The 144,179-nt window shown below is 48.0% G+C and overlaps 1 protein-coding gene across 1 annotated transcript; it reads right to left on the reverse strand.

Annotated features, from left to right (window-relative positions):
- Positions 1-47,554: 47,554 nt before the first annotated feature.
- Positions 47,555-109,216, reverse strand: LOC141253128 (uncharacterized). The gene is made up of 4 exons (XM_073670882.1): positions 108,924-109,216; positions 69,159-69,281; positions 68,990-69,036; positions 47,555-47,816 (listed from the first exon to the last, which is right to left on the reverse strand). Exons 1-4 carry the CDS (start codon positions 109,153-109,155, stop codon positions 47,598-47,600), a joined length of 621 nt encoding a protein of 206 aa, XP_073526983.1. The 5' UTR covers positions 109,156-109,216; the 3' UTR covers positions 47,555-47,597.
- Positions 109,217-144,179: the final 34,963 nt, after the last annotated feature.

The following is a 144,179-nucleotide window of genomic DNA, read 5'->3' on the forward strand; positions in this document are numbered from 1 at the left end:
TCTAGAAGTGTCACAAACCAGTAATGATTATCACTCAAAATTTTGAGAACACAAGGGTCACGGGAAAGGTATCATAACAAACTCAGCCATGCGTGCCAGACTGCTAACCGGCAAGATTTCCGTGTCCTCACCAAGAGGACGACTGACCATGCTCTCCTCCTCCTCCCTGTCCTCAGGCCATCCACGCTGAACAGACGGTATGACAGCTGTGCACGTAGTACCGTCTATAGCGCATGAAACTAGCTCCTCCTCCTCCTCCTCTCCCTCATTGTCACCCAATCCACGTTGGGATGAGATGAGGCTTGGCTGTGTGTAATCACCCTGTATAGTTCCTTGCTCCATCTCATCGTGCTCTGCCTGCAATGCATCCTCTTTGATTGTGAGCAGAGAGCATTTCAGAAGACAGAGTAGCGGGATGGTGACGCTAATTATGGCGGCATCGCCGCTCACCATCTTGGTGGAGTCCTCAAAGTTTTGGAGGATGGTACATATGTCTGACATTTCCACTCCTGAGGTCTTATGTGTGGAGTCTGAACTGAATACCAACGGCCTTGTTGATGCTGGTACTCAACAACTGCCCTCTTCTGCTCACAAATCCTTCCCAACATCTGTAATGTAGAGTTCCAACGCGTGGGGACATCACACACCAGTCGGTGAGCCGTAAGCTGTAAACGCTGCTGAAACACGGCAAGGGCGGCGGAAGCTGAAGGTGACTTTCTAAAGTGGGCACACAGGCGGCTTACTTTGACAAGCAGATCCAGCAGCTCCGGGTAGGTTTTGAGAAACCGCAGTACCACGAGGCTAAGCACATGGGCCTGGCTGTAGGTTCAGTGGTGTCAGCCACAGATCTGCCTGCTCTTTCAGAGCTGTCCACAACTCTTCAGCCTTGTGTGGGTTGTCACCTAAGCATATTAGCTTCAGCACAGCCTGTTGCTGCTTGACCGAGGCAGTGCTGCAGTGCTTCAAGCTTGCGACTGATGTGGTCATTTCGGAGATGGAGGCTGAAGAGGAGGAAGAGGAAGTGCAGGAGCTGTAGAATATGCGGGCAACCCTGATTAACCCAGGGCCCGCAGTCTTAGGCATTGGGAGGACGTTTTCCGTCCCATGGTCCGACTGGGTCCCGGCTTCCACTATGTTAACCCAGTGTGCCCTCAGCAAGATGTACCGTTCCTGCCCACAAGCACTTGACCACGTGTCCATGGTTAGGTGGACTTTCCCAGTAACTGTGCTGTTGAGGGCACGGTTATTGTTGTGGGACACGTGCTCGTGTAATGTGGGGACAGCACACCGGGAGAAATAGTGGCTGCTGGGGACCGAGTACCGAGTGACGGCCGCCGCCAACAGGTTGCAGAAAGCTCCCGTCTCTACGAGCCTAAAAGGCAACATTTCAAGCACAAGCAGTCGCGAAATGTGTGAATTTAGTAGTGAGGCCTGTGGGGCATTGGCTGCATATTTGCGCTTGCATTCCAAAGACTGGGATAGGGACAACTGAACGCTGCGCTGGGACAAGGATGTGGACATGCTTGCTGATGGTGATAGTTGAGAGTATGCAATGATAGGTGCAGGGCAGGAGGCGTCTTTGCATGCGCCATGGACAGAGGATTGGCAACAGCGGAAGAAGCAGTGGTGCCACCCACAGACACAGTTCCTGGACCCTGGGCTTTGGCCCACTTAATCGGGTGCTTTGCTGCCATGTGTCTGATCATGTTGGTGGTGGTCAGGCTGGTAGTTTTGCCACCCCTGCTGATGCTGGCCTGGCAGGTGGTCCAAATGGCCTTTTTGGGGTTATCGGCAGAGTCTTTCAAAAACAACCAGACTCGGGAAGACCTCACAATTGTACTGGCAACTTCCGTCAAGTTGATGTTGCAGGTAACGGTTGCCTGCCTTCTGTCTGCGGCCACCACATTGCTTCTTCTTGCCTGTTGTGGTGCTCTGCCTCCCTCCCCCTGTGTGCTGCTGTCCTCGCTTTGTATGTCCCCCTGTCAGGTTTGGTCAGTTATTATATCATCCACCACCCCATCTTCCACTTCCGCACCCTGGTCCTCCTCCTGACTTTCTGGAAATTGTGTCTCATCATCGTCCACCTCTTGTGACAAATTCCCACCGTCGCCTTCATGTGACCGTGGCTGCTCAAATATTTGGGCATCGCTACATGCGATCTCCTCTTGCCCCGCTTCAAGTTGACCGGGTAAGAGGCCCGAATCTATAAATGGAAAAGTGAACAGCTCTTCGGAGTGTCCAAGTGTGGGATCAGTTGTCTCCAGGCACTCGGCATGGTGGGAGGAAGGAGGATCAGGGTGAAGAATATGCGGTCCAGACTCACGGCTACTGAGACTTGACCGTGTGGAAGACAGGGTGGTGGTGGCTAAGTGACTGGAGCATTATCTGCTATCCAACCAATAACCTTTTGACACTGCTCTGGGTTCAATAGTGGTGTGCCGCGGTCCCCTATTAATTGGGACAGGAAGGTTGAGCGAGGAGATGTGGGTGTTTGTTGTAGCACAATTTCAGCTTGCCCTCGGCCTCTGCATGCACCATCACCATCACGTCCAGTTCCTTGCCACGCGCCTTGCCCACTTTAAATGGAGGATAATATTTTCCACGTTCAGTACAAATGGCTGAATTTGAACCGCAGTGATATGTGATACGTGTGACGGAAAACCACAGTTTTAAATAGCTGGCCTGTAGGTAACTATTTTTAACAGCGCCGACCTCATGTCAATAAGTTTGCTGACACACTGCAACAAAATTTCAATTCAGGCCAGAAATGGCAATATTTTCAGCACAATTATATGTGATCCGTGTGACGGACCACAGTTTTAAATAGCTGGATTTTTAGCGCTGTAATATGGAAAGGACCTGGCTGTATTCTGCACTGCCAACAAGCAAATGGCGCAGAAAAACGGTGTTCTCTGGATTGCTTTTTAAGCAAATAATCAGGATTAAGATAAAAAAAAATTATTCCTGGCCCCTGAGACCTGGGGCTATGTCTAGAAATATCTGTAAAAGCAGCAGAAGACAGAACTGGAACTCTTTTTTATTATAAAAGTACAAAACATAAATACAAAACATTATACAGGAAAAACTAAAACCCCAGCAAAACATAGCCCAAAAAACCCCCAGGAAGTCCAAAGTTTTCAGAGTCCAGCAAGTTGATACACAACAAAGAAATGTCCTCGCTTTCCAGAAGACCCCCCAGCAAGGGAAGACCTTAACGTACTCTTTTTAAATACCTTACCAGAAAATCCCCAACATCCACCCACATTCCCACCCATACATTCACACCTAACCCTCTAACAAAGGAAAACTAAAAACTGGCTCATCGCCCAAAATAAAGAGATAGGCCACCTGGCCAAAACGTAACATTATACCCACACGAAAAAAAAATGTATATATTTTTTTCCTTTTCTCTAAACTACGCCCACAACCAACACCCAAGGTCCCACGAAAGTTTGTGGCCTTACCAAATCAAGGTCCCACGAAAGTTTGTGGCCTTACCAAATCAAGGTCCCACTAAAGTTTGTGGCCTATCACTCACACAAAAGGTCTTTTTTTGCCTTTTTTTCCGGCATCCCGTATGATGTCCATTCCTCCAAAACCCCTCCCCACCCAATCTAAACTAAACTCCCCCTACACGCATCACAATACACATATACATACATACAATAAACAATATGCACAACATAATAATACAATAAAACGATATGCACAACATGACAATATAACCTGATAACATAACAACTTACCATAAAGAACCAACCATAAACCAAAATCAGACCCAAGTTCAGTGCTTGCAAGCCCTATATTCAGGTTTCCAATACCACAAAACAAAAAACTACAAGTGAGGGTAGCAGCCCACCACCAGGAAACTGGAGACTACAGAGGCTCTCACCCTAAGACATCACCCTGTCCCTCTCTAATAAAGAAAAAGAAAAAACTGTCCCTACCGCCCTACCAATCTTTCCCTACCTGTCCCCACCTTCCCTCACTGGCCCTCACTACCAACCTAATACTAACTACCTATCCCTAAAGACTGTTCGTATCTGTCCCTCCCTGACCCTACACAACTACCTGACCCTACAAATAAATATAAAAAAGACTAAACTCACCCTATCACAAGCACACAGAACCTAACTCTCCCTAGGGCACATTAAATGAGAACCCCCTCCATAGAAGGGAAGCCCTCCATGCACCCAGCCTCTCATATTCCAGCGAGCGCACTTTTGCCAGGTCACCCAGGATGTTCCTAATCACCTCTTCCAGGGGAAGGGCTATCTGTTGGGTGGACACTAAACACCGTGCGTTCCACGTGTAGAACCTAGTCACTAAACTAACTAAGAAAACAGTGCCCCGATCTCGGCCACCAAGGGACCTGAAGGCCCCATAGGCCCACTCTTCATAGGAAAGGCCTGCCAGCCCGGGCCAGCCAATGGAAGCACCCACCCTGCTGTAGACCTCTGGATTAAAGGGACACCGAAGCAGGAAGTGCTCCATGCTTTCAAGCATGCCGCCACACTCCTCATGGGGACAATCCCGGTCATCAGAGTTCCTGTACTTCAGGTTGTCCCTCACATACAGTCTCCCATGGAAGCAGTGCCAAGCCAAGTCCCAAAACTTCAAGGGGATAAGCTTAGAGTTTAATAACCCGAGCTCCACCTCCAGATCCCGGCTTGGGCAATCCTTGAGCGCCAGGGGCTTCTGAAAGTGGGTCAACAGGATCCTATTGTCAAGTAACCTCCTCGACATGGTCCTGATCTCCCACACTCCCAGACCCCACCGGCGGATCACCTTCAGAACCGGGGTAGCATAAGCCGGAAGATGCCCATGAGGCGTTCGAAGGTCCTTCACCTGCCCTCCTGTCTCCCATTCCTGGAAGAAAGGCCAAAACCACCACCTACAGGAGAATACCCACGGAGGAGCCCTCTCTAACCAGAGGTTGGCGATGTTTACTTTAAGAAAGGTGTATACTAAAAACACCACCGGGTTGACCATACCCAACCCTCCTAGTCTCCTTGTGCGGTACGTGACCTCCCTCTTGATTAGGTTCAGCCTATTCCCCCACAATAGTTGGAAGAACAGGCTGTAGACCCGTGTCCAAAGAGGTTCTGGCAAGATGCAGACGCAGCCCAGGTATATTAATAAGGGGAGCAAATACCCTTTGGCCAGGCTAACCCTTTCCCTCAGGGTCAAGGACTAACCCTTCCACTGATCCATCTTCTGGGCGGCGATCTTAAGTCTGCCCTCCCAGTTTTTCTGGGGATAGTCCCCTGGGCCGAAACTGATGCCTAATATTTTTGCTGTGGCCTGAGGCCCTGGAAGGGTGTCCGGGAGATCAAAACTTGGATCTCCTCCTCCCAGCCAGAGACTTTCACACTTTTCCCGGTTGATCATGGACCCGGATGCCACCGAGTAGCGCTCAACCTCAGACATGACCCAATCTGCCTCCCATCTCGAGGATACAAAAAGGGAAACGATGTCGGCGTACTCCACTACCCTTAAGGTGGCCTCTGGCTCCACCCGGTCCATCCCTACTCCGACCAACGGTCCGCGCTCCACCCTCCTTAGAAGGGGGTCGATCGCGAACATGTATAACAGTGGGCTCAGAGGACAGCCCTGGCGGACACCAGACTTCACCTCAAAAGGGTGTCCAACCCAACAGTTCACAAGCTGAAAAGTCTGCCCCATTGTATAAAACCCTCAACCAATCAACAAACCTTCCGGGCAGACCGTACCTCAGAAGGACGGACCAGAGGTACTCATGGTTAACCCGGTCAAAGGTCTTCACCTGGACTAAGGACAGCAAATACCCCTTCGAGTGCCCTGCCCTGCTCTGCTCCACTGCCTCTTGGACACCGAGCACAGCACTAAATGTACTGCGGCCTGGAACAGAGCAGTGCTGGGCCCCCGAGAGGAGCCGGGGAGCAAATTTCACCAACTGAATAAAAAGCACCTTTGCCAGAAACTTTCGGTTCGTATTGAGAAGCGCTATGGGACGCCAATTCTCAATACGGGACGAGTCTTTACCCTTTGACAGGATAATCAGGGCCGACTTCCTCATTGAACTGGGCAGAATGTCCGAGGAGAGACACCCATTAAACACCTCAGTCAAGAGGGGGACCAAGGAGTTCCTAAAAGTCTTGTAAAACTCGGATGTTAAACCATCCGGACCAGGCAACTTTTTGGGCTGGAGCCCATCAATCGCCAGTCTCACTTCCTCTTCCCTGATTGCTTCTGCCAAAGCATGAAGAGAGGGATCATTCCCTGGCTCATGGATGGTTTCAGCCAGGAAAGCCGACATCTCATCCCGATCAGGTTCCCTCCTCCCCAAGAGGTGCGAGTAGAAGGATCTGACCATCTCCAGGATCCCTGATTTGGATCTGTTCAGGGTCCCTGTACTGTCTATCAGTCCTGTCACCACCTTAAAACTCACTGACATCCTGCAGTTCCTGTAAGGGTCGGGCGAGCGGTACCTCCCGAAATCCCTCTCAAAAACCAAGGATGTGTGTCTATCATACTGGCACCCCTTGAGCAAGGTTTTAACCCTGTTGATTTCCTCACAGTCCCCTCCAGTCGAGACGAGCCGCTCGAGTTTCCTCCCCAGATCCCGATACAGGCAGTATCTGTTCAGGCCCCTGAGACTCGAGAGCTGACGGAAGAACCTTGCAACCCTTCTTTTGAAGATCTCCCACCACTCAGACTTATTGCTACAGAGACCCAAGAGAGGTACCTGGCTCTGAAGAAATTCCTCAAAGGATTGTCTTACATCCGCTTCTTCCAACAGGGACGAATTCAGCTTCCATAGGCCTCTTCTCATCCTGGGAGTCTCTGTAACATTCAAGGAAAAGAAAATGAAACAGTGGTCGGAGAACTCCACCTCAACAGCGGACACTGCAGAAGAGACGGCTTCCTCCTTTAAAAAAAAAACTATCTATCCTGTAGCAGGGGGCAGAGACGCCGTCCCCCTTACCGCCGCGGTCCTGCTCCGGCGTCTTCTGGCCTCCCTGCTGCTGCTGCTGGTGCACGCAGCTTCCCTGGCTCTGTGCTTAGGGCGCAAGGGCGCGCTCTCTCCCTCTTAAAGGGGCCATGCAATTCATCCTAAAAAGTCCCCGACCAATGGCCGGAGGACTTTCCCTATAAAAGGCACCTCCTCCAATATGGAGGTGCCCATGCAAGGTTGTTGCTTTGTGTTACTTACTTTGCTTCAGCCCTCAGGTCCTCTGCAAGTCAGTCCTGTCCGCCAGCCTGTTCTACAGTCCAGTCCGCCAGTCTGACTACTATCCAGCCCAACAGTCTGTCTTCAGTCCAGTCCGCCAGTCTGTCTATGGGCTCTGCCCACTCGCTTACCTGGAAGCACCTGCCTGTTACCTGCCAAGCCCACCAGCCTGCTCTACCTGGAAGCACCTGCCTGTTACCTGCCGTGCCCACCAGCCTGCTTACCTGGTAGCACCTGCCTGTTACCTGCCGTGCCCGCCTGCCTGTTTACCTGGAAGCACCTGCCAGCTACCTCTTGTGCCCGCCTGCCTGCTTACCTGGAAGCGCCTGCCAGCTACCTGTTGTGCCCGCCAGCTTGCCTACCCAGAACACTCACCTGACTATCTGCCTAATCAGCCTGCTTGTCTACCCGGACCACCCGTCAGCCTGCCTGCCGAAGCTCATCCTCGGTACCGGTCAGTCCCTGCCTTCTGACCCATGGGAGTCACCTGCTCTCACACAAGGTCAGTCCCAGAGTGGCACCTGGTCCCTCTGCTCGGTTCCTCCCTGGTTCACGGAGTTGACTGAGCCGCCGTGCGACCTTGGTCGGGCCGAGTAGATACTTAGTCACGCCCCTCTGGCCCCTCCTTGCACCGCAGCACAGAGGTTCCACCACCCGGATCCGTAACATATCCTAGACCTACTGCTACCACTATGAAAGGTGAAGCCCCAGTGACCTGGGGTGTGCCGGAGGTGGACATCTATCAGGCAAGCTTCGCTTGCTATGCTATTAAGAGTATTACTATCATAAGCCAGCCGGTCTCCGAGGCCTCCCCTATGACGGGATCTAGTTATAGTATTAAAATCCCCACCGAAGACCACCTGCCGGCTTGTAAAAAGATAGGGCTTGACCTTCAGGAAGAGACATTTACGGTCCCACTTGGACTGCGAGTCATAGATATTAATGAGCCGGAGCTCTTGTCCCCTCATTAAGACGTCAAGAACCAGGCACCTCCCCATTTCTACCTCGATCACCTGTCTGCATTCCACCGAAGCGGCCTTAAAAAGGACCGCTACCCCGCTATACGACTCAGCCGCAAGAGACCAGTATGAGGGCCCACACCTCCACTCCCTCTTTGCTTTGTAAATGGCCCCCAAGTCTGTTAGTCTGGTCTCCTGCAAAAATAAAATGTCAGCCTCAACTCAGCTGAAAAAATCAAAGGCCGTAAATCTGGCCGCATCTGACTTTATGCTGGCGACATTAATCAACGCCTTTTGGGGTAGGTTCCGCCATCATGGGTGATTGAGTTAGACGGCCTTCTTTTTTAGCGTACCCCTCGATTTACTCTCACCTTCTGAGGAGGAGCCGGACCCACCCCTCATCTTTAGCGATACCCAGGTGTTCATGCCCATACCTCCATCACCGGACACCTCCTTCCCAGTACAAGATTCCTCACCTCTGGATCCCGGGGTAGTCTCCCCCACAGGGGAATGCGAGTCCCCCGGAGGACCGACCCCGCCGCTCCCTGAAGGCACCCCAGATGTTACCTCTGGCGCCTCACCCCCGACCTCTGACACAGCAGAGTCATCGAGGGCTTGGAACCGGTTGGAGAGGGGGATCAGAGGGGAGCCGGTGAGCCCTTCCATCGGCACCTTAGTGGCCGGGGAGGGGCTTTAGATTTTTTTGCCCTTTTCCTATTCCTCTTCCGATTTTTACTGGTACTTTTGTAACCCGTTTTTTTAAGGCTACTCCACCACCTCCTCATCCAGACTTTCATACTGGGAGGAGTTATTGGAAGCAGCCGCCTCCTCCCTCTCCATCCTCCTGATCTCCTCGCTCACCGCCTTCTCCCCCAGGGTCTCAGAGGCTCCGGCTGCCGGGGATCACCGCACCTGTGGCAGACCTTCGGGTGCCCCTGGTAGAAGATCAGGATCCTGTCCCTCCCCAGAAATGCTGAGGAGGGGATGTGGGTGACAGTACCACCTGAAACCTTCAACTTCATCATGAAGGTTCAGCCCCCTGACCAAATGCCGAACTCATCCCTGTTCATTTTTGGGACCTCCGTGACTTCCCCATAGTGGGAAAGCCACATCATGATATCAATTCCAGAGAGCGACTCGTTATTTGTCAGAACGGTCAACCTCTTTACGCCATTTTGGCGAGACACCGCCTTCACGGCTACGTATAGCCAGCCGGGTTCCCACTTCACCAGTTCAAAATTCGACTAGAAGAGCTCTAAGCGCTCCGGCCGAACAAAACTGATGTCAAAGATGGAGGTACCAAAAGGATGGATCAGGGCAAAGATGTCAGTCGCCCTGAAGTCCATCTTCAGGAGGAGCTCCACGACTCTTGCTCTTGGGGGGCACGCTTCACTGCCCCTCCACCGAAGACAGACCACATTCCTCCTGGCCACCCCCTGCCCGGCTGTCGGGAGGGACCATACTGTTTCACCCTTCCTTTTATCTTGGAAGGCAGCTTGGCCGTGTCTGTCCAGCCAAAAGGCCAGGTCCACCTCTCTTCCCTCTAGCATGATCATCTGTGGCGCCCCTGAGGGTTCGGTCGCCACAAGGGGGGATACTGCAGCCTGTCAGCAGGTGTAGTGACTCCTCACCCAGGTAAGGAAGGTGCACTGGTCAGCACCCTGAATCTACATTCAACACTACACACTCCTGACCTTTGGGAGGCAAGTATGTACCATAGTGCTGCATCAGCAGGATCACAAGTGGGGGAACCAAAAGTTAGGGGAACCATGTAGTGGGTGAAGGGTAGAACACAGTTTTAGTTTACACACATAATTTGATATATAATAGCCAGCCATCTTGAGCACAAGGTTCTTGATTCCGTTCTTTGATTGTGGTCTTTACAGCTGGCAGCGGCTTTGTGTAGGAGCCTGCAGCATGTTGTAGATGCACGGTCCTCGTGCTCTGACCTTGACACGAGGAGCGGGAAGGAGTTAACAGTGTCTCTACCCGGGTCAAGTTCCCTTGCTTAAGAAGGTCGGGAGCTATAGTGACAGCTCCACAAGCAAAAGGATCCCAGGGAGCACGGACGGAGCGGCGTACGCCACCTGTACTCTCCATTCTGGCCCTGCCAGAGGGACTCCTGTTGCAAGAGGGGTACCGGCCCCCGACATCTGACTTTTACACTTCACGTCTCTGTCAGAGAAGCCCGGTAGGCTACAGTGGATCCCGTCGGGTGACGAGCGGAACGGAATTGCCGCCTTACCCTATATCTGTGCATAGTCCAGAGGGAGACCCAGCCTTTGCATGTACACGGAACAGGAGAGGTCAAGAGGGACAGTTTAGGAACACTCAGAGGGTCCTGATCGAAGTGCCTGAATATCCTGGGTGCGCTGAGCCCTTGTCTCTGGTGACCGCAGTAATCCGTGAGGAGCAGGGAGAAGCCTTGCCGCTGCTTACCAAACCGTGAGTAAAGACGTGGAAGACTATCCCTATGGCCTCCGGACTCTTATTATTGCACCGCACAGCACCAGAACTTCCTCACTACTACTCCCTCCATCCGCACCTCTGCCCTGAGGCCCAGCTCCGCCTGTGGGGAGTTATACCATCGCCTGCTGCCACAACATCCAGCCTCAGAGGACTGCTAGCAGCGCTGGTGGCGCATCACCAGACACCACAGGTGGCGTAGTCGATAGTAACCACTCAACCCTGATAGCCCATTACTTTTAATGTGATGGCCCTGGGCACGGAACGGGTCCAGGCCACGACTGCCTCCCCAACATCTGACCCGGCTCTGAGTACCCCATTTCCCAGGGAGGGCTGTGAGCGTCACACATCCGTTCTGCCTTCTTCCGTTCTGCCTTCTTGAGGGCCTCCAGGAAACGGCGTCGCAAGTCACCATCCCTGAGGTCCAGAGGCAAGGAAACACCCCGAGAAGACCCCGAGGCCCCGGCTACTACCCCCGAAAAACTTTGGGGACTCGCGACTGGGGGGGCAGATGGACCAGCCCCCTCCCCATGCTCCCTGCCGCAGACACACCACCATTCGCATCCTCAACTACAGACACATCCATACCCACACCATCCCCATTCATGTCAACAGTCACCCCACTCGCCCCGCTCCCACTCCTATGCGCACTGGGGTCAATGTTTTTTTGTTTCTGGGTACACTTTTTATGTTCAGTTTTACTTCCACCATCTACATTACCTTTGTTGCTGACACTGCCACCTGCTGGTGGCGTCTTCCTTGCCGGGGGGTTCTGCGAGCTGAGCGCTGCTGGCCCTTTAAGGACCACGCTGCAGGGTTTAAGCAGCACAGCCCCTGTATTCACATCACACATGGAGTTTCCTGCCTTACTGGCAGGAAGGGAGCGAGGAGTAGCTCCGCCCCCAACACCAACCAGCCCTGCTGCAGCAATACCTTTGGATGCCCGCACTACCGGAGCCCCTGCCCCAGGTAAGCCCCCAGACACAGGGGACCCCGACAGGCAGGCACACCCATCAGCCGCAGCTGCGGCCCACGCACTTACACTGACAGCAGCTGCGGTCTCCACTGTGTCCTGAGCAGCCGCTGGTGCTAAGCCCCTCCCCGAGTGGAGCCACGCCCACATGGACGGGTCCCGCCCAGGAAGCCACGCCCCCTGCACCGTCAGCACAGTATGGCCCTCTGAGGCCACTCCCACATGGGCTGAGGTTGCCAGGGAGGCCACGCCCCCTGAAACCGGCCGCGCCGGGACCCCCAAAGCCGACCCGGAGCCGGGTCTACTTTCAGGGGCCCCCGGTCCATCGGCACCAGCTCCCAGGGGCACAGCACCCCCTAACGTCACACCCTTGGCCACAAAGAGTCTGGCCACAGCAACTCCGGTGGCCAGCCCTAGGCTTTGCCACTCCCCCTCGGCATCCACCAGCGGCGGAGCCCCCGGCGCCAGCCCATTACTGGGTCCCTGCGCAGGGGGCCCCAACTTCGCCGCGGACCCCACCAGGGGAGCAGGCCCCACCATTTTCTTTTTATGAGCCGGCTCTGCCGGAGCCGCAGGCCCCACCCCCTTGACCTTACCAGGTGCCTGGGTCCCCAAAAGTGATCCAGTCTTACTGAATCCGTAAATGGGGGACCCAGACACCCCAGCACACACCGCCGGAGATGTGTCCCCGGCTGTCAGTGCACCGCCAGCAGCGCAGGAGGCAGCGGCAGATATGCTCGCCACCCCCTGCACGCCAGCAGGCACACCAGGTGCCAGGCCAGCCCCCTCTCTCACAGTGAACCCAGCCTGAGCACCACCACAGTTCTCGCCTGCTGCCAGGCCGCCCTCTGCGCCATGCTCCATATCAGACACATCCGACACACTGCCTCCATTACCACAAACAGAGGCGGCGCTCTGCGTGCCATGGCCTGTAGTCTCCCCACTCCCTTGCTGTGGACCCACAACAGAGCCCGATCCGGGGTGGGTAGCGGGTGCCGCACAACGGGGCCGGGGGGCCCCAGAGAGGGGGACAAACACAAATTTATGCATTACTGATGGCTTTCTCTTTGCCTGCCTTTTTCCTCTTCGCCCCCCTCCCGGTTGCCTCATCCTCGCAGATCTCATCCCTGAACGCTAGCTGGTTAAAACGTGCCGGGGACTCGATCTGCCGGATCTGCTGCATGACGAGGCAGCCCCTCTCACTGCTACTGCTACCACCTTCCTCATCCTCCCCCTCACGCCCGCTACCCTCTGAAGGGCCGGAATCATACGGGAGAGCCATCTGCTCAGGGGCTATCCCGCTGTGCGATGCCTGGAGATCACTTACCAGGCCAGCAGGCGGTGGATAGGGCGCGATCTCCTCCTCGCATTCCTCTTCTTCATCATCCTCCTCCGCCACCTGGCCAGAGCTCCGTGACCCCTCCAGAGCTCCACCGGCCATGGCTCTGAACTGGTCATCGTTCTCTAACTTCTCCCAGAAGGGCCCGCTGCCGGCCAAGATGTCACATCGCCGGCTCTCCACTTCCTGTATTGCCCGCTTGACCTTCCTTGATAGCTCAGCCTTCTTACTGCTAGAAGCCCTATCGGACCTCTCTTGAGCTACCCTCAACTCCCCCCAGAGGGATCTTAGCTTCCTTGAGGCGTCCTCATACTCGCAGAGGTGCACATGGATGCGGGAGCCATAGCTGACGGTTGACTCCTTCATCAGCTTGGTGCCCCAATCAAGGGGCACCGCTAAAGCACCCCTGCTCATACTCGACCTACCTTGGGGATCCTTCGGGTCTTCATGCTGGACCCCTTGCCTGAACCTTGGCCTGATCTTGTTGACCTAGCCGGGTTGGTAATCCTCCCTCCCCCCGCCGGTTTGTACCGGGGAGCGGGAGCCGGGGGCCCAGCCCCAGAGGCCAGTCCTACCACGAGCCTTCTTCTCTGGGAAGGGAGCAGACAAAAGTCCCAGATGAAAAATTACCTCCCTTCCCAGGAGCTCTCTCCCCACAGCACACGGCAGGCTCCGCCTCTTCCACTTCCTGGGTGGCGCTGCAGAGGACAGAACTGAAATGGACCCTCTTGCTATGTGCACTGCAGTCTGCTATATACCCTGCCTGCCTATATACACTGCCTGTTTGGCACCCCTGCGGGTCCAGTTGCCACAGAGTTACTGCATCTCAGCCAGAGGTGTGGTACCCCACTCTCAGGTAAGGAGGGAGCACTACCCGGGACCCAAACACTCACATCCAACACTACACCACTTCATAAGGGAAGGTCCAGATAGCTCCTAAGGGAGAGCACAGGCCTCATCCCTGTAAGGAAGGTGGAACTAAGTAGAGGAGGTGGGTGGACGAAGTAGTTTAGGGGAGCACTGAAAGAAGAGTATAAAAGAAGGGTAGAAACCTCTAGAAGGGTCCATTTTCCTGGTTCCAGTCCTTGGAGCAGGAGTTCAGTTGGTTGTTCAGAGGACCGTGAGGAGTAAGGTCCTGAAGGCGAAGGGGCTCAGTAAAAGGGGCCCAGGAGGAGAGTGAGGCAAGAGGACCAGAGCAGTGATTGGGGCTCTAGAGATAGAAGGGATCCTAGGGGCACGGCGAGTGCAGGATGCCACCTGTGCGCCAGAGTTCACGCTGATCGTGGAGGGATCAGGCTGCAGTAGGGGACTGGCCCCAGATTATTGGAGGACTGCAAGACTCAGCTAGCAAACCGGAGGTTGCAGTATCTTCAAGTGCCGTAACCAACAACCACACACATTCGCTGAAAAGGTGTCCATATAGGACAAAAAGGGAACAGACCGGACGTAGCCCAACAAGGCCCAGGGCCACTGGCTTGTATATCAGACCTGGCGCCGCCGTCACAGTCACTCCGGAATCAGACAGTGTAGGGAGAGGTGCTACTGAGCTAGGGAGAGATTTGCTTCTTTATAGTTAGTGTAGTTATACCAGACTATATTAGAGACACATATCCATCTCAACAAACAGTCCTTCTGAGGACTAATCCATCTGCAGAGATATCAGGCAGACTGTGTATATAGGCAGGCAAGTGACGCGCCCCCTGGTGCTGTGGGGTACTCGGTAGCCGGGCCGGTCTGTTTCGGGGTACTGTCGGTGGCAGTGACCCGGTCCGTGGCCCCGGGGGAGTCACAAATAAAGAAAAAGTGAAGTCAATTGAGGAATAAAGAAAAGGGGATAATGTTCGTGACGCCACCCGTGGTATAGGAGGCCGCCGCTGCTATTCAGATCCACTGGGGCTGATGGTGACGCAGCAGAGATGGTTCAGCTCTCCACGGGCAGAGCTAAGCTCCAGGGCAGTTTATAGTGATTGATGAGGTAGATGTTGTTGGCGTAGTGCAAGGCAGGTGACGCAGTAATTAAGTGAAGGACACAGCGGGGTGCAGTCTTCAAGTATTTACTCACAGTTATCAAGATGTTCCAGGTTACAACTACCAGATTATAACCGCCCACGTCGTCCTGTGTCCTCCGGGGAAGTGATCCAGACAACTCTCAGATAACTTAGGTGCACTTGAACGGAACCCCTTTCTGTGTACCTTCCCAGATCGTCTCCCTGCGCTGGCTCTCTATCTCTCCTGCCCTGCGCCTCACACACAGTGTCCAGACCTGATGACGCTGTGCGGCCAGCCAATCACTGTAATGCCCACAACCAACATGGCTGTGGCATTACAGTGAGTGGCAGACAATCCCTGCATGTTCATTGGCTCTGTAAAGAGCGCCAAACATGCAGGGAGGAGACCTGAGTTCCCGCCGAGCAACCCGGCAAATACTCGCCGAGCACCGAGCATCTCGAGCAGTGAGATGCTCGGGCGATTCCCCAGCAGTAGCGAGCAAGCTCGCTCATAACTACCTACCAGTGCTGTGGGACAATCTGATGACACATGGTTACTCAGCATCTCACAGAGGTCCACCTCACCATCTTTACAAATCCAATCAGCCAGAATTTTCCCTTCTTGATAGGTATACAATGAAGTCTCCTTCTCAAGGACAATCTCACCATTTTAACTCCATACTGCTCTTCAAAAACTTTCTGTTTGCAATCCTAACCCCAGGTCACAATCTCATTGATCTACACCCTCCTGATACCTGATATTAGGACTTACACTGATGAGCAGTAGGGTAACAATGTTCTGACCTTCTGACTTTCAGGCTTCATATTTCACCACTACTGCTTGGAACGTGAGACAGCCATAATTCTATAGCCCTTCATCTTGGTTATCTCATACATAAATTTGACTTGCGACTAGTGATGAGCGAGCATACTCGCAAGTACTCGGTACTCGCCCGAGCATCTCAGTAGTCTAAATGCTCAGAGCTCGCTGAGTACTTGTGAGATGCTCGGGCGGATACTCGGGTCCCCTCCTTGAATGTTTGGTGCTCTTTAGAGCGCCAATGAACATGCAGGGATTGCCTGCGACTCACTGTAATGCCACAGCCATGTTGGTTGTGGCATTACAGTGATTGGCTGGCCGCACAGCGTCATCAGGTCTATATCAGACATGGCGCCGCCGTCACAGTCACTCCGGAATCAGACAGTGTAGGGAGAGTTGCTGCTGAGCTAGGGAGAGATTTGCTTGTTTCTAGTTAGTGTAGGTGTACCAAACTATATTAGAGACACATATCCATCTCAACAAACAGTCCTTCTGAGGAGTAATCCATCTGCAGAGATATCAGGTAGGCAGTGTATATAGGCAGGCAGGGTATATAGCAGCAGCAGGGGCCAGGAATAATTTTTTTGGGATCGTAATCCTCATTATTTGCTTAAAATGCAATCCAGAGAACACCGTTTTTCTGCGCCATTTGCTTGTTGGCTCTGCAGAATACAGCCAGGTCCTTTCCATATTACAGCGCTAAAAATCCAGCTATTTAAAACTGTGGTTTGTCCGTCACACGGATCACATATAATTGCGCTGAAAATACTGCAATTTTTGGCCTCCATTCAAATTTTTTTTTTAGTGTGTCAGCAAAGTTTTTGACACCGGTTTGCTGTTCAAAATAGTTACCTACAGGCCAGGTATTTAATACTGTGTTTTCTCCATCACACGGATTACATATAACTTCGCTTCAAATTCAGCCATTTGTAGTGAGCATGGAAGATATTGTCCTCCATTTAAAATGGGCAAGGCGTGTGGCAAGGGACGGGGAACTGGACGTGATGGTGCATACAGAGGCCGAGGCCGTGGGCAAGCTGAAATTGTGCCACAACAAACACCCACATCTTCTCGCTCGACCTTCCTGTCCCAATTAATAGGGGACCACAGAACACCACTATTGAACCCAGAGCAGTGTCAAAAGGTTATTGGTGGGATAGCAGATAATGCTTCCAGTCACTTAGCCACCACCACCACCCTGTCTTCCACACAGTCAAGTCTGAGTAGCCGTGAGTCTGGGCTGCATATTCCTCACCCTGAACCTCCTTCCTCCCACCATGCCGAGTGCCCAGAGACAACTGATCCCATACTTTTGGAGTGGCAAAACTAGCAGCCTGACCACCACCAGCATGATCAGGCACATGGCAGCAAAGCACCCGACTTTGTGGGCCGAACCCCAGGGTCCAGGAACAGTGTCTACGGGTGGCACCATTGCTTCTTCCGCTGTTGTGCATGCAAGCCAATCCCCTGTCCATGGTGCATGCGAAGATGCCTCCTGCCCTTCACCTGTCATTGCACACTCTCAAGTAGCAGCATCAGGAAGCACGTCCATGTCTTTGTCCCAGCACAGCGTTCAGTTGTCCATACCCCAGTCCTTGGAACGCAAGCGCAAATTTCTCCCGGTGTGCAGTCCCCGCATTACACAAGCACGCGTCCCAAAACATTAGCCGAGCCCTCAACAACGCAGTTACCGTGAAAGTCCACCTAACCACAGACATGTGGATTTGTGCTTGTGGGCAGGGATGGAACATCTCGCTGACAGCACACTGGGTTAACATAGTGGAAGCCGGGACCCAGTCGGACCTTGGGACGAAACACGTCCTCTCGACACCAAGGATTGCGGGCCCTAGGTCAATCAGGGTTGCTCCCACAGTCTACAGCTCCTGCATCTAATCCTCCTCAGCCTTCTCCTCCTCTTCAGCCTCCATCTCCTAAATGACCACATCAGTCACAAGCTGGAAGCACTGCAGCACTGCCTCGGCCAAGCGGCAACAGGCTGTGCTGAAGCTAATATGCTTAGATGACAAACCACACAATGCTGAAGCGTTGTGGACAGCTCTGAAAGAGCAGGCAGATCTGTGGCTCACACCGCTGAATAAACAACCAGGCATGGTCGTGTATGACAATGGCCGGAACCTGGTGGCAGCTCTGAGGCGAGGCGAGCTCACACACGTACCATGCCTGGCCCATGTGCTTAACCTTGTGGTTCAGCGGTTTCTCAAATCCTAACTGGAGCTGCCGGATCTGATTGTTAAAGTATGCCGCCTGTGTGCCCATTTTAGAAAGTCACGTACAGCTTCCGCCACCCTTGCCGTGTTTCAGCAGCATTTGCATCTTCTGGCTCATAGACTGGTGTGTGATGTCCCCAGACTTTGGAACTCTACACTGCAGATGTTCAGAAGGATTTGTGAGCAGAAGAGGGCAATTGTTGAGTACTAGCATCAACAAGACCGTTGGTATTCAGTTCAGACTCCACACATAAGACCTCAGGAGTGGACATGGATGTCAGACATATGTACCATCCTCCAAAACTTTGAGGACTCCACCAAGATGGTGAGCGGCGATGACGCCATAATTAGCATCATGATCCCGCTTCTCTGTCTTCTGAAACACTCTCTGCTCACAATCAAAGAAGATGCATGGCAGGCGGAGCACGATGAGATGGAGCAAGGAACCATACAGGGTGATTACACACAGCCCAGCCTCATCTCATCCCAACGTGGATTGGTTGACAATGAGGAAGAGGAGAAGGAGTAAGAACAGGAGCTAGTTTCATGCGCTATAGATGGTACTACCTGCACAACTGTCATACCGTCTGTTCAGCGTGGATGGCCTGAGGACAGAGAGGAGGAGGAGGAGAGCATGGTCAGTCATCCTCTTGGTGAGGACACGGAAGTCTTGCCTGTTAGCAGTCTGGCACGCATGGCTGAGTTTATGTTACTCTGCCTTTCCCATGACCCTAGCTTTCTTCAAATTTTGGGTGACAGTCATTACTGGTTGGTGACACTTCTAGACCCACGCTACAAGGAGAATTTTATATCTCTTATTCCTGAGGCGGACAGGTCTACAAAAATGGGGCAGTACCAGAAGGCCCTTGTTGCGGAATTATTAAAAAAATTCCCATCTGAAAACGCTGGCGGCAGAGGTCACAGTTCGTTGGACAACCAAGGAGTACAGGCGAGAGAGACACAACTTCAATCTAGCAGAGGCAGGGGAACACTGTCAAAGTTCTGGGAGAATTTTTTCAGCCCCTCCAATCGCACAAGCCCTGAGGTGCGGGGTACTCTCACAAGGAGTGCAAAGTTTTGGAAGATGCTGAGGGAGTACCTTGCCGACCATACCAACGTCCTCCGTGATATCTCTGTGCCCTATAATTATTGGGTATCCAAGGTGGATACGTGGAATGAACTGGCTCTCTACGCCTTGGAGGTCCTGGGCTGCCCTGCCACCAGCGTTTTATCAGAGCCGGTTTTTAGTGCCACTGGTGGAATTATAACTGATAAGCATATCTGCATGTCAACTGAAAATGCTGACAGGCTGACTCTTCTAAAAATGAACAAGGACCGGATTGGGCCAGACTTCTCAACACCACCGAATGATAGCAGCGTAACATAAAGTCAATTACAGTGTCTTTTTTTGGGAGGTGTATTCCCATGCACCTCTTCACACCCACACATGGGTATACGCTTCCTGATTTTGGCCATTTGCTCTTGTCCTCCTCGTTCTCCTCATCCTCATCCTCCACCACCATATCACCAGGGTGACCGTGGTCTGTGATGCAACACTGACATAATTTTTTTAAAGGGTGTTTATGAGGCCCGTAAAAAAATGTTTTTATACAGTATGTTCATGTATACCCCCCAGGGGTAAATGTTTCTCAGCTCATACACTTAGTGCATGGGTATTACAAGTATAGGAGACCTGCTTCTTTCTAATGGGAACATTTTTTTATGAGGCCCTCCTCCATGTCTCTTCCAAGGGGCGTTGGAGTGCCTCCAAATTTTTGGCAACACTTGCATTCACTGCATAGGCAAAAATAATGAGAGACCCACTTCCTAATAGTGGTAACATTGTTTTCGGGAGGCCCTCTGACCTCCACATCTCTTCCAAGGGGCATTGGAGTGCCTCCAAATTTTTGGCAACCCTTGCATTCACTGCATAGGCAAACACAATGCCAGGGGGCGGCCGGGTGTCCATACTCGGTCCCCAGCCGCCCCGCGGCCGGGTGTCCACACACGGTCTCCAGCCGCCTGGGGGCAGCCGGGTGTCCATAAATGGTCCCCAGCCGCCCCTATTTCTCCTTGGAACATCCCCTCACACACTTTTCTTAGCCCGGCCTGCTTTAGGGCAGCATTGAACGAGCCCACCAGAGAAACAGACTCCTCCGGTGGGCCCTGGCTTCTCCATCAGGGGAGTAGAGAGTGCCAAGGTGAGGAGCATGATGATGATGATACAAGTTAGCATCTGCTTTGTTTTCTTGGAATGCAAGCGTAAGTGTGCAGCCTGCCACCCACCCACCCCCAGGCTGCAATACCATACTGCTTACTTGCTTGCACTTGAAATTGGGCCTTTTAGGCATGTGGAGGCGGAATCTGACCATCACGTCATGGCTGCGTTGGCGGCCTGGAATCCATACTCAGTCCCCAGCCGCCCGGCGGCCGGGTGTCCACACTCGGTCCCCAGCCGCCAGGGGGCGGCCGGATGTCCTTACTCGGTCCCCAGCCACCCCGCGGCCGGGTGTCCACACACTGTCCCCAGCCGCCTGGGGGCAGCCGGGTGTCCATAAATGGTCCCCAGCCGCCCTTATTTCTCCTTGTAACATCCCCCCACACACTTTTCTTAGCCCGGCCTGCTTTAGGGCAGAATTGGACGAGCCCACCAGAGAACCAGACTCCTCCGGTGGGCCCTGGCTTCTCCATCAGGGGAGTTCAGAGTGCCAAGGTGAGGAGCATGATGATGATGATACAAGTTATCATCTGCTTTGTTTTCTTGGAATGCAAGTGCATGTATGTAGTAGCGGCTAGGCCTGAGGTGGTCAGCGTTTTGGCGCATATCCTACCTCCTCCGAGGATTGCTGGATGTTTTCCTGCTACTATCCCAGTTCTATGACTCCCGTTAAAACAAAGCTTCAGGTGATGAATGATGGATGAGGTGGTGGCAAAGGAGAAAGAGCAGGAGGAACAGGGACCATTCACATCAATATCAGGCCAGTCAATCACACATGTCTTGTAGGATATGTTTCTGTAACAAAATGAGCGGTTCGGCTACACAGTTATAGGGCATACAGTGAGTGCAATGCCTACCAAAAATTTTGAGGCACTCCAATGCCCCTTGGAAATGACATGGAGGTCAGAGGGCCTTAACTAAACCGTTTTTTCCATTTATAGCAACTGGGTCTCCTGTGCACTATTGGCCTAAGCAGTGAATCGAAGGCTTTCCAAAAATTATGAGGAACTGCAATGCCCCTTGAAACAGATGTGGATTACAGCGTACTAAAAACCTTCTACCCATTATTGGGGAGTGGGTCTCAGTTAGTTTTCGCCTTTTCATTGAAAAGCAAAAGCTGACTAAAATTAGGAGGAAATGCAATGCCCGTTGGAAGAGTCGTGGAGGTTAGAGGTAATTAAAAACAACATTTTAATGCCCCTTGGAAGAGCTGTGGAGTTCAGAGTGGTTTAACAAGACGGTTTTAATGCCCCTTTGAAGAGATGTGGAGGTCACAGTAGCTTAACAAGATGGTTTTAATGCCCCTCGGAAAAGACGTGGAGGTCCCAGTAGCTTAACAAGACGGTTTGAATACCCCTTGGAAGAGACGTGGAGGTCCCAGTAGCTTAACAAGACGCTTTTAATGCCCCTCAGAAGAGACGTGGAGGTCCCAGTAGCTTAACAAGATGCTTTTAATGCCCCTCGGAAAAGTGGTGGAGGTCACAGTAACTTAACAAGATTCTTTTAATGCCCCTCAGAAAAGACGTGGAGGTCCCAGTAGCTTAACAAGATGCTTTTAATACCCCTCGGAAAAGTGGTGGAGGTCACAGTAGCTTAACAAGACTCTTTTAATGCCTCTCGGAAAAGTGGTGGAGGTGACAGTAGCTTAACAAGACGCTTTTAATGCCCATTGGAAAAGTGGTGGAGATCGCAGTAGCTTAACAAGACGCTTTTAATGCCCCTCAGAAGAGACGTGGAGGTCCCAGTAGCTTAACAAGACGCTTTTAATGCCCCTCGGAAAAGTGGTGGAGGTCACAGTAGCTTAACAAGACGCTTTTAATGCCCCTCGGAAAAGTGGTGGAGGTCGCAGTAGCTTAACAGATGCTTTTAATGCCCCTCAGAAGAGACGTGGAGGTCCCAGTAGCTTAACAAGACGCTTTTAATGCCCCTTGGAAAAGTGGTGGAGGTCACAGTAGCTTAACAAGACGCTTTTAATGCCCCCCAGAACAGACGTGGAGGTCCCAGTAGCTTAACAAGACGCTTTTAATGCCCTTCAGAAGAGACGTGGAGGTCCCAGTAGCTTAACAAGACGCTTTTAATGCCCCTCAGAAGAGATGTGGAGGTCCCAGTAGCTTAACAAGACGCTTTTAATGCCCCTTGGAAAAGTGGTGGAGGTCACAGTAGCTTAACAAGACGCTTTTAATGCCCCTCAGAAGAGACGTGGAGGTCCCAGTAGCTTAACAAGACGCTTTTAATGACCCTCGGAAAAGTGGTGGAGGTCACAGTAGCTTAACAAGACGCTTTTAATGCCTCTCGGAAAAGTTGTGGAGGTCACAATAGCTTAACAAGATGCTTTTAATGCCCCTTACAAGAGCCATGCAGTACAGCATATTACAAACATTCCCATGATTGGGGAGTGGGTCTCCCATAGTAGCTGCCAAAAATTAGGACGAAGGAACTTGCAATGCCACTTACAAGAGCCATGCAGTACAGCATATTACAAACATTATTCCCAATATTGGGGAGTGGGTCTCCCATAGTATTTGCTTATGCCTTCCAAACAAAAGCTGCCAAAAATTAGGACGGAGGAACTTGCAATGCCCCTTACAAGAGCCATGCAGTACAGCATATTACAAACATTATTCCCATTATTGGGGAGTGGGTCTCCCATAGTCTTTGCTTATGCCTTCCAAGCAAAAGCTGCCAAAAATTAGGACGGAGGAACTTGCAATGCCCCTTACAAGAGCCATGCAGTACAGCATATTACAAACATTATTCCCATGATTGGGGAGTGGGTCTCCCATAGTATTTGCTTATGCCTTCCAAGCAAAAGCTGACAAAAATAAGGACGGAGGAACTTTCAATAATGGCAACACGGACCACGGTCACCCTGGTGGTATAGTGGTGGTGGAGGCTGAGGATAAGGAGAAGAACATAAAACAGCCGAAACGAGGAAGCGTATACCCATGTGTGGGTGTGAAGTGGTGCATGTGAATACACCTCCCGAAATAACACAGTGGATTTGACTTTATGTTACTCTGCTGTCATTTGGTGGTGATGAGAAGTCTGGCCCAATCCAGTCCTTGTTCATTTTGATAAGGGTCAGCTTGTCAGCATTGTCAGTTGACAGGCGAGTGCGCTTATCAGTTATAATTCCCCCAGCGACACTAAAAACACGCTCCCATAACACGCTAGCGGCAGGGCAGGCCAGAACATCCAAGGCGTACAGAGCGAGTTCATTCCAAGTGTCGAGCTTGGATACCCAATAATTAAAAGGCACAGAGGAATCACGGAGGACGCTGGTACAGTCGGCAAGGTACTCCCTCACCATCTTTTGAAACTTTACACTCCTTGTGAGAGTACCCCGCGCCTCAGGGCCTGTAAGCTGGGCGGGTCTCAGAAAACTGTTCCAGAACGTTGACAGTGTTACCCTGCCTCTGTTGGATTGGAGTTGCGTCTATCTCGCTTGTACGCCTTGGTTTGTCAACGAACTGTGACCTCTGCCGCTAGCGTGTTCAGATGGGAACTTTTTAACAGTTCTGCAGCAAGGGCCTTCTGGTACTGCCCCATTTTTGTAGACCTCTCCACCTCAGGAATAAGAGAGTGAAAGTTCTCCTTGTAGCGGGGTCTAAAAGTGTCACCAACCAGTAATGACTGTCACCCAACATTTTGACAAGGCACTGTAACATAAAGTCAGCCATGCGTGCCAGACTGGTAACGGGCAAGACTTCCGTGTCCTCACCAAGATGACGACTGACCATGCTCTCCTCCTCCTCCTCCTCCCCCCTGTCCTCAGGCCACCCACGCTGAACCGACGGTATGACAGTTGTACAGGTACTACCGTCTACAGCACATGATACAAGCTCCTGTTCTTCCTCCTCCTCCTCCTCTCCCTCATTGTCCCCCAATGCATGTTGGGATGAAATGAGGCTGGGCTGTGTGTAATCGCCCGCTACGGCTTCTTGATCCATCTCATCATACTCTGGCTGCAATGCCTCCTCTTTAATTCTCTGCAGAGAGCGTTGCAAAAGACAGACAAGTGGGATGCTGACGCTAATGATGGCGTCATCGCCACTCACCATCTTGGTGGCCTCCTCAAAGTTTGTCAGGATGGTACATATGTCAGACATCCAGGTCCACTCCTGAGGTCTTATGTGTGGAGTCTGACCTGAATATCGACGGCCTTGTTGCAGCTGGTACTCCACAACTGCTCTCTTCTGCTCACAAATCCTTTGCAACATGTGGAGGGTAGAGTTCCAACGTGTGGGGACATCACACACCAGTCGGTGTGACGGAAGCTGCAAACGCTGCTGCAACACAGCAAGGGCGGCGGAAGCTGTAGCCGACTTGCGAAAATGAGCTGACAGGCGGCGTACTTTGACGAGCAGATCTGGCAACTCGGGGTACGATTTAAGAAATCGCTGAACCACGAGGTTAAGCACATGAGCCAGGCATGGTACGTGTGTGATGTCCCCACCCTCAGAGCCGCCACCAGGTTATGGCCATTGTCACACACGACCATGCCTGGCTGTAGGTTCAGCGGTCTCAGCCACAGATCTGCCTGCTCTTTCACAGCTGTCCACAACTCACAAGCAGTGTGAGGTTTATCACCTAAGCTTATGAGTTTCAGCACAGCCTGTTGCCGCTTGGCGGAGGCAGTACTGCAGTGCTTCCAGCTTGTGACTGATGTGGTGATATCTGAGATGGAGGCTAAACATGAGGAGGAGGAGGAGGATGATGCGCAGGAGCTGTACACTGTGGGGGCAACTCTGACTGACATAGGGCCCGCAATCCTCGGTGTGGGATGTGTTCAGTCCCAAGGTCCGACTGGGTCCCGGCTTCCACTATGTTTACCCAGTGTGCCATCAGAGAGATGTACCGCCCCTGGCCACAAGCACTTGTCCACGTGTCCGTTGTCAGGTGGACTCTCCCAGTAACTGCGTTGTTGAGGGCACATCAGATGTTTTGGGACACGTGCTTGTGTAGTGCGGGGATGGCACACCGGGCAAAATAGTGTCGGCTGGGGACCGAGTACCGAGGGACGGCCACCGCCATAAGGTTTCGGAAGGATTCCGTCTCCACCAGCCTAAAAGGCAGCATTTCCAATGCAAGCAGTCGTGAAATGTGCGAATTTAGGACTGTGGCTTGTGGGGCGTTAGCTGCGAATTTCCGCTTTCGTTCAAAGGTCTGGGATATGGACAATTGAACGCTGCGGTGGGACGTGGATGTGGACGTTGATGCTGTTTCTTGAGAAACTGCCATAACAAGTGAAGACTGAGAGGAGGGGGCATCTTTACATGCAGTATGGACAGGGGATTGCCTTGAACACACAACAGGGGGTTCTATTGCACGCACAGCAGTGGAAGAAGCAGTGGTGACACCTGCTGACACTGGTCGTGGACCCTGGGGTTTGCCCCACAAAGTCGGGTGCTTTGCTGCCATGTGCCTGATCATGCTGGTGGTGGTCAGGCTGGTAGTTTTGTCACCCCTGCTGATGCTGGCATGGCAGGTGGTACAAATGGCCTTTTTGGGGTTATCAGCAGAGTCTTTAAAAAAATTCCAGACTCTGGAAGACCTACCGGTTGTACTGGCAACGTCCCTCGTGTTGGTGTTACGGGGAGTGGTTGCCCGCCTCTGTGTGCGGCCACCACACTGCTTCTTCCTGCCTGTTGGGGTACTCTGCCTCCCTCACCCTGTGTGCTGCTGGCCTCACTCTGCATGTCCTCCTGCCACGTTGGGTCAGTTACTAGATCATCCACCACCTCCTCCTCTTCCACTTGCGCACCACGATCCTCCTAACTTCCTGGAAATTGTGTCTCGTCATCGTCCACCTCTTGTGACAAATTGCCAGGGTCGACTCCCTGTGGCCGTGGCTGTTCAAATATTTGGGCATCGCTACATGGGATCTCCTCTTCCACCACTTCAAGCCAAGCAGGCGAGGGGCACAAATCTGGAAATGGACCAGTGAACAGCTCTTCAGAGTGTCCAAGTGTGGGATCAGTTGCTGTCTGAGGACACTCGGCATGGTCGGAGGAAGGAGCATCAGGGTGAGGAGGAGTATGCGGTCGAGACTCACGGCTACTAAGAGTCGACCGTGTGGAAGTCAGGCCGGAGGTGGTGGTGACCAGGTAACTGGAAGTATTATCTGCTATCCAATTAATACCCTGTTCACACTGATCAGTTCGCAATACTGGTGTTTTTCTGTGCTTCCCTAGTAATTCGGTCAAGAACTGGGAGTGAGAAGATGTGGCTGTTGGTTGTGGCACATTTTCACCTTGGCCACTTCCCCGTCCTCTGCACGCACCATCACCAGAACGTCCACTTCCACGTCCCTTGCCATGCGCCTTGCCCATTGTAAAGTAAGTAAAATAGCTTACACTCGCACTATCAATGGAAAAAGGGTAATAAAGAGTAGATTAGAACCGTGGAAGAGGAAAACCACAGTTCTATTTCTCTGGCCTACACCCGATTCTTTTAAACAATCTGAACAATCAGGGAGAAAATATTACTGTTTTTCTTTACGGAAAAAAATACCAAAAGCTGAATAATAGAGATTTCTTACCGTGGAACAGCAAAACAACAGTTATAATTTACTGGTGTATACCAGACTTTTTTAAATATCTATATATTTGCGGCTGAACAGTGAGCGACACACTTAAACTGTTTTTTTTAGATACAAATGGCCAAAAAGTGGATAATACAGAGGTTTGAACCGTGGAACTGCAAAACCACACTTGTATTTCTCGGGCCTACACCAGACTATTTTCAACAGATATATTTGTGTCTGAACAATCAGGAGACACTATTTATTTTTTACGGCAAAAAATGCCAAAAGCAGAATAATACAGAGATTTGACCCGTGGAACTGCAAAACCACACTTGTATTTCTCGGGCCTACACCAGACTATTTTCAACCGATTTATTTGTGTCTGAAAAATCAGGGAGACACTATTATTTTTTTTTTTACGGCAAAAAATGTCAAAAACAGGATAATAGAGATTTTTTATCGTGGGACAGCAAAACCACACTTCTATTTCTTTGGCCTACACCAGACTATTTTCAACAGATATATTTGTGTCTGAAAAATCAGAGACACACTTTTTTTTTGGGGGGGGGGGGGGGGGGACACCAAAAGGTTAATAAGACGGGTATTTGTACAGTGTGAAGGAGGAAAAAAAAAAGAGGATTTAGATGAAAAAAAAAGGATTTTTCCTGGCCCCCAAGACCTGGAGCTAAGTCCAGCAATTTCAGCAACAGCAGCACACAGGACTGTAATGCAGCGTTTGCTGGTATAACCACTGCGTCTCCTATACAGCCTGCCTGCCTGATATCTGGGATGGATATTAGTCCTGAGAAGGACTGTTTGTTTGATCTGGCAGCCTTTACAGACCCTACACTAACTATTTCGCAGGATATATCTCTCCCTAAATCAGCAGCGCTGTCCCTACACTGTCTGATCCGGAGCGACTGTGTCCAAGATGGCGGCGCCCGGTTTTAAATACTCGAGGTGACGCTGTGCGGCCAGCCAATCACTGTAATGCCCACAACTGTAGCGCCGGCGTCCCTGCCCTCTGCTAGGCAGGGACGCTGTTCCCCTCACCCCTCTGCTCCGAGCCCGGCGTCCTCCTCCCGCTCTGCTGGCAGCGCGCGCTCCTTCCCGGCCACTGTGCTTAGGGCGCGCGCGCGCTCCCTCCCTCTTAAAGGGGCCGCGCGCGCCGTCCTAAGGAGTCCCCGGCCAATGGCCGGAGGACTTCACCATATATAAGGCACCTCCTCCAAAATGGAGGTGCCCGAGCAATGTTGTTGCACTGTTCACTACTCTGCTTCAGCCCTCAGGTCCCGTTGCCAGTTACCTGCCAGATTCCTGCCAGTTTGCTGTCTGATTCCTGCCTGATATTCTGCTTACCTGCCTGCTGGCCTGAGGTCCGACGGTCTGCCTACCGACTCCTGTCAGTCTGTCTAAGGACCAGCTTGCCCGCTCACCTGGGAGCGCTCCTCTGCTACCTGCCTGCTAGCCTGAGGTCCGACGGTCTGCCCTCCAACTCCTGTCAGTCTGTCTATGGACCAGCTTGCCCGCTCACCTGGGAGCGCACATCTGCTACCTGCCTGCTAGCCTAACTGGAGGCTCCGCCGTCACGTGCTGTGACCACCTGCCATTCCAGAGACTCCTGCCCACTCACCTGGGAGCGCACACCTGCTACCTGCCTACTAGCCTACCTGGAGGCTCCGCCATCACGTGCTGTGACCACCTGCCATTCCAGAGACTCCTGCCCGCTCACCTGGGAGCGCACACCTGTTACCTGCCTGCTAGCCTACCTGGAGGCTCTGCCATCACAGGTCGTACCTACCCTTTACCCAGAGACTGCCCCGGTCACTTGCCGTGACCTCCTGCCCGTTCATCCAGAGACTGCCCCGGTCACTTGCCGTGACCTCCTGCCCGTTCATCCAGAGACTGCCCCGTTCACTTGCCGTGACCTCCTGCCCGTTCATCCAGAGACTGCCCCGGTCACTTGCCGTGACCTCCTGCCCATTCATCCAGAGACTGCCCCGGTCACTTGCCGTGACCTCCAGCCCGTTCACTCAGAGACTGTCCCGGTCACCAGCTGTGACTGCCTGCCCGTCTTCCCTGGTCGCCACCCGCTCCCTTACAAGGACCGCCCCCTTGTATAGTAGCTCAGAGGTTCCGCCTCCCAGACCCGTTACAACAACCAACATGGCTGCAGCATTACAGTGACTGGCTGGCAATCCCTGCATGTTCATTGGCTCTGTAAAGAGCGCCAAACATGCAGGGCGGAGACCCGAGCTCCTGCCCAAGTAACCCGGAAATGCTCGGTGCTCGCCGAACATCCCGAGTAGTGAGATGCTCGGGCGAGTACCGAGCAGTGTCGAGCATGCTCGCTCAACACTAATATTAACCCCTCTCTCCTCTTTTCTACTATGTACAGCATTCATGCTCTCTTCAAAATGTTATACTGCACAGACCCATTCATTCCCACCATATAACACAAAAAACGGTCTAACAAATCACTCAACCATCTGCTCACTCTCTCTATCTTCCTTCTCTTAGTCTCTTAATCCATGACCTTCTTGTAATAATAACACTAACCTGCTACATTCAGAAAACCTGCTAATCTCATTAATATTCCCTACATGCCTACTGTCTCCTTCAATTGTGCCCTTTGGAACATTCGGTCAGCATGTAATAAATTCTCCTACATCCATGACTCTTTCCTCTCAAATTCCCTCAACCTTCTGGCTCTCGCTGAAACCTGGATCCAGCAGTCGGACACCACCGCCGCTGCTGCTCTTTCATATGGTGGCCTACACTTCTCTCATACCCCGATACCTGACAACAGATCAGGTGGAGGTGTTGGTCTGCTCCTTTCAACAAAATTTACTTTTCAGGTTATCCCCCCAGTACCCTCACTTATCTTCCCTTCTTTTGAGGCCCATACAGTCAGACTCTACCAGCCCTTCTCCCTGTGAGTGGCGGTTGTGTATCGCCCTCCGGGCCCCTCCCGTCAGTTTCTGGATCACTTTGCCACTTTGCTTCCAAACTTTCTATCCTGTGACAACCCTACTCTCATCATGGGGGACTTTAACATCCCAATTGGCGATCCCCTCTCCCCATCTGCCGCTCATCTTTTATCGCTAACTTCCTCCTTCGGCCTTTCAGAGCTTACTAATTCTCCTACACATGAAAATGGGAATACTCTTGACCTGATCTTCACCCGGCTCTGTTCAATAGATGACTTTTCTAACTCTCCCCTTCCACTCTCTGACCATAATCTTCTTTCATTCTCTGTCAAGAACTGTCACCCTGCTCAAGACATCCCCACTTTCCACACTTATAGAAATATACGGGCCATTAACACCCAGAAATTCATGAAAATGTTGAAATTATCATTGGCCCCAATCTCCTCCCTCTCATGTCCCGACTCTGCATTGAAGCGTTATAACGAAATATTGCTATGCGCCCTGGATGAAGCCGCACCTCCTACACAAAGAACAATTCGGCATAGATGGCGACAACCCTGGCACACACCTCAAACACGTCTTCTCCAGCGGTGCTCCAGGTGCGCTGAACGGCTGTGGAGAAAATCTAATCTGCCCGAAGATTTCCTCCAGTATTAATTTATGCTGAAAACTTATAACTCTGCCCTTCACCTCTCCAAACAAACCTACTTTAACAACCTCATCATCTCACTTTCCAATAATGCTAAACGACTCTTTGACACTTTTCACTCTCTCCTTAATCAAACAGCACAGGCCCCGACCACCGACCTCAGCGCTGACGATCTGGCCAATTATTTCAAAGAAAAAATGTACCATATCCGACAGGAAATTTTCTCCCAATCCCCAAATGTTATGCATGTTCCTCCCTCCCACAGCGCATCTTGCTCACTTTCTGACTTCGAACCAATCACGGAAGAAGTGACCAGGCTCCTTGCATCTTCTCGCCCTACCACCTGCACCAGTGACCCTATTCCCTCACATCTCCTTAAGTGCCTTTCTCCAGCTGTCACCACTCACCTAACTAAAAAATGTAATCTCTCCCTCTCATCTAGTATTTTTCCCTCTGCTTTTAAACACGCCAGCATACATCCATTACTTAAAAATCCATCCCTTGAACAGAACTGTGCTGCTAACTACAGACCTGTTTCCAATCTTCCCTTTATCTCTAAACTCCTGGAACGCCTGGTCCATTCCCGTCTAATCCGCTATCTCTCAGACAACTCTCTTCTTGACCCTTTACAATCTGGTTTCCGCTCCTTACACTCCACTGAAACTGCCCTCACTAAAGTCTCTAATGATCTACTAACAGCTAAATCTAATGGTCACTGCTCCCTGCTGATCTCCTGGATCTCTCTGCAGCATTCGACACTGTGGATAACCAGCTTCTCCTCACTATGCTCCGCTCTATCGGCCTCAAGGACACCGTTCTCTCCTGGTTCTCCTCCTATCTCTCTGACCGCTCCTTCTCTGTGTCTTTTGCCGGCTCCTCTTCCTCTCCTCATCCCCTTACTGTCGGGGTTCCTCAGGGCTCAGTCCTAGGCCCCCTTCTTTTCTCCTTATACACCGCTCCTATTGGACAAACAATCAGTAGATTCGGTTTTCAGTACCATCTCTATGCTGATGACACCAATTATACACCTCTGCTCCGGACATCACCCCTGCATTACTACAAAAGACCAGTGATTGTCTTTCCACTGTCTCTAACATTATGTCCTCCCTCTATCTCAAATTGAATCTGTCAAAAACTGAACTACTCATATTTCCTCCCTCCACTAACCTCCCTGTGCCCGATATTGCCATACCCTTTGGAACTGCATTGAGCTGTAGGGTGGATTGCTGCTAAAGGGAAAAAAAATCTTTAAATCTTCTTCCTTAGAAAGTGTGAACGCAGCGTAAGTGCAAATGGAAGTAAGTGTGTGACTTGTGATTCAGTGAGTTTGGATTCAGGGAGTTTGGAAGGGAGGAATTTGGACTGAATTGCTGTCTGTATTTTATTAATTCTTTACTTTTCTTTTTACTTAACATTTCTGTCTAGTGCAATCCCCATTAGGAAATGAGCTCCATTTTTGACAATGCTATCCAGTGTACATCTTGCCACATGTATGCATTCCTTGAACAGCCGGTCGGGGTTGCTTACTGCTGTGCGAGATGTGTGCCCGTTGTGCATTTGGAAGCCCAGATACTGGATCTAAATGAGCAGCTGGCAACACTGAGATCCATTGACAATATGGAAAGGAGTCTGCTGCTCACTGAGCAGCTCCTCACTGGGGTAGATGTGGGGGAGGGTGGTAGTCGGGAGCTGCAGGACAGTGAGGCAGCTAGTTGGGTGACAGTTAGAAGGGGGGTAGAGGAAAGAGTGCCAGGGAGGCTAGTCCTGATCTGGCACACCCCAATAAGTTTGCAAAGTTGGCAGATGAGGGGGGTGTCAGTACAGGGGTAGCACTACTGCAGCAAGGCATGTCCTCTGAAAGCCGGAGGAGTGTCAGCTCCAGTAAAGAGGGAAATAGGAGAGCAGGGCAGGTCAGGCCAGGCAGGTGCTGGTAGTGGGGGACTCAATTATTAGGGGAACAGATAGGGCAATCTGTCACAAAGACAGGGATCGACGAACAGTGTGCTGCCTACCTGGCGATCGAGTCTGCCACATCGCTGATCGTGTTGACCGATTACTGGGAGGGGCTGGTGAAGACCCAGTGGCCATGGTACACATTGGCACAAATGACAAAATTAGAGGTAGGTGGAAGGTCCATAAAGATGATTTCAGGGAATTAGGCTGCAAGCTTAAAGCAAGGACCTCCAAGGTAGTATTCTCTGAAATACTGCCTGTACCACGTGCCACGCCAGAGAGGCAACGGGAGATTAGGGAGATAAATAAGTGGCTCAGGAATTGGTGTAGGAAGGAGGGGTTAGGGTTCATGGACAACTTGACCGACTTCTCAGTTGGCTACAGGTTCTACGCTTGGGACGGGCTGCACCTCAATGGGAAGGGTGCAGCTGTGCTGGGGGAGAAAATGGCTAGAAGGTTGGAGGAGTGTTTAAACTAGGGACTGAGGGGGAGGGTATTCATTTTATAGGTGGGGAAGATAGTGCAAATAGTGACCTGGGCACAAATAAAGAAATTGGGGGTGGGGTTAGAACAGTCAATATAGTAAGAAGGAATAGAGGTACAGAGAGATACATGTTATGGGTCCGGGTGGTGGAACCTCTGTGCTTCGATGCGAAGAGGGACCAGAGGGGCGTAACTAAGTGCCTACTTGGACCGACCAGTAGATAGCCAGATGGGTGCTCCGGGTAGGCAAGCAGGCGGGTATGGTCGATAGGCTGGCGGGCACGGCTGACAGGCAGGCTGGCGGGCACTGCTGACAGGCAGGCTGGCGGGCACGGCTGACAGGCAGGCTGGCGGGCATGGCTGACAGGCAGGCTGGCGGGCACGGCTGACAGACAGGCAGGCATAGGGACCTGAGGGCTGAGGAGAGTGTTAGCACACAAACAACAACCTTGCACAGGCACCTCCATATTGGAGGAGGTGCTTTAAATAGAGGAAGTCCTCCGGCCATTGGCCGGGAACTCTTTAGGACGGCGCGCGCGGCTCCTTTAAGAGGGAGGGAGCGCGCGTGCGTGCCCTAAGCACAGTGCCCGGGAAGCTGTGCGCGGTTCGAGCCACAGCAGCAGGGGACAGAAGGACGCCAGACCGGGACCACGGCGGTGAGGGGAACAGCATCTCTGCCCGGCAGGAGGCAGAGACGCTGATGATACAGTACCCACCCCTTTACGCCACTCTTCTTAAGGCCTGCGAGAAATTTTTCAAGAAGATGAGGGTCATGAATATTCTCCCTGGGCTCCCAAGACCTCTCCTTAGGACCAAACCCCTTCCAATCCACAAGAAAGAAGGTCTTTCCTCTTACCCTCTTGGTGGCCAAAATGTTTTCTACCTCAAAGACGTCCTCAGCGGAGACTGGAGCTGGGGTGGTATCTGGATCGTCAGAGAAAGAATTAAGGACAACCGGTTTGAGGAGAGACACGTAAAAGGAGTTGGGGATCCGTAAGGAGGCCAGGAGTTTCAGCTTGTAAGCCACTGGATTAATTTGGTTCAGAATCACAAAAGGACCGATGAATCGAGGACCCAACTTGTAAGATGGTATCTTGATACGAACATATTTGGAGGAAAGCCAGACCTTGTCTCCCGGACGGAATTGAGGCGGATCCAGATGTCTCTTATCAGCATGCTTCTTCATCCGCTCGGAGGACTGAAGAAGCGCGGATCTAGTGTCTTCCCAAATTGCAGAAAATTCGAGACTCCGCGGCAGGATTGTCCACTGAAGAGGAGACAGGAAACGGAATCCCGGGATGTCGACCGTAGACCACAAAAAACGGAGAAACAGGGAGATCCGTGATGAAGTCCATTGCAATATGTTGTCACGGAGTGGAAGGCACGAGAAGAGGAAGGAGATGGCCGACTGGAAGGTGCCTGGAAACCTTGTTACGGGCACAAGAGGAACAAGTTGCGACAAAATCCGCAAAATCCTTGTGCAGGGTGGGCCACCAATAATGTCAGGCAATGAGCAGAAATGTCTTCCTCTGGCCAGCATGACCAGCTAGCTTGGACGAATGACCCAAAAGTAAAACCTTCTTCCGATCCTGAACCGCTACAAAGGTCTTACCGGGTGGTAGATGAGACAGGTTAAAGGAAGCAACAGTCATTATTTTGGAGGGGTCAATGATATGTAGAGGCTCCTCCTCTCGGTCGATAGACAGGAATGAGCGGGATAGAGCATCGGCTTTAATGTTCTTGTCTGCCAGGCGGTAGTGTAGAGTGAAGCAGAATCGGGCAAAGAATAGAGACCACCTGACCTGACGCGGGTTTAGTCTTTGGGCGTTCTGCAAATAAGTGAGGTTTTTGTGGTCAGTGTAGATGACCACCGGTTGCAGAGCCCCCTCAAGCAAATAGCGCCACTCCTCCAGCACTAATTTGATGGCCAGCAGTTCTCGATCTCCAATGGAGTAGTTGCGTTCGGACGAGGGGAAGAGCTTGGAGAAGAAGCCGCAGGTCACCATTCGTCCGGACGAAGATTTCTGCGTGAGCACTGCTCCGGCCCCGGAGGAGGAGGCATCAACCTCCAGGAAGAACTGCTTGTTGCAATCCGGACTATGTAGCACAGGAGCGGAGGAGAAGGCTTCTTTAAGGGAGATGAAGGCCTTCTCCACCTCGGAAGTCCATTCCCTGGGATTTGCTCCTTTACGGGTGAGCGCAGAGATGGAAGCAGTCCGGGAGGAGAAATGAGGAATGAAGAGGCGGTAACAGTTTGCGAAACCCAGGAACCATTGAATCGCCTTAAATCCCTCCGGTCGGGGCCACTTTAAGACGGCAGAAACCTTCTCGGGATCAATCCGCAGTCCGGTCTTGGAGCTGATATAGCCCAGAAATGGCAGAGAGGTCTGCTCAAAGAGGCATTTCTCGTATTTAGCAGACAGGCGATTCTTCCGGAGCCTCAGCAGAACCCGACGAACATCCCTCTGGTTTGAGGGCAGATCTGGAGAGAAAACCAAGATATCGTCCAGGTACACCACCACGCAGGAATACAGGAGTTCTCAGAAGATGTCGTTGACTAGTTCCTGGAAGACGGCTGGAGCATTACAGAGACCGAAGGGCATCACGTGGTATTCGTAGTGACCATCCCAGGTGTTGAATGCCGTATTCCACTCGTCTCCCTGGCGAATCCGGACCAGATTGTACGCCCCACGAAGATCGAGCTTGGTGAAGATCTTTGCGCCTTTTAGGCGGTCAAACAGCTTGAGATGAGAGGCAGGGGGTATTTATTTTTGATGGTAATCTGGTTTAGACCCCTGTAGTCGATACAAGGACACAGAGAGCCATCTTTCTTCTTGACGAAGAAGAATCCGGCTCCAGCCGGAGAGGTGGATTTCTGGATAAATCCCCTAGCAAGATTCTCCTCTATGTACTCAGATATAGCACAGGTTTCGGCCAGCGACAAGGGGTAGATTCGCCCACGGGGAGGTGAAGCACCAGGTACTAGGTCAATGGGGCAATCATACGGCCTATGAGGTGGTAGTGTCTCTGCTTCTTTCTTATCGAAGACGTCCACATAGGACCAGTAGGGTGCTGGCAGGCCAGGTAGGTTAGCCGGAGTAGACGGGGTCAAGCTTAATGAATGGGAACCTGACAGGTCTTATGGCATTCCTGACCACAACGGAGCACCTCACCCGAGCTCCAATTCAGGACGGGCTCATGTCTCTGTAACCAGGGCAGGTCAAGCAAGAGAGGATGAGAAAGACCGGACAGTACGTAAAAGGAGATCTTCTCCAAGTGCAGCATTCCCACCTGAAGAATTACCGGCTCAGTAACCAACAAGATGGTTTCAGGAAGAAGCTTTCCGTCCACAGAGGAAACTACTAAAGGATCCGCTAGACATATAGTAGGAATCTGATAACGCTCCACAACGGCCTGTTGGATGAGATTCCCAGCAGCTACAGCATCAAGATGGGCAGTCTCGAGGAAGCGGGTCTCACCACTGGTAACGGAAACGGACAGAGTCAAGGGTGGAGAGGAATAACTCTTGCCTAGGATGACCTCTCCGAGCGGTCCTAGACTCTGGAGTTTCCCAGTCTCACCATGCAAGAGCAGATCTGATGCTCTATATTGCACAATAGAAGCAACTCCCCCCAGCATGACGGGTCTCCTGGCGAGACTTGACCATCCGAACTTGATCAACTTGCATTGGCTCTGGAGAAGAGTGCTGGTTGCGAGACTGGACTTTGGAAGACGGAAGCGAGGCGTGGAGGTTTCCTCTCACGGGTCATCTCCTTAGCGCATTCCAGAAAGCAGATATCTATCCGGGTAGCTAATGACACCAGGCCGTCCAGGGAGGGAGGTATGTTACGACCGGCTAGCTCACCCTTGATCCGTCTGGAAAGACCCTCCAAAAAGGTGGACACCAGGGCCTCATTGTTCCAGGGAAGTTCAGATGCGAGGGTTCGGAAATGCACGGCATACTGGCCCACAGAGAGACTCCCTTGGCGGAGTCAGAGTAGTGAGGAGGCAGTAGAAGATTTTCGTCCAGGCTCGTCAAACACCTTCCAGAAAGCTGCGAGGAAAGCCTGGAGATCGGACACCAGGGGATCCCCTCTCTCCCACAGGGGGTTAAGCCACACCAACACCTCTCCGGTGAGGTGAGACATGATGAATGCCACCTTGGCCCGGTCGGAGATGAACTGGTGTGCCAGAAGTTCAAAGTGCAGCGTGCACTCATTTATGAAGCCCCGACATAGGACAGGGTCACCATCGAAACGTAGAGGTGCAGAAAGCCGGGGTCCATAGCCGGTTGCCACAGCGTCACTGGGCTGAGGTGTAGCCGGAGAGGGTGTCGCTCGGTTAGAGACGGACACAGTCGGGGTGGACAGCGTGTCCAGGCGGGAGTTGACTGTCCATAGATAGGACAGAATAGTTTCCTATTGGGATCTCTGACGAGAGACCTCCTGGTACAGGTCTGAGAGCGAAGGAGCCTGGGAGCCACCGGATTCCATGGCCTGTGCAAACTGTTACGGGTCTGGGTGGTGGAACCTCTGTGCTTCGATGCAAGGAGGGACCAGAGGGGCGTAACTAAGTGCCTACTCGGACCGACCCAGGTCACACGGCGGCTTAGTCTACTCCGTGAACCAGGGAGGGACCGGGCAGGTGAACCAGGTGCCACTCTGGGGCCGACCTTTTGTGAGAGCAGGGGACTCCCACGGGTCAGATGATGGAGGCTGACAGGTACAGCGGATGAGCACGGCAGGTAGGCAGGCAGGCGTGTGATCCGGGTAGGCAAGCAGGCGGGTATGGCAGATAGACAGGCTGGAGGGCACGGCTGACAGGCATGCTGGTGGGCACGGCTGATAGACAGGCTAGCGGACACGACTGACAGGAAGGCTGGCGGGCACGGCTGACAGGAAGGCTGGCGGGCACGGCTGACAAGCAGGCTGGCAGGCACGTCTGACAGGCAGGCAGAGGGACCTGAGGGCTGAGGAGAGTGTTAGCACACAAACAACAACCTTGCACAGGCACCCCCATATTGGAGGAGGTGCTTTAAATAGGGGAAGTCCTCCAGCCATTGGCCGGGGACTCTTTAGGACGGCGCGCGCGGCTTCTTTAAGAGGGAGGGAGCGTGCGCGCGACACGCCCTAAGCACAGTGCCCAGGAAGTTGCACGCGGTGCGCGCCACAGCAGCAGGGGAGCAGGAGGACGCCGGACCCGGACCGCGGCGGTGAGGGGAACGGCGTCTCTGCCCGACATGAGATAGTGACGCCAATGCTACAATACATAAAATGCATGAAGCCTCACCAACAAAATGGAGGAATTAGAATTAATTTTGTTGGAAAATAATTATGACATGGTGGGGATATCTGAGATGTAGCTGGACGAGAGCCATGACTGGGCAGGTAATTTACAGGGCTATAGTGCTCAGAAATGACCGTACAAACAAGCGAGGGGGGGGGTGGTGTTTATATGTAAAATCATCCTTAAAACCTGTCTTGAGTGAGAATATATGTGAATCTAATGAAAATGTAGAGTCCCTGTGGGTGGAGATAAGGGGAGGGGGAAAAAATAATAAATTACTGATAGGAGTTTGTTATAAGTCTCCAAAAATAATGGAAGTAGCGGAGAATATCCTCGTAAAGCAAATAGACGAAGCAGCGACTCAAGGAGAAGTCATTATTATGGGAGACTTCAACTACCCTGAAATACATTGGGGGACAGAAACATGTAGTTCAAGCAAAGGAAATAGGTTTTTGACAACTATGAAAGACAATTACCTTTCACAACTGGTTCAGGACCCAACAAGAAGGGGGCATTACTAGACCTAATATTAACCAACAGGCCAGACCGCATATCAAATATACGAGTTGGGGCTCACTTGGGTAAATAATGATCACAAAATAATACGTTTTCATGTATCCTTTAATAAGATGTGTAGTAGAGGGGTTACAAGGACACTAAACTTCAGAAAGGCAAATTTCCAACGGTTGAGAGATGATCTTAGTGCAATAAACTGGGACGATATCCTGAGACATAAAACTACACAAAGCAAATGGGAGACATTTATTAGCATCCTGAATAGGACCTTTGCACAATATATACCCTATGGGAATAAACATGCTAGAAATAGGAGGAAACCACTATGGCTAAATAGAGCTGAAAGGGGTGCAATAAGTGACAAAAAGAAAGCATTTAGAGAACTACAGCAAGTAGGTAGTGATGAGGCATTAAATAAATATTGAAAATTAAATAAATTCTGTAAAAACCAAATCAAGGCAGCAAAGATTGAGGCAGAGAGAATCATTGCGAGAGAAAGTAAAAATAACCCCAAAATATTCTTTAACTACATAAATAATAAGAAACTAAAAAATGATAGTGTTGGCCCCCTTAAAAATAGTCTGGGTGAAATGGTGGATGAGGATGGGGAAAAAGCCAATATGCTAAATGACATTACACAAGAAAATCGCATGACAGAAAACATGATCAGTGATGATAAAAATTCTCCATTAAATGTCACTTGCTTCACCCAGCAGGAAGTACGGCGGCATCTAAAAATCACTAAAGTTGACAAATCCCCGGGCCCGGATGAGATTATTTTTAATCTTTAAAGATTCCATAACAACAAGGTCTGTACCACAGGACTGGCGTATAGCAAATGTGGTGCCAATATTCAAAAAGGGGACAAAAAACGAACTTGGAAATTATAGGCCGGTAAGCTTAACCTCTACTGTGGGTAAAATCCTGGAGGGTTTCCTAAGAGATGCTATACTAGAGTATCTGAAGAAGAAGAACCTCATGACCCAATATCAACATGGGTTTACGAGGGACCGTTCCTGTCAGACTAATCTGATCAGCTTTTATGAGGAGGCAAGTTCTGGACTGGACCAAGGAAATGCAGCGGATGTTGTGTATATGGACTTTTCAAAAGCTTTTGATACGGTTCCACACAAAAGGTTGATACATAAAATGAGAACAATGGGGATATGGGAAAATATATGTATGTGGGTTAAGAATTGGCTCAGTGATAGGAAACAAAGGGTGGTTATTAATGGAACACACTCAGACTGGGTCTCAGGTAACAGTGGGGTACCACAGGGGTCAGTATTGGGGTACCACAGGGGTCAGTATTGGGCCCGCTTCTTTTTAACATATTTATTAATGACCTTGTAGGGGGCATACAGAGTAATATTTCAATATTTGCAGATGACACTAAACTCTGCAGGGTAATCAATACAGAGGAGGACAATTTTAAAAAAGACCTGGGTGTATTGGTGAACGACAAGCTCACGTTTAGTGGCCAGTGTCAGGCAGCTGCTGCAAAGGCAAATAAAATAATGGGATGCATTAAAAGAGGCATAGATGCTCATGAGGAGAAGATAATTTTACCTCTATACAAGTCATTAGTGCGACCACACTTAGAATACTGTGTTCAGTTCTGGTCTCCGGTGTATAAGAAAGACATAGCTGAACTAGAGCGGGTGCAGAGAAGAGCGACCAAGGTTATTAGAGGACTGGGGGGTCTGCAATACCAAGACAGGTTATTAGAGGACTGGGGGGTCTGCAATACCAAGACAGGTTATTAGAGGACTGGGGGGTCTGCAATACCAAGACAGGTTATTAGAGGACTGGGGGGTCTGCAATTCCAAGACAGGTTATTAGAGGACTGGGGGGTCTGCAATACCAAGACAGGTTATTAGAGGACTGGGGGTCTGCAATACCAAGACAGGTTATTAGAGGACTGGGGGTCTGCAATACCAAGACAGGTTATTACACTTGGGGTTATTTAGTTTGGAAAACGAAGGCTTAGGGGTGATCTTATTACTATGTACAAGTATATGAGGGGACAGTACAAAGACCTGTCTACTGATCTTTTTACTCTGAGGCCTGAGACGGGGACAAGGGGGCATCTTCTACGTCTGGAGGAAAGAAGGTTTAATCATAATCACAGACGGGGATTCTTTACTGTAAGAGCAGTGAGACTATGGAGCTCTCTGCCGCATGATGCTGTAATGAGGTATTCACTACTAAAATTTACAGGTTATATATACTAGATTCCTTGATAGGGCGTTGAACCAGGGAACTAGTCTGATTGTCGTATGGAGTCAGGAAGGAATTGTTTTCCCCAATGTGGAGCTTAGTGTTTGCCACATGGGTTTTTTTTGTCTTCCTTTGGATCAACATGTTAGGCTATGGGTTGAACAAGATGGACTTAGTCTTCCTTCAACCTTAAAAACTATGTTACTATGTTATTCCCGTTTGTGGCTCCACCATTACTCCCCAGCAACAAGCCCGCTGTCTTGGGGTCATACTTGATTCGGATCTTTCCTTCACTCCTCACATCAGATCACTCGCTCGCTCGTGTCATCTACACCTCAAAAACATCTCAAGAATCAGGACTTTTCTTACCTTTGACTCGGTAAAAACTCTTACTGTCGCTCTTATTCATTCTCGTCTGGACTACTGCAACTCTCTACAAATCGGTCTCCCTCTTACTAAACTTTCCCCTCTCCAATCCTTCCTGAACGCAGCAGCCAGGATCATATTCCTCGCCAACAGCTACACCGATGCCTCCACCCTGTGCCAGTCATTGCACTGGTTGCCCATCCAATACAGAGTTCAATATAAACTTATCACTCTTACCAACAAAGCTCTCCATGATTCAGCACCACTCTACATCTCCTCCCTCGTCTCAGTCTACCACCCTTCCCGTCCCCTCTGTTCTTAATGACTAAAATCCGAACCTCCCCTTCCCGTCTCCAAGATTTCTCGCGCGCTGCCCCAATTCTCTGCAATGCACTACCCAATGACAATTTGATTAATTCCCAATACCCACATTTTTAAGCGTGCCCTGGAAACCCATTTCTTTAGACTGGCATATCGCCTCAACACACGTAACTAACTGTCCCAGTTTTGGCCCATATTAAAATTTTCTTCAAAATCAGGCTCATACCATCCAGCACAGAATAACCTCTGCCTGTACTGTACACATACTGTAGTGCTATGTACTTACCCTATTTAGTATATTAAGGCAGTATTATAGAACATATGTACATGTTACCTTTTGTGTCTCCCCTATTTCCTTATTGACTGTAAGCCTGCGAGCAACCGGACCCTCACTCCTTTTAATATCTGAGGTATGCTTATTCTATAATGTGTTTTTGTCTGTTTAAGCACCCCCTAAAATTGTAAAGTGCTGCGGAATAAAAATAAAAATTATTATTATTATTATAATCTTGTAACGTTGTTTTGGGAGAAAAAGTATATACCAACAACCCTTTCTTGTCTGGTATGGTGTGGCAGATACATTGACGATTTGCTCTTCATCTTGAGGGGCGACGTATCTGACATACCAGAGTTCATACTATATCTCAATAATACTATATCTCAATAATACTATATACTATATCTCAATAATAATTTGATTTTCACATCTGCATGTCATTCTAAACCTATTTTTTTGGGGGATTTACAGTTGGAGAACAACGATGAAAATCACATTTCCGCTTCAACTTTTTCTAAATCATTATTGTGTAGTACAATTCCTCATGCATTTAGCAGTCTCCCAAACATAATATCATAAGCCATTCCAGTAGGCAAGTTTACACGAATAAAAACAAATTGTAGTGATTGTAGAGAGCTGAGGTTGTGGGTTGTAAGTAATCACCTAGGCAGGCTAACGATGCAACAATATTTTATTGATCACAGCCATGGTAATAAAGCAATTCCAGGTAAATGGCCAAAATACAGTTCTCTCAGTCCTCAAGTTCCCAATCTGGGTTCAGCAGTTCCACTGGCTTTGTATCAGGCCATACTCACTGTCTCCCAAATTTTGGTTGTCCCACAGATTTCATATCTCCAGCCAGCATAGTCTGTAGCCACAGTCCATGATCCTCTAGACGGCAGATAAAACGATGAAAGCGCAGGTATCCAGTAGCAGCAGTCCTTGTAAGAAAGTTTATATCCAAACGACATAATCCATAATGGTAACATGTTTACCCATCCATCCTTCCAAGTCCACCGTCTCCATCCTCTTCCTTCAATCCTTCGACACAACTCCTACTAAAACATGTCTCTCCTTTCTTCCACTGGCTCCCTGTGGATCACGGTCCAAGAAACACATCCGCACGTCGTTGCTCTTGTTGCCTGCTGATTGTCATACCAATAGCAGGTAAACTAGTAATCTTTGGTCAATCACTCCTAAGTTCTAACGAATTTTGTCCTGCACCTCAGGTATCTACCATCATCTCCTACTGACACTATATAGCCCACCGCCAAAAGGCCTTCGCAGTTGCTACAAGGAGAAACATATCGATCACAACAGGTAACCCAGATAAAACCAACTTACCAAAGAACCGATACCTAAAGTACCGTATTACTATACCCTAACACGGTTCCTCTCCCACCAGGTCCACCCTTCTGCCTCCCAAGTATCGACTACATCAAGACCCGATGGAAACCCGTTCTATTAATTAATCAATAACCATATTTATTTATCCATTTATTCATTTTACTAATTCTTTATATTGTCCATTTTAAGCATTTTAAAATAATTTTAAGCTCTTGTATCAATAAAGAACATTTTAGGTATTTATTCTCCCGATTTCATTCATTCACTACCGTTAGCGCGAATTTTAAACCATAGGTTAATTTATTTAATATTCTAGAAGCCTTCCTCTGAGACAGCATGTAAGACCCCCTGTGGTGACGGCTCCACTGTGTCTCAATCTACACACACATCATGAGATTATTGGCTGTTGGAACAATGGTTAGAGACTCCTGAGATACAGATATCCTGAGATACAGATTAGTGGAATGCTGGACATTTTACAAGTGAATCTAGTGCACATACTGACAAGTTAGCAGAACTATATAAAACATAACAAGTAAATCGCTAATAAAACACACTAATAATATTGACAAAAATGGTGGTCCGTTGCTGGAAAAGTATCATAGTCTTTAGTAAGTGGGCAGCGCCTCACAGTGATGATCATAAACTGTCCAACAAATTAAACAATTCCCGGGAGAAGCTCATGACACGTGGTTATTCCTCCTGGATTCTGAATAGGGCATCTAGTGTCCTACACAAGAAAAATCGCAATGATCTTATAACATCTAAGGTTAATAAAGGCAATGACAGAATAGTGAAACCTACATTCTCCCTATAATTTAGGCCACAGTTCATCCAAATGACATCTATTATTTATTGATTTCTGCCAATATTATACTATAATATTACAATCTGGCTGCTCGATTGAAGCCAAAAAGGCAAAGTCCCTTGGAAATTTTCTCTCCCCAAGTTTATCTGAAGCTCATACTCGTCATAGCACATGGGGATTTCTCTCGGCACCGAGAAATGGGCGGGGGAAGCAGTGAATATTCATTAAGCATTTACATCTGCTTAACTGGCCGATGAGTTATTTAAAAACAAATAAACACACAGAAAAGTCCTTTACTTTAAGAAACACCCCCCGACAATTCCCTATCGCGGAGGGCTGCAAGATCCAGCAGTGTGTGACAGCCTACGAAGCCCCGCGGCTCCTCGGGGGACATCGATGTGGATTACGGCTGATCCATTGGACTATGACGGACCGGTGTGGGATTTTTTTGGGGGAAATAAATTGGTGAAATTCTTTTTTTGTTAAATAAAGGACGTGTGTGTGTTTATTGATTTATACTTACAGGGTTAGTAACGGGGTGTCTGACTGACACCTCTCCATTACTAACCCCAGGGCTTGGTGTTAGCACCGGTTGCTGACATCAATCCCTAATCCCATTAACTCGATTGCCACCGCACCAGGGCAATCAGCAAGAGCTGAGAAAGGGCGCCAGAATTGGTGCATCTAATGTGATGTGCCAGTTCTGGGGCGGCTGTGGGCTTCTATTTTTAGGCTGGGAAGGGCGAAATAACAAGGGATCTTACTAGCCTGATAATATCATCCCGCAGCTGTCTGCTTTGCCTTAACTGGTTATTAAAAATAGTGGGGAACCGACGCCATTTTTATTTATTTATTTTCTTATTCCTAGAAAGCTTCCAGATATCTGCCGGATATTCCTCTATCTCTCTGTATCTCTCTTTCTATCTATTATCTATCTAATTATCTCTCTAGCTATCTCTTTAGCTAAGCTTTTTTTTCATTTTTTTTTAAACTAATTTAAACTGCACTCATAGCTGTACAAAAAACTAAGGCAAAAAATGCAGTCGAAAACACGGTAAAAACTCAACATGTGCACACAACCGAGAGACTTTAAGGTTACCAGAGTTCACAGCTTCCAGGTGTCCCAGCAGCTGGGAACTTCGGTAACCTTAAAGTCTTCCTTAAAAGCTCCCTTAAGGTTTCCAGGCCTTACAGCTGCCACAAGACCCGGTGGCTGTGAACTCTGGTAACCCTAAGACTCCACTAAGCATACCTTGAGGAAGACTTTAAGGTTACTGGACACCTGGAGGCTGTGAACTAAGGTTACCAGAGTTCACAGTCTCCATATGTTTCAGCAGCTGGGAACTCCAGTAACTTAAAAGTCTCCCTTAAAGGCCCCTTTAAGATTACCAGGCCTGACAGTCACTGGGTCATGCAGAGTGCAGTCTGACAGTCTGTGTGACCTGGTGGAATTCCAGTAGTACGTTGGACTGCTGGATTGTGCTCTGCGTGACACGGTGGCAGTGCAGTTCAGCAGTCCAATGTACTACAGCGATTCCGCAAGGTCACACGGATCGCCGGTCACATTGCTCTGTGAGACCCAGGCGGTTGTGAACAGATGTAACCTCACTGATGTCAATGAGGCTACATTAGTTCATAGCCAGCTGGTCTCGCTGAGCAGCGTGCCCGGCAGTGGTGGCTGCGAAATCCTATTGAGCGTCACTGCAGCGCTCCGTATGCTTCAGACAACGTGGGACATTGTGGGATCGTTGGACTACTTCAGAACTGCATGGGATTTGTTTTTTTGATGCTGCGTGTTTATCAGCGTCAAACCTGCAGCGTCCAGATGTTACAGCATAGTGGATGGGATCTATATTAATCCCACGTCCACTATGCTTGCATCAGAGGCTGCGAATCACCCGTGGACACTGATATGCAGTCTTTCAGCACCGCAGCAAGTAAAATTCTCTTGCGGAGTCACTAGTCTGCGCAACAGAAATTTGACCACTAGAAAGTATTGAATGCGGTAAATACGCATGGTTCAGTGAACACATCTGGATTTACCTGCATTCAATAGAATGCAACGTTTTGGACGCAGAAAAAATTAGCGTCCAAAACGCTGCTACGTCCAGATCATGGGCCCAGAGCCTAAAATTTAAAAAAAAAATGGCTTGGGCTCCCGCCTCATTTTTATAACCAGCAGAGGGAAAGCTGACCACTGAGGGCTGATATTAGTAGCCGTAGAAGGGGCCATTAGCCAAAAATGTTCCCTGGCTATTAATTTCCGCTTTCAGCTGTTTGTTTAGCCTTTACTGGCTAGATTACAGGGGGACCCCAGAAAAAAATTAATGTGGGGTCCCCCTATAAAATCTAACCAGCAAAGACTAAACTAGACAGCTGCGGGCTGATATTAATAGCCAGGGAAGGGGCCATGGATACTAGCCCTCTCCTTTCTTATATATAATTTTTGCTTTTTTCAGTTTTTAGTTTCGGATAAAGGTCTGATTATAGACTGAAACATCAACTGATTTGTTTTTGGATCGACTGCATAATAACACACAAAGTTTGCATTAAAGGAGTTCCAGGTCCTTCATGTCTATATAATTGGGGTGGAACCTTACTGTGCTCCTGTACAGATGGCGTGCCATGCATCCTCTTATCCAAATTAAGTTTGTTGGCAGCGGGAAACAGAAGGTGAAGTGTACATGAAATAATGTAATTATAGAAATGTCCTGGATAAATCTCCTCATCACCACGTTCATGGACCGCAGATGGTCATTGGCCATCTGACAACAATGGACGATCCAACTATCAGTGATCTTCTCTAGAAGTCTAATCATGTGGGCTCTAGACATCACTAAGAAAATGCCGCAACTTACATTGGGAACTGTACATTGGGCATGGTTTGCCAAAGTCAAGGGACGAGCCCCTCCATTAGGGTCCATGAGGTTGTCCATGGTGATAAACTTTGCCCCACAAGCTCTAACTCTCCAGTCAGAGATGGTAGACCCATGACTGCTCACCCTAAGCCCTGCACCACTACCTATCTCTCATATCGGCAATGGTTGTTGTGACGGATCAACCCCGTACTCCAAGATTTTGCCACATGGGGGTTGTCGTAGCGCCTATGCAGCTAATGGGACATAATGGTATAAAGTGGGGTGAATTTTGTGGATCACATATGGTTGGACATTTTGTGATGTGACCGAAGCACTCCTGGCCCCCACCTTCCTGTGCTCACTTAGCAGTGGCAAACAGACAATGTGCTGATTAATGGGTTGTTGCATAACTGCTGTCTGGGAGCCTACTGTGGGTATTATCTGGTGAGAACAATGGGTGCTAAAAATAGCCTGTGTGATTCTCTATAAAACCTGCTTGTGAGAATAAAAGTTAAGCTCATCTTGGAGACACTGTGCGATAGTCATATTTTATATATCCAAGTGTAAGAAAAGCCTTTCCATGTCAGGGGCCTGCAGAAGAAGAGTGGACATCTGCGGATGGGGTAACGAGCTCCCGTCACAGTTGTCATCCACGGCCAATCAAGAATTTGCATAAATCGCTTAGGAAAATTAATGTTCGTGTAGCTGAATAAAAGCCCATATATCAGAACAGACTTATTTTGACTTTGCTTCTAAGCTTTCATTCTTCCTCCATGATCTGGATGGACAAGTCCCATCATATCTCCAGAACAGGAAGTTGTATGCCGTCTATGACGGTCGTGTCCGCCTCTCCTCAGCTCTCCTCTGTTTCCAGGGTGGCATATAACACATTGTCCATGCTGCTTGTCTCCTGCATGTACGAGAGGGACAGGCTAGACGCAGCTATCTTCACAGAAGCGTATTCAACTTCTTCTTCTCTCCTGTTCCTGGTCTTCATCTGTTCCATCACCTGTGCTCCCCTCGGCTGAGGGAATATGGTGGTGTAAAGCAGCTCTTCATCATTGTCCTTTTTCTGAAAGAAGAAATATAAATGACTAAAGAGATGAAATGAATTCATGAGCAAAAGCCCCTGGCTTATTATTAGGGCATATGGAGCCAATGGGTGGAGAGGAGGAGCTCATGCTTGGCCTTCATGCTTCATCTCAGTTGTTTCAGGGGGGTCGGCACAGGACACCAGTATTATATCATCATTTTCCGAGAGCCATCTGGATATGATAGAGGGGTCTAAGAGGAGCATAAAAGGGTCTAGAGGAACATAAAGTCTGACCAAGACAGAGGGAACAGAGAGTTCTGAAGGAACGGAGAAGTCTGGAAGGGACAGAGAAGTCTTAAAATGGCAGAGAAGTCAGGAAGGGACAGAGCGTTCTGAAGGGACAGAGGGTTCTGAAGGGACAGAGCGTTCTGAAGGGACAGAGAATTCTGAAGGGACAGAGTTCTGAAGGGACAGAGAGTTCTGAAGGGACAGAATTCTGAAGGGACAGAGGGTTCTGAAGGGACAGAGGGTTCTGAAGGGACAGAGCGTTCTGAAGGGACAGAGAGTTCTGAAGGGACAGAGAGTTCTGAAGGGACAGAGAATTCTGAAGGGACAGAGAATTCTGGAAGAGACAAAGAATTCTGAAGGGACAGAGAGTTCTGAAGGGACAGAGGGTTCTGAAGGGACAGAGAGTTCTGAAGGGACAGAGCATTCTGAAGGGACAGAGCGTTCTGAAGGGACAGAGAATTCTGAAGGGACAGAGAGTTCTGAAGGGACAGAGAGTTCAGAAGGGACAGAGAGTTCAGAAGGGAAAGTGCGTTCTGAAGGGACAGAATTCTCAAGGGACAGAGAATTCTGAAGGGACAAAGGGTTCTGAAGGGACAGAGGGTTCAGAAGGGACAGAGAGTTCAGAAGGGACAGAGAATTCTGAAGGGACAGAGAGTTCTGAAGGGACAGAGAGTTCTGAAGGGACAGAGCGTTCTGAAGGGACAGAGCGTTCTGAAGGGACAGAGAATTCTGAAGGGACAGAGCGTTCTGAAGGGACAGAGCGTTCTGAAGGGACAGAGAATTCTGAAGGGACAGAGAATTCTGAAGGGACAGAGGGTTCTGAAGGGACAGAGCGTTCTGAAGGGACAGAGGGTTCTGAAGGGACAGAGAGTTCAGAAGGGACAGAGAATTCTGAAGGGACAGAGAGTTCTGAAGGGACAGAGAGTTCTGAAGGGACAGAGAATTCTGAAGGGACAGAGGGTTCTGAAGGGACAGAGAGTTCTGAAGGGACAGAGAATTCTGAAGGGACAGAGAGTTCTGAAGGGACAGAGCGTTCTGAAGGGACAGAGAATTCTGAAGGGACAGAGGGTTCTGAAGGGACAGAGAGTTCTGAAGGGACAGAGAATTCTGAAGGGACAGAGAGTTCTGAAGGGACAGAGAATTCTGAAGGGACAGAGAATTCTGAAGGGACAGAGAGTTCAGAAGGGACAGAGAGTTCAGAAGGGACAGAGAATTCTGAAGGGACAGAGAGTTCTGAAGGGACAGAGAATTCTGAAGGGACAGAGAGTTCTGAAGGGACAGAGAGTTCTGAAGGGACAGAGAATTCTGAAGGGACAGAGAGTTCTGAAGGGACAGAGAGTTCTGAAGGGACAGAGAATTCTGAAGGGACAGAGAATTCTGAAGGGACAGAGAGTTCTTAAGGTACAGAGCGTTCTGAAGGGACAGAGCGTTCTGAAGGGACAGAGAATTCTGAAGGGACAGAGAATTCTGAAGGGACAGAGAGTTCTTAAGGGACAGAGCGTTCTGAAGGGACAGAGAATTCTGAAGGGACAGAGGGTTCTGAAGGGACAGAGAATTCTGAAGGGACAGAGAATTCTGAAGGGACAGAGAATTCTGAAGGGACAGAGGGTTCTGAAGGGACAGAGAGTTCTGAAGGGACAGAGAATTCTGAAGGGACAGAGCGTTCTGAAGGGACAGAGGGTTCTGAAGGGACAGAGAATTCTGAAGGGACAGAGAATTCTGAAGGGACAGAGAATTCTGAAGGGACAGAGGGTTCTGAAGGGACAGAGAATTCTGAAGGGACAGAGAATTCTGAAGGGACAGAGGGTTCTGAAGGGACAGAGAATTCTGAAGGGACAGAGAATTCTGAAGGGACAGAGAATTCTGAAGGGACAGAGGGTTCTGAAGGGACAGAGGGTTCTGAAGGGACAGAGCGTTCTGAAGGGACAGAGCGTTCTGAAGGGACAGAGGGTTCAGAAGGGAAAGTGCGTTCTGAAGGGACAGAATTCTGAAGGGACAGAGAGTTCTGAAGGGACAGAGAGTTCTGAAGGGACAGAGGGTTCTGAAGGGACAGAGCGTTCTGAAGGGACAGAGAATTCTGAAGGGACAGAGGGTTCTGAAGGGACAGAGGGTTCTGAAGGGACAGAGAATTCTGAAGGGACAGAGAATTCTGAAGGGACAGAGGGTTCTGAAGGGACAGAGGGTTCTGAAGGGACAGAGAATTCTGAAGGGACAGAGAGTTCAGAAGGGAAAGTGCGTTCTGAAGGGACAGAATTCTGAAGGGACAGAGAGTTCTGAAGGGACAGAGAGTTCTGAAGGGACAGAGGGTTCAGAAGGGAAAGTGCGTTCTGAAGGGACAGAATTCTGAAGGGACAGAGAGTTCAGAAGGGAAAGTGCGTTCTGAAGGGACAGAATTCTGAAGGGACAGAGAGTTCTGAAGGGACAGAGAGTTCTGAAGGGACAGAGAGTTCTGAAGGGACAGAGGGTTCTGAAGGGACAGAGAGTTCTGAAGGGACAGAGAATTCTGAAGGGACAGAGAATTCTGGAAGGGACAGAGAAGTCTGGAAGGGACAGAGGAGTCTGGAAGGGATAGAGAAGTCTGGAAGGGACAGAGCGTTCTGAAGGGACAGAGGGTTCTGAAGGGACAGAGGGTTCTGAAGGGACAGAGAGTTCTGAAGGGACAGAGAGTTCTGAAGGGACAGAGAATTCTGGAAGGGACAGAGGAGTCTGGAAGGGACAGAGGAGTCTGGAAGGGACAGAGGAGTCTGGAAGGGATAGAGAAGTCTGGAAGGGACAGAGGAGTCTGGAAGGGATAGAGAAGTCTGGAAGGGACAGAGCGTTCTGAAGGGACAGAGGGTTCTGAAGGGACAGAGAATTCTGAAGGGACAGAGCGTTCTGAAGGGACAGAGAATTCTGAAGGGACAGAGAATTCTGAAGGGACAGAGGGTTCTGAAGGGACAGAGGGTTCTGAAGGGACAGAGGGTTCTGAAGGGACAGAGAATTCTGAAGGGACAGAGAATTCTGAAGGGACAGAGAGTTCTGAAGGGACAGAGAATTCTGAAGGGACAGAGAATTCTGAAGGGACAGAGAGTTCTGAAGGGACAGAGAATTCTGAAGGGACAGAGAGTTCTTAAGGGACAGAGCGTTCTGAAGGGACAGAGCGTTCAGAAGGGACAGAGAATTCTGAAGGGACAGAGAATTCTGAAGGGACAGAGAGTTCTTAAGGGACAGAGCGTTCTGAAGGGACAGAGAGTTCAGAAGGGACAGAGGGTTCTGAAGGGACAGAGAATTCTGAAGGGACAGAGAATTCTGAAGGGACAGAGGGTTCTGAAGGGACAGAGAGTTCTGAAGGGACAGAGAATTCTGAAGGGACAGAGGGTTCTGAAGGGACAGAGAATTCTGAAGGGACAGAGGGTTCTGAAGGGACAGAGGGTTCAGAAGGGACAGAGAGTTCTGAAGGGACAGAGAATTCTGAAGGGACAGAGGGTTCTGAAGGGACAGAGAATTCTGAAGGGACAGAGAGTTCTGAAGGGACAGAGGGTTCTGAAGGGACAGAGAGTTCTGAAGGGACAGAGGGTTCTGAAGGGACAGAGAGTTCTGAAGGGACAGAGAATTCTGAAGGGACAGAGGGTTCTGAAGGGACAGAGAATTCTGAAGGGACAGAGGGTTCTGAAGGGACAGAGGGTTCTGAAGGGACAGAGGGTTCTGAAGGGACAGAGAGTTCTGAAGGGACAGAGAATTCTGAAGGGACAGAGAATTCTGAAGGGACAGAGAGTTCTGAAGGGACAGAGAATTCTGAAGGGACAGAGAATTCTGAAGGGACAGAGCGTTCTGAAGGGACAGAGAGTTCAGAAGGGACAGAGAGTTCAGAAGGGACAGAGAGTTCTGAAGGGACAGAGGGTTCTGAAGGGACAGAGAATTCTGAAGGGACAGAGAATTCTGAAGGGACAGAGGGTTCTGAAGGGACAGAGGGTTCTGAAGGGACAGAGAATTCTGAAGGGACAGAGGGTTCTGAAGGGACAGAGAATTCTGAAGGGACAGAGAATTCTGAAGGGACAGAGAATTCTGAAGGGACAGAGGGTTCTGAAGGGACAGAGAGTTCTGAAGGGACAGAGAATTCTGAAGGGACAGAGCGTTCTGAAGGGACAGAGGGTTCTGAAGGGACAGAGAATTCTGAAGGGACAGAGAATTCTGAAGGGACAGAGAATTCTGAAGGGACAGAGGGTTCTGAAGGGACAGAGAATTCTGAAGGGACAGAGAATTCTGAAGGGACAGAGGGTTCTGAAGGGACAGAGAGTTCTGAAGGGACAGAGAATTCTGAAGGGACAGAGCGTTCTGAAGGGACAGAGAGTTCTGAAGGGACAGAGAATTCTGAAGGGACAGAGAATTCTGAAGGGACAGAGAATTCTGAAGGGACAGAGGGTTCTGAAGGGACAGAGGGTTCTGAAGGGACAGAGCGTTCTGAAGGGACAGAGCGTTCTGAAGGGACAGAGGGTTCAGAAGGGAAAGTGCGTTCTGAAGGGACAGAATTCTGAAGGGACAGAGAGTTCTGAAGGGACAGAGAGTTCTGAAGGGACAGAGGGTTCTGAAGGGACAGAGCGTTCTGAAGGGACAGAGAATTCTGAAGGGACAGAGGGTTCTGAAGGGACAGAGGGTTCTGAAGGGACAGAGAATTCTGAAGGGACAGAGAATTCTGAAGGGACAGAGGGTTCTGAAGGGACAGAGGGTTCTGAAGGGACAGAGAATTCTGAAGGGACAGAGAGTTCAGAAGGGAAAGTGCGTTCTGAAGGGACAGAATTCTGAAGGGACAGAGAGTTCAGAAGGGAAAGTGCGTTCTGAAGGGACAGAATTCTGAAGGGACAGAGAGTTCTGAAGGGACAGAGAGTTCTGAAGGGACAGAGGGTTCAGAAGGGAAAGTGCGTTCTGAAGGGACAGAATTCTGAAGGGACAGAGAGTTCAGAAGGGAAAGTGCGTTCTGAAGGGACAGAATTCTGAAGGGACAGAGAGTTCTGAAGGGACAGAGAGTTCTGAAGGGACAGAGAGTTCTGAAGGGACAGAGGGTTCTGAAGGGACAGAGAGTTCTGAAGGGACAGAGAATTCTGAAGGGACAGAGAATTCTGGAAGGGACAGAGAAGTCTGGAAGGGACAGAGGAGTCTGGAAGGGATAGAGAAGTCTGGAAGGGACAGAGCGTTCTGAAGGGACAGAGGGTTCTGAAGGGACAGAGGGTTCTGAAGGGACAGAGAGTTCTGAAGGGACAGAGAGTTCTGAAGGGACAGAGAATTCTGGAAGGGACAGAGGAGTCTGGAAGGGACAGAGGAGTCTGGAAGGGACAGAGGAGTCTGGAAGGGATAGAGAAGTCTGGAAGGGACAGAGGAGTCTGGAAGGGATAGAGAAGTCTGGAAGGGACAGAGCGTTCTGAAGGGACAGAGGGTTCTGAAGGGACAGAGGGTTCTGAAGGGACAGAGGGTTCTGAAGGGACAGAGCGTTCTGAAGGGACAGAGAATTCTGAAGGGACAGAGGGTTCTGAAGGGACAGAGGGTTCTGAAGGGACAGAGGGTTCTGAAGGGACAGAGAATTCTGAAGGGACAGAGAATTCTGAAGGGACAGAGAATTCTGAAGGGACAGAGAGTTCTGAAGGGACAGAGAATTCTGAAGGGACAGAGAATTCTGAAGGGACAGAGAGTTCTGAAGGGACAGAGAATTCTGAAGGGACAGAGAGTTCTTAAGGGACAGAGCGTTCTGAAGGGACAGAGCGTTCAGAAGGGACAGAGAATTCTGAAGGGACAGAGAATTCTGAAGGGACAGAGAGTTCTTAAGGGACAGAGCGTTCTGAAGGGACAGAGAGTTCAGAAGGGACAGAGGGTTCTGAAGGGACAGAGAATTCTGAAGGGACAGAGAATTCTGAAGGGACAGAGGGTTCTGAAGGGACAGAGAGTTCTGAAGGGACAGAGAATTCTGAAGGGACAGAGGGTTCTGAAGGGACAGAGAATTCTGAAGGGACAGAGGGTTCAGAAGGGACAGAGGGTTCAGAAGGGACAGAGAGTTCTGAAGGGACAGAGAATTCTGAAGGGACAGAGGGTTCTGAAGGGACAGAGAATTCTGAAGGGACAGAGAGTTCTGAAGGGACAGAGGGTTCTGAAGGGACAGAGAGTTCTGAAGGGACAGAGGGTTCTGAAGGGACAGAGAGTTCTGAAGGGACAGAGAATTCTGAAGGGACAGAGGGTTCTGAAGGGACAGAGAATTCTGAAGGGACAGAGGGTTCTGAAGGGACAGAGGGTTCTGAAGGGACAGAGGGTTCTGAAGGGACAGAGAGTTCTGAAGGGACAGAGAATTCTGAAGGGACAGAGAATTCTGAAGGGACAGAGAGTTCTGAAGGGACAGAGAATTCTGAAGGGACAGAGAATTCTGAAGGGACAGAGCGTTCTGAAGGGACAGAGAGTTCAGAAGGGACAGAGAGTTCAGAAGGGACAGAGAGTTCTGAAGGGACAGAGGGTTCTGAAGGGACAGAGAATTCTGAAGGGACAGAGAATTCTGAAGGGACAGAGGGTTCTGAAGGGACAGAGGGTTCTGAAGGGACAGAGGGTTCTGAAGGGACAGAGAATTCTGAAGGGACAGAGAATTCTGAAGGGACAGAGAGTTCTGAAGGGACAGAGAATTCTGAAGGGACAGAGAGTTCTTAAGGGACAGAGCGTTCTGAAGGGACAGAGCGTTCTGAAGGGACAGAGAATTCTGAAGGGACAGAGAATTCTGAAGGGACAGAGAGTTCTTAAGGGACAGAGCGTTCTGAAGGGACAGAGAGTTCAGAAGGGACAGAGGGTTCTGAAGGGACAGAGAATTCTGAAGGGACAGAGAATTCTGAAGGGACAGAGAGTTCTGAAGGGACAGAGAATTCTGAAGGGACAGAGGGTTCTGAAGGGACAGAGAATTCTGAAGGGACAGAGGGTTCTGAAGGGACAGAGGGTTCAGAAGGGACAGAGAGTTCTGAAGGGACAGAGAATTCTGAAGGGACAGAGGGTTCTGAAGGGACAGAGAATTCTGAAGGGACAGAGGGTTCTGAAGGGACAGAGGGTTCTGAAGGGACAGAATTCTGAAGGGACAGAGAGTTCTGAAGGGACAGAGAGTTCTGAAGGGACAGAGGGTTCTGAAGGGACAGAATTCTGAAGGGACAGAGGGTTCTGAAGGGACAGAGGGTTCTGAAGGGACAGAATTCTGAAGGGACAGAGCGTTCTGAAGGGACAGAGAGTTCTGAAGGGACAGAGCGTTCTGAAGGGACAGAGAATTCTGAAGGGACAGAGGGTTCTGAAGGGACAGAGGGTTCTGAAGGGACAGAGAATTCTGAAGGGACAGAGGGTTCTGAAGGGACAGAGGGTTCTGAAGGGACAGAGAGTTCAGAAGGGAAAGTGCGTTCTGAAGGGACAGAATTCTGAAGGGACAGAGAATTCTGGAAGGGACAGAGGAGTCTGGAAGGGACAGAGGAGTCTGGAAGGGATAGAGAAGTCTGGAAGGGACAGAGCGTTCTGAAGGGACAGAGGGTTCTGAAGGGACAGAATTCTGAAGGGACAGAGGGTTCTGAAGGGACAGAGGGTTCTGAAGGGACAGAATTCTGAAGGGACAGAGCGTTCTGAAGGGACAGAGAGTTCTGAAGGGACAGAGCGTTCTGAAGGGACAGAGAATTCTGAAGGGACAGAGGGTTCTGAAGGGACAGAGGGTTCTGAAGGGACAGAGAATTCTGAAGGGACAGAGGGTTCTGAAGGGACAGAGGGTTCTGAAGGGACAGAGAGTTCAGAAGGGAAAGTGCGTTCTGAAGGGACAGAATTCTGAAGGGACAGAGAATTCTGGAAGGGACAGAGGAGTCTGGAAGGGACAGAGGAGTCTGGAAGGGATAGAGAAGTCTGGAAGGGACAGAGCGTTCTGAAGGGACAGAGGGTTCTGAAGGGACAGAATTCTGAAGGGACAGAGGGTTCTGAAGGGACAGAGGGTTCTGAAGGGACAGAATTCTGAAGGGACAGAGCGTTCTGAAGGGACAGAGAGTTCTGAAGGGACAGAGCGTTCTGAAGGGACAGAGGGTTCTGAAGGGACAGAGGGTTCTGAAGGGACAGAGGGTTCTGAAGGGACAGAGAGTTCTGAAGGGACAGAGGGTTCTGAAGGGACAGAGAGTTCAGAAGGGAAAGTGCGTTCTGAAGGGACAGAATTCTGAAGGGACAGAGAATTCTGGAAGGGACAGAGGAGTCTGGAAGGGACAGAGGAGTCTGGAAGGGATAGAGAAGTCTGGAAGGGACAGAGCGTTCTGAAGGGACAGAGGGTTCTGAAGGGACAGAGGGTTCTGAAGGGACAGAGGGTTCTGAAGGGACAGAGAGTTCTGAAGGGACAGAGAATTCTGGAAGGGACAGAGGTGTCTGGAAGGGACAGAGGAGTCTGGAAGGGACAGAGGAGTCTGGAAGGGATAGAGAAGTCTGGAAGGGACAGAGGAGTCTGGAAGGGATAGAGAAGTCTGGAAGGGACAGAGCGTTCTGAAGGGACAGAGGGTTCTGAAGGGACAGAGGGTTCTGAAGGGACAGAGAATTCTGAAGGGACAGAGAATTCTGAAGGGACAGAGGGTTCTGAAGGGACAGAGAGTTCAGAAGGGACAGAGAGTTCAGAAGGGACAGAGAGTTCAGAAGGGACAGAGAATTCTGGAAGGGACAGAGAAGTCTGAACAAGACAAAGGGGACAGAGGGTTTTGAAGGATCAGAGAAGTCCTTGTTTGTTTTATTATAGTGATGATGTGAACAAGGTCCATGAGGAATGAAACATCAAAATAGGGGTTGTCACACAAACTATAGGCAGAGATCATGCAGAGAACCTGTCACCAAATTTTCCATGTTGAGTTGGACGCAGGATGTAATGGCGGCTGCAGAGCGGAATAAAATGTTTTTGTTTTTAATTTTGCCTTTCTGAGCAATCAAACTATTTGGCACCTAAGGAGTTCACTTTAGTTAAGGCCAGAGGGTGTTATCGGATAGTTTTCACTGGGGGCACACACTTCTGCCTTCTGTATCAGTAGCTATCTGATAACTTATTAGGTGCCAATACTTTGCTAATATCTGCTCAATGGAGAGAAGAAATAATAAAAAAGCCACAACTGTGTCCAGTTCAACATGAAGAATTTGGTCAAAGTTAGGCTTTTGACACCCAAAGAGTTTGTGTTTGGAGGAGAATAGAGGAGTCTGGAAAACAGAGGAGTCTGCGGGGGCAAGAACGTCAGGGGAGGACAGAGAGGACAGAGGAGTCAGGAGGAGACAAAGGAGTCTGGGAAAGGGGGATATTGAGGGGTCGGAGCAGAGCTCGTAGACAGCGGCATCGATAGATCCAGCTCCACGCAGGGTATAATAAGTCTTTATTCCATCTTCATAAAAGCACATTGTAAAAAAAAAAGAAATGTTAAAAAAGAAACTCACAGCCGACGCGTTTCCAGCCCATTGTGGGTTCTTATTGTGGGTTCTTAAACATTGCAGTGCTCATATATGATTCATCCTGCGCACAACAGACTGAGGGAAGGGATTGCAGGTGACACCCATAAATGACCTCGTATAATGGGGTCAGGTCACTACCAAGTATAGCATACAATAAATGCTGCATATTAGAGCCAATGTCCAGTGCAGATTCATCACATCTGAAGGAATCCTGGGATTTATCACAAGCGTCCAGTCTGGTGGTAATTGTCACGCTGTCTCTGTATACTGGAGGTAGGGGGCCTAAGCTGACCCTAAGCTGGGGCCCTGACTAATCCCTCTACCTGGAGGTACTGTTAAAGGTACAGAGGCCCAGGCCGCCAGCGTAACCCCTACCTCCTGAGGATCCCTGCACCTCAGTAATCTAGTCCTGAGAAGGACCCCGATCACAACAAAAGGGGACAAGTAATAATATGCCAACACTCAGTACTTAGACGAACGAGACAGTACAAGGGTAAAACCAAAACCACCTTGCATACAAAAACTACACAACAACAACAGAGGGAACACCAACGGGAAAGGAGATAAATGATAAAGCGAGGAAGGGAAAACCACTCCAAATACACTTAGCTCTGAAACTCCAAATACCACGATCCGCTCTGTTAGTCTGCATGAAATGCTTTCACCGACAACTTCCCTAACAGACCGGCAGGCATTTGAAGGAGTCCCACTACAGCAGCATTGATTGCAGCTGGGGGAGGCTGGACCTCATCTAGCACAGAGAGAGAGAGAGAGTTAACTCCCTCACTGCCGAAAAGCACAAAGCACCAAAAACTCAGCTGCGAGAAGTCAGGCTGTGCAATCGTGACGATCTTCGTGGAGACACAACCATGACAGTACCCCCCCTTCTACGAGGGGCCTCCGGACCCTCAGGGTCAGGTTTATCCGGGTGAGTTGTATGGAAGGCCTGAATTAACCGGTCTGCATTAATATCTGACGCAGGAACCCACATCCTCTCCTCAGGACCATACCCTTTCCAATGAACCAGGTACTGAAGGGACCGATGATTAAAGCGTGAATCAATGACCTTCGATACCTGGAACTCCAAGTTACCATTGACCACCACTGGAGGCGGAGGTAAAGGTGACGGTATCACCGGCGCCACATACCTCTTAAGCAACGATCTGTGGAACACGTTATGAATTTTAAACGTAGGGGGGAGATCAAGACGGAATGCCACCGGATTAATTATAGAACTGATCCTGTACGGCCCGATAAACCTGGGACCCAGTGTCCAGGAAGGAACCTTAAGTTTTATATTCTTAGTAGACAACCATACCAGATCGTTCACACTTAGGTCCGGACCAGACACTCTCCTCCTGTCAGCCATACGTTTGTAACGGTTCCCCATAGTACTCAGATTATTCAGTACCCCTCTCCATACAGAAGCGAGTGATGACGAAAATCGTTCCTCCTCAGGAACCCCCGAAGAGCCCCCTCTACTGAAAGTACAAAACTGGGGGTGAAAACCATATGCCCCAAAAAACGGGGACTTACCAGTGGACTCGCTCCGCCTATTATTAAGAGCAAACTCCGCCAGAGGTAAGAAAGAAGTCCAGTCCTCCTGGTTCTCTGACACAAAACACCGGAGATATGTCTCCAAGCTCTGGTTCATACTGTTATGTTCTGCTACCAGAGCTAAGGAAAGAGAGGAGATCTGACCCTACGATAGAACTCAGCTGAATCCCTACGATGTAACAGGGAACCTGATCCTGCGATCAGACCTGCTAAAGTCCTAAGCTAGTCTGTACGGAGACCTATAGATGTGGGGAAGGAATCCCTACAAGTACTAAGGACTGGGAGGAAAATGGGACACCTCCTAACAGAAATAGTAGCAGACAGACGAACAAACAAAATATATAGAACATAGAGGTCCGTAGACCAAGCAAACTAACAGAGTTAGATACAGAGCACAGGCTAGCTAGAAAGTAGTTATACAATGAAGTCCAGCAAAGCCAGAAGGGCGGAGCAGGATTAAATAGGCCAACAAGGTCATGTGACCAGCAAAGGAAAAAACCTAAGAGCAAGGTTCTAACAGTACCCCCCCTTCTAAGAGGATCCTCCGGATCCCCTAGGACCAGGCTTATCAGGAAATCTCCTGTGAAACGCTCTGATAAGTCTGGACGCGGAAACATCATCTGACCTCACCCAAGAGTTATCCTCGGGTCCGAAACCTTTCCAGGCCACAAGATACTGCAAACTACCTCTATACCGTCTAGAGTTAAGGATGCGAGAAATTTCATATTCCCCGTCCTCCACCACCGGAGGAACAGAGGCAGAGGCGTCACCATCCGACACAACAGCTTTTTTTAACAGAGAGACATGAAATACCGGATTAATTCTCCAGGAGGTAGGAACCTCCAACCTAACAGCAGATTGGTTGACAACCTGAAGCACCTTAAAGGGCCCTACAAACTTGGGACCCAATTTCTTAGAAGGAATCCTCAACCGCAGATTCCTAGAGGACAACCAAACCATGTCACCAACAGCGAACAAAACCTCCTGTCGTTTCCTATCAAAGTAGTCTTTAGATTTTCTGTTGGCCTCCTGAAGATTACCACGCACATCCGTCCAAACTCTCTCCAAATCACCGGAAAAATTCTCCTCCTCAGGCACGGCAGATCCCAACTTGGAGAACGACCCAAACGACGGATGTCTCCCAGAACAACAAAAAAAAGGCGAACAACCAGCAGAAGAAGATGTATGATTGTTCAGAGCAAATTCAGCAAGTGGCAGAAACTCAGACCACCCCTCTTGATTGTCTGCCACAAAACAACGCAAGAACTGCTCAACATCCTGGTTTTTCCTTTCTGTCTGGCCATTAGATTCAGGATGATATCCGGACGAGAACGACAAATGAACTCCCAACCTGTCACAAAAGGCACGCCAAAAACGAGCCACGAACTGAGGACCCCTATCAGAAACAATGTCAGTAGGAACGCCATGAAGTCTGACAATTTCCTTGACAAAGGCCTTAGCGAGAGTTTTAGCGCAGGGCAGTTTGACGAAGGGAACCAAGTGACACATCTTGCTAAAACGGTCCACGACCACCCAGATGATAGTAAAACCCTCAGAGGGGGGAAGGTCAGTTATAAAGTCCATAGCCAAATGTGTCCAAGGAGCACTGGGAACCTCCAAAGGACAAAGCAATCCCGCAGCAGGAGTATGTGAGGACTTAGATCTAGCACATATAGTACATTGACGCACCCACTTAATGACTTCCTTCTGCCATCCAGGCCACCAAAAACTGCGACCCACCAGTCTCTTGGTCTCAGAGATTCCGGGATGACCTGCCAACCGAGATTCGTGACACTCAACAAACAAATCTCTCCTAAAGGTCCCAGGCACAAACAACCTCCCATGAGGAGTGTTAGATGGGGCATTCTCCTGTGCTTTAAGAATCTCATCTTCCAAAACGGAGTCCAAAGCAGCTATCACAACACCTTCTTGTAAAATGTTCTCCTCTTTCTCAGCACCGACTATGGGAGAAAAACTGCGAGACAAGGCATCCGCCTTAATATTCTTAGTACCAGGGATGTAAGTAACGGAGAAATTAAACCGCGAGAAAAACAGTGCCCACCTAGCCTGACGGGCATTCAGGCGCTTGGCAGCATCAAGATATATCAGATTTTTATGATCCGTAAGAACCTGAACGGGAAATTCCGCACCTTCCAAGAAGTGGCGCCAGTGTTCAAATGCGAGTTTAATAGCCAATAATTCCCGATTACCAATATCGTAATTCAGTTCAGTCTCCGAAAAATTTTTTGAAAAAAAGGCACAGGGATGTAATCCATCCCCGTTATCCTGAGACAATACTGCGCCAACCCCCACAGAGGAAGCATCAACCTCAACCAAAAACGGCCTAGTAACATCAGGCTGCATAAGGATGGGAGCAGAGGTGAACCTCTCCTTGAGATACACAAAAGCTTCAATGGCCTCAGAAGACCACTGAACCGCATCAGCACCTTTCCTGGTGAGATCGGTCAGAGGTTTGACAATACTAGAAAAATTTTTTATGAATTTTCTGTAATAATTGGCGAAACCTAAAAACCTCTGTATCGATTTCAAACCAATAGGCCTAGGCCATTCCTGCACAGCCTGAACCTTAACCGGGTCCATCTCAAAACCTTCGCTGGAGATAATGTAGCCCAAAAAACTAATTCTCTGTACAGCGAACTCACATTTCTCCAGCTTAGCAAAAAGCGAATTGTCCATTAATAACTGTAATACCTCACGTACGCTCCACCAATGAGACTCCAGATCCGGCGAATAAATCAAAATGTCATCCAAATACACAACCACATTTTTACCGATCAAAGGTCTAAGGATGTCATTAATCAGATTCTGAAAAAATGCTGGAGCATTAGTAAGACCAAAAGGCATAACCAGATTCTCAAAATGACCCACAGGAGTGTTAAAAGCAGTCTTCCATTCATCACCCTCCTTCATGCGCAACAGATTGTATGCCCCCTTAAGGTCAATTTTAGAGAATCACTTGGCCCCCATTAACTGGTTAAACAGATCAGGAATCAATGGCAGTGGGTAAGGATTGCGTACAGTAATTTTGTTAATCTCACGAAAATCCAGACAAGGACGTAAACCGCCGTCCTTTTTTTTTACAAAAAAAAATCCAACCGCCACAGGAGACTTAGAGGGCCTAATGTGACCGGCGGCCAAACTTGTCTGTATGTATTCCTCCAAAGCCTTCCTCTCAGGAATAGTAAGGTTAAATAAACGACTTTTAGGAAGAGTCGCTCCAGGGACAAATTCAATAGAACAATCATAGTCTCTATGAGGAGGCAAAACCTGCGATTCCTCCTCAGAAAAAACTCTCCAAAAATCCTGAATAGGAACAGGCAATTCTCCCCTATCCAAAGCTGCAATACGCCCGTTACAACACTTGTCATAACATTTATGGCTCCAGGATTTAATTTCACTGGTAGACCAATCCAGTACAGGATTGTGAAATTTTAACCAGGGTAACCCCAATATTACTGGAGAAGGCAAATTATCCAATACCACCAAATCCAAATTCTCTTGATGAATACCATTAATAGTGAGGGGAAATTCACAGACCTTGAGAGTAATATTCTTCAAAGGGGAACCATCCACAGAAACCACAGCAATGGGGGATGATAAAGGTTCGGGTTTTAAATTGAGTCTTTCCAAGAATCCCCCATCAATTACATTCAGAGTAGACCCACAATCAACAAACACCCGAAATTTCATTAATTTTTCCTGAGCAATCGTGGAAGCAGCTAAAAATACACCCTTGGAATTTAAACAGGCAATACGGGCATGACTGACCATTTTTTTTTCTTTCTTCATACGAAGCTCACAGCCTTTAATCAAATGACCAGATTTTCCGCAATAGAAACACAAGCCTTCAGAAAATCTACGGTCTTTTTCTTGAGAGCGAGGTGCCACCGATCCAATCTCCATCGGTTCACCACTGTTAGTACACACATTCTCATAACCAGAAACTGACATAGCAGAGGATTTGCTCTCATTAACCCTTGCACGCAGTCTCCTATCCACCCGTATAGCTAATTGCATAGCCTGTTGCAAATCTTCAGGTGTAGGATAAGCAATTAGCAGGTCTTTAACCCTTTCATTGAGCCCAGCAAGAAATAGACTTTTCAGAGCAGAATCGTTCCACCCTATTTGAGTAGACCAACGACGGAAATGAGTACAATATTTTTCCACATTACCTGATCCCTGTTTCAAACGTCTCAACTCAGTCTCAGCTGATGCGACACGGTCAGGATCATCATATAATAGTCCCAAAGCAGAAAAAAAACTATCCACTGATCTGAAGCATGTATCACTAGGTTGCAAAGAAAAGGCCCACTCCTGAGGCTCTTTGCGCAAAAGTGACATTATGAACCCTATGCGCTGGGATTCATCCCCAGAGGACTTGGGTCTCAAACGAAAATACAATAAGCAAGCATTTTTAAATGAAAAAAATTCTCGGTGTTCACCAAAAAATAAATCCGGCAAACATACCTTAGGCTCCAAGAAATGTGCTCCAGGACAGTTACTCACGTGCTGATGGAGCTCGGCCACCTCCAGAGAGAGTCCCTGCAGGCGTTTAGCCAAATCCAGAACCGACACCATGATGGAACAGAAAAATCTTTCCTTAGAGAATTTGCAGGCTGGACTTACTGTTATGTTCTGCTACCAGAGCTAAGGAAAGAGAGGAGATCTGACCCTACTATAGAACTTAGCTGAATCCCTACGATGTAACAGGGAACCTGATCCTGCGATCAGACCTGCTAAAGTCCTAAGCTAGTCTGTACGGAGACCTATAGATGTGGGGAAGGAATCCCTACAAGTACTAAGGACTGGGAGGAAAATGGGACACCTCCTAACAGAAATAGTAGCAGACAGACGAACAAACAAAATATATAGAACATAGAGGTCCGTAGACCAAGCAAACTAACAGAGTTAGATACAGAGCACAGGCTAGCTAGAAAGTAGTTATACAATGAAGTCCAGCAAAGCCAGAAGGGCGGAGCAGGATTAAATAGGCCAACAAGGTCATGTGACCAGCAAAGGAAAAAACTTAAGAGCAAGGTTCTAACACATACGTTCCGTCTGACCATTGGTCTGAGGATGAAAAGCCGATGAGAACGACAAATGCATCCCCCGCCGAGTACAAAATGCCTTCCAGAACTTGGACACAAACTGAGACCCCCGATCCGACACCACATCGGAGGTTACCCCGTGAAGCCTCACAATCTCCCCAATGAACACCTGCGCAAGAGTTTTAGCATTAGGAAGAGCAGGAAGAGCGATAAAATGTGCCATCTTGCTGAACCTGTCTACTACAACGAGAATGACAGTTTTACCCGAAGACGGCGGGAGGTCCGTAATAAAGTCCATAGACAGATGAGTCCAAGGACGCTCCGGGATCTTCAAAGGTAAGAGGGCCCCAGACGGACGGGTATGTGGGGTCTTAGAGCGCGCACAAACCCCACAGGACGCAACAAAAGTTACCACCTCCTTATGTAAGTTAGGCCACCAAAACCGACGCGAGAGGAGATCCACAGTTGCTTTACTCCCCGGGTGTCCTGCAAAAACTGAGTTATGGTGTGCCTCGATCACCTTTTGTCGCAACTGATCTGGAACAAACAGTCTCCCCGGAGGTCCAACAGGGGCGTCCCCCTGAGCCTCCAATACCTCCTCCTCAAGCTCAGAGCATACTGCCAACACCACCACCCCCTCTTGAAGGATAGGAACCGGGTCATCCGTATTCCCGGCCCCAGGGAAACTACGAGATAAGGCATCCGCCTTTACATTTTTTGACCCAGGACGAAACGTAATGACAAAATTAAACCTGGTAAAAAACAACGACCACCTGGCTTGTCTGGGATTCAGACATTTTGCGGACTCCAGATAAAGCAGGTTCTTGTGATCGGTGATGATGGTGACCGGATGGACTGCCCCCTCCAAAAAATGGCGCCACTCCTCAAAAGCTAACTTAATGGCCAAGAGTTCCCTATTGTCGACATCGTAATTCCTCTCGGCGGACGACAATTTTTTAGAGAAAAAGGCGCACGGATGCCACTTACCAGGGGACGAACCTTGTGCGTCTACCTCTACAATGAATGGCTGTGACGCATCAGGTTGAATGAGTATGGGTGCCGAGGCAAAACATTTTTTCAAGGAGGAGAAAGCTTGACAAGCCTTGTCAGACCACCTAGAAAAATCCGTCCCCTTTTTTGTCATGTCAGTGAGAGGCTTAACCATGGACGAGAAATTACGAATGAACTTCCGGTAATAATTAGCAAACCCCAGGAAACGTTGTAGTGCCTTAAGATTCTCTGGCCGATCCCACTCAAGAACTGCCCGCACTTTCCCTGGGTCCATCCGAAAACCAGACGCTGACACCAGGAAACCTAAAAACTGGAGTTCCTGTACGGCGAACACACACTTTTCCCATTTGGCATACAGTTTATTATCCCGCAAGATCTGTAACACCTGCCTAACGTGCTCCTGATGAGACACCAGATCAGGCGAGTAAATTAAGATATCATCCAGATATATGACAACAAACTGTCCAACCAGGCGGCGAAAAATGTCATTAACAAAGTGTTGGAACACCGCCGGGGCATTAGTCAGACCGAATGGCATGACAAGGTTCTCATAATGCCCCTCCGGAGTGTTAAACGCCGTCTTCCACTCATCCCCCTCCTTCATTCTAATCAGATTGTACGCCCCCCTGAGATCCAACTTAGAGAACCATTTGGCGCCCACGATCTGATTAAAGAGATCGGGAATAAGTGGGAGCGGGTACGGATCTCGGACCGTAATCCGATTAAGTTCACAGAAATCCAGGCAAGGGCGTAGGCCTCCATCCTTCTTCTTCACAAAGAAGAACCCCGCGGCCACCGGGGAAGATGAAGGTCTAATATGCCCCTTAGCCAGACTTTCAGAAATATAATCCTTCATGGCCTGCCTCTCAGGACCAGAAAGGTTATACAACCTAGATTTAGGTAACTTGGCCTCAGGGAGCAGTTTTACAGAACAGTCATACTCGCGATGAGGAGGTAGTTCCTGACACCCTTTCTCCGAGAATACATCCTCAAAGTCCACCAAAAATGGAGGTAAGATCCTAGGAGTGACAGCACCGACGACCGTATTCATGCAGTTTTTATTACAGAAACTACTCCATTGGCTTATCTCTCTGGATTGCCAATTAATAACCGGGTTATGCTTAGTTAATCAAGGAAGGCCCAACACTATAGGAGTGGGAAGACCCTCCAACACGTAGCAAGACAACAGTTCTTTATGTATCGCCCCCACTTGAAGTTTTACGTTATGCACAACATGCAAAAAACTTCCCTGACCGAGGGGCCTGGCATCGATCGAGAATATGGGGATGGGTTTAGCCAACTCACTCAAATGCATACCTTGAACCCGGGCAAACCGAGCGTCCACCAGATTAGCCCCGGCCCCACTATCTAAAAGAACAGATATCTTCTCAGTTCTCGTACCCACCACCACCTCCGCCGGTACGAGAAACTGAGATGACCCTAGGGACGAAATACCTACTCCCAGATTGCCGTCCACCACACAACCTGGGATTAAAAGTTTTCCGACGACTCTTTACTCTGCAAAGGACGGGATGGACACCCCCCAATAAAATGTCCCTTTCTCCCGCAAAAGAAACACCTTCCAGTCTTGTGGTGTGCCACCGGTCCCCTCCCCCGAAATGATGTCCCTCCTAATTGCATAGGCTCCTCTGGACTGACCAGGGGAACCACCATATGAGGGGACCTTGTAGGAGGTGGAGTCATCACAGGGGGTGGAGTTATCCCGCACCTCTCCCGAAGCCGTCTGTCAATGCGAATAGCAAGGGCCATAGCGGCTTCCAGTGACGCGGGAGAGTCATACTGTGCCAACACATCCTTTAATTTGTCGGATAAACCTTGACAAAACTGGCTCCTAAAAGCCGGGTCATTCCACTGGGTGTCAGTGGCCCACCTACGGAACTCCGAACAGAATTCCTCCGCCGGACGATCTCCCTGCTGGATCCTACGTAACTTAGATTCAGCAAGGGAGATCCGATCCGGGTCATCATATACAAGACCCAGAGCAGCAAAAAACCTATCCACTGACTGGAGAGCCGGGGAGCCCGGGGGGAGAGAGAACGCCCAAGATTGTGGGTCCCCTTGTAGGAGCGAGATGACAATTCCCACCCTTTGTTCTTCACTCCCCGATGACCGAGGCCGCAGCCGAAAGTACAACTTGCATGCCTCCCGGAAAACAAAAAACTTGTCCCGCCCCCCAGTGAACCTGTCAGGGAGAGCTACTTTAGGTTCTGGTCCGGCTTGCTCCTGGGGATACAAAACCTTGGACCTAACGTCCGCCAGCTCCATGGACAAACTCTGCAACTGCCGAGCTAGACCGGCTACTGGATCCATGGTAGCTGGAGAAAATCTAAGTGGTCGGTGAAAATGTCACGCTGTCTCTGTGTACTGGAGGTAGGGGGCCTACGCTGATCCTAAGCTGGGGCCCTGACTAATCCCTCTACCTGGAGGTACTGTTAAAGGTACAGAGGCCCAGGCCACCAGCGTAACCCCTACCTCCTGAGGATCCCTGCACCTAAGTAATCTAGTCCTGAGAAGGACCCCTGATCACAACAAAAGGGGACAGGTAATAATATGCCCACACACAGTACTTAGACGAACGAGACAGTACAAGGGAAAAACCAAAACCACCTTGCATACAAAAACTACACAACAACAACAGAGGGAACACCAACGGGAAAGGAGATAAATGATAAAGCGAGGAAGGGAAAAACCACTCCAAATACACTTAGCTCTGAAACTCCAAATACCACGATCCGCTCTGTTAGTCTGCATGAAATGCTTTCACCGACAACTTCCCTAACAGACCAGCAGGTATGAAGGAATCTCACTACTGCAGAATTGATTGCAGCTGGGCGAGGCTGGACCTTGTCTAGCACAGAGAGAGAGAGTTAACTCCCTCACTGCCGAAAAGCACAAAACACCAAAAACTCAGCTGCGAGAAGTCAGGCTGTGCAATCGTGACGATCTTCGTGGCGACACAACCATGACAGTAATTTTCTCGCCCATCTCTGTATCCAGATAGTGCGGCTTCCGCTGACAATCACAGGCTCCCATCGATGCGGAGAGACAGTATGTGATGGTTTCTCCTACGTTCCCTACTAATCATCACTATGATATGACATCGAGTTACCGCCATTGTGTGACAATCTGCTTTTATGAAGATGGACATGAGTGGGAAAAACAGAGGAAGAGGAGTCTGCTGGAGACGGTGGAATCTGGAGGAGAAAAGGGTTCTGGTGGGGACAGATGAGACTAGAGGAGCCAGACGGGACCATAAAGGAGAGAGGAGTCAGAAGAGCAGAGATTCATCTGGAGTGGACAGAGGTGTCTAAAGGAAACATGAACCTGGAAGAATGTTGCAGTAAATGTGGAATACGGTGGTTTCAAAATCCGCGCTGCCCAATAGTTCAAATATGCGATCACACACGGAGGAGAAGCATTAATGCGGTTTATTATGTCAACGCGTTTCAAGGTTTTCAAACCTCTTCATCAGGACTAAACCACAATGATACGGTCTGAAGGTGAACAGAGAACAGAGGTGTCTTTAGGGGCAGAGTTGGCTGGCGAGGATAGATGAATCTTGAGGGATGGGGACAATAAGTCCACGGGGTGATAGCATAGTCTGGAAGGGCCCGGATGGAATAGAGGTGATTGGGGAGAATGGAGGATGGTTACTGTCAGTTGAATATTTATGGGGGGATGGGACTCATTTTTAATCTGTCCGTGTATCAGTAAGATTGAAATTTTTCTGTGACTTCTGTGAGTTTTTATTATTATTAGAGTGATGGATACGACCATCATTAGTAACAGCAGCATTATTACTCAGAATGGCCAAATCTGAAGCCATATCCTCACCCGCATTCTCATCTTATTCCTCCTCTTCCTGTCTTGTGTTTTGGCCCCTGGGGAGACAAACATTGTGAGTAATGGAGGCCAAGTCTCCAGTGGACTGGTTGTTCTAGTGACTAGTCCAGCCCGGTCATCGGTCTCATATATGGATCAATATGAGTAATTGGTATCTTACCTGATGTGGATTGAAATGTGAATCTCCAGTAGATGAGAATAATCATCATCAGTGGGATAATGAATAGGAAACAGTACAAGTATTTATAAAGGACCAGATTATTATCCTTTGGCTCTATGGACTCTGAAGAAAAGAAAAACGTCATCAATGTATCATAACTAGAATGGTTAACATCAACTGCAGTCACATCCATCCATAGACACATCCATCCATAGACACATCCATCCATAGTCACATTCATCCATAGACACATTCATCCATAGACACATCCATCCATAGTCACATCCATCCATAGTCACATCCATCCATAGACACATCCATCCATAGTCACATCCATCCATAGTCACATCCATCCATAGACACATCCATCCATAGTCACATCCATCCATAGACACATCCATCCATAGTCACATTCATCCATAGTCACATCCATCCATAATCACATCCATCCATAGTCACATCCATCCATAGTCACATCCATCCATAGACACATCCATCCATAGTCACATCCATCCAAAATCACATCCATCCATAGTCACATCCATCCATAGTCACATCCATCCATAGACACATCCATCCACAGTCACATCCATCCATAGTCACATCCATCTATAGTCACATCCATCCATAGACACATCCATCCATAGTCACATCCATCCATTGTCACATCCATCCACAGTCACATCCATCCATAGTCACATCCATCCATAGACACATTCATCCATAGACACATTCATCCACAGTCACATAAATCCATAGTCACATCCATCCATAGTCACATTCATCCATAGTCACATCCATCCATAGACACATCCATCTATAGACACATCCATCTATAGACACATCCATCCATAGACACATTCATCCATAGACACATCCATCCACAGTCACATCCATCCATAGGCACATCCATCCATAGTCACATCCATCCATAGTCACATCCATCCATAGTCACATCCATCCATAGTAACATCCATCCATAATCACATCCATCCATAGACACATCCATCCATAGTCACATCCATCCATAGTCACATCCATCCATAGTCACATCCATCCATAGTCTCATCCATCCAAAGTCACATCCATCCATAGTCACATCCATCCATAGTCACATCCATCCATAGTCACATCCATCCAAAGTCACATCCATCCATAGTCACATCCATCCATAGTAACATCCATCCATAGACACATCCATCCATAGACACATTCATCCATAGACACATTCATCCATAGACACATTCATCCATAGACACATTCATCCATAGACACATTCATCCATAGACACATCCATCCATAGACTCATCCATCTGCAGTCACATCCATCCATAGTCAAATCCATCCATAGTCACATCCATCCACTGTCACATCCATCTGCAGTCACATCCATCCATAGTCACATCCATCCATAGTCACATCCATCCATAATCACATCCATCCATAGTCACATCCATCCATAGTCACATCCATCCATAATCACATCCGTCAATAGTCACATCCATCCATAGACACATCCATCCATAGACACATTCATCCATAGACACATTCATCCATAGACACATCCATCCATAGACACATTCATCCAAAGTCACATCCATCCATAGTCACATCCATCCAGAGTCACATCCATCCACAGTCACATCCATCCATAGTCACATCCATCCATAGTCACATCCATCCATAGACACATCCATCTATAGACACATCCATCCATAGACACATTCATCCATAGACACATCCATCCACAGTCACATCCATCCATAGGCACATCCATCCATAGACACATGCATCCATAGACACATTCATCCATAGTCACATTCATCCATAGTCACATTCATCCATAGACACATTCATCCATAGACACATTCATCCATAGACACATTCATCCATAGACACATCCATCCATAGACTCATCCATCTGCAGTCACATCCATCCATAGTCAAATCCATCCATAGTCACATCCATCCACTGTCACATCCATCTGCAGTCACATCCATCCATAGTCACATCCATCCATAGTCACATCCATCCATAATCACATCCATCCATAGTCACATCCATCCATAGTCACATCCATCCATAATCACATCCGTCAATAGTCACATCCATCCATAGACACATCCATCCATAGACACATTCATCCATAGACACATTCATCCATAGACACATCCATCCATAGACACATTCATCTAAAGTCACATCCATCCATAGTCACATCCATCCACAGTCACATCCATCCACAGTCACATCCATCCATAGACACATTCATCCATAGACACATTCATCCACAGTCACATCCATCCATAGTCACATCCATCCACAGTCACATCCATCCATAGTCACATCCATCCATAGTCACATCCATCCATAGACACATCCATCTATAGACACATCCATCCATAGACACATTCATCCATAGACACATCCATCCACAGTCACATCCATCCATAGGCACATCCATCCATAGACACATTCATCCATAGACACATTCATCCATAGTCACATTCATCCATAGTCACATTCATCCATAGACACATTCATCCATAGACACATTCATCCATAGACACATCCATCCATAGACTCATCCATCTGCAGTCACATCCATCCATAGTCAAATCCATCCATAGTCACATCCATCCACTGTCACATCCATCTGCAGTCACATCCATCCATAGTCACATCCATCCATAGTCACATCCATCCATAATCACATCCGTGAATAGTCACATCCATCCATAGACACATCCATCCATAGACACATTCATCCATAGACACATTCATCCATAGACACATCCATCCAGACACATTCGTCCATAGACACATTCGTCCATAGACACATTCACCAAAGTCACATCCATCCATAGTCACATCCATCCACAGTCACATCCATCCACAGTCACATCCATCCATAGACACATCCATCCATAGACACATTCATCCAAAGTCACATCCATCCATAGTCACATGCATCCATAGTCACATCCATCCATAGTCACATCCATCCATAGACACATCCATCCATAGTCACATCCATCCATAGACACATCCATCCATAGTCACATTCATCCATAGTCACATCCATCCATAATCACATCCATCCATAGTCACATCCATCCATAGTCACATCCATCCATAGACACATCCATCCATAGTCACATCCATCCATAATCACATCCATCCATAGTCACATCCATCCATAGTCACATCCATCCATAGACACATCCATCCACAGTCACATCCATCCATAGTCACATCCATCTATAGTCACATCCATCCATAGACACATCCATCCATAGTCACATCCATCCATAGTCACATCCATCCACAGTCACATCCATCCATAGTCACATCCATCCATAGACACATTCATCCATAGACACATTCATCCACAGTCACATCCATCCATAGTCACATCCATCCATAGTCACATCCATCCATAGTCACATCCATCCATAGACACATCCATCTATAGACACATCCATCTATAGACACATCCATCCATAGACACATTCATCCATAGACACATCCATCCACAGTCACATCCATCCATAGGCACATCCATCCATAGTCACATCCATCCATAGTCACATCCATCCATAGTCACATCCATCCATAGTAACATCCATCCATAATCACATCCATCCATAGACACATCCATCCATAGTCACATCCATCCATAGTCACATCCATCCATAGGCACATCCATCCATAGTCACATCCATCCATAGTCACATCCATCCAAAGTCACATCCATCCATAGTCACATCCATCCATAGTCACATCCATCCATAGACACATCCATCCATAGATACATTCATCCATAGACACATTCATCCATAGACACATTCATCCATAGACACATTCATCCATAGACACATCCATCCATAGGCTCATCCATCTGCAGTCACATCCATCCATAGTCAAATCCATCCATAGTCACATCCATCCATAATCATATCCATCCATAATCACATCTATCCATAGTCACATCCATCCACAGTCACATCCATCCACAGTCACATCCATCCATAGTCACATCCATCCATAGTCACATCCATCCATAGTCACATTCATCCATAGACACATCCATCCATAGTCACATCCATCCATAGCCACATTCATCCATAGACACATCCATCCATAGTCACATCCATCCATAGACACATCCATCCATAGACACATCCATCCATAGTCACATCCATCCATAGATACATCCATCCATAGTCACATCCATCCATAGTCACATCCATCCATAGTCACATCCATCCATTGTCACATCCATCCATAGTCACATCCATCCAGAGTCACATCCATCCATAATCACATCCATCCATAGTCACATCCATCCATAGTCACATCCATCCATAATCAAATCCATCCATAGTAACATCCATCCATAGTCACATCTATCCATAGTCACATCCATCCATAGTCACATCCATCCGCAGTCACATCCATCCACTGTCACATCCATCCACAGTCACATCCATCCATAATCAAATCCATCCATAGTAACATCCATCCATAGTCACATCTATCCATAGTCACATCCATTCATAGTCACATTCATCCGCAGTCACATCCATCCACTGTCACATCCATCCATAGTCACATCCATCTGCAGTCACATCCATCCATAGTCACATCCATCCATAGTCACATCCATCCATAGTCACATCCATCCACTGTCACATCCATCCATAGTCACATCCATCCATAGTCACATCCATCTGCAGTCACATCCATCCATAGTCACATCCATCCATAGTCACATCCATCCATAGTCACATCCATCCATAATGACATCCATCCATAGTCACATCCATCCACTGTCACATCCATCTGCAGTCACATCCATCCATAGTCACATCCATCCGTAGTCACATTCATCCATAGACACATCCATCCATAGTCACATCCATCCATAATAACATCCATCCATAGTCACATCCATCCATAATCACATCCATCCGCAGTCACATCCATCCATAGACACATTCATCCATAGTCACATCCATCCATAGTCACATCCATCGTCACATCCATCCATTGTCACATCCATCCATAGTCACATCTATCCATAGTCACATCCATCCACTGTCACATCCATCCATAATCACATCCATCCATAGTCACATCCATCCATAATCACATCCATTCATAGTCACATCCATCCACTGTCACATCCATCCATAATCACATCCATCCATAATCACATCCATCCACAGTCACATCCATCCACAGTCACATCCATCCACAGTCACATCCATCCATAGTCACATCCATCCATAGTCACATCCATCCATAGTCACATCCATCCGCAGTCACATCCATCCATAGTCACATCCATCCATAGTCACATCCATCCATAATCACATCCATCCATAGTCACATCCATCCATAGTCACATCCATCCATAGTCACATCCATCCATAGTCACATCCATCCACAGTCACATTCATCCATAATCATATCCATCCATAGTCACATCCATCCATTGTCACATCCATCCATAATCACATCCATCCACAGTCACATCCATCCATAATCATATCCATCCATAGTCACATCCATCCATAATCACATCCATCCATAATCATATCCATCCATAGTCACATCCATCCATAGTCACATCCATCCATAGTCACATCCATCCACAGTCACATCCATCCACAGTCACATCCATCCATAATCATATCCATCCACAGTCACATCCATCCATAATCACATCCATCCATAGTCACATCCATCCATTGTCACATCCATCCATAATCACATCCATTCACAGTCACATCCATCCACAGTCACATCCATCCATAATCATATCCATCCACAGTCACATCCATCCATTGTCACATCCATCCATAATCACATCCATCCACAGTCACATCCATCCACAGTCACATCCATCCATAATCATATCCATCCATAGTCACATCCATCCATTGTCACATCCATCCATTGTCACATCCATCCATAATCATATCCATCCATAGTCACATCCATCCATAGTCACATCCATCCGCAGTCACATCCATCCATAGTCACATCCATCCATAGTCACATCCATCCACAGTCACATCCATCCTCAGTCACATCCATCCACAGTCACATCCATCCACAGTCACATCCATCCACAGTCACATCCATCCACAGTCACATCCATCCATAGTCACATCCATCCATAGTCACATCCATCCATAGTCACATCCATCCATAGTCACATCCATCCATAGACACATCCATCCACAGTCACATCCATCCACAGTCACATCCATCCACAGTCACATCCATCCATAGTCACATCCATCCTCAGTCACATCCATCCACAGTCACATCCATCCACAGTCACATCCATCCACAGTCACATCCATCCACAGTCACATCCATCCATAGTCACATCCATCCATAGTCACATCCATCCATAGTCACATCCATCCATAGTCACATCCATCCATAGTCACATCCATCCACAGTCACATCCATCCATAGTCACATCCATCCATAGTCACATCCATCCACAGTCACATCCATCCATAGTCACATCCATCCATAGTCACATCCATCCATAGTCACATCCATCCACAGTCACATCCATCCACAGTCACATCCATCCATAGTCACATCCATCCGCAGTCACATCCATCCGCAGTCACATCCATCCACAGTCACATCCATCCACAGTCACATCCATCCATAGTCACATCCATCCATAGTCACATCCATCCATTGTCACATCCATCCATAGTCACATCCATCCAGAGTCACATCCATCCATAATCACATCCATCCATAGTCACATCCATCCATAATCAAATCCATCCATAGTAACATCCATCCATAGTCACATCTATCCATAGTCACATCCATCCATAGTCACATCCATCCACTGTCACATCCATCCACAGTCACATCCATCCATAATCAAATCCATCCATAGTAACATCCATCCATAGTCACATCTATCCATAGTCACATCCATTCATAGTCACATTCATCCGCAGTCACATCCATCCACTGTCACATCCATCCATAATCACATCCATCTGCAGTCACATCCATCCATAGTCACATCCATCCATAGTCACATCCATCCATAGTCACATCCATCCATAGTCACATCCATCCATAATCACATCCATCCATAATCACATCCATCCACAGTCACATCCATCCATAGTCACATCCATCCATAGACACATCCATCCGCAGTCACATCCATCCACTGTCACATCCATCTGCAGTCACATCCATCCATAATCACATGCATCCATAGTCACATCCATCCATAGTCACATCCATCCATAATCACATCCATCCATAATCACATCCATCCACAGTCACATCCATCCATAGTCACATCCATCCATAGACACATCCATCCATAGTCACATCCATCCACTGTCACATCCATCTGCAGTCACATCCATACATAGTCACATCCATCCATAATCACATCGATCCATAGTCACATCCATCCATAGTCACATCCATCCATAGTCACATCCATCCATAGTCACATCCATCCATAGTCACATCCATCCACTGTCACATCCATCCATAGTCACATCCATCCATAGTCACATCCATCTGCAGTCACATCCATCCATAGACACATCCATCCATAGTCACATCCATCCATAGTCACATCCATCCATAGTCACATCCATCCATAGTCACATCCATCCATAATGACATCCATCCATAGTCACATCCATCCATAGTCACATCCATCCATAGTCACATCCATCCATAATGACATCCATCCATAGTCACATCCATCCATAATCACATCCATCCATAGTCACATCCATCCATAGTCACATCCATCCATAGTCACATCCATCCATAGTCACATCCATCTGCAGTCACATCCATCCATAGTCACATCCATCCGTAGTCACATTCATCCATAGACACATCCATCCATAGTCACATCCATCCATAGTCACATCCAACCATAATCACATCCATCCATAGTCACATCCATCCATAGTCACATCCATCCATAGTCACATCCATCGTCACATCCATCCATTGTCACATCCATCCATAGTCACATCTATCCATAGTCACATCCATCCACTATCACATCCATCCATAATCACATCCATCCATAGTCACATCCATCCATAATCACATCCATCCATAGTCACATCCATCCACTGTCACATCCATCCACAGTCACATCCATCCATAGTCACATCCATCCGCAGTCACATCCATCCATAATCACATCCATCCATAATCACATCCATCCATAATCACATCCATCCACAGTCACATCCATCCACAGTCACATCCATCCACAGTCACATCCATCCACAGTCACATCCATCCATAGTCACATCCATCCGCAGTCACATCCATCCATAGTCACATCCATCCATAGTCACATCCATCCATAATCACATCCATCCGCAGTCACATCCATCCATAGTCACATCCATCCATAGTCACATCCATCCATAATCACATCCATCCATAGTCACATCCATCCATAGACACATCCATCCATAGTCTCATCCATCCATAGTCACATTCATCCATAGTCACATCCATCCACAATCACATCCATCCATAGTCACATCCATCCATAGTCACATTGTAGCATCGGCTTCTCTGCCCCGTTCTAGGCAGAGACACCGTCCCTCTCACCTCCCCGCTCCTGGCGCGGCGTCCTCCAGCACTTCTCTCCCCGCTGCTTCCGGCACGCGCTCCTTCCCCGGCAGTGTGCTTAGGGCGCGCGCGTGCGCGCTCCCCCGCTCTTAAAGGGACCGCGCGCGCCGTCCTAAGGAGTCCCCGGCCAATTGCCGGAGGACCTCCCATATAAAAGGCACCTCCTCCAAAATGGAGGTGCCCGAGCAATCTTGTAGCACTGTTCACTACTCTGCTTCAGCCCTCAGGTCCCGTTGCCAGTTACCTGCCAGATACCTGCCAGATTCCTGCCAGTCTGCTGTCTTATTCCTGCCTGATATCCTGCTACCTGCCTGCTAGCCTGAGGTCCGACGGTCTGCCTTCCAACTCCTGTCAGTCTGTCTAAGGACCAGCTTGCCCGCTCACCTGGGAGCGCTCATCTGCTGCCTGTCTGCTAGCCTACCTGGAGGCTCTGCCGTCACGTGCTGTGACCACCCGCCTGTCCAGAGACTCCTGCCCGCTCACCTGGGAGCGCTCATCTGCTACCTGTCTGTTGGTCTTCCTGGAGGCTCCGCCGTCACATGCTGTTTATCCAGAGACTCTCGCCTGCTCACCTGGGAGCTCACGTCTATCATCAGCTGCCACAGGTCGTACCAATCCTTTACCCAGAGACTGCCCAGGTCACTTGCCGTGACCTCCTGCCCGTTCATCCAGAGACTGCCCCGGTCACTTGCCGTGACCTCCTGCCCGTTCATCCAGAGACTGCCCCGGTCACTTGCCGTGACCTCCTGTCCGTTCATTCAGAGACTGTCCCGGTCACCTGCTGTGACTGCCTGCCCGTCTACCCTGGTCGCCACCCGCTCCCTTACAAGGACCGCCCCCTTGTATAGTAGCTCAGAGGTTCCGCCTCCCAGACCCGTTACAGTTTGCTCGGGCCATGGAACCCGGTGGCACCCAAGCTCCCTCGCTCTCGGACCTGTGTCATGAACTGTCCCGTCAGAGGTCCCAACAGGAGTCCATCCTGGGTCACCTGCGGAATGTCAATTCTCGCCTGGACACTCTGACTGCCCTGCCTGCAACCACCGCCAGTGCCATGACTCGCAATCCGGCAGCTCCACTGCCCACTAATAACATGGTATCCTACCCCGGACCCCGGCTTTCTGCACCTCCTCGCTTCGGAGGCGACTCCGCCCAGGCTCGGGGCTTCATAAATCAGTGCACCCTGCACTTTGAACTCCTGTCTCACCAGTTTAACTCCGACCGGGCCAAAATTGCCTTCATCATGTCCCATCTCACCGGAGAGGCCCTGGCCTGGCTAAATCCTCTATGGGAGAGAGGAGACCCCCTGGTGTCCGATTTGCCTGCCTTTCTCACGGCTTTCCGGAAAGTCTTCGACGAACCTGGACGGAAGACCTCATCCGCATCATCACTGCTACGCCTCCGTCAGGGAAGTCTCACCGTGGGCCAATATGCCATACGGTTCCGTACCCTTGCCTCGGAGCTGCCCTGGGATAATGACGCTCTGGTATCCGTCTTCTGGGAGGGTCTGTCCGGCCGTATTAAAGATGAACTTGCCGGTCGGAACATTCCTACCACTCTCGATGACCTAATAACTCTTGCCACCCGGATTGACCTGCGGTTCCAGGAGCGTGCCAAAGAGGTCACCCGTGAGAGGAGGTTTCCACGTCTAGCTCCTACTTTTCAGAAACCCGTCACTCCCTCCGTCTCTCCTCAGGTACACTCTCCTGAGCCTATGCAGGTCGACCAGACCAAGATGGTCGGTTCTCGCCAAGAAACTCGCCGAGCCGAGGGAAGCTGTTTCTATTGTGGCAGTATGAAGCACTTCATCCGTTCCTGCCCGGAAAAGCCGGGAAACGCCAGTGTCTAGGACCACTCGGAGAGGTCGTCCTAGACAAAAGTAAGCCCTCTCCGTCTCTGACCTTACCGGTCTCTATTGCTTGGGGAGAGAACCGTCTCTTTGAACTCGCCCATCTGGATTCTGGAGCTGCTGGAAACCTCATCTCCCAGTCTCTGGTAGAGAGATACCATATTCCCACCAAGTCCCTGGCTGAACCATTGTCAGTCGCCTCCGTGGATGGAAGACTTCTCTCGGAGACCATCCTGCTCGTCACTGAACCCATAACCCTGCAGGTGGGAATGCTGCACTCTGAGGAGATCTCATTCCATGTGCTGTCCGGACTTTCTCACGCCCTGTTGCTAGGTCTACCATGGCTCCAGACACATGAACCCGTATTGAACTGGCGGTCCGGTGAAGTACTCCGATGGGGTCCTGACTGCCATAGGACCTGCCTGGTCCCGGTCCGTCCACTTCGCCCTCAGCCTACTCCAGCTAACTTACCTGGTCTCCCGGCTCCCTACTGGCCCTATGCGGACGTCTTCGGTAAGAAGAAAGCTGAGACGTTGCCACCCCATAGGCCATACGATTGCCCGATCGACCTGGTACCTGGCACCACTCCTCCCCGTGGGCGTATCTACCCGTTGTCTGCAGCCGAGACCCGGGCCATGTCTGAGTACATTGAAGAGAATCTGGCTAGGGGATTTATCCGAAAATCTACCTCCCCGGCTGGAGCCGGATTCTTCTTTGTCAAAAAGAAAGACGGCTCGCTACGTCCCTGTATTGACTACAGAGGACTCAATCTCATCACGGTAAAAAACAAATATCCCATGCCACTCATCTCCGAATTGTTTGACCGTCTCAAGGGCGCCAGGATATTCTCCAAGCTGGATCTACGGGGAGCGTATAATCTGGTCCGTATCCGTCAAGGAGACGAGTGGAAGACGGCATTCAATACCCGGGACGGTCACTACGAGTACCTTGTGATGCCCTTCGGTCTCTGTAATGCTCCCGCGGTCTTTCAGGAACTAGTCAACGACATCTTTCGTGACCTCCTGTACTCCTGCGTAGTGGTATACCTGGACGATATCTTGGTCTTCTCTCCGGATCTCCCCACACACCGGAGGGATGTTCGTCAGGTCCTGCTTAGGCTTCGGCAGAACCACCTTTATGCCAAATACGAGAAGTGCCTCTTCGATCAGACCTCCCTTCCGTTCTTGGCCTATGTCATCTCCCAAACAGGTCTGCAAATGGATCCCGAGAAGCTCTCTTCCGTTCTAAAATGGCCTCGTCCTGAGGGTTTGAAGGCGATACAGCGATTCCTGGGCTTCGCTATTTACTATCGTCTTTTCATCCCACACTTCTCGTCTCGGACTGCTCCCATATCTGCACTTACCCGTAAGGGGGCTAACCCCAGGACATGGTCGCCTGAAGCCGAGGAGGCCTTCCTTTCCCTAAAGAAAGCCTTCGCCTCTGCTCCCGTCCTGCACCGTCCGGACTGTAATAAACAATTCTACCTGGAGGTTGATGCCTCCTCCTCCGGAGCCGGAGCGGTGCTCACCCAGAAGTCTTCTACCGGGAGAATGGTAACGTGCGGCTTCTTCTCCAAAATCTTCTCCTCGTCGGAGCGCGAACTACTCCATAGGAGACCGTGAATTGCTAGCCATCAAATTGGCACTGGGGGAGTGGCGCTATCTGCTTGAAGGGGCTCTCTACCCGGTAATTATCTACATGGATCACAAAAACCTGGCATATCTCCAAAATGCCCAGAGACTCAATCCTCGCCAGGCCCGGTGGTCGTTGTTTTTTGCCCGCTTCGACTTCATTCTTCATTTCCGTCCGGCGGACAAGAACGTCAAAGCTGATGCCTTGTCCCGGTCCTTCCTGTCCTCCGATCAAGAGGAGGAACCTACGCACATCATCGACTCCTCCAAGGTGATGAATGTGGCCCCCTTGGATCTGACTCGTCTTCCACCCGGTAAGACGTTCGTAGCTGTGCCAGATCGGGAGAGGGTTCTTCGCTGGGGACATTCTTCTAAACTAGCTGGCCATGCTGGCCAAAAGAAGACCTTCCAACTTATTACCCGACATTACTGGTGGCCTACCCTGCGTAAGGACGTGGTAGACTTCGTCGCGGCCTGTTCATCCTGTGCCCGTAACAAAGTTCCCCGACATCTACCTGCCGGCCATCTCCTGCCCCTTCCCGTACCTGCTGCTCCTTGGCAACACATCGCTATGGACTTTATCACCGACCTTCCAGTTTCTGCCGGTTGTACTGTCATTTGGGTTGTCGCTGACCGTTTTTCTAAGATGGCCCACTTCATTCCCCTGCCTGGTCTTCCGTCAGCACCCGAGCTGGCTAAAGACTTTATCTGCCACATCTTCCGTCTCCATGGTCTGCCCCTCCACATCGTGTCGGATCGTGGGGTTCAGTTCACCTCACGCTTCTGGAGAGCCACATGTAAGCTGCTGGACATTACCCTGGATTTCTCCTCCGCTTACCACCCTCAGTCCAATGGTCAAGTGGAGCGGATCAATCAGATCTTGACCAGCTACCTCCGGCACTTCGTTGATACTCACCACTCGGACTGGGTGGATCTCCTACCATGGGCCGAGTTCTCTTATAACAACCATGAGAGCGAATCCTCTTCCAAATCCCCGTTCTTTATAGTCGGTGGCCAACATCCCCGGATTCCACTTCCTGTCTCCGTTTCTGTGGACAACCCTGCTGCGGAGTCTCTTGTCAGCAAATTTTCTACTATTTGGGAGAGCACCAGGTCTGCTCTTCTTCTCTCCTCTGAGCGGATGAAGAGATATACTGATAAGAGACGTCTGGATCCGCCCCAATTCCGTCCGGGAGACAAGGTTTGGCTCTCATCCAAACATGTGCGGCTCAAAGTACCCTCCTACAAGTTGGGCCCTCGATTCATCGGTCCCTTCGAAGTCCTCAGGCAAATTAACCCTGTGGCCTACAAATTAAAACTCCCGGCCACCCTACGGATCCCCAACTCCTTCCACGTATCTCTCCTCAAACCCGTTGTCTTTAACTTTTTTTTCCAAAAATCCAGGTGCCCCTCCTGCTCCGGTTTCCGCTGATGACATCTTTGAGGTAGAGAGTATTCTGGCCTCCAAGAGGGTAAGAGGAAAAACCTTTTTTCTGGTAGATTGGAAGGGGTTTGGTCCTGAGGAGAGAACTTGGGAACCCAGGGAGAACATCAACGCCCCGCTTCTCCTTGAGAAATTTCTTTCTGGCCAAAAAAAGAGGGGGCCTAAAGGAGGGGGTACTGTAGCATCGGCGTCTCTGCCCCGTTCTAGGCAGAGACGCCGTCCCTCTCACCTCCCCGCTCCTGGCGCGGCGTCCTCCAGCGCTTCTCTCCCCGCTGCTTCCGGCACGCGCTCCTTCCCCGGCAGTGTGCTTAGGGCGCGCGCGCACGCGCTCCCCCGCTCTTAAAGGGACCGCGCGCGCCGTCCTAAGGAGTCCCCGGCCAATTGCCGGAGGACCTCCCATATAAAAGGCACCTCCTCCAAAATGGAGGTGCCCGAGCAATGTTGTAGCACTGTTAACTACTCTGCTTCAGCCCTCAGGTCCCGTTGCCAGTTACCTGCCAGATACCTGCCAGATTCCTGCCAGTCTGCTGTCTTATTCCTGCCTGATATCCTGCTACCTGCCTGCTAGCCTGAAGTCCGACGGTCTGCCTTCCAACTCCTGTCAGTCTGTCTAAGGACCAGCTTGCCCGCTCACCTGGGAGCGCACATCTTCTACCTGCCTGCTTGCCTGAGGTCCGACGGTCTGCCTTTCAACTCCTGTCAGTCTGTCTAAGGACCAGCTTGCCCGCTCACCTGGGAGCGCTCATCTGCTGCCTGTCTGCTAGCCTACCTGGAGGCTCTGCCGTCACGTGCTGTGACCACCCGCCTGTCCAGAGACTCCTGCCCGCTCACCTGGGAGCGCTCATCTGCTACCTGTCTGTTGGTCTTCCTGGAGGCTCCGCCGTCACATGCTGTGACCACCCGTTTATCCAGAGACTCTCGCCTGCTCACCTGGGAGCTCACGTCTATCATCAGCCGCCACAGGTCGTACCAATCCTTTACCCAGAGACTGCCCCGGTCACTTGCCGTGACCTCCTGCCCGTTCATCCAGAGACTGCCCCGGTCACTTGCCGTGACCTCCTGCCCGTTCATCCAGAGACTGCCCCGGTCACTTGCCGTGACCTCCTGTCCGTTCACTCAGAGACTGTCCCGGTCACCTGCTGTGACTGCCTGCCCGTCTACCCTGGTCGCCACCCGCTCCCTTACAAGGACCGCCCCCTTGTATAGTAGCTCAGAGGTTCCGCCTCCCAGACCCGTTACACACATCCATCCATAGTCACATCCATCCATAGTCACATCCATCCACAGTCACATCCATCCATAATCACATCCATCCATAGTCACATCCATCTATAATCACATCCATCCATAGACACATCCATCCATAGTCACATCCATCCACTGTCACATCCATCCATAATCACATCCATCCATAGACACATCCATCCATAGTCACATCCATCCATAGTCACATCCATCCATAGACACATCCATCCATAGTCTCATCCATCCATAGTCACATTCATCCATAGTCACATCCATCCACAGTCACATCCATCCATAGTCACATCCATCCATAGTCACATCCATCCATAGTCACATCTATCCATAGTTACATCCATCCATAGTCACATCCATCCACAGTCACATCCATCCATAGTCACATCCATCCATAGTCACATCCATCCATAGTCACATCCATCCATAGTCACATCCATCCACAGTCACATCCATCCATAATCACATCCATCCATAGACACATCCATCCATAGTCACATCCATCCACTGTCACATCCATCCATAATCACATCCATCCATAGACACATCCATCCATAGTCACATCCATCCATAGTCACATCCATCCATAGACACATCCATCCATAGTCTCATCCATCCATAGTCACATTCATCCATAGTCACATCCATCCACAGTCACATCCATCCATAGTCACATCCATCCATAGTCACATCCATCCATAGTCACATCTATCCATAGTTATATCCATCTATAGTCACATCTATCCATAGTCACATCCATCCATGGTCACATTCATCCATAGTCACATTCATTCATAGACACATCCATCCATAGTCACATCCATCCATAGTCACATCCATCCATAGACACATTCATCCACTGTCAAATTCATCCATAGTCACATCCATCCATAGTCACATCCATCCATAGTCACATCCATCCACTGTCACATCCATCCATAGTCACATCCATCCATAGTCACATCCATCCATAGACACATTCATCCATAGACACATCCATCCATAGTCACATCCATCCACAGTCACATCCATCCACTGTCACATCCATCCATAATGACATCCATCCATAGTCACATCCATCCATAGACACATTCATCCACTGTCAAATTCATCCATAGTCACATCCATCCATAGTCACATCCATCCATAGTCACATCCATCCACTGTCACATCCATCCACTGTCACATCCATCCATAGTCACATCCATCCATAGTCACATCCATCCATAGTCACATCCATCCACAGTCACATCCATCCATAGTCACATCCATCCATAGTCACATCCATCCATAGTCACAACCATCCACAGTCACATCCATCCACAGTCACATCCATCCATAGTCACATCCATCCATAGTCACATCCATCCATAGTAACATCCATCCACAGTCACATCCATCCATAGTCACATCCATCCACAGTCACATCCAGCCATAGTCACATCCATCCACAGTCACATCCATCCATAGTCACATCCATCCATAGTCACATCCATCCACAGTCACATCCATCCATAGTCACATCCATCCATAGTCACATCTATCCACAGTCACATCCATCCATAGTCACATCCATCCTCAGTCACATCCATCCATAGTCACATCCATCCACAGTCACATCCATCCATAGTCACATCCATCCACAGTCACATCCATCCATAGTCACATCCATCCACAGTCACATCCATCCATAGTCACATCCATCCACAGTCACATCCATCCATAGTCACATCCATCCTCAGTCACATCCATCCATAGTCACATCCATCCACAGTCACATCCATCCATAGTCACATCCATCCACAGTCACATCCATCCATAGTCACATCCATCCACAGTCACATCCATCCATAGTCACATCCATCCTCAGTCACTTCCATCCATAGTCACATCCATCCACAGTTACATCCATCCATAGTCACATCCATCCACAGTCACATCCATCCACAGTCACATCCATCCATAGTCACATCCATCCTCAGTCACATCCATCCACAGTCACATCCATCCATAGTCACATCCATCCACAGTCACATCCATCCATAGTCACATCCATCCTCAGTCACTTCCATCCATAGTCACATCCATCCACAGTTACATCCATCCATAGTCACATCCATCCATAGTCACATCCATCCATAGTCACATCCATCCACAGTCACATCCATCCACAGTCACATCCATCCACAGTCACATCCATCCACAGTCACATCCATCCATAGTCACATCCATCCTCAGTCACATCCATCCATAGTCACATCCATCCACAGTTACATCCATCCATAGTCACATCCATCCACAGTCACATCCATCCACAGTCACATCCATCCATAGTCACATCCATCCACAGTCACATCCATCCACAGTCACATCCATCCACAGTCACATCCATCCACAGTCACATCCATCCATAGACACATCCATCCATAGTCACATCCATCCATAGTCACATCCATCCACAGTCACATCCATCCACAGTCACATCCATCCACAGTCACATCCATCCACAGTCACATCCATCCATAGTCACATCCATCCTCAGTCACATCCATCCATAGTCACATCCATCCATAGTCACATCCATCCATAGTCACATCCATCCATAATCACATCCATCCACAGTCACATCCATCCATAGTCACATCCATCCATAGTCACATCCATCCATAGTCACATCCATCCATAATCACATCCATCCTCAGTCACATCCATCCATAGTCACATCCATCCATAGTCACATCCATCCATAGTCACATCCATCCATAGTCACATCCATCCATAGTCACATCCATCCATAGTCACATCCATCCATAGTCACATCCATCCATAGTCACATCCATCCATAATCACATCCATCCACAGTCACATCCATCCATAGTCACATCCATCCATAATCACATCCATCCTCAGTCACATCCATCCATAGTCACATCTATCCATAGTCACATCCATCCACAGTCGCATCCATCCGCAGTCACATCCATCCACTGTCACATCCATCCATAATCACATCCATCCATAGTCACATCTATCCATAGTCACATCCATCCACAGTCACATCCATCCATAGTCACATCCATCCACAGTCACATCCATCCACAGTCACATCCATCCATAGTCACATCCATCCACTGTCACATCCATCCATAATCACATCCATCCATAGTCACATCCATCCACTGTCACATCCATCCATAATCACATCCATCCATAGTCACATCCATCCATAGTCACATCCATCCACTGTCACATCCATCCATAATCACATCCATCCATAGTCACATCTATCCATAGTCACATCCATCCATAGTCACATCCATCCACAGTCACATCCATCCATAGTCACATCCATCCACAGTCACATCCATCCATAGTCACATCCATCCACAGTCACATCCATCCATAGTCACATCCATCCTCAGTCACATCCATCCACAGTCACATCCATCCATAGTCACATCCATCCACAGTCACATCCATCCATAGTCACATCCATCCACTGTCACATCCATCCATAATCACATCCATCCATAGTCACATCCATCCACAGTCACATCCATCCATAGTCACATCCATCCACAGTCACATCCATCCATAGTCACATCCATCCACAGTTACATCCATCCATAGTCACATCCATCCACAGTCACATCCATCCACAGTCACATCCATCCATAGTCACATCCATCCACAGTCACATCCATCCATAGTCACATCCATCCATAGTCACATCCATCCACAGTCACATCCATCCACAGTCACATCCATCCACAGTCACATCCATCCATAGTCACATCCATGCACAGTCACATCCATCCATAGTCACATCCATCCATAATCACATCCATCCTCAGTCACATCCATCCATAGTCACATCCATCCATAGTCACATCCATCCATAGTCACATCCATCCATAATCACATCCATCCACAGTCACATCCATCCATAGTCACATCCATCCATAGTCACATCCATCCATAGTCACATCCATCCACAGTCACATCCATCCATAGTCACATCCATCCAGAGTCACATCCATCCACAGTCACATCCATCCATAGACACATCCATCCATAGTCACATCCATCCATAGTCACATCCATCCATAATCACATCCATCCTCAGTCACATCCATCCATAGTCACATCTATCCATAGTCACATCCATCCACAGTCGCATCCATCCGCAGTCACATCCATCCACTGTCACATCCATCCATAATCACATCCATCCATAGTCACATCTATCCATAGTCACATCCATCCACAGTCACATCCATCCATAATCACATCCATCCTCAGTCACATCCATCCATAGTCACATCTATCCATAGTCACATCCATCCACAGTCGCATCCATCCGCAGTCACATCCATCCACTGTCACATCCATCCACAGTCACATCTATCCATAGTCACATCCATCCATAGTCACATCCATCCACAGTCACATCCATCCATAGTCACATCCATCCATAATCACATCCATCCTCAGTCACATCCATCCATAGTCACATCTATCCATAGTCACATCCATCCACAGTCGCATCCATCCGCAGTCACATCCATCCACTGTCACATCCATCCTCAGTCACATCCATCCATAGTCACATCTATCCATAGTCACATCCATCCACAGTCGCATCCATCTGCAGTCACATCCATCCATAATCACATCCATCCATAGTCACATCTATCCATAGTCACATCCATCCACAGTCACATCCATCCATAATCATATCCATCCATAGTCACATCCATCCATAGTCACATCCATCCATAATCATATCCATCCATAGTCACATCCATCCATAATCACATCCATCCATAATCATATCCATCCATAGTCACATCCATCCATAATCACATCCATCCATAGTCACATCTATCCATAGTCACATCCATCCACAGTCACATCCATCCATAATCACATCCATCCATAGTCACATCCATCCACAGTCACATCCATCCATAGTCACATCCATCCATAGTCACATCCATCCATAGTCACATCCATCCATAGACACATCCATCCACAGTCACATCCATCCAGTCACATCCATCCACAGTCACATCCATCCAGTCACATCCATCCACAGTCACATCCATCCATAGTCACATCCATCCATAGACACATCCATCCATAGACACATCCATCCATAGTCACATCCATCCATAGTCACATCCATCCATAGACACATCCATCCATAGTCACATCCATCCATAGTCACATCCATCCATAGACACATCCATCCAGTCACATCCATCCACAGTCACATCCATCCATAGTCACATCCATCCACAGTCACATCCATCCATAATCATATCCATCCATAGTCACATCCATCCATAATCATATCCATCCATAGTCACATCCATCCATAATCATATCCATCCATAGTCACATCCATCCACTGTCACATCCATCCATAGTCACATCCATCCATCCATAGTCACATCCATCCACAGTCACATCCATCCATAATCACATCCATCCATAATCATATCCATCCATCCATAGTCACATCCATCCATAATCACATCCATCCATAGTCACATCCATCCATAGTCACATCCATCCATAGTCACATCCATCCATTGTCACATCCATCCATAATCACATCCATCCACAGTCACATCCATCCACAGTCACATCCATCCACAGTCACATCCATCCATAATCATATCCATCCATAGTCACATCCATCCATAATCACATCCATCCATAATCATATCCATCCATAGTCACATCCATCCATAGTCACATCCATCCATAGTCACATCCATCCACAGTCACATCTATCCATAATCATATCCATCCATAGTCACATCCATTCATTGTCACATCCATCCATAATCACATCCATCCACAGTCACATCCATCCACAGTCACATCCATCCATAATCATATCCATCCACAGTCACATCCATCCATTGTCACATCCATCCATAATCACATCCATCCACAGTCACATCCATCCACAGTCACATCCATCCACAGTCACATCCATCCATAATCATATCCATCCATAGTCACATCCATCCATAGTCACATCCATCCATAGTCACATCCATCCACAGTCACATCCATCCACAGTCACATCCATCCATAGTCACATCCATCCACAGTCACATCCATCCACAGTCACATCCATCCTCAGTCACATCCATCCATAGTCACATCCATCCATTGTCACATCCATCCATAATCACATCCATCCACAGTCACATCCATCCATAGTCACATCCATCCATAGTCACATCCATCCATAGTCACATGCATCCATAGTCACATCCATCCACAGTCACATCCATCCACAGTCACATCCATCCTCAGTCACATCCATCCATAGTCACATCCATCCATAGTCACATCCATCCACAGTCACATCCATCCACAGTCACATCCATCCATAGTCACATCCATCCATAGTCACATCCATCCATAATCACATCCATCCACAGTCACATCCATCCACAGTCACATCCATCCATAATCATATCCATCCATAGTCACATCCATCCATAATCACATCCATCCATAGTCACATCCATCCATAGTCACATCCATCCATAGTCACATCCATCCATAGTCACATCCATCCACAGTCACATCCATCCACAGTCACATCCATCCATAGTCACATCCATCCACAGTCACATCCATCCACAGTCACATCCATCCACAGTCACATCCATCCATAGTCACATCCATCCATAGTCACATCCATCCACAGTCACATCCATCCACAGTCACATCCATCCTCAGTCACATCCATCCATAATCATATCCATCCATAGTCACATCCTTCCATAGTCACATCCATCCGCAGTCACATCCATCCATAGTCACATCCATCCATAGTCACATCCATCCACAGTCACATCCATCCACAGTCACATCCATCCTCAGTCACATCCATCCACAGTCACATCCATCCACAGTCACATCCATCCACAGTCACATCCATCCACAGTCACATCCATCCATAGTCACATCCATCCATAGTCACATCCATCCATAGTCACATCCATCCATAGTCACATCCATCCATAGACACATCCATCCACAGTCACATCCATCCACAGTCACATCCATCCACAGTCACATCCATCCATAGTCACATCCATCCTCAGTCACATCCATCCACAGTCACATCCATCCACAGTCACATCCATCCACAGTCACATCCATCCATAGTCACATCCATCCATAGTCACATCCATCCATAGTCACATCCATCCTCAGTCACATCCATCCACAGTCACATCCATCCACAGTCACATCCATCCACAGTCACATCCATCCACAGTCACATCCATCCACAGTCACATCCATCCATAGTCACATCCATCCATAGTCACATCCATCCTCAGTCACATCCATCCACAGTCACATCCATCCATAGTCACATCCATCCATAGTCACATCCATCCGCAGTCACATCCATCCGCAGTCACATCCATCCACAGTCACATCCATCCACAGTCACATCCATCCATAGTCACATCCATCCATAGTCACATCCATCCATTGTCACATCCATCCATAGTCACATCCATCCAGAGTCACATCCATCCATAATCACATCCATCCATAGTCACATCCATCCATAATCAAATCCATCCATAGTAACGTCCATCCATAGTCACATCTATCCATAGTCACATACATCCACAGTCACATCCATCCGCAGTCACATCCATCCACTGTCACATCCATCCACAGTCACATCCATCCGCAGTCACATCCATCCATAGTCACATCCATCCAGAGTCACATCCATCCATAGTCACATCCATCCATTGTCACATCCATCCATAGTCACATCCATCCAGAGTCACATCCATCCATAATCACATCCATCCATAGTCACATCCATTCATAGTCACATTCATCCGCAGTCACATCCATCCACTGTCACATCCATCCACAGTCACATCCATCCATAGTCACATCCATCCATAGTCACATCCATTCATAGTCACATTCATCCGCAGTCACATCCATCCACTGTCACATCCATCCACAGTCACATCCATCCATAGTCACATCCATCCATAGTCACATCCATCCATAGTCACATCCATCCATAGTAACATCCATCCATAGTCACATCCATCCATAGTCACATCCATCCATAGTCACATCCATTCATAGTCACATTCATCCGCAGTCACATCCATCCACTGTCACATCCATCCATAGTCACATCCATCCATAGTCACATCCATCCATAGTCACATCCATCCATAGTCACATCCATCTATAGTCACATCCATCCACAGTCACATCCATCCACAGTCACATCCATCCATAGTCACATCCATCCATAGTCACATCCATCCATAGTCACATCCATCCACAGTCACATCCATTCATAGTCACATTCATCCGCAGTCACATCCATCCACTGTCACATCCATCCACAGTCACATCCATCCATAGTCACATCCATCCATAGTCACATTCATCCGCAGTCACATCCATCCACTGTCACATCCATCCACAGTCACATCCATCCATAGTCACATCCATCCATAGTCACATCCATCCATAGTCACATCCATCTATAGTCACATCCATCCACAGTCACATCCATCCACAGTCACATCCATCCATAGTCACATCCATCCATAGTCACATCCATCCATAGTCACATCCATCCACAGTCACATCCATTCATAGTCACATTCATCCGCAGTCACATCCATCCACTGTCACATCCATCCACAGTCACATCCATCCATAGTCACATCCATCCACAGTCACATCCATCCATAGTCACATCCATCCATAGTCACATCCATTCATAGTCACATTCATCCGCAGTCACATCCATCCATAGTCACATCCATCCATAGTCACATCCATCCATAGTCACATCCATCCATAGTCACATCCATCCATAGTCACATCCATCCATAGTCACATCCATCCATAGTCACATCCATCCACAGTCACATCCATCCATAGTCACATCCATCCATAGTCACATCCATCCATAGTCACATCCATTCATAGTCACATTCATCCGCAGTCACATCCATCCACTGTCACATCCATCCACAGTCACATCCATCCATAGTCACATCCATCCACAGTCACATCCATCCATAGTCACATCCATCCATAGTCACATCCATCCATAGTCACATCCATTCATAGTCACATTCATCCGCAGTCACATCCATCCACAGTCACATCCATCCACAGTCACATCCATCCACAGTCACATCCATCCACAGTCACATCCATCCATAGTCACATCCATTCATAGTCACATTCATCCGCAGTCACATCCATCCACAGTCACATCCATCCACAGTCACATCCATCCACAGTCACATCCATCCACTGTCACATCCATCCACAGTCACATCCATCCACTGTCACATCCATCCACAGTCACATCCATCCATAGTCACATCCATCCATAGTCACATCCATCCATAGTCACATCCATCCATAATCACATCCATCCATAATCACATCCATCCACAGTCACATCCACCCATAGTCACATCCATCCGCAGTCACATCCATCCACTGTCACATCCATCTGCAGTCACATCCATACATAGTCACATCCATCCATAATCACATCGATCCATAGTCACATCCATCCATAGTCACATCCATCCATAGTCACATCCATCCATAGTCACATCCATTCATAGTCACATTCATCCGCAGTCACATCCATCCACTGTCACATCCATCCACAGTCACATCCATCCATAGTCACATCCATCCATAGTCACATCCATCCATAGTAACATTCATCCATAGTCACATCCATTCATAGTCACATTCATCCGCAGTCACATCCATCCACTGTCACATCCATCTGCAGTCACATCCATACATAGTCACATCCATCCATAGTCACATCCATCCACAGTCACATCCATCCATAGTCACATCCATCCATAGTCACATCCATCCATAGTAACATTCATCCATAGTCACATCCATTCATAGTCACATTCATCCGCAGTCACATCCATCCACTGTCACATCCATCTGCAGTCACATCCATACATAGTCACATCCATCCACAGTCACATCCATTCATAGTCACATTCATCCGCAGTCACATCCATCCACTGTCACATCCATCTGCAGTCACATCCATCCATAATCACATCTATCCATAGTCACATCCATCCACAGTCACATCCATCCACAGTCACATCCATCCACAGTCACATCCATCCATAGTCACATCCATCCATAGTCACATTCATCCATAGACACATCCATCCATAGTCACATCCATCCATAGCCACATTCATCCATAGACACATCCATCCATAGTCACATCCATCCATAGACACATCCATCCATAGACACATCCATCCATAGTCACATCCATCCATAGATACATCCATCCATAGTCACATCCATCCATAGTCACATCCATCCATAGTCACATCCATCCATAGTCACATCCATCCAGAGTCACATCCATCCATAATCACATCCATCCATAGTCACATCCATCCATAATCAAATCCATCCATAGTAACATCCATCCATAGTCACATCCATCCACTGTCACATCCATCCACAGTCACATCCATCCATAATCAAATCCATCCATAGTAACATCTATCCATAGTCACATCCATTCATAGTCACATTCATCCGCAGTCACATCCATCCACTGTCACATCCATCCATAGTCACATCCATCTGCAGTCACATCCATCCATAGTCACATCCATCCATAGTCACATCCATCCATAGTCACATCCATCCACTGTCACATCCATCCATAGTCACATCCATCCATAGTCACATCCATCTGCAGTCACATCCATCTGCAGTCACATCCATCCATAGTCACATCCATCCATAGTCACATCCATCCATAGTCACATCCATCCATAATGACATCCATCCATAGTCACATCCATCCATAGTCACATCCATCCATAGTCACATCCATCCATAATGACATCCATCCATAGTCACATCCATCCATAATCACATCCATCCATAGTCACATCCATCCATAGTAACATCCATCCATAGTCACATCCATCCACAGTCACATCCATCCAGTCACATCCATCTGCAGTCACATCCATCCACTGTCACATCCATCTGCAGCCACATCCATCCATAGTCACATCCATCCATAGTCACATCCATCCACTGTCACATCCATCTGCAGTCACATCCATCCATAATCACATCCATCCATAGTCACATCCATCCATAGTCACATCCATCCATAGTCACATCCATCCACTGTCACATCCATCTGCAGCCACATCCATCCATAGTCACATCCATCCATAGTCACATCCATCCACAGTCACATCCATCCATAGTCACATCCATCCATAATCACATCCATCCATAGTCACATCCATCCATAATCACATCCATCCATAGTCACATCCATCCATAATCACATCCATCCAGAATCACATCCATCCATAGACACATTCATCCATAGTCACATCCATCCATAGTCACATCCATCGTCACATCCATCCATAGTCACATCCATCCATAGTCACATCTATCCATAGTCACATCCATCCACTGTCACATCCATCCATAATCACATCCATCCATAGTCACATCCATCCATAGTCACATCCATCCATAATCACATCCATCCATAGTCACATCCATCCATAATCACATCCATCCATAGTCACATCCATCCATAATCACATCCATCCAGAATCACATCCATCCATAGACACATTCATCCATAGTCACATCCATCCATAGTCACATCCATCGTCACATCCATCCATAGTCACATCCATCCATAGTCACATCTATCCATAGTCACATCCATCCATAATCACATCCATCCATAGTCACATCCATCCATAATCACATCCATCCATAGTCACATCCATCCATAATCACATCCATCCATAGTCACATCCATCCATAATCACATCCATCCAGAATCACATCCATCCATAGACACATTCATCCATAGTCACATCCATCCATAGTCACATCCATCGTCACATCCATCCATAGTCACATCCATCCATAGTCACATCTATCCATAGTCACATCCATCCACTGTCACATCCATCCATAATCACATCCATCCATAGTCACATCCATCCACTGTCACATCCATCCATAGTCACATCCATCCATAGTCACATCCATCCACAGTCACATCCATCCATAGTCATATCCATCCATAGTCACATCCATCCATTGTCACATCCATCCATAGTCACATCTATCCATAGTCACATCCATCCACTGTCACATCCATCCATAATCACATCCATCCATAGTCACATCCATCCACTGTCACATCCATCCATAATCACATCCATCCATAATCACATCCATCCATAATCACATCCATCCACAGTCACATCCATCCATAGTCACATCCATCCACAGTCACATCCATCCATAATCACATCCATCCATAGTCACATCCATCCATAGTCACATCCATGCACAGTCACATCCATCCACAGTCACATCCATCCATAGTCACATCCATCCATAGTCACATCCATCCATAGTCACATCCATCCGCAGTCACATCCATCCATAGTCACATCCATCCATAGTCACATCCATCCATAATCACATCCATCCATAGTCACATGCATCCATAGTCACATCCATCCATAGACACATCCATCCATAGTCTCATCCATCCATAGTCACATTCATCCATAGTCACATCCATCCACAATCACATCCATCCATAGTCACATTGTAGCATCGGCGTCTCTGCCCCGTTCTAGGCAGAGACACCGTCCCTCTCACCTCCCCGCTCCTGGCGCGGCGTCCTCCAGCGCTTCTCTCCTCGCTGCTTCCGGCACGCGCTCCTTCCCCGGCAGTGTGCTTAGGGCGCGCGCGCGCTCCCCCGCTCTTAAAGGGACCGCGCGCGCCGTCCTAAGGAGTCCCCGGCCAATTGCCGGAGGACCTCCCATATAAAAGGCACCTCCTCCAAAATGGAGGTGCCCGAGCAATGTTGTAGCACTGTTCACTACTCTGCTTCAGCCCTCAGGTCCCGTTGCCAGTTACCTGCCAGATACCTGCCAGATTCCTGCCAGTCTGCTGTCTTATTCCTGCCTGATATCCTGCTACATGCCTGCTAGCCTGAGGTCCGACGGTCTGCCTTCCAACTCCTGTCAGTCTGTCTAAGGACCAGCTTGCCTGCTCACCTGGGAGCGCTCATCTGCTGCCTGTCTGCTAGCCTACCTGGAGGCTCTGCCGTCACGTGCTGTGACCACCCGCCTGTCCAGAGACTCCTGCCCGCTCACCTGGGAGCGCTCATCTGCTACCTGTCTGTTGGTCTTCCTGGAGGCTCCGCCGTCACATGCTGTGACCACCCGTTTATCCAGAGACTCTCGCCTGCTCACCTGGGAGCTCACGTCTATCATCAGCCGCCACAGGTCGTACCAATCCTTTACCCAGAGACTGCCCCGGTCACTTGCCGTGACCTCCTGCCCGTTCATCCAGAGACTGCCCCGGTCACTTGCCGTGACCTCCTGCCCGTTCATCCAGAGACTGCCCCGGTCACTTGCCGTGACCTCCTGTCCGTTCATTCAGAGACTGTCCCGGTCACCTGCTGTGACTGCCTGCCCGTCTACCCTGGTCGCCACCCGCTCCCTTACAAGGACCGCCCCCTTGTATAGTAGCTCAGAGGTTCCGCCTCCCAGACCCGTTACACACATCCATCCATAGTCACATCCATCCATAGTCACATCCATCCACAGTCACATCCATCCATAATCACATCCATCCATAGTCACATCCATCTATAATCACATCCATCCATAGACACATCCATCCATAGTCACATCCATCCACTGTCACATCCATCCATAATCACATCCATCCATAGACACATCCATCCATAGTCACATCCATCCATAGTCACATCCATCCATAGACACATCCATCCATAGTCTCATCCATCCATAGTCACATTCATCCATAGTCACATCCATCCACAGTCACATCCATCCATAGTCACATCCATCCATAGTCACATCCATCCATAGTCACATCTATCCATAGTTACATCCATCCATAGTCACATCCATCCACAGTCACATCCATCCATAATCACATCCATCCATAGACACATCCATCCATAGTCACATCCATCCACTGTCACATCCATCCATAATCACATCCATCCATAGACACATCCATCCATAGTCACATCCATCCATAGTCACATCCATCCATAGTCACATCCATCCATAGACACATCCATCCATAGTCTCATCCATCCATAGTCACATTCATCCATAGTCACATCCATCCACAGTCACATCCATCCATAGTCACATCCATCCATAGTCACATCCATCCATAGTCACATCTATCCATAGTTATATCCATCTATAGTCACATCTATCCATAGTCACATCCATCCATGGTCACATTCATCCATATTCACATTCATTCATAGACACATCCATCCATAGTCACATCCATCCATAGTCACATCCATCCATAGTCACATCCATCCACTGTCACATCCATCCATAGACACATTCATCCACTGTCAAATTCATCCATAGTCACATCCATCCATAGTCACATCCATCCACTGTCACATCCATCCATAATGACATCCATCCATAGTCACATCCATCCATAGTCACATCCATCCATAGTCACATCCATCCACTGTCACATCCATCCATAGTCACATCCATCCATAGTCACATCCATCCATAGACACATTCATCCATAGACACATCCATCCATAGTCACATCCATCCACAGTCACATCCATCCACTGTCACATCCATCCATAATGACATCCATCCATAGTCACATCCATCCATAGTCACATCCATCTATAGTCACATCCATCCATAGTCACATCCATCCATAGTCACATCCATCCACTGTCACATCCATCCATAATGACATCCATCCACAGTCACATCCATCCATAGACACATTCATCCACTGTCAAATTCATCCATAGTCACATCCATCCATAATCACATCCATCCATAGTCACATCCATCCACTGTCACATCCATCCACTGTCACATCCATCCATAGTCACATCCATCCATAGTCACATCCATCCATAGTCACATCCATCCACAGTCACATCCATCCATAGTCACATCCATCCACAGTCACATCCATCCATAGTCACATCCATCCACAGTCACATCCATCCATAGTCACATCCATCCATAGTCACAACCATCCACAGTCACATCCATCCACAGTCACATCCATCCATAGTCACATCCATCCATAGTCACATCCATCCATAGTCACATCCATCCACAGTCACATCCATCCATAGTCACATCCATCCTCAGTCACATCCATCCATAGTCACATCCATCCATAGTCACATCCATCCACAGTCACATCCATCCATAGTCACATCCATCCACAGTCACATCCATCCATAGTCACATCCATCCACAGTCACATCCATCCATAGTCACATCCATCCATAGTCACATCCATCCACAGTCACATCCATCCATAGTCACATCTATCCACAGTCACATCCATCCATAGTCACATCCATCCTCAGTCACATCCATCCATAGTCACATCCATCCACAGTCACATCCATCCATAGTCACATTCATCCACAGTCACATCCATCCATAGTCACATCCATCCACAGTCACATCCATCCATAGTCACATCCATCCACAGTCACATCCATCCATAGTCACATCCATCCTCAGTCACATCCATCCATAGTCACATCCATCCACAGTTACATCCATCCATAGTCACATCCATCCACAGTCACATCCATCCACAGTCACATCCATCCATAGTCACATCCATCCATAGTCACATCCATCCACAGTCACATCCATCCACAGTCACATCCATCCATAGTCACATCCATCCTCAGTCACATCCATCCATAGTCACATCCATCCATAGTCACATCCATCCATAGTCACATCCATCCATAGTCACATCCATCCATAATCACATCCATCCACAGTCACATCCATCCATAGTCACATCCATCCGTAATCACATCCATCCTCAGTCACATCCATCCATAGTCACATCTATCCATAGTCACATCCATCCACAGTCGCATCCATCCGCAGTCACATCGATCCACTGTCACATCCATCCATAATCACATCCATCCATAGTCACATCCATCCACAGTCACATCCATCCATAGTCACATCCTTCCATAGTCACATCCATCCATAGTCACATCCATCCACTGTCACATCCATCCATAATCACATCCATCCATAGTCACATCCATCCACTGTCACATCCATCCATAATCACATCCATCCATAGTCACATCCATCCATAGTCACATCCATCCACTGTCACATCCATCCATAATCACATCCATCCATAGTCACATCCATCCATAGTCACATCCATCCATAGTCACATCCATCCATAGTCACATCCATCCATAATCACATCCATCCACAGTCACATCCATCCATAGTCACATCCATCCTCAGTCACATCCATCCACAGTCACATCCATCCATAGTCACATCCATCCACAGTCACATCCATCCATAGTCACATCCATCCACTGTCACATCCATCCATAATCACATCCATCCATAGTCACATCCATCCACAGTCACATCCATCCATAGTCACATCCATCCACAGTCACATCCATCCATAGTCACATCCATCCACAGTTACATCCATCCATAGTCACATCCATCCATAGTCACATCCATCCATAATCACATCCATCCACAGTCACATCCATCCATAGTCACATCCATCCTCAGTCACATCCATCCACAGTCACATCCATCCACAGTCACATCCATCCATAGTCACATCCATCCATAGTCACATCCATCCATAGTCACATCCATCCACAGTCACATCCATCCATAGTCACATCCATCCACAGTCACATCCATCCATAGTCACATCCATGCATAGTCACATCCATCCATAGTCACATCCATCCATAGTCACATCCATCCCTAATCACATCCATCCACAGTCACATCCATCCATAGTCACATCCATGCATAGTCACATCCATCCATAGTCACATCTATCCATAGTCACATCCATCCATAGACACATCCATCCATAGTCACATCCATCCATAATCACATCCATCCATAGTCACATCCATCCATAGTCACATCCATCCACAGTCACATCCATCCATAGTCACATCCATCCTCAGTCACATCCATCCATAGTCACATCCATGCATAGTCACATCCATCCATAGTCACATCCATCCATAGTCACATCCATCCCTAATCACATCCATCCACAGTCACATCCATCCATAGTCACATCCATCCATAATCACATCCATCCTCAGTCACATCCATCCATAGTCACATCTATCCATAGTCACATCCATCCATAGACACATCCATCCATAGTCACATCCATCCATAATCACATCCATCCATAGTCACATCCATCCATAGTCACATCCATCCACAGTCACATCCATCCATAGTCACATCCATCCATAATCACATCCATCCGCAGTCACATCCATCCACAGTCACATCCATCCATAATCACATCCATCCACAGTCACATCCATCCATAGTCACATCCATCCATAATCACATCCATCCACAGTCACATCCATCCATAGTCACATCCATCCATAGTCACATCTATCCATAGTCACATCCATCCACAGTCGCATCCATCCGCAGTCACATCCATCCACTGTCACATCCATCCATAATCACATCCATCCATAGTCACATCCATCCATAGTCACATCCATCCACAGTCACATCCATCCATAGTCACATCCATCCATAATCACATCCATCCATAGTCACATCCATCCATAATCACATCCATCCACAGTCACATCCATCCACAGTCACATCCATCCACAGTCACATCCATCCACAGTCGCATCCATCCGCAGTCACATCCATCCACAGTCACATCCATCCATAGTCACATCCATCCATAATCACATCCATCCACAGTCACATCCATCCACAGTCACATCCATCCATAGTCACATCTATCCATAGTCACATCCATCCACAGTCGCATCCATCCGCAGTCACATCCATCCATAATCACATCCATCCACAGTCACATCCATCCACAGTCACATCCATCCATAGTCACATCTATCCATAGGCACATCCATCCACAGTCGCATCCATCCACAGTCGCATCCATCCGCAGTCACATCCATCCCCAGTCACATCCATCCATAATCACATCCATCCATAATCACATCCATCCATAGTCACATCCATCCACAGTCACATCCATCCATAGTCACATCTATCCATAGTCACATCCATCCATAGTCACATCCATCCACAGTCACATCCATCCACAGTCACATCCATCCTCAGTCACATCCATCCATAGTCACATCCATCCACAGTCGCATCCATCCATAGTCACATCCATCCACTGTCACATCCATCCATAATCACATCCATCCATAGTCACATCCATCCACAGTCACATCCATCCGCAGTCACATCCATCCATAGTCACATCCATCCACAGTCACATCTATCCATAGTCACATCCATCCTCAGTCACATCCATCCATAGTCACATCTATCCATAGTCACATCCATCCACAGTCGCATCCATCCATAGTCACATCCATCCATAATCACATCCATCCATAATCACATCCATCCATAGTCACATCCATCCACAGTCACATCCATCCATAGTCACATCTATCCATAATCACATCCATCCACAGACACATCCATCCACAGTCACATCCATCCACTGTCACATCCATCCATAGTCACATCCATCCACAGTCGCATCCATCCACAGTCACATCCATCCATAGTCACATCCATCCATAGTCACATCCATCCTCAGTCACATCCATCCATAGTCACATCCATCCATAGTCACATCCATCCACTGTCACATCCATCCATAATCACATCCATCCATAGTCACATCCATCCATAGTCACATCCATCCACAGTCGCATCCATCCGCAGTCACATCCATCCACTGTCACATCCATCCATAATCACATCCATCCATAGTCACATCCATCCACAGTCGCATCCATCCATAGTCACATCCATCCACTGTCACATCCATCCATAATCACATCCATCCATAGTCACATCCATCCATAGTCACATCCATCCACAGTCGCATCCATCCGCAGTCACATCCATCCACTGTCACATCCATCCATAATCACATCCATCCATAGTCACATCCATCCACAGTCACATCCATCCATAGTCACATCCATCCACAGTCACATCCATCCACAGTCACATCCATCCATAGTCACATCCATCCACAGTCACATCCATCCACAGTCACATCCATCCATAATCATATCCATCCATAGTCACATCCATCCATAGTCACATCCATCCATAATCATATCCATCCATAGTCACATCCATCCATAATCATATCCATCCATAGTCACATCCATCCATAGTCACATCCATCCATTGTCACATCCATCCATAATCATATCCATCCATAGTCACATCCATCCATAATCACATCCATCCATAATCATATCCATCCATAGTCACATCCATCCATAGTCACATCCATCCACAGTCACATCCATCCATAATCATATCCATCCATAGTCACATCCATCCATAGTCACATCCATCCACAGTCACATTCATCCATAATCATATCCATCCATAGTCACATCCATCCATAGTCACATCCATCCACAGTCACATCCATCCATAATCATATCCATCCATAATCACATCCATCCACAGTCACATCCATCCACAGTCACATCCATCCACAGTCACATCCATCCATAATCATATCCATCCATAGTCACATCCATCCATAATCACATCCATCCATAATCATATCCATCCATAGTCACATCCATCCATAGTCACATCCATCCACAGTCACATCCATCCACAGTCACATCTATCCATAATCATATCCATCCATAGTCACATCCATCCATTGTCACATCCATCCATAATCACATCCATCCACAGTCACATCCATCCACAGTCACATCCATCCATAATCATATCCATCCATAGTCACATCCATCCATTGTCACATCCATCCATAATCACATCCATCCACAGTCACATCCATCCACAGTCACATCCATCCACAGTCACATCCATCCATAATCATATCCATCCATAGTCACATCCATCCATTGTCACATCCATCCATAATCATATCCATCCATAGTCACATCCATCCATAGTCACATCCATCCGCAGTCACATCCATCCATAGTCACATCCATCCACAGTCACATCCATCCACAGTCACATCCATCCACAGTCACATCCATCCACAGTCACATCCATCCATAGTCACATCCATCCATAGTCACATCCATCCATAGTCACATCCATCCATAGTCACATCCATCCATAGACACATCCATCCACAGTCACATCCATCCACAGTCACATCCATCCACAGTCACATCCATCCATAGTCACATCCATCCATAGTCACATCCATCCATTGTCACATCCATCCATAATCATATCCATCCATAGTCACATCCATCCATAGTCACATCCATCCGCAGTCACATCCATCCATAGTCACATCCATCCTCAGTCACATCCATCCACAGTCACATCCATCCATAGTCACATCCATCCTCAGTCACATCCATCCACAGTCACATCCATCCACAGTCACATCCATCCACAGTCACATCTATCCATAGTCACATCCATCCACAGTCACATCCATCCACAGTCACATCCATCCACAGTCACATCCATCCATAGTCACATCCATCCACAGTCACATCCATCCACAGTCACATCCATCCATAGTCACATCCATCCACAGTCACATCCATCCACAGTCACATCCATCCATAGTCACATCCATCCTCAGTCACATCCATCCACAGTCACATCCATCCATAGTCACATCCATCCATAGTCACATCCATCCTCAGTCACATCCATCCACAGTCACATCCATCCACAGTCACATCCATCCACAGTCACATCCATCCACAGTCACATCCATCCATAGTCACATCCATCCACAGTCACATCCATCCACAGTCACATCCATCCATAGTCACATCCATCCACAGTCACATCCATCCACAGTCACATCCATCCATAGTCACATCCATCCTCAGTCACATCCATCCACAGTCACATCCATCCACAGTCACATCCATCCATAGTCACATCCATCCTCAGTCACATCCATCCACAGTCACATCCATCCACAGTCACATCCATCCATAGTCACATCCATCCTCAGTCACATCCATCCATAGTCACATCCATCCACAGTCACATCCATCCACAGTCACATCCATCCATAGTCACATCCATCCTCAGTCACATCCATCCACAGTCACATCCATCCACAGTCACATCCATCCACAGTCACATCTATCCACAGTCACATCCATCCACAGTCACATCCATCCTCAGTCACATCCATCCTCAGTCACATCCATCCACAGTCACATCCATCCACAGTCACATCCATCCACAGTCACATCCATCCTCAGTCACATCCATCCACAGTCACATCCATCCATAGTCACATCCATCCATAGTCACATCCATCCATAGTCACATCCATCCACAGTCACATCCATCCACAGTCACATCCATCCACAGTCACATCCATCCACAGTCACATCCATCCACTGTCACATCCATCCACTGTCACATCCTTCCATAGTCACATCCATCCATAGTCACATCCATCCATAGTCACATCCATCCACAGTCACATCCATCCACAGTCACATCCATCCACTGTCACATCCATCCACTGTCACATCCATCCACTGTCACATCCTTCCATAGTCACATCCATCCATAGTCACATCCATCCATAGTCACATCCATCCACAGTCACATCCATCCACAGTCACATCCATCCACAGTCACATCCATCCACAGTCACATCCATCCATAGTCACATCCATCCACAGTCACATCCATCCACAGTCACATCCATCCATAGTCACATCCATCCATAATCACATCCATCCATAATCATATCCATCCATAGTCACATCCATCCATAGTCACATCCATCCGCAGTCACATCCATCCATAGACACATCCATCCATAGTCACATCCATCCACAGTCACATCCATCCACAGTCACATCCATCCACAGTCACATCCATCCACAGTCACATCCATCCACAGTCACATCCATCCATAGTCACATCCATCCATAGTCACATCCATCCTCAGTCACATCCATCCACAGTCACATCCATCCATAGTCACATCCATCCATAGTCACATCCATCCATAGTCACATCCATCCACAGTCACATCTATCCACAGTCACATCCATCCACAGTCACATCCATCCATAGTCACATCCATCCATATTCACATCCATCCATAGTCACATCCATCCATAGTCACCTCCATCCATAGTCACATCCATCTACAGTCACATCCATCCATAGTCACATCCATCCTCAGTCACATCCATCCACAGTCACATCCATCCATAGTCACATCCATCCTCAGTCACATCCATCCACAGTCACATCCATCCACAGTCACATCCATCCATAATCACATCCATCCATAATCATATCCATCCATAGTCACATCCATCCATAGTCACATCCATCCGCAGTCACATCCATCCATAGACACATCCATCCATAGTCACATCCATCCACAGTCACATCCATCCACAGTCACATCCATCCATAGTCACATCCATCCTCAGTCACATCCATCCACAGTCACATCCATCCACAGTCACATCCATCCACAGTCACATCCATCCACAGTCACATCCATCCTCAGTCACATCCATCCACAGTCACATCCATCCATAGTCACATCCATCCATAGTCACATCCATCCATAGTCACATCCATCCACAGTCACATCTATCCACAGTCACATCCATCCACAGTCACATCCATCCATAGTCACATCCATCCATATTCACATCCATCCATAGTCACATCCATCCATAGTCACCTCCATCCATAGTCACATCCATCCACAGTCACATCCATCCATAGTCACATCCATCCATAGTCACATCCATCCATAGTCACATCCATCCATAGTCACATCCATCCACAGTCACATCTATCCACAGTCACATCCATCCACAGTCACATCCATCCATAGTCACATCCATCCATATTCACCTCCATCCATAGTCACATCCATCCATAGTCACCTCCATCCATAGTCACATCCATCCACAGTCACATCCATCCATAGTCACATCCATCCATAGTCACATCCATCCATAGTCACATCCATCCATAGCCACATCCATCCACAGTCACATCCATCCATAGTCACATCCATCCATAGTCACATCCATCCATAGTCACATCCATCCATAGTCACATCCATCCATAGTCACATCCATCCAGAGTCACATCCATCCAGAGTCACATCCATCCATAGTCACATCCATCCATAGTCACATCCATCCACAGTCACATCCATCCATTGTCCTACTCTCCAGTGTCCCACCTGTGATACTGCAGAACATTGCAGCTAAGCCCCCACATCCTCATGTCATGGCTCCTTGGATACGCCAGTGTCTCGCCCCAGAGTGATACACGGGGGAATACTCGGTACCCGGGCCTTTACCTCCTTGGGATGTCACGGCGGTCGACTCCCGGGCCCGTACCCTGGGGTCACTCTTTTAAAAGGGGGTTTTAGTGTTGACAGTTTGTCTCGTGACGCCACCTGTGGTTCCCGGTAATAAGTATCGGCGCTGCTGCAGACCTCCGGGGGGTGATGGGATGGCAGCTGGGATGTTTCTGCTCCCCACAGGCGGAGCGAGCCCCCGGGGCAGTGTAGGTGCAGATGGTGATGCTGGGCGTTGTAGTGCAGGCTCGGTGGGGTGATGGAAATAACCGGCAGACACAGTGGAGTGCAGTCATCCGGGCTTACTCACAGTTCTTTTTAGGTCCCTCGGGTACACTGTCCAGGTGTCAGACTCCCGCGTCGCGCTGCGTTTGCCAGGCAGGGGTTCAGCACTTCTTCAGGTATATTAGAAGCACTTAACGGGACCCCCTTTCTTTATGTTCCTTCCTTGGCCGACTTCCCGTGCTGGGTCTTCTCCCTCCTGCCCTGCGCTCCCCCACACTCAGTCCCGATCGGGTACTCTGTAGTTCCTCTGGGCAACCTGGAGTTCGCGGACCTACTTGCTGCCCTCCTCGGCGACTAGGGTGAGGCTGTGGCAACTGCACCATGGAAGAGCAGAAGCTTCCGGTTTTTCCAGCCGAGACCTGGAGTAACACGTCTGGTCCAGGGACCGGTCCCTTCTTGCGGCCTGATCCGTCTGACACCTGGCAGATTCGGGCGTGCGGGTGCTGTCTTGCACTCACCGTACCCCCTGGGATCCCTTCTGTTACCGGAGCCTTCCTCCCTGACTCCCCTCGCACTCCTGGGCCTCCATCTTACTAGGCCCCACTCTGGAGCAGAGCTCCTGAAGAGACTCTGCTCCCCTCCTCTCCTTACTGCTCACTTCACTGCACAGTACTGCACTGCCACCCTAAGATGGCTTCCCTTTATATATACCTCCTATAAAAGTGCTCCCCTGTTCTGCGTCCTTCACTCACACCCACTACTGGTTCCCCCTCTCTTTGGTTCCCCCCACTCCAGCCAGGGACAGGGCTCAGCAGAACACAGTGGATCTTGCCCTTCCTGCCGGCCTGGAGCAGTGTAGTGTTGGATGTGGCTGTTGGGGTCCCGGGCTGTACTCCCTCCTTACCTGAAAGAAGGAGATGCCACACCTCTGGTTGAGGTGCAGTACCTCTGTGGCGACTGAACCCTCAGGGGCGCCACACCAGCGTCATGCTGAGATTTGACAGTACTCCATATAATGAGTGTACATTTTTATACATGAGTGTGTATTATTGGAAATTATTCTTATCGACCCCTGATGGTCTCTCCTCACCTTGGATCAGAAGATGGGTCCCATTTCCCAGGTAGACCTGTACATTAGAGTCCCGAACAGTACAAATATAAGTCCCGGTGTCATCGGCAGTGACTGGGGAGATGATGAGGGTGCTGGACATGATGGTGACTCTTGTAGTGTTCTTCAGTATATGATCAGGGTTCGTATTGTTCAGATTCCAATAATAATGAAGATTCTGCAGGTTCTCAGCTCCTCTCATCTCACAGGACATCACCGCGCTCTGACCCTCCGGTATAGAAAGGACTGGAGGGTCCTGGACGACGGTCACTGCAGATGTCCCTGTGGAGAGAACAGAACAAGTGCAGTCACCTTCATCCACGTCCATTGTCATTAGTAAGAGAAGATGAGAATCTGATCAGACGACGTGTCTGACCTGTTCTCCCCTTGTGAGGAGTCAGGCAGGAGCGAGAAAGCCCAGGATTGTTTGGGCACTCATACAACAATCATATAACGCCATGGTGGCTTTATCTGAGGACAACTCTTAAGAGATCTGTCTTCTTCTGATGGTTTACCCGCTAAAAGACTAAGATTAATAAGTACGGCTAAGACTATAAAAAGAAAACGATCCAACATACAGAAGAGAGGCAGAATCCGTGCAGATCTATCAAGGATTCAGCAGGATGGGACCACTGGTGTCCAGCCACGTACTGAGGTTCTGCGCCTCGTGGACAGTGGACACATCGTTTCCAGTCTCTCAGAAAGCAGATTACAGACCACAAACAAAATGTCCTCAACTTACTGATCAACTTACAAATAGCTACAATTTATCTCTACAAATAAAGTATTCAAATGTCACATATATTCATAGCCACATCCATCCACAGTCACATCCATCCATAGTCACATCCATCCATAGTCACATCCATCCATAGTCACATCCATCCATAGTCACATCCATCCATAGTCACATCCATCCACAGTCACATCCATCCATAGTCACATCCATCCACAGTCACATCCATCCACAGTCACATCCATCCACAGTCACATCCATCCATAGTCACATCCATCCATAGTCACATCCATCCATAGTCACATCCATCCATAGTCACATCCATCCACAGTCACATCCATCCATAGTCACATCCATCCATAGTCACATCCATCCATAGTCACATCCATCCACAGTCACATTCATCCACAGTCACATCCATCCATAGTCACATCCATCCATAGTCACATCCATCCATAGTCACATCCATCCATAGTCACATCCATCCACAGTCACATCCATCCATAGTCACATCCATCCACAGTCACATCCATCCATAGTCACATCCATCCATAGTCACATCCATCCATAGTCACATCCATCCACAGTCACATCCATCCACAGTCACATCCATCCATAGTCACATCCATCCATAGTCACATCCATCCACAGTCACATCCATCCACAGTCACATCCATCCATAGTCACATCCATCCATAGTCACATCCATCCATAGTCACATCCATCCACAGTCACATCCATCCACAGTCACATCCATCCACAGTCACATCCATCCATAGTCACATCCATCCACAGTCACATCCATCCATAGTCACATCCATCCACAGTCACATCCATCCATAGTCACATCCATCCATAGTCACATCCATCCATAGTCACATCCATCCATAGTCACATCCATCCACAGTCACATCCATGCACAGTCACATCCATCCATAGTCACATCCATCCATAGTCACATCCATCCACAGTCACATCAATCCATAGTCACATCAATCCATAGTCACATCCATCCACAGTCACATCCATCCATAGTCACATCCATCCACAGTCACATCCATCCATAGTCACATCCATCCATAGTCACATCCATCCACAGTCACATCCATCCATAGTCACATCCATCCATAGTCACATCCATCCATAGTCACATCCATCCACAGTCACATCCATGCACAGTCACATCCATCCATAGTCACATCCATCCATAGTCACATCCATCCACAGTCACATCCATCCACAGTCACATCCATCCATAGTCACATCCATCCACAGTCACATCAATCCACAGTCACATCCATCCACAGTCACATCCATCCACAGTCACATCCATCCATAATCACATCCATCCACAGTCACATCCATCCATAGTCACATCCATCCATAGTCACATCCATCCACAGTCACATCAATCCACAGTCACATCCATCCGCAGTCACATCCATCCATAGTCACATCCATCCACAGTCACATCAATCCACAGTCACATCCATCTATAGTCACATCCATCCACAGTCACATCCATCCACAGTCACATCCATCCATAATCACATCCATCCATAGTCACATCCATCCACAGTCACATCCATCCACAGTCACATCCATCCACAGTCACATCCATCCATAATCACATCCATCCATAGTCACATCCATCCATAGTCACATCCATCCATAATCACATCCATCCATAGTCACATCCATCCATAGTCACATCCATCCATAGTCACATCCATCCATAGTCACATCCATCCACAGTCACATCCATCCATAATCACATCCATCCATAGTCACATCCATCCATAGTCACATCCATCCATAATCACATCCATCCACAGTCACATCCATCCATAGTCACATCCATCCATAGTCACATCCATCCATAGTCACATCCATCCATAATCACATCCATCCACAGTCACATCCATCCATAGTCACATCCATCCACAGTCACATCCATCCACAGTCACATCCATCCATAATCACATCCATCCATAGTCACATCCATCCATAGTCACATCTATCCACAGTCACATCCATCCATAATCACATCCATCCATAGTCACATCCATCCATAGTCACATCCATCCATAATCACATCCATCCACAGTCACATCCATCCATAGTCACATCCATCCATAGTCACATCCATCCATAGTCACATCCATCCATAATCACATCCATCCACAGTCACATCCATCCATAGTCACATCCATCCACAGTCACATCCATCCACAGTCACATTAATCCATAGTCACATGCATCCACAGTCACATCCATCCATAATCACATCCATCCACAGTCACATCCATCCATAGTCACATCCATCCACAGTCACATCCATCCACAGTCACATCCATCCATAGTCACATCCATCCACAGTCACATCAATCCATAGTCACATCCATCCACAGTCACATCCATCCATAGTCACATCCATCCATAGTCACATCCATCCACAGTCACATCCATCCACAGTCACATCCATCCACAGTCACATCCATCCATAGTCACATCCATCCACAGTCACATCCATCCATAGTCACATCCATCCATAGTCACATCCATCCATAGTCACATCAATCCATAGCCACATCCATCTATAGTCACATCCATCCACAGTCACATCAATCCATAGTCACATCCATCCATAGTCACATCCATCCATAGTCACATCCATCCATAGACACATCCATCCATAGTCACATCCATCCATAGTCACATCCATCCACAGTCACATCAATCCATAGCCACATCCATCCATAGTCACATCCATCCACAGTCACATCCATCCACAGTCACATCCATCCATAGTCACATCCATCCATAGCCACATCCATCTATAGTCACATCCATCCACAGTCACATCCATCCACAGTCACATCCATCCACAGTCACATCAATCTATAGCCACATCCATCTATAGTCACATCCATCCACAGTCACATCAATCCATAGTCACATCCATCCATAGTCACATCCATCCATAGTCACATCCATCCATAGACACATCCATCCATAGTCACATCCATCCATAGTCACATCCATCCACAGACACATCAATCCATAGTCACATCCATCCACAGTCACATCAATCCATAGTCACATCCATCCACAGTCACATCAATCCATAGTCACATCAATCCATAGTCACATCCATCCACAGTCACATCAATCCATAGTCACATCCATCCATAGTCACATCCATCCATAGTCACATCCATCCATAGTCACATCCATCCATAGACACATCCATCCATAGTCACATCCATCCATAGTCACATCCATCCACAGTCACATCCATCCACAGTCACATCCATCCACAGTCACATCAATCCATAGCCACATCCATCTATAGTCACATCCATCCACAGTCACATCCATCCACAGTCACATCAATCCATAGTCACATCCATCCACAGTCACATCCATCCATAGTCACATCAATCCATAGTCACATCCATCCACAGTCACATCCATCCATAGTCACATCCATCCACAGTCACATCCATCCATAGTCACATCCATCCATAGACACATCCATCCATAGTCACATCCATCCATAGTCACATCCATCCACAGTCACATCCATCCACAGTCACATCAATCCATAGTCACATCCATCTATAGTCACATCCATCCACAGTCACATCCATCCACAGTCACATCCATCCATAATCACATCCATCCATAGTCACATCCATCCACAGTCACATCCATCCATAATCACATCCATCCATAGTCATATCCATCCACAGTCACATCCATCCATAGTCACATCCATCCATAGTCACATCCATCCACAGTCACATCAATCCACAGTCACATCCATCCACAGTCACATCCATCCACAGTCACATCCATCCATAATCACATCCATCCACAGTCACATCCATCCATAGTCACATCCATCCATAGTCACATCCATCCATAGTCACATCCATCCACAGTCACATCAATCCACAGTCACATCCATCTATAGTCACATCCATCCACAGTCACATCCATCCACAGTCACATCCATCCATAATCACATCCATCCATAGTCACATCCATCCACAGTCACATCCATCCACAGTCACATCCATCCACAGTCACAACCATCCACAGTCACATCCATCCACAGTCACATCCATCCACAGTCACATCCATCCATAGTCACATCCATCCATAGTCACATCCATCCACATTCACATCCATCCATAGTCACATCCATCCATAGTCACATCCATCCACAGTCACATCCATCCATAGTCACATCCATCCATAGTCACATCCATCCATAGTCACATCCATCCATAGCCACATCCATCCATAGTCACATCCATCCATAGACACATCCATCCACAGTCACATCCATATACAGTCACATCCATCCACAGTCACATCCATCCACAGTCACATCCATCCATAGTCACATCCATCCATAGTCACATCCATCCACAGTCACATCCATCCATAGTCACATCCATCCATAGTCACATCCATCCATAGTCACATCCATCCACAGTCACATCCATCCACAGTCACATCTATCCTCAGTCACATCCATCCATAGTCACATCCATCCATAGTCACATCCATCCATAGTCACATCCATCCATAGTCACATCCATCCATAGTCACATCCATCCACAGTCACATCCATCCACAGTCACATCTATCCTCAGTCACATCCATCCATAGTCACATCCATCCATAGTCACATCCATCCATAGACACATCCATCCACAGTCACATCCATCCATAGTCACATCCATCCATAGTCACATCCATCCATAGTCACATCCATCCATAGTCACATCCATCCATAGACACATCCATCCACAGTCACATCTATCCTCAGTCACATCCATCCATAGTCACATCCATCCATAGTCACATCCATCCATAGTCACATCCATCCATAGCCACATCCATCCATAGTCACATCCATCCACAGTCACATCCATCCACAGTCACATCTATCCTCAGTCACATCCATCCATAGTCACATCCATCCACAGTCACATCCATCCACAGTCACATCTATCCTCAGTCACATCCATCCATAGTCACATCCATCCACAGTCACAACCATCCACAGTCACATCCATCCATAGTCACATCCATCCACAGTCACAACCATCCACAGTCACATCCATCCACAGTCACAACCATCCACAGTCACATCCATCCACAGTCACATCCATCTATAGTCACATCCATCCACAGTCACATCCATCCATAGTCACATCCATCCATAGTCACATCCATCCATAGTCACATCCATCCACAGTCACATCCATCCACAGTCACATCCATCCATAGTCACATCCATCCATAGTCACATCCATCCATAGTCACATCCATCCACAGTCACATCCATCCACAGTCACATCCATCCATAGTCACATCCATCCATAGTCACATCCATCCACAGTCACATCCATCCACAGTCACATCCATCCATAGTCACATCCATCCATAGTCACATCCATCCACAGTCACATCCATCCATAGTCACATCCATCCACAGTCACATCCATCCATAGTCACATCCATCCATAGTCACATCCATCCATAGTCACATCCATCCATAGTCACATCCATCCACAGTCACATCCATCCACAGTCACATCCATCCATAGTCACATCCATCCATAGTCACATCCATCCACAGTCACATCCATCCACAGTCACATCCATCCATAGTCACATCCATCCACAGTCACATCAATCCACAGTCACATCCATCCACAGTCACATCCATCCACAGTCACATCCATCCATAATCACATCCATCCACAGTCACATCCATCCATAGTCACATCCATCCATAGTCACATCCATCCACAGTCACATCAATCCACAGTCACATCCATCCGCAGTCACATCCATCCATAGTCACATCCATCCACAGTCACATCAATCCACAGTCACATCCATCTATAGTCACATCCATCCACAGTCACATCCATCCACAGTCACATCCATCCATAATCACATCCATCCATAGTCACATCCATCCACAGTCACATCCATCCACAGTCACATCCATCCACAGTCACATCCATCCATAATCACATCCATCCATAGTCACATCCATCCATAGTCACATGCATCCATAATCACATCCATCCATAGTCACATCCATCCATAGTCACATCCATCCATAGTCACATCCATCCACAGTCACATCCATCCACAGTCACATCCATCCATAATCACATCCATCCATAGTCACATCCATCCATAGTCACATCCATCCATAATCACATCCATCCATAGTCACATCCATCCATAGTCACATCCATCCACAGTCACATCCATCCATAATCACATCCATCCATAGTCACATCCATCCACAGTCACATCCATCCATAATCACATCCATCCATAGTCACATCCATCCATAGTCACATCTATCCACAGTCACATCCATCCATAATCACATCCATCCATAGTCACATCCATCCATAGTCACATCCATCCATAATCACATCCATCCACAGTCACATCCATCCATAATCACATCCATCCATAGTCACATCCATCCATAGTCACATCCATCCATAATCACATCCATCCACAGTCACATCCATCCATAGTCACATCCATCCACAGTCACATCCATCCACAGTCACATCCATCCATAGTCACATCCATCCACAGTCACATCCATCCATAATCACATCCATCCACAGTCACATCCATCCATAGTCACATCCATCCACAGTCACATCCATCCACAGTCACATCCATCCATAGTCACATCCATCCACAGTCACATCAATCCATAGTCACATCCATCCACAGTCACATCCATCCATAGTCACATCCATCCATAGTCACATCCATCCACAGTCACATCCATCTGCAGTCACATCCATCCATAGTCACATCCATCTGCAGTCACATTCATCCACAGTCACATCCATCCACAGTCACATCCATCCACAGTCACATCCATCCATAGTCACATCCATCCACAGTCACATCCATCCATAGTCACATCCATCCATAGTCACATCCATCCATAGTCACATCCATCCATAGTCACATCAATCCATAGCCACATCCATCTATAGTCACATCCATCCACAGTCACATCCATCCATAGTCACATCCATCCATAGTCACATCCATCCATAGTCACATCAATCCATAGCCACATCCATCTATAGTCACATCCATCTGCAGTCACATTCATCCACAGTCACATCCATCCACAGTCACATCCATCCACAGTCACATCCATCCATAGTCACATCCATCCACAGTCACATCCATCCATAGTCACATCCATCCATAGTCACATCCATCCATAGTCACATCCATCCATAGACACATCCATCCATAGACACATCCATCCATAGTCACATCCATCCATAGTCACATCCATCCACAGTCACATCAATCCATAGTCACATCCATCCACAGTCACATCAATCCATAGTCACATCCATCCACAGTCACATCAATCCATAGTCACATCAATCCATAGTCACATCCATCCACAGTCACATCAATCCATAGTCACATCCATCCATAGTCACATCCATCCATAGTCACATCCATGCATAGACACATCCATCCATAGTCACATCCATCCATAGTCACATCCATCCATAGTCACATCCATCCACAGTCACATCCATCCACAGTCACATCAATCCATAGCCACATCCATCTATAGTCACATCCATCCACAGTCACATCAATCCATAGTCACATCCATCCATAGTCACATCCATCCATAGTCACATCCATCCATAGACACATCCATCCATAGTCACATCCATCCATAGTCACATCCATCCACAGTCACATCCATCCACAGTCACATCCATCCACAGTCACATCAATCCATAGCCACATCCATCTATAGTCACATCCATCCACAGTCACATCCATCCACAGTCACATCAATCCATAGTCACATCCATCCACAGTCACATCAATCCATAGTCACATCAATACATAGTCACATCCATCCACAGTCACATCCATCCATAGTCACATCCATCCACAGTCACATCCATCCATAGTCACATCCATCCATAGACACATCCATCCATAGTCACATCCATCCATAGTCACATCCATCCACAGTCACATCCATCCACAGTCACATCAATCCATAGTCACATCCATCTATAGTCACATCCATCCACAGTCACATCCATCCACAGTCACATCCATCCATAATCACATCCATCCATAGTCACATCCATCCACAGTCACATCCATCCATAATCACATCCATCCATAGTCATATCCATCCACAGTCACATCCATCCATAGTCACATCCATCCATAGTCACATCCATCCACAGTCACATCAATCCATAGCCACATCCATCTATAGTCACATCCATCCAGTCACATCCATCCACAGTCACATCCATCCATAATCACATCCATCCATAGTCACAACCATCCACAGTCACATCCATCCACAGTCACATCCATCCATAATCACATCCATCCATAGTCACATCCATCCACAGTCACATCCATCCACAGTCACATCCATCCATAATCACATCCATCCACAGTCACATCCATCCATAGTCACATCCATCCATAGTCACATCCATCCACAGTCACATCAATCCACAGTCACATCCATCCACAGTCACATCCATCCACAGTCACATCCATCCATAATCACATCCATCCACAGTCACATCCATCCATAGTCACATCCATCCATAGTCACATCCATCCACAGTCACATCAATCCACAGTCACATCAATCCACAGTCACATCCATCCACAGTCACATCCATCCATAGTCACATCCATCCATAGTCACATCCATCCACAGTCACATCAATCCACAGTCACATCCATCTATAGTCACATCCATCCACAGTCACATCCATCCACAGTCACATCCATCCATAATCACATCCATCCATAGTCACATCCATCCACAGTCACATCCATCCACAGTCACATCCATCCACAGTCACAACCATCCACAGTCACATCCATCCACAGTCACATCCATCCACAGTCACATCCATCCATAGTCACATCTATCCATAGTCACATCCATCCACATTCACATCCATCCATAGTCACATCCATCCATAGTCACATCCATCCACAGTCACATCCATCCATAGTCACATCCATCCATAGTCACATCCATCCATAGTCACATCCATCCATAGTCACATCCATCCATAGTCACATCCATCCACATTCACATCCATCCATAGTCACATCCATCCATAGTCACATCCATCCATAGCCACATCCATCCATAGTCACATCCATCCATAGACACATCCATCCACAGTCACATCCATATACAGTCACATCCATCCACAGTCACATCCATCCACAGTCACATCCATCCATAGTCACATCCATCCATAGTCACATCCATCCACAGTCACATCCATCCATAGTCACATCCATCCATAGTCACATCCATCCATAGTCACATCCATCCACAGTCACATCCATCCACAGTCACATCTATCCTCAGTCACATCCATCCATAGTCACATCCATCCATAGTCACATCCATCCATAGTCACATCCATCCATAGTCACATCCATCCATAGTCACATCCATCCACAGTCACATCCATCCACAGTCACATCTATCCTCAGTCACATCCATCCATAGTCACATCCATCCATAGTCACATCCATCCATAGACACATCCATCCACAGTCACATCCATCCATAGTCACATCCATCCATAGTCACATCCATCCATAGTCACATCCATCCATAGTCACATCCATCCATAGCCACATCCATCCATAGTCACATCCATCCATAGACACATCCATCCACAGTCACATCTATCCTCAGTCACATCCATCCATAGTCACATCCATCCATAGTCACATCCATCCATAGTCACATCCATCCATAGTCACATCCATCCATAGCCACATCCATCCATAGTCACATCCATCCACAGTCACATCCATCCACAGTCACATCCATCCACAGTCACATCTATCCTCAGTCACATCCATCCATAGTCACATCCATCCACAGTCACATCCATCCACAGTCACATCTATCCTCAGTCACATCCATCCATAGTCACATCCATCCACAGTCACAACCATCCACAGTCACATCCATCCATAGTCACATCCATCCACAGTCACAACCATCCACAGTCACATCCATCCACAGTCACAACCATCCACAGTCACATCCATCCACAGTCACATCCATCTATAGTCACATCCATCCTTAGTCACATCCATTTATAGTCACATCCATCCATAGTCACATCCATCCATAGTCACATCCATCCACAGTCACATCCATCCACAGTCACATCCATCCATAGTCACATCCATCCACAGTCACATCCATCCATAGTCACATCCATCCATAGTCACATCCATCCTCAGTCACATCCATCCATAGTCACATCCATCCACAGTCACAACCATCCACAGTCACATCCATCCATAGTCACATCCATCCACAGTCACAACCATCCACAGTCACATCCATCCACAGTCACATCCATCCATAGTCACATCCATCCACAGTCACAAGTCACAACCATCCACAGTCACATCCATCCACAGTCACATCCATCCATAGTCACATCCATCCACAGTCACATCCATCCACAGTCACATCCATCCACAGTCACATCGATCCACAGTCACATCCATTCATAGTCACATCCATCCATAGACACATCCATCCACAGTCACATCCATCCATAGTCACATCCATCCATAGTCACATCCATCCACAGTCACATCCATCCATAGCCACATCCATCTATAGTCACATCCATCCATAGTCACATCCATCCATAGTCACATCCATCCATAGCCACATCCATCTATAGTCACATCCATCCACAGTCACATCCATCCATAGTCACATCCATCCATAGCCACATCCATCTATAGTCACATCCATCCATAGTCACATCCATCCATAGCCACATCCATCTATAGTCACATCCATCCACAGTCACATCCATCCATAGTCACATCCATCCATAGCCACATCCATCTATAGTCACATCCATCCATAGTCACATCCATCCACAGTCACATCCATCCATAGCCACATCCATCCACAGCCACATCCATCCACAGTCACATCCATCCACAGTCACATCCATCCACAGTCACATCCATCCATAGTCACATCCATCCACAGTCACATCCATCCATAGCCACATCCATCTATAGTCACATCCATCCACAGTCACATCCATCCACAGTCACATCCATCCATAGTCACATCCATCCATAGTCACATCCATCCACAGTCACATCCATCCACAGTCACATCCATCCACAGTCACATCCATCCACAGTCACATCCATCCATAGTCACATCCATCCATAGACACATCCATCCACAGTCACATCCATCCATAGTCACATCCATCCATAGCCACATCCATCCACAGTCACATCCATCCATAGTCACATCCATCCATAGTCACATCCATCCATAGTCACATCCATCCATAGCCACATCCATCTATAGTCACATCCATCCATAGTCACATCCATCCATAGTCACATCCATCCATAGCCACATCCATCTATAGTCACATCCATCCACAGTCACATCCATCCATAGTCACATCCATCCATAGCCACATCCATCTATAGTCACATCCATCCATAGTCACATCCATCCATAGCCACATCCATCTATAGTCACATCCATCCACAGTCACATCCATCCATAGTCACATCCATCCATAGCCACATCCATCTATAGTCACATCCATCCATAGTCACATCCATCCACAGTCACATCCATCCATAGCCACATCCATCCACAGCCACATCCATCCACAGTCACATCCATCCACAGTCACATCCATCCACAGTCACATCCATCCATAGTCACATCCATCCACAGTCACATCCATCCATAGCCACATCCATCTATAGTCACATCCATCCACAGTCACATCCATCCACAGTCACATCCATCCATAGTCACATCCATCCATAGTCACATCCATCCACAGTCACATCCATCCACAGACACATCCATCCACAGTCACATCCATCCACAGTCACATCCATCCATAGTCACATCCATCCATAGACACATCCATCCACAGTCACATCCATCCATAGTCACATCCATCCATAGCCACATCCATCCACAGTCACATCCATCCATAGCTACATCCATCTATAGTCACATCCATCCACAGTCACATCCATCCACAGTCACATCCATCCACAGTCACATCCATCCACAGTCACATCCATCCATAGTCACATCCATCCAGAGTCACATCCATCCATAGTCACATCCATCCATAGTCACATCCATCCATAGTCACATCCATCCATAGTCACATCCATCCACAGTCACATCCATCCACAGTCACATCCATCCACAGTCACATCCATCCACAGTCACATCCTTCCATAGTCACATCCATCCACAGTCACATCCATCCACAGTCACATCCATCCACAGTCACATCCATCCACAGTCACATCCATCCACAGTCACATCCATCCACAGTCACATCCATCCACAGTCACATCCATCCATAGTCACATCCATCCATAGTCACATCCATCCACAGTCACATCCATCCATTGTCACATCCATCCATAGTCACATCCATCCATAGTCACATCCATCCATAGTCACATCCATCCATAGACACATTCATCCACAGTCACATCCATCCATAGTCACATCCATCCACAGTCACATCCATCCATAGTCACATCCATCCATAGTCACATCCATCCACAGTCACATCCATCCATAGTCACATCCATCCACAGTCACATCCATCCATAGTCACATCCATCCATAGTCACATCCATCCATAGTCACATCCATTCACAGTCACATCCATCCATAGTCACATCCATCCATAGTCACATCCATCCATAGTCACATCCATCCACAGTCACATCCATCCATAGTCACATCCATCCATAGTTACATCCATCCACAGTCACATCCATCCATAGTCACATCCATCCACAGTCACATCCATCCACAGTCACATCCATCCACAGTCACATCCATCCACAGTCACATCCATCCATAGTCACATCCATCCACAGTCACATCCATCCATAGTCACATCCATCCATAGTCACATCCATCCATAGTCACATCCATCCACAGTCACATCCATCCATAGTCACATCCATCCAAAGATACATCCATCCATAGTCACATCCATCCATAGTCACATCCATCCACAGTCACATCCATCCACAGTCACATCCATCCATAGTCACATCCATCTGCAGTCACATCCATCCATAGTCACATCCATCCACAGTCACATCCATCCACAGTCACATCCATTCACAGTCACATCCATCCATAGTCACATCCATCCATAGTCACATCCATCCATAGTCACATCCATCCATAGTCACATCCATCCACAGTCACATCCATCCACAGTCACATCCATCCATAGTCACATCCATCCATAGTCACATCCATCCATAGTCACATCCATCCATAGTCACATATATTCATAGCCACATCCATCCACAGTCACATCCATCCACAGTCACATCCATCCATAGTCACATCCATCCATAGTCACATCCATCCATAGTCACATCCATCCACAGTCACATCCATCCACAGTCACATCCATCCATAGTCACATCCATCCACTGTCACATCCATCCACAGTCACATCCATCCATAGTCACATCCATCCATAGTCACATCCATCCATAGTCATATCCATCTATAGTCACATCCATCCACAGTCACATCCATCCATAGTCACATCCATCCATAGTCACATGCATCCATAGTCACATCCATCCACAGTCACATCCATCCATAGTCAAATCCATCCATAGCCACATCCATCCATAGTCACATCCATCCATAGTCACATCCATCCATAGTCACATCCATCCATAGTCACATCTATCCATAGTCACATCCATCCACAGTCACATCCATCCACAGTCACATCCATCCATAGACACATCCATCCATAGTCACATCCATCCATAGTCATATCCATCCATAGTCACATCTATCCATAGTCACATCCATCCATAGACACATCCATCCATAGTCACATCCATCCATAGTCACATCCATCCATAGTCACATCCATCCACAGTCACATCCATCCATAGTCACATCCATCCATAGTCACATCCATCCACAGTCACATCCATCCACAGTCACATCCATCCATAGTCACATCCATCCATAGTCACATCCATCCATAGTCACATCCATCCATAGTCACATCCATCCACAGTCACATCCATCCACAGTCACATCCATCCACAGTCACATCCATCCATAGTCACATCCATCCATAGTCACATCCATCCATAGTCACATCCATCCATAGTCACATCCATCCATAGTCACATCCATCCACAGTCACATCCATCCACAGTCACATCCATCCACAGTCACATCCATCCACAGTCACATCCATCCACAGTCACATCCATCCACAGTCACATCCATCCACAGTCACATCCATCCATAGTCACATCCATCCACAGTCACATCCATCCACAGTCACATCCATCCATAGTCACATCCATCCATAGTCACATCCATCCATAGTCACATCCATCCACAGTCACATCCATCCACAGTCACATCCATCCACAGTCACATCCATCCATAGTCACATCCATCCACAGTCACATCCATCCACAGTCACATCCATCCATAGTCACATCCATCCATAGTCACATCCATCCATAGTCACATCCATCCATAGTCACATATATTCATAGCCACAGCCATCCACAGTCACATCCATCCACAGTCACATCCATCCACAGTCACATCCATCCATAGTCACATCCATCCATAGTCACATCCATCCATAGTCACATCCATCCACAGTCACATCCATCCACAGTCACATCCATCCACAGTCACATCCATCCATAGACACATCCATCCATAGTCACATCCATCCATAGTCACATCCATCCATAGTCACATCCATCCACAGTCACATCCATCCACAGTCACATCCATCCACAGTCACATCCATCCATAGTCACATCCATCCATAGTCACATCCATCCATAGTCACATCCATCCACAGTCACATCCATCCACAGTCACATCCATCCACAGTCACATCCATCCATAGTCACATCCATCCACAGTCACATCCATCCACAGTCATATCCATCCATAGTCACATCCATCCATAGTCACATCCATCCACAGTCACATCCATCCACAGTCACATCCATCCATAGTCACATCCATCCATAGTCACATCCATCCATAGTCACATATATTCATAGCCACATCCATCCACAGTCACATCCATCCATAGTCACATCCATCCATAGTCACATATATTCATAGCCACATCCATCCACAGTCACATCCATCCATAGTCACATCCATCCATAGTCACATCCATCCACAGTCACATCCATCCACAGTCACATCCATCCATAGTCACATCCATCCATAGACACATCCATCCATAGTCACATCCATCTATAGTCACATCCATCCATAGTCACATCCATCCACAGTCACATCCATCCATAGTCACATCCATCCATAGTCACATCCATCCATAGTCACATTCATCCATAGTCACATCCATCCATAGTCACATCCATCCATAGACACATCCATCCATAGTCACATCCATCTATAGTCACATCCATCCATAGTCACATCCATCCACAGTCACATCCATCCAGTCACATCCATCCATAGTCACATCCATCCATAGTCACATCCATCCATAGTCACATCCATCCATAGTCACATCCATCCACAGTCACATCCATCCACAGTCACATCCATCCACAGTCACATCCATCCACAGTCACATCCATCCATAGTCACATCCATCCACAGTCACATCCATCCATAGTCACATCCATCCACAGTCACATCCATCCATAATCACATCCATCCACAGTCACATCCATCCATAGTCACATCCATCCATAGTCACATCCATCCACAGTCACATCCATCCACAGTCACATCCATCCACAGTCACATCCATCCATAGTCACATCCATCCATAGTCACATCCATCCATAGTCACATATATTCATAGCCACATCCATCCATAGTCACATCCATCCACAGTCACATCCATCCATAGTCACATCCATCCACAGTCACATCCATCCATAGTCACATCCATCCATAGTCACATCCATCCATAGTCACATATATTCATAGCCACATCCATCCACAGTCACATCCATCCATAGTCACATCCATCCATAGTCACATCCATCCATAGTCACATCCATCCATAGTCACATCCATCCACAGTCATATCCATCCACAGTCATATCCATCCATAGTCACATCCATCCACAGTCACATCCATCCACAGTCACATCCATCCACAGTCACATCCATCCATAGACACATCCATCCATAGTCACCTCCATCCATAGTCACATCCATCCATAGTCACATCCATCCATAGTCACATATATTCATAGCCACATCCATCCACAGTCACATCCATCCATAGTCACATCCATCCACAGTCACATCCATCCATAGTCACATCCATCCATAGTCACATCCATCCATAGTCACATCCATCCACAGTCACATCCATCCACAGTCACATCCATCCATAGTCACATCCATCCATAGTCACATCCATCCATAGTCACATCCATCCATAGTCACATCCATCCATAGTCACATCCATCCACAGTCACATCCATCCATAGTCACATCCATCCATAGTCACATCCATCCATAGTCACATCCATCCATAGTCACATCGATCCACAGTCACATCCATCCACAGTCACATCCATCCATAGTCACATCCATCCATAGTCACATATATTCATAGCCACATCCATCCACAGTCACATCCATCCACAGTCACATCCATCCACAGTCACATCCATCCATAGTCACATATATTCATAGCCACATCCATCCACAGTCACATCCATCCATAGTCACATCCATCCATAGTCACATCCATCCACAGTCACATCCATCCATAGTCACATCCATCCATAGTCACATCCATCCACAGTCACATCCATCCACAGTCACATCCATCCACAGTCACATCCATCCATAGTCACATCCATCCGCAGTCACATCCATCCACAGTCACATCCATCCATATTCACATCCATCCACAGTCACATCCATCCATAGTCACATCCATCCATAGTCACATCCATCCATAGTCACATCCATCCATAGTCACATCCATCCACAGTCACATCCATCCACAGTCACATCCATCCATAGTCACATCCATCCATAGTCACATCCATCCATAGTCACATCCATCCACAGTCACATCCATCCACAGTCACATCCATCCAGTCACATCCATCCATAGTCACATCCATCCATAGTCACATCCATCCACAGTCACATCCATCCATAGTCACATCCATCCATAGTCACATCCATCCATAGTCACATCCATCCACAGTCACATCCATCCACAGTCACATCCATCCACAGTCACATCCATCCACAGTCACATCCATCCATAGTCACATCCATCCACAGTCACATCCATCCACAGTCACATCCATCCATAGTCACATCCATCCATAGTCACATCCATCCATAGTCACATCCATCCATAGTCACATCCATCCACAGTCACATCCATCCACAGTCACATCCATCCACAGTCACATCCATCCATAGTCACATCCATCCACAGTCACATCCATCCACAGTCACATCCATCCACAGTCACATCCATCCATAGTCACATCCATCCATAGTCACATCCATCCATAGTCACATCCATCCATAGTCACATCCATCCACAGTCACATCCATCCACAGTCACATCCATCCACAGTCACATCCATCCACAGTCACATCCATCCACAGTCACATCCATCCACAGTCACATCCATCCATAGACACATCCATCCATAGTCACATCCATCCATAGTCACATCCATCCATAGTCACATCCATCCACAGTCACATCCATCCATAGTCACATCCATCCATAGTCACATCCATCCATAGTCACATCCATCCACAGTCACATCCATCCACAGTCACATCCATCCATAGTAACATTCATCCATAGTCACATCCATCCACAGTCACATCCATCCACAGTCACATCCATCCACAGTCACATCCATCCACAGTCACATCCATCCATAGTCACATCCATCCATAGTCACATCTATCCATAGTCACATCCATCCATAGTCACATCCATCCACAGTCACATCCATCCACAGTCACATCCATCCATAGACACATCCATCCATAGTCACATCCATCCATAGTCATATCCATCCATAGTCACATCTATCCATAGTCACATCCATCCATAGACACATCCATCCATAGTCACATCCATCCATAGTCACATCCATCCATAGTCACATCCATCCACAGTCACATCCATCCATAGTCACATCCATCCATAGTCACATCCATCCACAGTCACATCCATCCACAGTCACATCCATCCATAGTCACATCCATCCATAGTCACATCCATCCATAGTCACATCCATCCACAGTCACATCCATCCACAGTCACATCCATCCATAGTCACATCCATCCATAGTCACATCCATCCATAGTCACATCCATCCATAGTCACATCCATCCACAGTCACATCCATCCACAGTCACATCCATCCACAGTCACATCCATCCACAGTCACATCCATCCACAGTCACATCCATCCACATCCATCCCATAGTCACATCCATCCATAGTCACATCCATCCACAGTCACATCCATCCACAGTCACATCCATCCACAGTCACATCCATCCACAGTCACATCCATCCACAGTCACATCCATCCACAGTCACATCCATCCATAGTCACATCCATCCACAGTCACATCCATCCACAGTCACATCCCATCCATAGTCACATCCATCCATAGTCACATCCATCCATAGTCACATCCATCCACAGTCACATCCATCCACAGTCACATCCATCCACAGTCACATCCATTCCATAGTCACATCCATCCATAGTCACATCCATCCATAGTCACATCCATCCACAGTCACATCCATCCACAGTCATCACATCCATCCACAGTCACATCCATCCATAGTCACATCCATCCATAGTCACATCCATCCATAGTCACATCCATCCACAGTCACATCCATCCACAGTCACATCCATCCACAGTCACATCCATCCATAGACACATCCATCCATAGTCACATCCATCCATAGTCACATCCATCCAGAGTCACATCCATCCACAGTCACATCCATCCACAGTCACATCCATCCACAGTCACATCCATCCATAGTCACATCCATCCATAGTCACATCCATCCATAGTCACATCCATCCCACAGTCACATCCATCCATAGACACATCCATCCATAGTCACATCCATCCATAGTCACATCCATCCATAGTCACATATATTCATAGCCACAGCCATCCACAGTCACATCCATCCATAGTCACATCCATCCATAGTCACATCCCATCCATAGTCACATCCATCCATAGTCACATCCATCCACAATCACATCCATCCACAGTCATATCCATCCATAGTCACATCCATCCATAGTCACATCCATCCACAGTCACATCCATCCACAGTCACATCCATCCATAGACACATCCATCCATAGTCACATCCATCCAAAGTCACATCCATCCATAGTCACATATATTCATAGCCACATCCATCCACAGTCACATCCATCCATAGTCACATCCATCCATAGTCACATATATTCATAGCCACATCCATCCACAGTCACATCCATCCATAGTCACATCCATCCATAGTCACATCCATCCACAGTCACATCCATCCACAGTCACATCCATCCATAGTCACATCCATCCATAGACACATCCATCCATAGTCACATCCATCTATAGTCACATCCATCCATAGTCACATCCATCCACAGTCACATCCATCCATAGTCACATCCATCCATAGTCACATCCATCCATAGTCACATTCATCCATAGTCACATCCATCCATAGTCACATCCATCCATAGTCACATCCATCCATAGTCACATCCATCCATAGTCACATCCATCCATAGTCACATCCATCCATAGTCACATCCATCCATAGACACATCCATCCATAGTCACATCCATCCACAGTCACATCCAACCACAGTCACATCCATCCATAGACACATCCATCCATAGTCACATCCATCCATAGTCACATCCATCCATAGTCACATCCATCCACAGTCACATCCATCCACAGTCACATCCATCCATAGTCACATCCATCCATAGACACATCCATCCATAGTCACATCCATCTATAGTCACATCCATCCATAGTCACATCCATCCACAGTCACATCCATCCATAGTCACATCCATCCATAGTCACATCCATCCATAGTCACATCCATCCACAGTCACATCCATCCACAGTCACATCCATCCAGTCACATCCATCCATAGTCACATCCATCCATAGTCACATCCATCCACAGTCACATCCATCCATAGTCACATCCATCCATAGTCACATCCATCCATAGTCACATCCATCCACAGTCACATCCATCCACAGTCACATCCATCCACAGTCACATCCATCCACAGTCACATCCATCCATAGTCACATCCATCCACAGTCACATCCATCCACAGTCACATCCATCCATAGTCACATCCATCCATAGTCACATCCATCCATAGTCACATCCATCCATAGTCACATCCATCCACAGTCACATCCATCCACAGTCACATCCATCCACAGTCACATCCATCCACAGTCACATCCATCCATAGTCACATCCATCCACAGTCACATCCATCCATAGTCACATCCATCCACAGTCACATCCATCCACAGTCACATCCATCCATAGTCACATCCATCCATAGTCACATCCATCCATAGTCACATCCATCCATAGTCACATCCATCCACAGTCACATCCATCCACAGTCACATCCATCCATAGTCACATCCATCCACAGTCACATCCATCCACAGTCACATCCATCCATAGACACATCCATCCATAGTCACATCCATCCATAGTCACATCCATCCATAGTCACATCCATCCATAGTCACATCCATCCACAGTCACATCCATCCATAGTCACATCCATCCATAGTCACATCCATCCATAGTCACATCCATCCACAGTCACATCCATCCACAGTCACATCCATCCATAGTAACATTCATCCATAGTCACATCCATCCACAGTCACATCCATCCACAGTCACATCCATCCACAGTCACATCCATCCACAGTCACATCCATCCATAGTCACATCCATCCATAGTCACATCTATCCATAGTCACATCCATCCATAGTCACATCCATCCACAGTCACATCCATCCACAGTCACATCCATCCATAGACACATCCATCCATAGTCACATCCATCCATAGTCATATCCATCCATAGTCACATCTATCCATAGTCACATCCATCCATAGACACATCCATCCATAGTCACATCCATCCATAGTCACATCCATCCATAGTCACATCCATCCACAGTCACATCCATCCATAGTCACATCCATCCATAGTCACATCCATCCACAGTCACATCCATCCACAGTCACATCCATCCATAGTCACATCCATCCATAGTCACATCCATCCATAGTCACATCCATCCATAGTCACATCCATCCACAGTCACATCCATCCACAGTCACATCCATCCATAGTCACATCCATCCATAGTCACATCCATCCATAGTCACATCCATCCATAGTCACATCCATCCATAGTCACATCCATCCACAGTCACATCCATCCACAGTCACATCCATCCACAGTCACATCCATCCACAGTCACATCCATCCACAGTCACATCCATCCACAGTCACATCCATCCACAGTCACATCCATCCATAGTCACATCCATCCACAGTCACATCCATCCACAGTCACATCCATCCACAGTCACATCCATCCACAGTCACATCCATCCATAGTCACATCCATCCATAGTCACATCCATCCATAGTCACATATATTCATAGTCACATCCATCCACAGTCACATCCATCCACAGTCACATCTATCCATAGTCACATCCATCCATAGACACATCCATCCATAGTCACATCCATCCATAGTCACATCCATCCACAGTCACATCCATCCACAGTCACATCCATCCATAGTCACATCCATCCATAGTCACATCCATCCATAGTCACATCCATCCATAGTCACATCCATCCATAGTCACATATATTCATAGCCACAGCCATCCACAGTCACATCCATCCACAGTCACATCCATCCACAGTCACATCCATCCATAGTCACATCCATCCATAGTCACATCCATCCATAGTCACATCCATCCACAGTCACATCCATCCACAGTCACATCCATCCACAGTCACATCCATCCATAGACACATCCATCCATAGTCACATCCATCCACAGTCACATCCATCCATAGTCACATCCATCCACAGTCACATCCATCCACAGTCACATCCATCCACAGTCACATCCATCCATAGTCACATCCATCCATAGTCACATCCATCCATAGTCACATCCATCCACAGTCACATCCATCCATAGACACATCCATCCATAGTCACATCCATCCATAGTCACATCCATCCATAGTCACATATATTCATAGCCACAGCCATCCACAGTCACATCCATCCATAGTCACATCCATCCATAGTCACATCCATCCATAGTCACATCCATCCATAGTCACATCCATCCACAATCACATCCATCCACAGTCATATCCATCCATAGTCACATCCATCCATAGTCACATCCATCCACAGTCACATCCATCCACAGTCACATCCATCCATAGACACATCCATCCATAGTCACATCCATCCATAGTCACATCCATCCATAGTCACATATATTCATAGCCACATCCATCCACAGTCACATCCATCCATAGTCACATCCATCCATAGTCACATATATTCATAGCCACATCCATCCACAGTCACATCCATCCATAGTCACATCCATCCATAGTCACATCCATCCACAGTCACATCCATCCACAGTCACATCCATCCATAGTCACATCCATCCATAGACACATCCATCCATAGTCACATCCATCTATAGTCACATCCATCCATAGTCACATCCATCCACAGTCACATCCATCCATAGTCACATCCATCCATAGTCACATCCATCCATAGTCACATTCATCCATAGTCACATCCATCCATAGTCACATCCATCCATAGTCACATCCATCCATAGTCACATCCATCCATAGTCACATCCATCCATAGTCACATCCATCCATAGTCACATCCATCCATAGTCACATCCATCCATAGACACATCCATCCATAGTCACATCCATCCACAGTCACATCCAACCACAGTCACATCCATCCATAGACACATCCATCCATAGTCACATCCATCCATAGTCACATCCATCCATAGTCACATCCATCCACAGTCACATCCATCCACAGTCACATCCATCCATAGTCACATCCATCCATAGACACATCCATCCATAGTCACATCCATCTATAGTCACATCCATCCATAGTCACATCCATCCACAGTCACATCCATCCATAGTCACATCCATCCACAGCCACATCCATCCATAGTCACATCCATCCATAGTCACATCCATCCATAGTCACATCCATCCATAGTCACATCCATCCATAGTCACATCCATCCATAGTCACATCCATCCACAGTCACATCCATCCACAGTCACATCCATCCACAGTCACATCCATCCATAGTCACATCCATCCATAGTCACATCCATCCATAGTCACATCCATCCACAGTCACATCCATCCACAGTCACATCCATCCACAGTCACATCCATCCACAGTCACATCCATCCATAGTCACATCCATCCACAGTCACATCCATCCATAGTCACATCCATCCACAGTCACATCCATCCATAATCACATCCATCCACAGTCACATCCATCCATAGACACATCCATCCATAGTCACATCCATCTATAGTCACATCCATCCATAGTCACATCCATCCACAGTCACATCCATCCATAGTCACATCCATCCATAGTCACATCCATCCATAGTCACATCCATCCATAGTCACATCCATACATAGTCACATCCATCCATAGTCACATCCATCCACAGTCACATCCATCCATAGTCACATCCATCCATAGTCACATCCATCCATAGTCACATCCATCCATAGTCACATCCATCCATAGTCACATCCATCCATAGACACATCCATCCACAGTCACATCCATCCACAGTCACATCCATCCACAGTCACATCCATCCATAGTCACATCCATCCACAGTCACATCCATCCACAGTCACATCCATCCATAGTCACATCCATCCATAGTCACATCCATCCACAGTCACATCCATCCATAGTCACATCCATCCATAGTCACATCCATCCACAGTCACATCCATCCATAGTCACATCCATCCACAGTCACATCCATCCACAGTCACATCCATCCATAGTCACATCCATCCTCAGTCACATCCATCCACAGTCACATCCATCCATAGTCACATCCATCCACAGTCACATTCATCCACAGTCACATCCATCCACAGTCACATCCATCCACAGTCACATCCATCCACAGTCACATCCATCCATAGTCACATCCATCCACAGTCACATCCATCCACAGTCACATCCATCCATAGTCACATCCATCCATAGTCACATCCATCCATAGTCACATCCATCCACAGTCACATCCATCCTCAGTCACATCCATCCACAGTCACATCCATCCACAGTCACATCCATCCATAGTCACATCCATCCACAGTCACATCCATCCACAGTCACATCCATCCACAGTCACATCCATCCATAGTCACATCCATCCATAGTCACATCCATCTGCAGTCACATCCATCCACAGTCACATCCATCCATAGTCACATCCATCCATAGTCACATCCATCCACAGTCACATCCATCCACAGTCACATCCATCCACAGTCACATCCATCCACAGTCACATCCATCCACAGTCACATCCATCCACAGTCACATCCATCCACAGTCACATCCATCCATAGTCACATCCATCCATAGTCACATCCATCCACAGTCACATCCATCCACAATCACATCCATCCACAGTCACATCCATCCATAGTCACATCCATCCATAGTCACATCCATCTGCAGTCACATCCATCCACAGTCACATCCATCCATAGTCACATCCATCCATAGTCACATCCATCCACAGTCACATCCATCCACAGTCACATCCATCCACAGTCACATCCATCCATAGTCACATCCATCCACAGTCACATCCATCCACAGTCACATCCATCCACAGTCACATCCATCCATAGTCACATCCATCCATAGTCACATCCATCTGCAGTCACATCCATCCACAGTCACATCCATCCACAGTCACATCCATCCATAGTCACATCCATCCATAGTCACATCCATCCACAGTCACATCCATCCACAATCACATCCATCCACAGTCACATCCATCCATAGTCACATCCATCCATAGTCACATCCATCTGCAGTCACATCCATCCATAGTCACATCCATCCATAGTCACATCCATCCACAGTCACATCCATCCATAGTCACATCCATCCATAGCCACATCCATCCATAGTCACATCCATCCACAGTCACATCCATCCATTGTCACATCCATCCATAGTCACATCCATCCATAGTCACATCCATCCATAGTCACATCCATCCACAGTCACATCCATCCATAGTCACATCCATCCATAGCCACATCCATCCATAGCCACATCCATCCACAGTCACATCCATCCATTGTCACATCCATCCATAGTCACATCCATCCATAGTCACATCCATCCATAGCCACATCCATCCATAGTCACATCCATCCATAGTCACATCCATCCACAGTCACATCAATCCATACCCACATCCATCTATAGTCACATCCATCCACAGTCACATCAATCCATAGTCACATCCATCCATAGTCACATCCATCCACAGTCACATCCATCCATAGTCACATCCATCCATAGTCACATCCATCCATAGTCACATCCATCCACAGTCACATCCATCCATAGTCACATCCATCCATAGTCACATCCATCCATAGTCACATCCATCCATAGTCACATCCATCCACAATCACATCCATCCACAGTCATATCCATCCATAGTCACATCCATCCATAGTCACATCCATCCACAGTCACATCCATCCACAGTCACATCCATCCATAGACACATCCATCCATAGTCACATCCATCCATAGTCACATCCATCCATAGTCACATATATTCATAGCCACATCCATCCACAGTCACATCCATCCATAGTCACATACATCCATAGTCACATATATTCATAGCCACATCCATCCAGTGTCACATCCATCCATAGTCACATCCATCCATAGTCACATCCATCCACAGTCACATCCATCCACAGTCACATCCATCCATAGTCACATCCATCCATAGACACATCCATCCATAGTCACATCCATCTATAGTCACATCCATCCATAGTCACATCCATCCACAGTCACATCCATCCATAGTCACATCCATCCATAGTCACATCCATCCATAGTCACATTCATCCATAGTCACATCCATCCATAGTCACATCCATCCATAGTCACATCCATCCATAGTCACATCCATCCATAGTCACATCCATCCATAGTCACATCCATCCATAGTCACATCCATCCATAGTCACATCCATCCATAGTCACATCCATCTGCAGTCACATCCATCCACAGTCACATCCATCCACAGTCACATCCATCCATAGTCACATCCATCCATAGTCACATCCATCCACAGTCACATCCATCCACAATCACATCCATCCATAGTCACATCCATCCATAGTCACATCCATCTGCAGTCACATCCATCCATAGTCACATCCATCCATAGTCACATCCATCCACAGTCACATCCATCCATAGTCACATCCATCCATAGCCACATCCATCCATAGTCACATCCATCCACAGTCACATCCATCCATTGTCACATCCATCCATAGTCACATCCATCCATAGTCACATCCATCCATAGTCACATCCATCCATAGCCACATCCATCCATAGTCACATCCATCCACAGTCACATCCATCCATAGTCACATCTATCCATAGTCACATCCATCCACAGTCGCATCCATCCGCAGTCACATCCATCCACAGTCACATCAATCCATAGCCACATCCATCTATAGTCACATCCATCCACAGTCACATCAATCCATAGTCACATCCATCCATAGTCACATCCATCCACAGTCACATCCATCCATAGTCACATCCATCCATAGTCACATCCATCCATAGTCACATCCATCCACAGTCACATCCATCCATAGTCACATCCATCCATAGTCACATCCATCCATAGTCACATCCATCCACAATCACATCCATCCACAGTCATATCCATCCATAGTCACATCCATCCATAGTCACATCCATCCACAGTCACATCCATCCACAGTCACATCCATCCATAGACACATCCATCCATAGTCACATCCATCCATAGTCACATCCATCCATAGTCACATATATTCATAGCCACATCCATCCACAGTCACATCCATCCATAGTCACATCCATCCATAGTCACATATATTCATAGCCACATCCATCCACAGTCACATCCATCCATAGTCACATCCATCCATAGTCACATCCATCCACAGTCACATCCATCCACAGTCACATCCATCCATAGTCACATCCATCCATAGACACATCCATCCATAGTCACATCCATCTATAGTCACATCCATCCATAGTCACATCCATCCACAGTCACATCTATCCATAGTCACATCCATCCATAGTCACATCCATCCATAGTCACATTCATCCATAGTCACATCCATCCATAGTCACATCCATCCATAGTCACATCCATCCATAGTCACATCCATCCATAGTTACATCCATCCATAGTCACATCCATCCATAGTCACATCCATCCATAGTCACATCCATCCATAGTCACATCCATCCATAGACACATCCATCCATAGTCACATCCATCCACAGTCACATCCAACCACAGTCACATCCATCCATAGACACATCCATCCATAATCACATCCATCCATAGTCACATCCATCCATAGTCACATCCATCCACAGTCACATCCATCCACAGTCACATCCATCCATAGTCACATCCATCCATAGACACATCCATCCATAGTCACATCCATCTATAGTCACATCCATCCATAGTCACATCCATCCACAGTCACATCCATCCATAGTCACATCCATCCATAGTCACATCCATCCATAGTCACATCCATCCATAGTCACATCCATCCATAGTCACATCCATCCATAGTCACATCCATCCACAGTCACATCCATCCACAGTCACATCCATCCACAGTCACATCCATCCATAGACACATCCATCCATAGTCACATCCATCCATAGTCACATCCATCCATAGTCACATCCATCCACAGTCACATCCATCCACAGTCACATCCATCCACAGTCACATCCATCCACAGTCACATCCATCCATAGTCACATCCATCCACAGTCACATCCATCCACAGTCACATCCATCCACAGTCACATCCATCCATAATCACAACCATCCACAGTCACATCCATCCATAGACACATCCATCCATAGTCACATCCATCTATAGTCACATCCATCCATAGTCACATCCATCCACAGTCACATCCATCCATAGTCACATCCATCCATAGTCACATCCATCCATAGTCACATCCATCCATAGTCACATCCATCCATAGTCACATCCATCCATAGTCACATCCATCCACAGTCACATCCATCCATAGTCACATCCATCCATAGTCACATCCATCCATAGTCACATCCATCCATAGTCACATCCATCCATAGTCACATCCATCCATAGACACATCCATCCACAGTCACATCCATCCACAGTCACATCCATCCACAGTCACATCCATCCATAGTCACATCCATCCACAGTCACATCCATCCATAGTCACATCCATCCATAGTCACATCCATCTGCAGTCACATCCATCCACAGTCACATCCATCCACAGTCACATCCATCCATAGTCACATCCATCCATAGTCACATCCATCCACAGTCACATCCATCCACAATCACATCCATCCACAGTCACATCCATCCATAGTCACATCCATCCATAGTCACATCCATCTGCAGTCACATCCATCCATAGTCACATCCATCCATAGTCACATCCATCCACAGTCACATCCATCCATAGTCACATCCATCCATAGCCACATCCATCCATAGTCACATCCATCCACAGTCACATCCATCCATTGTCACATCCATCCACAGTCACATCCATCCACAGTCACATCCATCCATAGTCACATCCATCCACAGTCACATCCATCCACAGTCACATCCATCCATAGTCACATCCATCCATAGTCACATCCATCCACAGTCACATCCATCCATAGTCACATCCATCCATAGTCACATCCATCCACAGTCACATCCATCCATAGTCACATCCATCCACAGTCACATCCATCCATAGTCACATCCATCCATAGTCACATCCATCCTCAGTCACATCCATCCACAGTCACATCCATCCATAGTCACATCCATCCACAGTCACATTCATCCACAGTCACATCCATCCACAGTCACATCCATCCACAGTCACATCCATCCACAGTCACATCCATCCATAGTCACATCCATCCACAGTCACATCCATCCACAGTCACATCCATCCACAGTCACATCCATCCACAGTCACATCCATCCATAGTCACATCCATCCATAGTCACATCCATCCACAGTCACATCCATCCTCAGTCACATCCATCCACAGTCACATCCATCCACAGTCACATCCATCCATAGTCACATCCATCCACAGTCACATCCATCCACAGTCACATCCATCCACAGTCACATCCATCCATAGTCACATCCATCCATAGTCACATCCATCTGCAGTCACATCCATCCACAGTCACATCCATCCATAGTCACATCCATCCATAGTCACATCCATCCACAGTCACATCCATCCACAGTCACATCCATCCACAGTCACATCCATCCACAGTCACATCCATCCACAGTCACATCCATCCATAGTCACATCCATCCACAGTCACATCCATCCACAGTCACATCCATCCACAGTCACATCCATCCATAGTCACATCCATCCATAGTCACATCCATCCACAGTCACATCCATCCACAATCACATCCATCCACAGTCACATCCATCCATAGTCACATCCATCCATAGTCACATCCATCTGCAGTCACATCCATCCACAGTCACATCCATCCACAGTCACATCCATCCATAGTCACATCCATCCATAGTCACATCCATCCACAGTCACATCCATCCACAATCACATCCATCCACAGTCACATCCATCCATAGTCACATCCATCCATAGTCACATGCATCTGCAGTCACATCCATCCATAGTCACATCCATCCATAGTCACATCCATCCACAGTCACATCCATCCATAGTCACATCCATCCATAGCCACATCCATCCATAGTCACATCCATCCACAGTCACATCCATCCATAGTCACATCCATCCATAGTCACATCCATCCACAGTCACATCCATCCATAGTCACATCCATCCATAGTCACATCCATCCACAGTCACATCCATCCATAGTCACATCCATCCATAGTCACATCCATCTGCAGTCACATCCATCCATAGTCACATCCATCCATAATCACATCCATCTGCAGTCACATCCATCCATAGCCACATCCATCCACAGTCACATCCATCCATAGTCACATCCATCCATAGTCACATCCATCCACAGTCACATCCATCCACAGTCACATCCATCCACAGTCACATCCATCCATAGACACATCCATCCATAGTCACATCCATCCACAGTCACATCCATCTGCAGTCACATCCATCCATAGTCACATCCATCCATAGTCACATCCATCTGCAGTCACATCCATCCATAGTCACATCCATCCATAGTCACATCCATCCATAGTCACATCCATCCATAATCACATCCATCCATAGTCACATCCATCCATAGTCACATCCATCCATAGTCACATCCATCCACAGTCACATCCATCCACAGTCACATCCATCCATAATCACATCCATCCATAGTCACATCCATCCATAGTCACATCCATCCATAATCACCTCCATCCATAGTCACATCCATCCATAGTCACTTCCATCTGCAGTCACATCCATCCATAGTCACATCCATCCATAATCACATCCATCCATAGTCACATCCATCCACAGTCACATCCATCCACAGTCACATCCATCCATAGTCACATCCATCCATAGTCACATCCATCCATAATCACATCCATCCATAGTCACATCCATCCATAGTCACATCCATCCATAGTCACATCCATCCATAGTCACATCCATCCACAGTCACATCCATCCATAGTCACATCCATCCATAGTCACATCCATCCATAGTCACATCCATCCACAGTCACATCCATCCATAATCACATCCATCCATAGTCACATCCATCCATAGTCACTTCCATCTGCAGTCACATCCATCCATAGTCACATCCATCCATAATCACATCCATCCATAGTCACATCCATCCATAGTCACATCCATCCATAGTCACATCCATTCACAGTCACATCCATCCACAGTCACATCCATCCATAGTCACATCCATCCATAGTCACATCCATCCACAGTCACATCCATCCATAGTCACATCCATCCACAGTCACATCCATCCACAGTCACATCCATCCATAGTCACATCCATCCATAGTCACATCCATCCACAGTCACATCCATCCATAATCACATCCATCCATAGTCACATCCATCCACAGTCACATCCATCCATAGTCACATCCATCCATAGTCACATCCATCCATAGTCACATCCATCCATAGTCACATCCATCCATAATCACATCCATCCATAATCACATCCATCCACAGTCACATCCATCCATAGTCACATCCACCCATAATCACATCCATCCACAGTCACATCCATCCATAGTCACATCCATCCATAGTCACATCCATCCATAGTCACATCCATCCATAATCACATCCATCCATAATCACATCCATCCACAGTCACATCCATCCATAGTCACATCCATCCATAATCACATCCATCCACAGTCACATCCATCCATAATCACATCCATCCATAGTCACATCCATCCATAATCACATCCATCCATAGTCACATCCATCCATAATCACATCCATCCATAATCACATCCATCCACAGTCACATCCATCCACAGTCACATCCATCCATAGTCACATCCATCCATAATCACATCCATCCACAGTCACATCCATCCATAATCACATCCATCCACAGTCACATCCATCCATAGTCACATCCATCCATAGTCACATCTATCCATAGTCACATCCATCCATAATCACATCCATCCATAATCACATCCATCCACAGTCACATCCATCCATAGTCACATCCATCCATAGTCACATCCATCCATAATCACATCCATCCACAGTCACATCCATCCATAGTCACATCCATCCATAGTCACATCCATCCATAGTCACATCCATCCACAGTCACATCCATCCATAATCACATCCATCCATAGTCACATCCATCCATAATCACATCCATCCACAGTCACATCCATTCACAGTCACATCTATCCATAGTCACATCCATCCATAGTCACATCCATCCATAGTCACATCCATCCATAGTCACATCCATCCATAGTCACATCCATCCATAGTCACATCCATCCACAGTCACATCCATCCATAATCACATCCATCCATAGTCACATCCATCCATAGTCACATCCATCCATAGTCACATCCATCCATAGTCACATCCATCCACAGTCACATTCATCCACAGTCACATCCATCCATAGTCACATCCATCCATAGTCACATCCATCCATAGCCACATCCATCTATAGTCACATCCATCCACAGTCACATCCATCCACAGTCACATCCATCCATAGTCACATCCATCCATAGTCACATCCATGCATAGTCACATCCATCCATAGTCACATCCATCCATAGTCACATCCATCCACAGTCACATCCATCCACAGTCACATCCATCCATAGTCACATCCATCCATAGTCACATCCATCCATAGCCACATCCATCTATAGTCACATCCATCCACAGTCACATCCATCCACAGTCACATCCATCCATAGTCACATCCATGCATAGTCACATCCATCCATAGTCACATCCATCCATAGTCACATCCATCCACAGTCACATCCATCCACAGTCACATCCATCCATAATCACATCCATCCATAGTCACATCCATCCATAATCACATCCATCCACAGTCACAACCATCCACAGTCACATCCATCCACAGTCACATTAAATCCACAGTCACATCCATCCACAGTCACATCCATCCATAGTCACATCCATCCATAGTCACATCCATCCATAGTCACATCCATCCACAGTCACATCCATCCACAATCACATCCATCCATAGTCACATCCATCCATAATCACATCCATCCATAGTCACATCCATCCACAGTCACATCCATCCATAGTCACATCCATACATAGTCACATCCATCCATAGTCACATCCATCCATAGTCACATCCATCCACAATCACATCCATCCATAGTCACATCCATCCATAATCACATCCATCCACAGTCACATCCATCCATAGTCACATCCATTCATAGTCACATCCATCCATAGTCACATCCATCCATAGTCACATCCATCCACAATCACATCCATCCATAGTCACATCCATCCATAGTCACATCCATCCACAGTCACATCCATCCATAGTCACATCCATCCATAGTCACATCCATCCACAGTCACATCCATCCATAGTCACATCCATCCATAGTCACATCCATCCATAGTCACATCCATCCATAGTCACATCCATCCATAGTCACATCCATTCATAATCACATCCATCCATAGTCACATCCATCCATAGTCACATCCATCCATAGTCACATCCATTCATAATCACATCCATCCATAGTCACATCCATCCATAGTCACATCCATCCATAGTCACATCCATCCATAGTCACATCCATCCATAGTCACATCCATCCATAGTCACATCCATCCATAGTCACATCCATTCATAATCACATCCATCCATAGTCACATCCATCCACAGTCACATCCATCCATAGTCACATCCATCCACAGTCACATCCATCCATAGTAACATCCATCCATAGTCACATCCATCCATAGTCACATCCATCCATAGTCACATCCATCCATAATCACATCCATCCATAGTCACATCCATCCACAGTCACATCCATCCATAGTCACATCCATCCATAGTCACATCCATCCATAGTCACATCCATCCATAGTCACATCCATCCACAGTCACATCCATCCATAATCACATCCATCCATAGTCACATCCATCCATAATCACATCCA

The sequence above is a fragment of the Phyllobates terribilis genome, unplaced genomic scaffold, assembly GCF_046119375.1.
Source record: "Phyllobates terribilis strain yellow unplaced genomic scaffold, ASM4611937v1 Scaffold_2__4_contigs__length_985480577, whole genome shotgun sequence".
NCBI classification, from domain to species: domain Eukaryota; kingdom Metazoa; phylum Chordata; class Amphibia; order Anura; family Dendrobatidae; genus Phyllobates; species Phyllobates terribilis.

Coding starts and splice junctions, on each gene's coding strand:
- LOC141253128 (XM_073670882.1), bottom strand. CDS start 109,155: ATGTCCTGTGAGATGAGAGGAGCTGAGAACCTGCAGAATCTTCATTAT. Junction 69,282..108,923: donor GACCCATCTTCTGATCCAAG/GTGAGGAGAGAC, acceptor TCTTTTCTTCAG/AGTCCATAGAGCCAAAGGAT. Junction 69,037..69,158: donor CACATTTCAATCCACATCAG/GTAAGATACCAA, acceptor TTGTCTCCCCAG/GGGCCAAAACACAAGACAGG.